Here is a 139795-nt window from a genome sequence, read left to right as displayed (position 1 = left end):
GAGTCCCAAATATTGAATGTTCCAGTCTGGCATGCTGAATGTCACACAAATATCAGCTGTAGTACAAGTGAAATGCTTTGGTGAATCATTGGACAGTGCCTGAGACTGCTAACAGTTCAGTCCCATCCTATTAGCAGCCCTGTTAAAAAAAAAACAGCCTGAAATTTATCCAGTGTAAAAATATGTAATAAATTAATTTAGTGAACACCTCCTAAGATTAACAAAACACACCCTATAACTTATTTTTATAAACATTTGTGATCACAACTGGCCTTTTTAGAGGGTTCAGAATTTGCACCCTGAGTAGGGAACTACTTAAAAAAGAAAAATTCACTGAGCTTTTTCTATCCAGACTTTATACCTAATCCACTTAGCTGCCTAGGTTTTTTTCTGGGAGCAGAGGAATGTACCACTTTCATCATCTCACAGCAAGGCTCTCCCCACTCTCCAGACATGGAGATTCCTAGGGAGAACAGAGATATCTTAGGGGATCAGAGATACTTTAGGCTGTGGACCTGTCTTCTGCTGAGCAGTAAATTGCAATATCATCTTCTCTAAATGAGAAAATATCCACTCATGCAACAGCCAGGTGAACTACACTCCCTCCACAAAGGGGTGCAAATCCCACTTGTTTAAAAATCCGGAAATGTTTATCACACACTACTCAAGAAAGAGAAGCAAGTGTCAGGTTTAGACCTTACTGCCTAAATGACCCAACATGAAATGAAAGAAACTGCCCTTTTCAGAAAGACAGTATCAGCATGGGTGATAATTTGAAATTTTAAGGCCAATGAGACCTACATAGTTCATGACACAGACCAAAACACCAACTCACAAAGCAGGAGCTCAGTTACAGCCATACTGTACAGAATCTTGTGCTGTGTTGGCAGGTAAAATTAATTTAAATAAGTGAGAGGCACATGGTTGGTGTCTGCTTGAGGCTACAAAGCAGTGCTTAAGCTTGCAAGTAAGGAAATACAAGCCTACAGGAGAAAAATGTGAAGCTGACACAGCGAGGTGGCTGCAGTCATGGCTCATGTAGCCGCAGCACAAAGGACATGTGCAAAAAGAGTGGATGATAAAGTGAGGCTCAGTGGCGTGTGGATGGTTTTTTTGTTCACTGCTTGTTCAATTCATTATTCCATGTTGGCTGATGTCATCTATCTCAAAGATTTCAGGATGCTCCTCTGTCACAGGTTTCCAGAGTGGTTTCAGCTGTGGAGTCACTGTCTACCTTCACCACGCAGCGACAGCCACCAGCCTGCAATCGCCTGCAATATCTGTGTCCCAGCCAAACTCCTCCATAACCACAGCCAGCCAGCCTCTTTGTTAAACAGCTTCCCCTTGGACCCACACAATGATCATTTCCCCACATCTGTCATGCCTTCTAGCCAGGGGCCCGCAGCTGGAACAGGGGCTGCCCTAGCTGGGACCAGGGACAACAGCCACAGCTGGCACAAGATGAGGGGTGGTGCAGACCAAGCCAGTGAAAATGCTGCAGTTCACACCAGGAAGACAGACCCAGTCCTGGCATACTTGAGCTCTGTGCCACGCTTTAGACGTACACCACCTCTTTTCCCATCTCAGCATTTCTCCAACACCCATTACAGCACAGGCTTCCCCAGCTGGCCTCTGCCCTCTCAAACACCTCAAGCCAGCAGCACCCTGGCCACAGGCAATATTTTTCATTAATTTTTTGTTTGTTTTATTAAAATACTGACAGTAAATACATTAATTAGTAAGAGAGAGCAAGTAGGAAACACGAGGCAGGATGGAAAGGTTTGACCAGCTATAAATAGCAGATAGAATAAACAGACAACTGTGAACCATGGGCTGTGAGGCTGGATTTCACATGGAGCCAGCACCTGCTGCCGGGAGACTTCCACCAATTTGTTTGTTTGCTTTTAAAACAAAAATTATTTACAATGATGGACTCCAGGCTGAGAGATTTGCCACTTTCTGGGAAAACATTTTTACTTAGTCATCACTGGCAGGTATTTTCTTACCTCCTGTGCACTACTTGACCCACTCTGCATGCCAGAGGCAAGGTAGGGGTATTGGCATGGACTTCCCTTACCCCAAAACCTTGGGATGTGCTGGCAGCCTGGGCAGCTGCTTGAAGATTAGCAGGCTGGGTCACAGCACATTAGCTGAGCCTACAGGGGGCTTAGGATATTTCACAGAAATAGAGATTTGGGGAACAGAGGCATGGTTAGACAGGGGAGCACATGGAGGGCTCTGCCCTAGGGGCACACAACAGGAGGGGATCCTGAAAGGTCTGAGGGAAACATGCACTTGGATGATATGGATGAGCCTTGGAAACATTTCTGAGTGGGGGAAAGAAAGGCTGCCGAGGATTGTCCTGAAATGTTTGCAGAGCCTTCGCAGAAGGGCTTCCCAGGGAGTGGGGATGGTGTCTGTGAGCAGACCTGGCAGAAGCTGGTGGGAGCCCATATAGGGTGCAGAGGCTCAAGCATTTTGTCTTTGCACTGAGGCAGGCTGTCAGTACAGCTGTCAGAGGGATCACCCATCTCATAGTGGCTGTCCCAGGTCCATGTGTGTGGCAGTGGGCATGTTCCTGCAGACAATGACTCCTCCTGGCCACTGACTCCTCCTGGCCTCAGGCTTCAACTCAAAGACCACTGCCTGCAGCTGCTTCCACACAGCCTAATCCTGCTTTCCCACAGGCAATAAAGAGATGCACGCTTTTCTCGGCCATGCAAACATCACAGCCCCTTAAGAAGGTGACTGTACTCACCATCACTCTGGGACAGTCCCTGTGGGAGAGGTGCTTGGGTGAGCATGATATTTTTCAGTCAAGTCTCCACCTGAATGAAGAAAAGGCAGGAATTCCTAGCCTGACTAATGCTCTGCCACTGAATTTCAGCCATCACTGCAGTTGAGCTCAGTAACTTGTTTTTATCTCCCTGAGAAAAAACAAAATCAGCCTGTGTGGACACCAAGCCATTAAGAGATGGTGAGCCCCACACAACCTCCACACATGCTCTATTTCAATGTGTGCCAGCACCCCCTGTGCAACATGCCTCATTTCTTATTTACATTTGCCAGGCCTTGAAACTGCAACCCCTGTTGCTTGTTATGCCTCTCTCTCCTAGATTAAAGAGCCCTAAAATGTCACCCTTTCAGTGTTATCATCTGCCCTCTGCTATTATTGCCTCTCAGTAAATAAAAGGGACTTCCCAGTCATTATTTTATACCCCACAATGACAGTGCTTTTTCAGATCAATTAGTTTTCATTCCTCTTATCTGCATTCAAGCCTCACCTCCCTTTCAGTGTTTCCAATGCCTGCTCAGAGACCTTTCCTGTGTCTCTTCTGACCTCTGGGAGAGGAGCTGAGCTCACTCAAAGGGGAGCTTGGTGTGAGGACATCCGATCTGCTTACGGAGCAGCCAACCTAATGTGGAACACAGCCGATGCCTTTGTGCATCTCTGAGCCCCTCACTGCACATCCTGGGGAGATGATGATTGCTGGCTTGTCTGTAAAGTTACCTCCCCTTTAGCACCATCAGCTTGCACAAGACACATCAGTTTTTGTAACTGGGTACTTATCTATAAGAACTTTCAGTACCCAATTACCTTTCAATAAGAACCTCTCAGTTGAAATCATCTTATTTTACACACTCTCCCTTTCTATCCTGACATACATAAAAACATAAGGGCAAAATCTTTTTCTGCAAGAGCTAACTTGACTGGAGGTGCTTTTTCTATTTTCTCCCTCTCTTCCAAATTAGTATTTTTTCATTCTGGCAAGTACCCACCCTATTCCCACCCAACAGACAGAAACCAGAAACTAATCTTAAGTGGGTCAGACCAACTTCATTGTCCACCTTGAGAAAAGTTTGAAATGTAAGCTGTCAACAGCACATAGTTAAAAAGCACATTGAAAGCCATCGAAGGCCAGCTTGGATTACATGACAGTGAAATCTCTTTTAAAGGATGGTAGGGAGCTGTGTTTAGCTTTTAAATATAGCTTTTCAACCCCCTGCTATGGTTTTACAAAGTAGGAGCAGCATCACTGTTCCCCAAAATATCCTAACCACATCATGTTAGAAATCGAGCTTTACTACTTCACTTTGTTTCCTAGCTACCAACATTTTTTTAGCTTAGTAGTAGAGATGAGCAGTGAAATTTGGCATTCAGACTGCAACTTCATAAAAGCCTTAAAAAACCTCATGCATATATACATATCTATCTATATATATACATCTGTAACAATTACGGTTGCTACCATAGCTCTCTTTTCAGAAATGTTTCGGTTACTACTGCCTCCATCCTCGTCATCCACTCATTCCCATCCTGGGGCCCCTGCCAGCCTAGTCCTGGGCACCCCCCAGTCCTGCCCCAGCCTCACAGCCCCCTCCATCCCAGCCCTCCAGCTCTGCCCTACACCCTTTTCCCACCCCAGCCCCATCTGCTGTCGGAGCATTCTCTCTTCCCTCCTCTCACCCTTTCCAGCCCTACCAGTCCCTTTACATTCATCACATTAAAGAAAACATTTCATGGTCATCTCTTTTATCTCCTTCAGTGAACAGTTAATCAGAAAAAATGCTTTCATGTTGCTAAATCAGGGCCAGTGGGCAAAGCCAGGCTGACAAGAGACATTTTCCTCTGCTACTAACCTGAGCTAAATAGTATTAATTACAGAGGCTGGGCTTTGATTGCTGGAGTGTGGTGGGGCTGGTGGAGCTGCCTCCTCCCCCTCTGCTCCCTCCCAGCACAGCCCCACACTGTGCCTCCCTACCTGGCTGCCCTTTGCCAGCATCCCCATCTCATGTCACAGCACAGCTGCAAGTGGGACCCCCTAAATCTTCACCTGGGCTGCTCAGACAGTAGCTCTGGGAAAGTCAGGTCCCTGGGCTGGAGGACCAGCTGGGTGGTTGGGGTGTCCCTGTCCTTGCCTCCCCCATGCTTGTCTGCCCAAGGCAATGTCTTTTCCTGGACAGAAACTGCTTCTTTTTACGTGCTTGAAAGAACCTGAGTTCTGGGAGGCAACTGAGTAGACATCACCCCACACAGTGTTTCGCAGCCTGTGGTCTGTGTGGCCACAAGTGGTCTGTCAGATGTCAAAGGGACTGCAAAATGACTGCAGACAATTTCTTAGGACAGACAGATCCATCCTCACATGCCACAAAGGAGCAAAGACAACAGTCAGTGGGAGCAGAAGGCAAATTGAGGACAATGTGCTCCATGGGGCCGTCCAAAGGTGTTTATTGCTCTTTCAAAGAAAGAAATAAAAAATCAGCCAGACTAGCCCCACAGACACAAGAGGCCCATCTCTGCACATCTCCAAGGACATGACTGAGGAAATGACACTGTGCCCCAATCTGTGTTGGTAATAGTATCCTCCACATCTCCCAGGTGGAAGGCAACAGCCTTCCATCCCAAAGGTGGCATCTGCAAACAACTGGTTACCAATTCTGCTGAATTGGCTTCCCACAAATTAGCAAAACAGGCCAAATCCCCAGACAAAATGAATCACAGCAGAAACATTCTGCTTTTTAGAGACAGAATGCCACTAACTTCTTTCCCCAGCCCTCTCTGAGCTGAGCAGGACTTTACAAAAGTGACCACAGGAGGAATTTTCAGGGCAGTCACTCTCTGTTTCAGAGACCTTCCCTTGGGATGGGTGGCACAGTTTGAGGCCTGAGTCAAGCTGTGGTTTAAGCTGATTAAGGTGACTGTCTCTGGTGACCCATGGTGCCAAGCCCTGATCTCATGCAGCTCGTGGGCAGCATAATGGGAGCACAGGACTCCAGGAAAAAGGCACCTTCAGATTCACTACAAAACTCATCTGGAGCAGCCCGGCAGCACAATATTTTTAAATGCTTTTTAATTTGTTTTGAGTGTTTGTTGCTTTGTATGATGGGCTGTTTTTCCAGCCAGTGGGAGCTGGACTGTGAGCCCAAGTGGATGACCTTTGAAAGTTAAGGTTCCACATTTCCATCCTGATACTGAAGACTCCGTGTCCTTCCTCCTCCTCCTCCTCCTCCTCCTCCTCCTCCTCCTCCTCCTCCTCCTCGTCTGTGCTGCATCTGATTTCCACAGGCTCACCCTGCCTCCCGAGTTGATGCTTTGCTCTACGCTGCACAAGCACAGAAGGAAGCAGAAGGGGTAGATCTGGCCCATTTTTCTAAGTCCACACTCTGATCTTCTATGTGCTCTTCTCAAGGACACACGGATTTGGTTTTCCCAGACAGCAACAACAGGTTGGAGTCTCCACCAGGGCAAATCAGCACGAGGCCTTGGAGGTCTGCCAGCATGGTCTAGACTCTTAGACACGTCCTCTGAAAAGCAAAGAATAGGAGATTTTGGAAAACACCTGGGGTGATCAGGGCCTAGCAACCAAATCAGATAAACCTTGATATAGCAGTAGCTTGCATGGATCCCAATGCTCAGGACAAGTTTACTCCAAGTTTTTTGGGAACAGGGCCCTTTGGACTACTTGGATGTCTATGGCAAAAGACCTCAGACTTGTCAATAGCTTCATTCCCACCTTCAAATGACAGTGTAGCACTTAAGAGAATGAGATACCCAAATAACCCAACCAGGTAGTTGTCCCCATGCTACTCCTCACTATACTAAAATGTGTTTTAAGCTGACAGTGCTGTATTTATAGAATACAGAATAGCAGTTACTGTGCAACACCCTGGAAGAGCTGTTGAGGAGGCAGAAATAGGCATTTTGCTGTCTAGGAGGGCAGTACAGAGCCTAGGGGATAAACAGATCCTCAGGCAGCATGCAATAGTGAGGGAAGCTAAGGCCTGAGTGGCCATTGCTGACTTTAGAGTTAAGACCCTGTTGATATGAGTGACAACTCAGAGGCCTCATTGCAGCATAAATTCAGGCTACAAACAATGCAGGGGCTTTTTATATTAACTTTAGATATTTAGGGCTCTCTTTATTTAGGCCAGAAAGATGAGAAACTTTTCTTTCTTTTTTTTTTTAACAGTGAAAATACAGGAGATAAGAACAGCCTGGATCAAATCAAGCCTCCATCTCGCTCAAAGTTTTCTGGCAGGCTGGTTTTTGGTTGTCTCTGAGAGAAAAGCAAGAAGCTTTGCATCAGTGGGATAATGTGCTTCCAAAAGAGTTTCTTCCTCAGAAGTTGTCTCTCTTGCTCAAAAGTTGTCTTCTGCCTTGAGGCAGGGTGGTTTCTGTCCAAAGCTACTTGATTTGACTTTGTTCTTTGTTTATTTTCAGCTCTGCAGGCTGTCACTGTGAATAATGGGTCTTTGGTGCTTGAACACAATTCTCAGATGAATATTGTCTTCCATAGTAAATTCCAGGGCTGCTCAATTGCAGAATAAATCTTACCTTCACTGAGGGGGTGGCTGGTGCCTTTAGAGATGGGACAGGGTGCCTGTACATCACCTCCCTGTCCATGCACAGAAGGTCATAACTCCTTGCTGAAGTTCTGCCTACGAGGGCCAGGCCCTCCTCCCGCCTGAGCTATGAGCTGGGCCTGCCTGAAGCTCTCCTGAGCTCCACACTTGGGAATCTGCTGCCACATGGTGGCATACACTCTCTCTTCCCGGCCCTAGGAATCCCTCCTTGGCTTCCAAGAGGTAGCACATGTGGAAAGATCACTTCTGAGCTCTGCATTGCCACTAGCTCACTGAGTTTCCAGGGACCTGTTCTAGAGCAGCTAGAAGCTTTTCCAAGAGCATTGTTTCCTGTTTGAAGCAACACAAAAGTACAAGGAATGCTGGCAAAAAAAAAATCTGAGAGGATCTCACGTGCTTTGGGGTCAGCAGATAGGATTTGTTAGTGAAAGACCTTTACCTAACCTGAAAACACTAGAAGTATTTCCACAAAGCAGACCAAGGTCTCCATCCATCTCCTTGAATTTCTGCTCTGCAGCAGATGCAAAGGCAGCACCAGGCAGGAAAAGAAACTATAGAGATTGTTCCTGTTCCTGACAAAGACTGATAAGCAGAAAGGTGATTGTCACAGGAGCTAGTGGAGAGCATCACTTGCTCTGTGTGCAGCACTGTCGGTTTTCAACGCTGTGTTTCACTCCTTGAAGCCACAAGTTGCTTTGTCCTGGTTCAGGGAGCTGCATGCTAGAGAGGATGCATTTGCAAGGCAGCTGCTCAAAACAAGGCTGACTGCTTCCTTCCCGAAGGGTGGTGGCACCTGTGGGTGGGAAATCCCTGGGAAGTGCCCTGGGGCCACCTTTGCACTGCAGGCTGTGAGGCAGCACGCTCAGAGCCTGTTGCTCACATGGTGCTCTGTGCACAGGGCTGGAGATGGCAGCTTTGCACAGCAGGCCTGGCTGGTGGGACCTGCAAGGAGCCATCCAGCCAAAGAGGGAGGGTGGCAGAGCAAGGGTGCCCCTGCCCACGAGGTCACCTCAGTAGAGCCACTTGGTTTGCAAAGAACTTGGGGAACTGGGCCCAAACCCATAATTCCTGGAGTCTGCAACAGAAAGACTGATGCCTGGCATTGACAGCATTCCTGCTCTCCTCCACATCAAGACAAAGGTGAGGTCCATCCAGCAGCAGCTCCTGGAGGCAGGAAAAATAGAGATTTTGTGAAAATGGTGAATGGCCATGGACCTTCCTCCCATCCCACCACAGCCCTTGCCCAGTGGTAAAAGCTGCACTTATTTCTTCTCCCAGCTCCACCCCCACTGCCAGTGAAAATGATGCAGGGAGCAACACAGGATGGGCACAGTGACACTGGGAGCAGTAAAGTGTGAGAAAATAAGTATGGGAAGGTGTGGCCCCTAGGGAAGGACTGTCCAAGAAACAGAATGGAGAGAGGAAAAGGAATAAAGGTGCTGTGGGCAACATATTAGGAAACTCTGTGTGCTGTAGTGGGATCTTTGTGTGGGCAGGACACTGGTGCCCAGAGGCACTGGGTACTCAGGCCTGCAGAGCAGGTACTGGGAGGACCATCTCTCCTGCAGGCCTAGGAGATGTCTTCATGACACATCACAGAGCTGCCCCACCTTCTGCCTCTGCTGTCCCTCAGCTGGCTGAGCTGTAGGAGAGGAAGGGGTGGCCAAGGAAGGGGATTTTGCAAACGTTGGGACAAAATAGGCAACAAGGCCGTTAGAAGCTCAGCCACTGTCATTCCATATGGTTTGATGTGGTATGGCAGTACATGCAGATAAGAAGGAGGCTTTAAGATTACCAGTATCCAGCTGTGGAGCATGCCAGCAGCCAGGGAGAGCCCTGGGACCAAGCCATGGCAGGCATGGCAGCAGTCAGGCCACTTATTGTCGGCTGTGCCTCTCTTCCTCTCCTCAGGGAGATGGGCTAGCCCTCTGCCCCAGATCCTCTGTGCTCACTGCTGCTCTCTGCTCTTGCCTGCTGCATTTTGTTTCGTGGAAGAGGATTCACTCTGTGGGGCAGAGCCCACGTGTGCCCCGGGAGAGCTCAGATAGCCGGGTAGCCCGCCTGGGAGATGAACAGTGCTGGAAGGTGCTGCAGGAGTGCTCGGCTTGATTGCCCACCGAGGCACTGCGTGAACGGGCAAACACATCAAAGGGTGTCTCCCTTTCATCTCGCTGCTCCGAGCAGACGGCTCCGGAGCATCTCTTCCAAGGACAATATGGGCAGAACTCTAATAACCTTACGGAGTGGAGCCGTGCCAGCGCTCCCAGTGGCCGCTCCGGCGGCAGCTAAAGGGGCGCCTTCTCCGCTTCCACCCTAATTGCCCTTAATTGGCTCCTGCCTGCTGGCAGCAGAACGGCCAGGGCTCTCCAAGGATCACTGCACCAGAGTGACAACGTTTGGAGGAGGATTGTCGGCCCCTGCCTTGCCCCACCTCTATCACACTCTTCCCCACCCACCAGAGGAATACAATAACCTTTCCAAGCAGGAGATTTTTCTGTCAGTACATATCTTTTTCCTCCCAGGCCCTGCTGTGGCGGGGGCCTTGCCAGGGAGCTGGGGCAGGGAGCAGGGCAGGGTCTGTGTCCTGAGGAGGGCGTGTGTGCTGGCCTTGGGCTGAGGGGGATGATATAAGCATTGTCCCTTCATACAGCACTGTGGCCATGGTGCCCAACAGCACCTGAGTGCAGTGAGCCCTGCTGCTCCGCTGTGTGCCAGGGCTTCCCAGGCAGGTGACCAGAGCTTTGAGGTCCCCCACTGCAGAACCAACCCATTAAATCCCCATTTCCCGAGAGAGAGGTGCTGCTGTCCCAGGGCAGCCAGGTTGGAATGGGGCTGCATCCCAATGTGATCTCCTGGCTACGGCCTGCACTGTTATCTTGGAGATGTGGAGATGTGGTTGGGAGGGCTCCTCTCTGACCCCACACCCTGTCCCAGTGCTGGGTGAGGGCACACAAAGCAGAGGGTCCCCAAAACTCCCATTCCTTAGGAAGGGTTCTCCAGGACACACTGGCCCTTGGCTCATCTAGCTCTGGTCTCCTGTGGCAGACCACCCTGCTCTTTCCCCTCTCTGCCTGACACCCACACAAGCCATCCCCTCATGACAACAGGAGGATGGGAAGCCACTACACAAAAAGCACCTTGTAGCTCTGACCAGGCCCATCCCCATCAGACTGTCTCCCTGCTCCTGCTTCCAGCCAGGACAAAACCCTTGCTGCAGCAGCAAAATGTAGCCAAGCATCTTCCCAGTCCCTCATGGCTGCCCACAGCCCAGCCAGGGCCAGCATCTGCAGGCAGCAGGCATCACATGAGCAACATGTTCCACAGCAAGCTGGCAGGGGCATGGAAGTGCAAACAGGACACAAATTCAGTTCTGATGGAGGGAGCTGCAATGTCTTTCCCACTGAGGTTATTTTTAAACTGTTTATCAAAGGCTCACTGCTCTTGGCAGCAGGGTGGGCTATTTTTGGATGCCTGCTTCACCTCTCCACGGAGATATGCTGGCTGGCAAAGGCTTGCCCTTCTTTTGCCTGGCACCCTCAGACCTCCCGTGGTCTCTGAGGTTTGCCCTGCTATGGTCACTGCTGTTTGCTTCCTCACACATCCAGGGACTTTTTAAGCAGGAGGTCTGAGCTCAGGCACAGCCTCATTATGAGCCCTTGTTAGCAAAGCCCCTCATCCTTTCCTGCTGTCAGTGGTGACACTGCTGCTTGGGTATGGGCAAAATACACACTTGTGCCTACTGTTCTCCTTCAGCATTGGTGGAATTTGTCCTGACCTAAGCCTGGCACCCTGGAGCTTTGCATTCAAGTTTTTTTCTCTGCTACTGGCTTTCCACTTGTTGCTGCCACGTCTCTTTGCCCATCTAGAAGAGCAAGGCCATGTTTCCCTACTCCCTTGGATTGCTGGGACAAGTAATTGGGACAGGGTGACTGAAAACTTAACACTGTCCTCACAGGGTCTCTCCTCTATGGATGGGTGAAGGACATGACAAGTTTCACTGAGGTGCAGCATTGACAAAGGTAGTCTGGTGAGGCAGGGCTCAAAGCAAGTGCAGGGAGGCAACAGGGGTGCATGGAAGTGCAGTAGCTGGGTGTTGGAATCAGTGAAAGCACAGACTGGAATGGAATGCAAAGCAAGCCATCAGGCTCTGAGGTTAATAATAGGCTGTCTGAGTCTTAACTGTGTAAAAGAAAATCAGTCCTTAAAAGAAGCTCACTGGCAGAGTGCTTGGCCCTAACAGCATTATCCACAGGAGGCCAAACAAATGACTGGCCTCATTACCAACCCGCAGCCTCGAGCATGGCTTGAGACACGCTGGGCTCTCATAAAGAAATCAGCACTGTCCACACTGCCCCTGCAGTACCAGAGAAAAGGACTTGGAGAAGTTTCCCAAGAACATCAACAAATTCAGGGATTTCCTTTTGTTAGCAAAGCACAAACCTTCTGCTGAAGGAAGATTTTCTTCATTCAAATATGATTTTGGAGAGCCAAAGGTACGTGCAGGCCAGGAGATTCTCCTCTGGGAATGAGGACAGAAGAAAGGCAGTGCTGGCATGTGCAAGGTCTGTACTCATTTGTGAGATGGGTACTCAAAGAGAACGGATGTGTCCTTTCTTACAGGAAGGGACTGGATGAAAAGGTGAAAACCACTTTCTTGGGCTGGTTAGAAAGCTTCAAGCTATGCAAGCACACATAATTGTACTCTCCAGCCCTGAGAGTTAATGGACAGACTTCTCTGAAATGAGAGACTGGCTCAGGCTTAGGAGAAAATGAGGTGGAGCCCATTGTGATCTGTGACATCCACCACCCAGTCAGCTCTGTGGCCTCACTGGTCACCATCTCCATGGGCAAGATAGTCAGAGGGGACTGGAATTGCTGCCAGACCAACAGCAAAGAGCTCAGGGGAAACATTCTTGGGGTAAGGAATCAAGAGACAAATGCCAATGGGGAAACACAGGTGAGGGAAGGGAGATGCACCTCCACACTGCCAACACAGAACTATATCCAACAGCACCCACAAGTGCTGGAGAGTGTGTAACACTGCTGTGCCACCACAAGGCAGTGTGTCTGGGAAAACAGGAATTCTGATTTCTAAGCAAGTCAGGAATAAAATGGGCAAGGTCACTGAGCAGCTCCTTCAGACACGCACCAGGAGAGGTGACAGCAGCATGTGGCTGGCTGTGGGGGCCAGCACTATGAGCGTGGCCAGGACAAGCTGCACAGGGAGCTCCTGCTCATGGAGGGAGTCCTGCTGGTGCACTGGGGCTGCTGGCACAACACGGATTGCTGGCATGAGGTCTCACTGAGGCAAGTTGCCCCCTGACATCTGTGGGCATGTTGGATGTGAGCAGACATTCCCGTGGTGAGTGAAGGTGATGCCATGGGGTACAGTCAGAAAGACACATTCACCATGAGAGGGTGCAAAGAAAAAAAAATCATAGCCTTGACCTTTTCTCCCAGTAATGGGGAGACTCACTGTGAGCAGTAGGGTGATTGGGAAGTCTAGGGCAGGGACCATGAGAACCTGAGCCTGCCTGGATGAGGGATGAGTTCACTGATGGATGAGTTCACTGTTCCCAGCCAGAGAACTCAAGAGGACACAGTTTCTGGAAAGGAAATAAATGGAAGGCAAAAATAAAAGGAAAAAAGTAAGAGTATCTTGTGCTGTTGCTTGTGGCAGCAGCTCTCTGGCCACAGAGAGCAACACACAACTTTCCCAGGCCTTTCTGGGAAAGGCTGTGAGAAGAACAGAGAAAAGAATGATAAATAATTCTTATCTTAACCTGCTGCACCTGTTGTTGTGAACGTGTGGAATGTGTTATGGAGATTTGTTTACCAAAGGGTGATTTCTTAATTCGACAATGGTGATGGTGTTTTAATTAAAGGACCAATTAGGTCCAGGTGTATCATAACTATCTATAAAAGCATGGGTTTCTTAATAATGATATCATATAATAAAGAGATTGATCAGCCTTCTGTGAATCATGGAGTCAATGCTAATTATTACCTGTTTGGGGATGCCTGGCAGCCACAGTTCCTGTAAGCAGGATTCACAGGTTAATGGAAGCAAAACTCAGAGATCCCCCTCAAGCCTTGACTCAGAGTCCACTTGGTTGCCTTCTGCCCTGGGTCACCTACAAAGGAGAGACGGAGAAAAATGCATCAGAGGGCTTTGCACAGTACTATGGCCAAGAGTCTGCTACAGTACCTTTGCCTTTCTGAGGCCATAACAATACAGGGATAGATTTCCCTGATATCAGTGCAAAGAACTCAGGCTGGAAAAGCTGGGGGAAAAGAACTTTGTGCAAGGTGGAAAAGAGACGGGAATTCGAAGGAACAGTAGGGAGAGGATATCACAGGGGACACTAACAAACACAAATTTAAGCACCCCCTGTGCACTACTAATGTCCAGAAGGGTCCTGGTGTGTCCCTTTTAATCCTCCATCCATCATTTGAGTTGACAACATACGGACCTAGCATTTAGGCTAACAGCTGACTGTGTTTCTGTCACAGAGCTCCTCATCACCAGCCACCACTGTGTTTTGTACAATATCCTGATGGGTCAGCCACCTATCCCAAAATCCGGGCCAGGCCACCCAGCCCTGTGTGTCACAGCAAGACCCTGATGTGACACAGGGAAGGAAGGGAAGCAATGACTTAGTCCATGCTGGCAGAGGCCCAGGGGTCCCAGCCCCACCTGGCAGCAGAACCCTCCTGCCTTGGGCAGTGGGAGCCGGGACAAAGACACAGTGGTAGGCACAGCAGCTGCTGGGAGCACGCTGCCCCCCCATGGGGGACATGCTCCCTGCCTGGCACAGACACCGTCCGCTCCTCCTTTGTGGCGTGGAACAAAGAGCAGAAGGAGGGAAGGAAGTGACTTCTCTGGAAGCGATTGCGGCGGTGGGATGAGCACCCATCTCCTTCCAAACAGACTGAGCAGTGATGCCCGACTCTTCTCTCATCCCCTATTGCCTCCTATTCACTGCTGGCATCGCCTCTTTCTGCGCCCTCCGCCTCTCCTTATGCAACAGGGCGAGTGGGAAAAAAAGAAGCGAACAGAAAGCCAGAGGAGGGAGGGAGGAAGCCGATGGGGCACTGGCTGGCAGGCAGACAAGGAGCGCGGCAGGGGCGGCCGGGAGCCCGGGACACGCGGCCCTGCCAGGCCCCGCTGGGCTGCGGGCATCTACGTGCGGCCGGCAACGTGCGCGCTGCGGCCAGCGGGGCCCTGCCAGCGCCCAGGCTGGGCTGGCAGCCGCCCTGCCCTCGGCCGGGGCTCCCTGCACCAGCCCCTGCCCCAGCGGGCAGCACGGCACCTGGGGGGGACAGGGGCTGCTCGTCCCCGGCCAGCCCCAAGGACCCCGTGTCCCCGCACTCATCCCCGGCCGCTGCCATCCAGGTGCTCGCAAGTTCCCAAGCGGGCAGGGGGGTGTGTGGCTCTGTGTCACCGGCCGGGCAGGGGGGTGTGTGGCTCTGTGTCACTTGCCAGTTCTGACCCGAGAGGGAGAAGTTGTGACCTCCGCTGTCCCAAGGCCACACGCCTCCTCCCGCTGGCCCGTGTGCGATGCCGTGCTGGGGATCACGCTGCTGCTGCTGCTGCTGCTCCCTGCTGCTTGTGTCAGCAGTTTCAGAGCGGTTCCCAGCCTGGAACAGCTCCCACAGAGCACCAAAGCTCCTTCTCTCCGCTCAAACTCCTGCATCCTGGCCACCTCCTGCACCCCTCTTTGAGAGTGTCCTGCCCTACTCCCTCTTCTCACCCACCAATTCGGGAGCAAAAGGAACTCACACTTTACCCCTCACTCAAAAATGCCTCCCCAAATCACCAACATTCATATTACACACTCACACACAATTTCCCCTATATTCATAGGGAAGGGAAGGGAAGGGAAGGGAAGGGAAGGGAAGGGAAGGGAAGGGAAGGGAAGGGAAGGGAAGGGAAGGGAAGGGAAGGGAAGGGAAGGGAAGGGAAGGGAAGGGAAGGGAAGGGAAGGGAAGGGAAGGGAAGGGAAGGGAAGGGAAGGGAAGGGAAGGGAAGGGAAGGGAAGGGAAGGGAAGGGAAGGGAAGGGAAGGGAAGGGAAGGGGACTGACACAGTGGAGCATTTCAGAAGACGTGGTTTCTTCATGTGCACCTCTGTGCATTATGTCACAGGCCAACTGGGAGTTAAGTCTTAGTTTCCTTCTTTTCCTCATCTCCAGAAAATGAATGAGGTTTCCAGATATTTTGGAGACTGTTGGTGTGCTGTACCCATGAGTCAGCAACTGTCAGTAACAGTTCCACACACGTGGGTGACACCGCTGGGGTCGGAAAGTCCCTGGAATATCACACACTGGACAACAGGCACGTAGTGACTTGATTAGTCAAACCCACCCTTGGCACGACTGAGAATATCCCAACACCACAGCCAAGGTGTCCCTACGTCCTGGAGAGCACGTAGCTCTCTTGCTCTCCAGGGAGGTGGCAACAGTGTAGCTATGCAGGGATAGAGCCCGCAGCAGCTCCTGTGGGTCACAACTCTGCTGCCAGAGCCTGTCAGCTGTGTTTCTCTGCCATTTGCATCTCCATCTGCACGCTTTTGGGATATCCAGCCCAAACAACTGCTCCTCAGAGGGGACAGGTTTCATCAGCTGAGATCCTCTGGGAGAGATATTCACCCTGCAGCTGACAAACCGAAGGGGAAGGGGCAGCATATGGGCTTGGGGGTAGCTGGTGCCTTTTCAGGGTACTGGGATGCTCCTGGGCAGCAAGTGACCTCCTGTGCTGGGTGTCACTTGCAGACCAGCCCAGTGGGCATTGTCACAGAGCCCTGGCTCTTTGCCAGAGGAAACACAAAAGACTGTGGGCAGGGAGAGGCAAATGCCATGGGTAGGCAGGAACACCAGTTTCTGAGCTCACATCAATCGTGCTTGTAAATATTTTATTCATTTCCCAGTCACTCACTGTAGAAAGCTACTATCCAGCCTCTGGCTATCAGAGAGCAAAAGCATTTAAGAGCATTAAGTGTATAAGCAGGCCTGACACGTAAAAACTGCTGTGCGAAGGCAGCAATTTTCAACTTTGTGTCCTCACTGTGGCTTTCTGGCCCAGCCCTGAGGCCCTGGCTCTGCCCCTGCCCCTCACCCCTGCCCTGAAGCATGCCTGACTGCCACCTGGCACGTCACGTACAGAGCAGATTTATAATTCATGCTTCTCGTCACGGCAAAGTAGGGGGTGCCAAATAATAACCCAGGTTTCTTGAAGCAGATGAGTAATTATGTGTCTATAAAACTGGAAAAAGCTAGATGGGCAATGGGCTGCCACCACATTCCCTTCAATGGAGGCAAATGAGGCAGATCTAATCACATCCTTCATTCACTGCATCCTGCAAACTGCCTTTGCAGTGAGGAAGAGTGAGCCTTTGATCCAGGTAGTCCAAGCAGAGCAGCTAAGATGGATAGATGTGCAAACAAGGCCCAAGCTTCTGAGTCCAAACTAGCTCTGGAGAGCTCTCCAAATGTGGGCTGTTCAGTTCTGTTCTTCTAGTGGAAAGGCATTTGGCCTGTTGGCCAAGGCATGGCAAGATCCAACATAACCGTGTTTGACTTCATTCCAGACCACTGGGCACAGGGCTGGGGTGATGTGGCAACCTCTCTGCCACCACAGAAGCAAGCAGGTCCCTGTGGAAGGGGAAGAAGAGGGGCCAAGAAGTAACAGGTGGGAAGCTGGAATGAGTTAAAAGCAGGTATGAAAAGTGTAGGAAGTGGTGTGGTCAGATAAGGGAAGGGGCAGAAAGAAGACAAGTTAAGGGATAAACTGAAAGGACCAGAAGTGAAGAGGTTGTTCAAAGGGGATTACAGGGGTTGTTTAAACTGAGAATTATCTGGACCAGAGACTCCTTCCATGACTGCCCAACCTCTAGGCCTGGATCCCAAATGAGCAACAAATTAACAGATGAGAGAATTTAAAACAGATCTTAGAAGGGAGATGAATGAGTGGGAATTACCAGCATTCAGAGAACTGGTGGAGACATCCAGACCCAAAGAGACAAATGTAGAAAGAAGCTAGAAATGCAAATACAGCCAGGTGTATGCACTGAAATCCCTAACACATGGGGGGGATAAGCAAAGGAAATGATGAAGCTGAGCTGGCACCAGGGAAACAGCCTGGCGCTGCCATGTGCCACCAGTGCTGCTTCAGAGCAGCTTAGCACTGGAGCACTCTGTTAGGGAAATGTCACTCTGGAAATAGTCTAGTTGGTGGTGAGATCATTCATTCTTCTCAGCTGGAAACCTGACCCTGTTGCCAAACTTCTTTTCCAGGCTAGAAGCTGATGCTCATGGAAAACTTTGGCCCTGAAGCCCAAATAGAGATCCTGAGCTTGTCAGTGCCAGTGCTCAGCACCCAGCAGTCTGCACAGCCATCTCAGAAGTGTCCCTGGCCACGTTGCAGCTGGGTCAGTGGCCCAGCTGGGCAAGATGAGCACAGCCAGCATGATGTGGTGGCAAGTCACACTCCACACACTGTCACCAGCTCCCAGGCAGCCATGTGCTGGCTAAATTTGGGTTGGCATGGAGTACTCATTGCGTGACCTTCAAAGAGATTTTACAGAAGCAAAAGTCTGGCAGTAAGTGGCAAGGGTGCAAGAGGGCTCAAATACCTGGTTTGATATTGGCTCCTCTCATTGCTATTAAAGGTAGTTCATTTCTTCTGGATCTCTGGCAGCAGGAGAAGACATTTTTAGAAGCCTTTTCTGGCTCCAAGCATCACATGAATGAGTATGGATCTGTCAAACTCTTTCAACCATGGCTTTTGTCACGAAGTCATGACTGCCAAGCCACCATCCTACATCTGAGGTTTTGGGCAACTTAGGCCATGCCATGCCAGGGAAGTGAGACATTGCATTGGCAGGGCACTCCCCCCAGCCCAGCTCAGTGCTACCTGCTGGCCCTGCTGCTTCAGCTGCCTTTCCATAAGCAGTTGGCCTCAATCCAAAGAAAACAGCAGCAGTGGTGCCATGTGGGTGCAAATGTCTGTGGGACAGCCAGGCCTGCCGCGGACAAGCAGTCTTCATGGACCCAGGGGGAGGCTGGGCACGCTCCAGGCCCTGTGCCTGATATTTGCTGTGACACCCAGATAATATTTGCAGGCGGCTGGCAGGTGCTCACCTCGCTTTGGCTGCTGCAGTATTTGAGTGTGTGGTGAAGGTGTGAATTACACCCTGTTTCAGGCACTGTGGAGCACTGAGGGATAGCCAGGGGTGCAGGCATCTCCCCTGCCTCCAGCTGGGGTCGCAGACAAACTCCTGCAAAGCCCTCATCTCCCTCCCTTGCCTTCCCTGCAAAAAGCACTGGCCCGGGGGGACAGGACACCCCAGGATCCCCCAGGCACTTCGGTCTCAGGGAGAACCAAGGGACAGCACTCCTAAGGAGGAACTGAATTTGGAGAGTCAGACACACACACACACATTTGGGACATGGAGTGAGCTGAAATGCCAGGTGTCCGGACGGAAGGGTGGTGAGCTCCGAGCTCCGGCCGGCAGTGCATACCCATTAGCCGGGCGCCTACAAAGGCCGCTGCCCGCGGGCAGACGTGATTGCAGGCACAGCCTGGCTCCTGTGCTTGTGGGAACCTGGCGGAAACCCTCCCGGTCTCCCCCGGTCCCGGCTCAGCTGCGCCGGGAGATTTGCATTGGCAGCAGGGTGGCGGGGAAGCTCGCCCGCATGCTGCCAGCGTCCTGCCAGTGCCGGCAGCCTTTCGCCTCTGTGAACTTTTTGTCTCTTGTGTGAAAGGGGAGTGTTTATCAAAGGAATCCTTCAAACAATTTAAATGCATCTTAATTAGAAGTGGGCAAATGGCACAAGGAGCCATACAAGGAGCAATACCTCTAGCTTGGAAGCATACCTTTGCCCGTGCTCACTCCTCTCTCACCTATAGACATCCCTCCTTTCACCACAGGTCCCTGGGAAGCTCAGCTGGCTACGTACCCTGGCAGGCTCGGTGTCCCACAGCCCCAGGCTGCCCCAGCCCAGCCACATGTCAGGATACGCACGGCTGGGTCCGTGCCCCCGCCATCCCCTCTCCCAGCCTCCCACTGCTCTCCCAGCCCCAGGACCCTGCCCCCTCCCTGCCACCCCTCGCTCCTGACCCTGGTGTCACCTATAGCTGCAGCAGCTATTCAGCCTATATCCATTACTAAAAGAAGAATCCTCTGTCGAGCAGCAGAAAAGCCCTGGCTGTACAATGTGCGCGGAGTGAAAAGGGAAGGCTGTTAACACCACTTGGAAAGGGGCCTGCATTTGACAACAAACACAGCCAAGTTTCGAGCTCCTCACTAATTAGTCTATTAGCTGGATGAGCAGAGAAAGCCTCTCACCATCCAGCGCCGCTCCACTCCCTGTCTCCTCGGGAATCCTGTGCCCCATCTCCGTGGTGCGGTGCTACGTAGGCATCACACCAGCGACTGGCCACCCGCCTGCGTCGGCACAGAAGAGCCAGCCAGAGATGGCTCCTTGCTGCCGACCTTCTCCAGGGGACAAAAGCTGCCTAAGAACTGGAGCCAAAGTCCCAGGTGCTGCCGGGATGCCAGGCTGTGGAGGAAGAGAGCCCCCTGCAGTAACCCACAGACCTGCACGTCTGCCAGATGGACACCCCCAGCCCCATGCCGCTGCCAGGAGCCACTGGGAACAGCCCTGTGAAGAAGGTGTTGGGGAGAACCCATCCTCCTGCCAAGCAGCACACCTCCCAGTCACCTCCTATGCCTGCAGAGACATCGGTCAGGGAAGATGTTGCTCCCTGGGGCATATTTGAGCAGGGAGCAAGCAAAACCATCATTATTCACCCTGGCACATGAACCCACACACCTCTGCATCCCCAGCCTTTCAGCACCTTTCTGACAACCCAGCCAGCCAGTCCAGCAGAGAGAGGTTCCCAGTGCATCAGCAGCAGCTGGGGAGCATCCATCCATCCATCCATCCATCCATCCATCCATCCATCCATCCATCCATCCATCCATCCATCCATCCGTCCATCTGTCCATTTGTCCAGGGAATGGGTTAAACAGCCTGTGCCCCACCCTTGAGGCCAGCCCGGGTTTCCAGGCATGGAAGGGAGAGGCTTACAGCTGGGGATCATTACCGGGCAGCCATAAGGAGGGTGGAGGCCTTCCTCCCACACTGATCAGGGGAGCTTTGCAACTGTATGCCCTGGAGCCAAGAGATGAGGTCCAGGGCTTGTTTACCACCTTCTGTGAAATAGGGGAGTTTTGTCCACCCTAAGGAGAACACCAGCAGATCCCACCATGAAGTGATGTGTTATGTGCTCCCCAGAGCAAGGGGACCACTTGATGACCACCCAGTCTGCTCCAGTTGACTTCTCCAAATCAGAAGGCCCTGATTTGGTTGGCCTGCCTTGGGGTATTTATTCATCTAATATTCTCCTAATATTATCCCCAAGAGGGGATATTGTGTTCCCTAACCTTTTACTCCTGCTAACAGAGCCCACTGACAAGTCATGGGAACAGATACACCTCTGCTGCCTGAAAATATGGAGTAGAAAAACATCTGATTCTGTCCTGCCCTGTGCAGAACTTGGCAGAATCAAGGGAAAAGGACAGGCAGCCTTTCTGACTTGAACACAGTGCAAAACCTCCAGACGCTGACTGCTCTCTACTCAGACTGTCCAAAAGACTTGGAGAAATTTAGCAAAATCCTAAGGGATGAACTAATAGCAGAAGAACTAAGCAGCAGCCATTTTGTCGTGGGGATGGCAGGTTGCCTGGACATCCACAGATGAATGGAAACCCACATGCCAAGGGATGCCGGAAGCACGGCCTTTTTCTTGGAATGATGGGGAGTTCCACATGAAAAATGGATGACTCAGTCTCCTGAGCACCACAGTCAGACAGGGACGGGAGGAAGTTGTGGTACTCCTCCAAGCTCAGTCCCTTGGAACAAATTTGCCAGATACAAAAATGAGATGTTATGAGATGTTTGGCTGGTGTGGCCATTTCCCTGCTTCGTGCCCTCAAGCAGCAAAGCTGTGCTGGCTGGTAGAAATCAACAGTGTAGACACAATCTACTTGGTTTCCAATGAAAGCCAGGAATGTCTGGAGGGCCAGTCGTAGCTTCTGGGGGTTGAATGGATGTGTATCTCTTCACCCAGCAGAATTTAACCAACTGCTGGGGAAGTTTCATCTTGGCTAAGCAGGACATCCAGAGAAGGTACTTTCCAAGATCTAATTTGTACTATGCACTGTGAGCCCCTTGTCCTCCCTTCCAAGCACAGGGGATTTTGTAATCTCTGCAGGATGGCCTTATCAAATACTCTTGAGCTGCAATATAACATCTTGGAGGAAGCTATTCCCCTTGATTTCATCCTGCATGCTACACAAGTGTGATTCAGCCAAGGAGTTTGGAGGAATTATTTATTAATGGGTCATGAGATCACTTTTCTGTGAAATCACTGAGAAGCAGAAAACAGATCATTGCCCTCAGGTCCTTGAAAATCATATAAACCTGTGGGGAATGTCTCTGCTGCAGACCTCATCTGCTCTTGACAGATGTTTACACCACAGTGGCCTCTCTCATCTCAGAGCTGTAATCCAGACAACAGTCAGCTCTATCACTGCAAATGTGCCCCCATTGCACTAATGTGTGGTGGGCTGGCCTTTCTGTGTCAGCCAGTTTTAGGGTCTAGTTTTTCCATGCAGAGTCTACCAGCCTCTGTGAACATGCTCACCCTCTAGCAGAGGCACCCACTGCTCGAGCCAGCATTTACAGAGAATTTGAAGCACCAGGCTGAACCAGCACAGACAGAAGAGGATTCCCCATGCAGACAATGGCAACCAGTCTGTGTGAAAAGGAAGGTAGCTCAGGTCTGCTCTGGACAGCCTTTTGCAGAAGGTCTGGCATGGCTCTGAAGGACTCCTGTGGGACTGAATCCCCAGAGGACTCAGCAGCTTCATTGTGCTCTCCTCCCAAAGGGCTGCTGTGAGGTCCAGTGGAGACTCTAGTGAAGAGCCCCCCTTCTCCTGCTGTCACAAAACCTCATTCAAAGACTGTTGTTTACTCCACATTGGCAGCTTACCTTGCATTAGTGGTTTAACTTCAGTCACCACAGAGTGGGCTTCCTCCACCTCCTCTCTAGATCTTCTCTTGTTATCTACCCAGCACCAAATGAGGGACCTGTTCAAGAAGTCTTCCCATCTTATTCTTGTACACAGGAATGATGGAATAAGCCCTTTCTGCTTGATTGCAAATTTAGGAGCATCCACAGTGCAACTAAACCACTGCATTTCCCATGAGGAAGGGATAGCAGCCTGCTGTCCTCTGACAGCTCAAGGGGACGTCTGTCTGAATGGCAGGTTAAGCTTCATTTAGGCTTCCTGGTGTTGTGCCTTGTATCCTGCAAGGCTATCCACTTCTTGAAACACAGAATATAGTGTGGTGTCTAGAAAACACGGCAATGTGGGGAGAATCACTGTTATGCCCTTGTCACCCTGCAAAGACCAGGTGTGTTTTACCATGTAATGGAGCAGGATCTAAAACAGGGCACCTGAGACATCATCTAGCTGCATCTCTTGCCAAGGACAGATACCACTATCCAAGCAGCCCTGATGAGTATTTGTAGCATCTTGGTTTTGCGAATTTCTCAAGAAGGAGACTGTGTTGTTGGAATTGTCGCATCTGGTTGGAAGCCTGTCACCAGTGGTGTCCCCAAGGTTCAATACTGGGTCCAGTATTGTTTCAAAAGTTCATCAGTGACTTGGATGAAGGAGCAGATGCCTCCTCAGCAGGTTCACTGACAACACAAAGCTGGGAGAGTGGCTGATACCCCAGAGGGCTGTGCAGCCCTTGAGAAGGACCTGGACAGCTTGGAGAGATGGGCAGAAGGGAACTGTCTGAAATTCAGCCTGGGCTAATGCAGGGTCCTGCACCTGGGGAGAAATAACCCCAGGCACCAGTACAGGCTGGGGGCCAACATGCTGAGGAGCAGCTCTGTGGAGAAGGACCTGGGGATCCTGGTGGACAACAAACTGTCCATGAGCCAGCAGTGTGTCCTTGTGGCCAAGAAGGCCAATGGAATCCTGGGGTGAATCAAGAAGAGCAGTGCCAGCAGGTCAGGGGAGGTGATCCTGCCCCTCTGCCCAGCCCTGGTGAGGTGCTCTTGGAATGCTGTGTCCAGTTCAGGGCTCCTCAGACAAGAGAGACATGGAGCTCCTGGAGTAGCTTCAGTGGAGGGTAAAAAAGATTATTAAGGGATTGGAGCATCTTTCTTACAAAGAAAGGCTGGGGAGCTGGGCCTGCTCAGTCTCAAGGAAAGACAACTGAGAGAGGACCTCATCAATGTCTGTAAGTATCTGAAGGGAGGTGCCCAGAGGGTATTTCCAGGCTCTGCTTGGTGGTGCCAACAGGACAAGATGCAACGGGCAGAAACTGATGCACAGGAAGTTCCACCTGAACATGAGGAAAAACTTCTTTACTGTGTGGGTGACCCAGCTCTGAAACAGATTGCCACAACAGAGAGGTTGTGGAGTCTTCCTCCCTGGAGATATTGCAGAGCTGTCTGGACACAATCCTGTGCCCTGTGCTCTAGGATGACCCTGCTTAAGCAGAGATGTTGGGCCAGGTGACCCACTGTGGTCCCCTCCAACCTGACCCATTCTGGGACTGTGCAGTCTCCACAAAGAACTCTGTCTTAAAAGAACAGGAGCCCTTAAGGAGCTGAAAAGTTTTTCTGGATGTCTAACCTAGTCTAACCTCCTGAAGATAGAGAACAACTTGTTTGGTTTCTTTTTTAGACATTTTTTACGAATCTGAAGGTTGTCACGTTTTCCCTTTCCTCCTCTCATAAGCAGACTAAACAAATTAAGTTCTTTGAAACTTCACTCATAGGTCATGGTTACTAGGCTGCTGATCATCTTTCATGGACTCTGATAGGTGTAAGCTTTTCTTGAACTATATTGCCTAAGCTGAATATATTCAGAAAGTATGAGGCTTTCCTAATACTTCAAAAAGTGGAATGATTGTAGCATGCCTGATGCTTGTGGCACTTTTGTTTATATAGCCTAGCAGCAACCTTTGTTTTTCTTCACATCTGTGTGTCATCAAGTCACTCACAGTAATGACACCCATTACCTCAATGATATCCATGTCCCTTTCTGAAGGCCTTGTTGCCCCTTTGTATACGCATACAGCAAATTATCCTGCAGTGTGTGGCTTGCATTTGCCCTTATTGCAGAATTGCATCCTGTTTATATCCATTTCACCAGTGTCACACCCTGTCTGAACTCCCATCCTGAGCTCCAAAGTGCCTGGAAATCAATGTCAGCAAAAAACTCAACATAAGTCAGCCATGGGCATTCACAGCCCAGAAGGCAAATGGGATCCTGGGCTGCATCAAGTGCAGAGTGGCCAGCAGGGCAAGGGAGGGGATTCCACCCTGCTACTCTGCCCTGGTGAGAGCCCACCTGAAGTGCTGTAGCCAGCTCTGGGGTCCCAGCACAAGGAAGAACATGGACCTGTTGGAGCAAGTCCAGATGCAAGCCATAAAGTTGATAAGAGGACCAGAGCACCTACCCAACAAAGACAGGCAGAGGAACCTGGGGCTGTTCAGCTTGAGGAAGGGAAGGCTGTGTGGAGACCTTATAGGAGCCTTCCAGTATTTGAAGGCGGCCTACAAGGAAACCTGAACATGGACTCTTCATCAGGAACTGTAGAGATAGGACAATAATTAATGGCTACAAACTGAAAGAGATGGAATTTAGGTTAGATATTAGGAAGAAATTCTTTACTGTGAGAGTGGTGAGACACTGGAACAGGTTGCCCAGGGAGGCTGTGGATCCCCCACCCCTGACAGTGTCCAAAGCCAGGTTGGATAAGGCCTTGAGCAACCTGGTCTAGTGGGAGCTGCCCCTGCCCATAGTAGGGGGTGTTGGGACTAGATCAGCTTTAAGCTATTTCAACCCCTTAACATTCTGTGATTCTGTGGAATGTAATACACATCCTTGAAACGAACAACCATGTTGATCATGCAAGCAGGTCTCAGCATTAGAGGCATCTTGCTCATCTCCTCCAACCCTGTTGTAAAAGGACATTAGGCTGCAGCCAAACCCATGTTGACTCTTACTTCTCACCTTGGTCTCTTGGTCAGCCTTACAAAGACAGTATCTGTTCCAGGGCCCTTGCTGTTGCTGAAGGCAGCCTGAAAGTTCTGAAGTCCTGTGACTCCATTTCCTTTACTCCTTTTATTCCCAAATCATCTGGAACCTCACCCCTTCTTCTTAAGATAATTACTACCACATTTAAAACCATTCCAGCCAGGATTTCTGAAGGGCCAAGTAATCTGAAAGGAAGGGAGACACATCTGAGGTCACTGACAAAAGGATGAGAGAACCAGTGACTCTGCCCCATCTGTGGGGCACGTGGCTCCAACCTCTCTGCCTGCTTCAGGGAGCTGCAGGTGCAAGTCCAGCACCTTCTGTGGCACGAGGAGTGTACGTGAGCCTGCAGACAGCATCCTGCAGCAGCTGGCCTGTTTACATAGCAGGGAGCTTTTGTTAACATCAGGAGGTTAGCCAACGAAGGGAGATTTTACAATTACACCACACAGCTCTGTTGACTCAAAAGGAAGAGTTAACTTCAAAGCTCCACGTAGCCAGGCTCACGTAGTCCAGCCAGCTGCACAATGGGACGTTTCAGTGGAAGGCTGGGAGTCTGCTGGATGGATGCAAGACATTCACACAGGGCAGATAGCAGCTCTCGCTAGGCAGCTGGCAAACGGGCAGCTCCCAGGAGCCAGAGAGCGCCCTGGGAACGGGGCAGGCAGAGCAGGGAACAAAGGCTGCCGAGTGGCTGCGGGTGATGCTGGGCAGCATCCTCTCCATCAAGCTGGGGCTGGCAGCTGCCACTGGGCACCCTGGATGAGTGGGCCACTGAGTTCCCAGGCCCCTTGAGGGATGCAGCAGCAGTTTCACAAAGTGCAGCTCTGCGCATCAGTGAAGGGGCTGCCCCAGCGTTGCCCCCCTGTCCCAGCCACGCTGTTTTTCATTTCTTTTCCTAGACAGGACAGGCCCAAGTCTTTGGGGAACCTTTCTGCCTTGTCCCCTTACCTTTAGCCATGAATGAATTTATTCTTTGCCCTCTTCTTGGTCCAGCAGTTTTCCCAGGCGAGCCGTGAGCGAGGCAGGCGGAGGGAAACCCTGCCCCCAGCCCTCAGTGCCTTCTGCCCTGCCCGCCCAGAGCCAGGCAGCCCTGCACACCAGCAATTACAGGGCACGGAAACGCCCCATGCCCAATATCCGGTGGGCCTGAGTGATGACAGCCCACTAATCATTCCCAGAATTTGTGACTGGAATTAAAGGGCTGGGTTTGCCTTCGGTGAGTGTGGCAAGGGCAGCTGGGGGAAGGGACCGGCCCACCTTTAGGTAGGGAAGAGACTAAGCTGTGCAGAAAACTGCTGTGCTGATGCAGTGATTCAAGCTCAGAGGTGATTTATGAGTTTCTAGGACAGAGACAGATGTCCTGTGGGACATCTCATGATAGTGAGTGGTTATAGCTTTGCTGGACACCAGTCGTCCTTCCCACCCATCACACACAGCACCTCCACTTCCAACAACTTCATGGTCCCTCCCTACTTTCTTAAGGTCTTGGAGGGAGTAGGTCCTGCCTCCATTCTGCCAGCCCTGCCAGGCAATCAGTCCTGCCTGCTGGCCTGCTTTCCCAACAAGCTCCTGCCTGCTCCTTCACTTCTCACCTGCTTGTGTCCAGGAAAAGCTTCCCACAAATCTTCTCCAGATCTCTTTTTCCACTGTGCTGCTGGGGAGCACAGACCAAGATCAGCCACTTGCTTTATCCCAGCTGTGAACCTGCCTCACTGAATTTCCTGGTCTTCCCCATATCCCTGGGGGCTGGTGCCAGGGCTGTTGCTTGGCTGCCTGCTCTGGGAGAAGTACATTCTTGGAAGGAGCCATCTTTTACAGTTTTGTGTCTCAGCAGGACCCAGCAGCACCCCAGGGGCTCGGCTTGCAGAAGGAGTATTTGGTCAAAAATCAGCTCCTGCACTCCAGACACAAGGTATGGCCCCAGCGGTACACAAGGTACGGCCCCCAGGATACCAAAGGCAAATAAAGCCTTTTATTATTACCTATAATGAGATAATAATTATTACCTACCATGAGATCATCACTCCAGAAGAGAAGCAAGATGTGCTTGCTGACCTGGCTTGTTGCTTTGAAGCCCCATGTCCAAAAGCAGCCCCAGGAGGGTCTCTAGGATGCTGCCCTAAGAACAGACCTGTTTTCCCCTGGGAACAAGGCACTGCCCGAATTTTCTCCCATGCTCCTTTTAGGGGCTTCTCTCATTTTTGTCTGAAGGTAGTATAGGTCTGCCCTACAAGGTATGAAAAAAAAACCCTGGTCTTTCCATACATCCCCATTCTGGGCCCCAGCTATGAAGCTCCTCTGTAGGGAGGCTGGTGGCAAAGTCCTGTGGAGACAAGCTGGAGAGAGCTATGGAAATGGAAGCCAACAAGAGGGTGGGACGCCTGGAGGGCTGCAAAGAAACTTTTAAGTAATTGTTTCAGAGGAAGAAGAGATTGGGCTGTGGAATGGAAATTAATGAGCTGTCTGCAGCGCCTGTGCAGGACAGGCAGGAAGCCCTGGGACACTCCTGGAGCAGGGCAGCCAGCTCCCCCAAGAACAACATCCTATGCAATACCCTCGTGTCCATGCTACACACAAAGCTCTGGCAGCATTTATATTTTGGGATAAGCTTCACTGCCTGATTTCCAGATAAGGATTTTACAGAGATTACTTGCTCCCAATTTCAAACCACTGCAGATGTAACATTTCCAAGCTTCAGGTGGCCACTTTTTCCCAGCTGCTGCAGGCAGGGCTGGGACATCCTTCAGCAGAGATCATCAGAGCAGGAAACCGTAACTGTGTAGCCTGCTATACGCTGATCTGACCACCTTCTGCAGACCCCGCCTGCCCCAGCTGGGTGAGGGGGATGTTTGCAAAGAGCCTGGGATGAAATCACAGTCTGGGAGGTCTCTTATTCCTCCTCACAGCCTCGGAGTTGAGCTCAGTGCCCTCCTCAGATCCACTTTATGAGTGCTAGCATTCGATGTGACATCACCATCCTGAGTTCAGGGCTTGAGATAGATACAATTAAGAGGTTTCATGGAGTAACCCGGATAAAGAGGGATGCTGCAGGATGCCAGGCCAAGCCCCGTCCAGGATCATGCCAACACACACATTTGGGAGAGCAAACATGTAACAGGAGTGTGAATTAATTACCGGGCTCATTTATCACCACCTCTCATTTATCCCTGCCTCTCGGGGAGGCTCGCTTCCTGTCTCAGTGCCAGGCTGCACACACAGGAACAGAGCTCTGGCTAAGGCTTGCCTAGGAATCCCAGGCAGCATGCTCCCATCTCCACAGCCTGGCTGCTCCCTCCTGAGCCTGGCAGGCAGGGCAGAGCTGTGGGGCCAGCCAGGCAGGAGGGTGGCAGCAGCAGCAGCCCACGTGTGCCTTTCACCTGCTCCCGTGGGCCTTGCTCCTAGCTGGTGCCAGCTCCCTGCAGGGGACCATCTGGGGTGCCAGTCACTGGCTAAGGGGGCCAGAGAGAAGAACTGGGGGATGCTGCAGTGCTGGGGCTGTGCTGCACAGCTTCCATAAGAGGAATGGTATTTGCGGAGGGCCTGGGTGACAGCGGGGTCTTGGTAGCTGATGTGGGGGAGAGAGGGCCCAGATCAGCCCTTCTCAGAGGAAGAGTAAAGCAAGGAGAGACCTCAAAGACCAAGGTGTGGCATTATGTGTCAGGCATTGGGAAAGGCCTGCAGCTGCATCCTGAGGCACAGGGGCGCATGGAAACAGGGACATGTTTGCTCTGCTGTGACTGCCAGGGCCACACTGAGGGAAGGTTTCTCCTTCCAAAGCCTTTAGTCCCACTTCAGTACATCCCTGAGCTCACAGCAGAACTGGCTGCCCAAACGAACAGGACTGCGCTCCTCCAAAAATGCAGTTGGTGAGGGCTGAGAGAACCCAGTCCTGCCGCACTGCAGGGATCCTCCCCCAGGCAGCCCCATCTCCTGGGCCCTCCCTTGGCTCCTGATGGGCTGCATCTCCTGTCACCCCACAGTCTGCTCCTCCACCATTGGCCACCAAGAGCTGGGTCTATCAGTGGTGTTTGCATCAGCCAGTCGAAGGCTGATCCAGCCAGGGATGTTACTGAGGGGCTGGCAACAAAGAAAACCCTGTACCACTGCCCAAAGATCCCCCATATGCTTCAAGAGCAAAATCCCTTTGGCTTTTAAGGAAGATGCAGACAAGCTTGTGAGCTTGTTCAGCAGATAGCACCCTGTGTTCACCCTCCTAGCACCCCACCAAGAGGCTAGGTCAGTACCAAAATGAGAATGTAGTATGTCCCCAATGCCTAAAGAGCCCCACAGCTTTCTGAAAGCCCTCGTGCTCTGCATGCCCTACAAACTTCTGCAAGCACTGGCCACACTGGGACTGCAGCTTGCAGAAAAAGAGGGCTCGGATCTCAAGGAGAACTTGGACAGCGTGAAAATTTGGGGGGACAAAAGACCAGGCTTAGATGTAAAATTATCCAAGGAAGAGAGAAAGTTTGTAACCAGCTCAGAGAAGGAAGCTTGTGGGAGGACAGAAAGTGTGCTCCAAGGGATGTCATGGTGCAAGGTCTGCACAGGCACAGCAATTCCTGTATGCATGAGCTCTTGGAGCAGCAGCAGGAAAGGGATTCAAACAAGAGTCAGGTGCCTCTGACTTAGAGGAAGGGAATGGTGTAGGGGACAAACACCAGCCAGGAAAGTGGAGAAAAGGGCCACCACCTCCTCTCCTGAAACACTGCTCTGGCCCTCACGTACCAGGGGCTTCTGCAGCAGCATCCCCTAGGGGAAGGGATTTGCTCCAACCGCCCAGCTCAGGTGAACAGAAATGGGGGAGTTCCTTGACACGCTGGCTAATAAAATATAGCAGCAGCCCAGGTACTCAGCTTGACTACATGTTCTAAAGCACCCTGCCCACCACACATCCCTTGCCCTCCAGGGACATCTGTGTGTACTCAGCACAGCCACAGCAGGCAGCCCTGATGGTGTGCAGTGCAAGGCACAGAGACAAGTCCTGATGGTGTGCAGTGCAAGGCACAGAGACAAGTCCTGATGGTGTGCAGTGCAAGGCACAGAGACAAGTCCTGATGGTGTGCAGTATGAGGCACAGAGACAAGCCCAGGGACTGCAGCAAGCTGGTGAGCTGCCCAGCGCAAAAATTCCCTGTAAGAATTTACTGCAAATTTCTTGACTGCTTTGGCATCTCCCCCAAACACACAGCAGGGTACTGATGGGGAGGATGGCTCTTGGGCTCAGAGGATGTTTGTCCCAGAGAGCATATGTGCTGTCCTTGCAAATGGCATAGCATGCTGCAAAGGACTCTCTATCAGTCCTGAAGAAGGAACCCAATCTAGCATTAAATCCAGCTGGCTTGAGTGCCAAAAGCAACAAAGCTCTGTCCCACAGACTTCAATATGAGTCATTTACCCCCAGCATGGAGCCTGGACCATGTCCTTGTGGTGACTAACTATCAGCATTGCTAGCTCAGAGGTGTCTATGTATGTTCTGTACCTGCCCAGCTGCTGTCCTTTCCTAGAGAAAAGTCATCCCTCACACGAACAGCCCTTGGGCTCTGCCACCAATGCTGTCCTGCACAGTTCCTGCCCTGTGCTGCCTTGACTGGTGGGCAGCATGGCTGGTGCTGTGGCAGCCTCAGCTCTCCCTTCCCTGGTGCTGCAGCCAGTCACAGGATCATGAGCCCGTAGTCAGTGGGAACGATGGTGACAGCAGAAATCCTCATAATGCAGTACATACATACTGATGCTGGTCACTACCCTCAGTTCCAGGCCTACAACATCTCTCCTTTCCAGGTCCCCAGCACTTTGTTTTCCCTGCCAGGGCAGACTGTGACAAGCTTTGGTTATTAGAGAGACTCACTCCCAGTCAGTACAAGGCTTCCTTGGCCATCCCGGTCCCACTGGCTGGCAGGCATCTCACACAATCAAAACACAGCGTATTTCTGGCCAGCCCCAAGTCCTGAGCAGGATGAGCAAAGAGCTCTTCTCCAGGGTCCCTCTGGTGGTTTCACCCTCCTTGAAATAATAACCCATTGAAATAATAACCTAGTGGGAAATAAAAACCCATTGAAAAAGCAAAAGAATAAGTCCCCCTGTGTTCCCTCTGTGAACAAACCAATCCCCAAGACCCCACCCAGACTAGAGTGCAAGACACCAGGGGACCCCGGAGGTCCAACCACTGGAGAGAAGCAGCACAAGAGATCTGAGCCCTGCCATGGCTCCCCAAAACCTTCTTCTTTCCCACCTGCTTCTCAACACCCCTACCACTGCCCCAGCTCCCTTTCTGGCTCCCTCTGCCAGGTCAGCCCGCAGCTGGGCTCACGGCGGGATTCAGTCACTTCCTGACATTCAGCGCTGTGCACGGTGACCAGGAGCAGATGTACATGAGCAATCAGAGGAGACTGGGAGATCTAATACCACAACCAGCAGCACATGGAGAGCGTGTCAGGCAAGGGAAGGGAAAAAAAAAAAAAAAAGAAAGAAAAGAGAAGAGAACGAGAGAAGGGAAAAAAGGGAAAAAAAAAAAAAAAACCTAAACCACAGACGGCTCAATACTTTCCATGTGGTGCCGCTAAGGAGGAAATCGCCTCCATTTGCTACGTGCAGAGCCGGGTGTCCGCACAGCGGCGGGGAAGAGAAGGGAGCCTGTTTCCCAGGTGGGGAGGAGGGGCTGCCGGCGGAGCTGCAGCCGGGAGGAAGGTGCCTCCCACACCCACGCGGGACCATGGCGGTGGCGGGGCCGTGCCGGCGTGGCTGTGCTCAGGGACACCGGGCCGGGGCTCCCGGGGTCCCCGCTGCCCAGCATGGGGTGCGGCCACGCCGCTCCAGCGCTGTTCCGCTCGGGAATGTCGCCCAGGGCTCCCGCTCCCAGCGCCAGGCGCTGCGGGACACCGGCTCCTTATCCTGCATCCTTATCCTGCATCCTTATCCTGCATCTTTATCCTGTCCTGCTGCTCGGGCTGGGGTGCCGGCTCTGACCCCCCCTTCCCCTGTGCTACCGTGTGCATTTTCCCACCGCCCAAAACAGAGACGGGGGAGATGAGGACAAATTTCCCAAGCCCGCTGCGTCCCGCTGAGCAGTGTGGTGGGCGGGACGGAGGCTACAATGTCCCCCCGCTCCCTTGTCGTGACTGCCCCTCTGGCCTCGGCACCCACCAGAGCGCTGCCAGCCTGCCACGGCAGCTGTGCTCTGTCCCCTCCCTGGGCCTCCCGCCCAGCCCAGCCCAGCCGCCTCTGGCAGCTGCTGCCCCCATCCTGCATCCCAGCCGGCAGCCATTCCTGCTGGGGCAGGAGAGGGGGAAGGATGCTCCTGCCCAAGGTCCCTATCTGAGGCACACCCGGATGCTGCTTGCAGCATCATGGCACAGGATGCAGCACCTGAGACAACTGAAGTCCCCCTGGAATTTCGAGGGCTTATTCTGTGAGGCGCTGAGCACCTCAGAGGATGGGGGAGTCCCTTCCCTCCAGCTACTCCTTCCTTACTTCCACCATCACCACCAACACCACAGCTACCCCTTCTTCATCCACAGACTTGTTTCTGGGCTGGTGCCACAAGGTCCATGCTCCTCACCCTGTCCCACAGCACAGCTGGACATGCTGCTAAAGCCACCCCTCCCTGCCCACCCCCAGCACCAGAGTGGGGCACACTCCTTGTGCCAGCCTCACTGGGGGAGGGAGAACCTTGGGCTGAGGGGTGGCACCACATCAGCTCATGCACTTGGATCAGGAGGCAAAGTCCCTGATCAGAGATCTGCCATACCTGGGCTTTGCAAGCCAGGGAGAGTCCATGGTGTGCAAGATGAGCAAGGTCAGGTTGAGGGCAGGGGCTCAGCCTGGGCACCGGGGCAAAAGAAGCTCTTCCTCCTCTGCCCTGGGCACCTCAGGGAAAAGCAAAGAGGTGTTTGCTGCAGCCTCACTGCTCTCATGTCCAAGCTGCTGTCCTCCACAGCCCACAGATGTCTCTCCCCATGTCAAGCACATGGGCTTGACATGGGGAGACACATCCAAAGCTGTTTCTCCAGCTGTGAAAAGGGACCACCAGAAAGGCTGGGAAAATACCTTCTGCTGCCTGCAGCAAACACCTCAGCTGTGAACTGTAAAGTCAGCCTGGTTCCGCTCCAGGCTGCCTAAACACCAGCCCAGACCCCCTGAGTGCCTTCCCCTTCATATCTGCAGGATCACAGCTGCTAAGGAAGTTACAGCCCTCCCATCCTCTCTCTGGGAAGCCACTGCTCTGTCCCAGTTTGACCCATGTCACTGGGGCCTTGCCTAATCTCATTTGCACAGGGGGGGAACCCTCGTAATCCACAGATCTGCATTCATGCCAGGTAAAGCACAATCAACCTTTAGGCCATTGCTGTTTCCTGGGAAAATACAGGATTAACAGGGCCAAGTAATGGGAAATCCAAATGGCCCATTTTAGAAACTGTCTGCTACAAAAAAGGCTCTGGAGGGGAAACAATATTTTGATGGCTGTGGAGTCTTTTTCAAATTCCTCAACCATAAAACACAGGGAGGCAAGACAGTGTGTAGCACGACCCATACCATTTTGGCTGGTCCATCACTTTTCCCACATTCCTGCTCATCCTCAGAAGACCCCATGTGATCAGTGCCAAGACCCATCACAGGTTTTTGTGGGGTGCAGGGGGGTACAGATCATTTGGCAAAGCCTTCAAGCCTCCTGTGATATGCAGAGGAAAGCTTCAGACTGACTCACACAAGTCTCCAGCTCCCCACTGGAGAGAGAAGGATGCCACTGCAGTTCTCAAAAATGTCACTCAGTTCACCTCCTGACCCACAAGACCTTCTGGCAGTTATGGTGTCTGTAGGATACCACAGGAATCAGGATCCTGGGCAGTCCATCCCGAGACCCTCCCCAACCTTTTGCAAAGATCAGAACTTACCTCCAAACGCCTCCTGACACGTGGGACTCTCCCCATGGGGATGTCTCATGGTTCCCCTGCAATTTGTCACAGCTGGAGACTTCCTGGGCACCTTCTGCAAAGAAGAGGGCTGTCAGGTGGGGAGGCTGTGTGTCCCAGCTCTGCAGCTGCCAGCCAGCTCCCGCTGCAGGGGCTGTGCAGCTCTGTACTCACCACTGTGCTTTATCAAATTTACATGGGCAAGAGCTGATGGTGCCTTACTGAGGAAGGTCCAGTCCCTCTGCCTGCAGGATGGGTGACCCCCTCACCACACACAGAGCTTGGAAGCAGCCCCGGCGTAACTGAGCACAAAGCCATGAGTCAGTGGCTTGGTTTTTCCTGGGAATCAACTCCTATGGTGCCCATAGGAGCTAGCAGTCCGCCAGCAAAGCACAGGGACTTCCAACAGGGACCCTAGCTCATCTTCCAGGAAGGTGTAGGGAGGCAACATCTTCTGCTTGCGGGTGGTGAAGGCACAGTGGGGATGATGCCACACCATGCTGCCCATGGGCAGAACACCCACTTCTACTGGGTATCTCTCCCTGTGTTCGTTCATTAATTTATTTTTCATTATTTTCTCTTCCCCCCCCCTCCTTCTTCCTCCTCCTTCTTTCCCCCTAATCCATGAACAAGACTCTCAGAGCTAGAGGAGAGGAGAAAACCAGCACAGCTGCAGCTTGGATCAGCAGCGTGCTGGCAGGCAGGCACGCACAGCTGGGAGAGGGGAGCACGCTCTCACACACACAAAGCAGCACCAAATGGAGCCCGTGGAAGAAGGCCAGGGCAGGCCAGTGACTCACATCCCTGGCCTCCATCAGCTTCAAACCGAGGAACACCAGTAGGTGACCAAGGCTGGCAGGAGATAGCACAATGCTGGAGCCGTGCTGAGCACCCACAAGCCACCCAAGCAAAGGATGGATGAACTCTCCTGACCTCAGAGGCTGCTCATCCCATCGTGGGGGCAGCCAGATGCAAAGCACCACATCATCTTCTGTGGATCTGAGTCTAAATATTTATTCCTTGTCCAAACCCTGACATGTCCCTCCTTTCTTCTTCATTTGTCAAAAGTGTCCATATCACCAGTGGCAAGAAATACTTAAATGGGAGAGAGATGGCACAGACTCAGCAGATGGGCAGAAAGGAAAGTGTGGCTTGCTCCTCACTGAGCACCCAGGAGATGTGGAGAGCCCTTCCCATGGCAGAGGTGGAGAGTAAGGAGGCTGTTGTGGAAATCGCAGCTGCACCATGAGTTCCTGCTCTCCACCTCTTGGGTTATTCTCTCCCCTCCCCAAACACCCCAGTGACACAGCAGGGCCCAGGATGACTGCCAGATTCTCCTTGCTCGAAGGCTATTTAGTCTCCCAGAGAGGAAAAAGAATGCTCATGGGAAGCTGTCAGCAGAGCAAAACCAGCACCTCTGAGACACACAGCACCTTTGCAAAGGGCTTCCCAGCCCTGTCTGCACCCACTGCAGGGTCAGCTTCTTGCCTTCCTTGCCTTCTGTGACAGCAGTGTGCCAGGGCACAGCAGTGGTGCAGGAGAGAGAGGAGGGAACAGGGCCCTGAGCTGATGCAACATCTGCACCCACCTCTCAGTGCACAGTGTTTCAGCAGCTAAACAAGGACCTAAGGCTTCTGCCATCCTCTGCAACACCTCCACTGCTGCAGTGCAGCCCTCTGCCATTTGCTGTGGCCCAGCTGAACATCCCAGTGCTGGTCTCCTTGCAGTATGAGTTCCTCCCAGTCCTTGACAGCATCACTTCTGTTTGGGATGTTGACTCCCCAGTTTGACAGAACACAGACGCAGCACAGACCACCAGAAGAGAAGCTGGTAAAGCACCATGTCATCCCCCTGCAGGAAAATGGGAGAGGATACTGTACTGCCCTGAGTGGTGGTACAGCCTCATCCAGCCCTGCCTGCCCCCAGAGCCCCCATCTTCAGCCATTTCCTCCTGCTCATCTGCACTTCACAGCACATGCTGGTCTGTGATGCCTGGCTCTGCTCTTCCCTCCCCTCCTCGCCCTGGGGTAAGGATCACACAGTCTCCTGCTGATGCAGAATGTGTTGCAGGATACACCACCATTCAGAGCTGCCATGAGGTGCAAGTTTGAGGTAGCGGGAAAGCACTGGTATAAGCTGACCAACTCTACTGTGCCTAAGAAATCATACTATCTCCACTCCAAGTGCCATCTCCAAACCAGGGTATACCACTCACAGATGGGGCACTGTAATTCCGGCTTGAAGGAGAAAGAAAACAAAGGCACAAAAGGATGAAAGTTTAAGTTTCCTTCACCCTGACCAAACATGTTCACCATTCCAGCAGATCTTTGAAAGCAATGACACAAGGGACAGGCATTGCAGGTAAGTCTGCTCCTTCCCAGTGCTGTGGACCTGCAGTCACTCTTCCCATGCCAAGTGCTGTTATTCAGCTGGTTTTAACTAGGCCATGCTAAAATGTTTGGGTTGAACTTCATCTTGCTGGTTAGCTGCCTAATGCTGAAGTATCTAAGCAAATAGAGTTATAAAATATATAATTTCAGCCAAAATGATTCATCTACTTCCAAGAACATTGTAAGGGGAAATGCTTTGGTTTCTCTTGCTTTTGTTACAGAGAAATCTGATGACCTTTTCTTTGAAGAGCTCTTCAAGCTGCATGTTTTTGGCATGCAGACTTGAAGTTTGGCAAAAGGAGAAGCAGGGAAGGCCTTTGGTTTAGTCCAGATGCACCCTTTGCTGCCACCAAACTTAGCCAAGCCTTTGAAATGTTCCGTTTCACATGTGCTCCCTTAAGGCAGCCTTATAGAGCTCACCGGCCCAATTCCCTGAAACTTTTCCCCTTTCAGCATGAGCTCCAGCCAGGGGCTGAGCAGGATTTCCAGAGAAGCAAAGCTATGGATCACTGCAATCCAAATCACAAGTCAGGTCCATCCCTGAGACGAGGCAGCTCCTGCCACCTCACACCTGGCCCCATCCTGGCTCAGACAGAATGAGCAGTGCATGCACCGGCATTTGGGGAAAGGTGCTGATGGGACCAAGAGACAAACCCAGGAACTGCTATGAGAAGGGAGGATTTGGGATGGGAATTTGACTGAAGGAAAACTGGACTGAATCTAGGAGAGAAAAGGAAGGTGAACCTCCATGAGGGCTCATGAAGAAATGCAACCAGCTGAGAGCGATGATGATAGGACGATGATAGGACGATGATGCAGAGGATCCTGCAAGGCTGCAGCCCTGGAAAGAGCTGAGATACCCCAAGAAGAAATAAGGAGAGGGGCAGGAGGAGGGGATAGCCAGCTGCTGAGTATTTCCAGCAGTAAATGAGGCAAACACTTATTTAAACCAAGAGGTGTTGGACGGCATTGCAGGCAGAGGTGACAGCCAAAAGGTGTGCAGGGACCATAAGAGCTGACTTTGGAGGTGTCAGGGCAAGACCACATCTGCAAAAAGGTTTCTTTTAACAGGAGGTATGGAGGGGTAGCTGCATGTCATGGAAATACACTGTGAGTGCTCCTGCTGGTAGGGGGTGAGTCAGTCCTGCACCATGATGCCCTGCTAGTGGAAACCAACAAAGCCCTTTAAAAGTGAGCTGAGAGTCTATGAGAGGTGTGCAGGCTCCCCTCTCAGAAGACAGAGGAGGGAATTCACCAGAAAGTAATAGACTGGAAATCAGGGCACTGCTCCCAAACAGGGAGGGACACATCCTGCACACTGTGGTGCAAATGAAACACTCCAACGTATTTCTGAGGCTCAGAATAGCACTATTTGTTTATTTATTTATTTATTTTCATTGTGATGGCTCTGGTTTTGCTTGGAAGCAGCTGCACTGAAGTCTTTGCAGCTCTGAGGTCTCCAACCTCAGCTGTAGCCCAAAGAAGGGCAGAAGGTTTGGAGATCACCCAAGAAAACATTTGAAGCTTGTGAGCCTTGCTTTGCACTAGCATTAGGAGCCCCCTTCACAGTCATACTTCATTAGCTGTAGGAACCAGGGCAAACAGACTTTAGCCTTTCCTGGAACCACTGTTCTCCATGGATGAGCAGTCAACACTACCAGTCTCTGCTTTTGCTTTGTTTTTCCCTTAAGAAGGAAAATTTTCCTACCACTTTCTTAAAAATAAAGAAATGCAAAAGCAACACATATTAAAAAACCAAACCAAACCAAACAAACAAACAAACAAAAAAAAAACAACAAAAAAAAACAACCAAAAAAAAAAAAAAAAGAAAACCAACCAGTGCTTACCCTCATAAAGCAGCAAAGCCTTTTCATTTTTCTCCCAGAATCCCACAGGAAGCCCAGAACAAATCCAGTCACTTTTTCTTAGGAAGCACATCTCCTCTTCCTGATCTCATACCTAGGTAAGAGCAGGAAGTCTGTATTCAGGCTGTGTCAGCAGCATGGGGGTGGCTCATCCATCTTCCCAGCCTAGGTGCCAGCCAGTGACTCATCCGCCACAGAAATCAGGGCGCTTGAAGCAGAAGAATGGAGAAAGCAGTGGTCCATGTCATTCCAAGTGCATCACTTTGCCAGGACATGGGGTCACAGGTTCTGGCAGGCCTGATAGGCAGAGCTGGACCTCAAGCTGTGGGGAAAATTTTGAGGAAAATTCGTGCATGTGAGGGCCATTGGGAAAGAGAGCATTGGTGGGCAGCTCTCCCATGAAAGGCTTTCTGTATGGAGTGGCTGCAGAGTATCTCTTGGAGCTTTCTCTTTGTATTAGAATATCTTGAGTCATAAGGGACCCACAAGGATCATCAAGTTCAAATTATAACTAAGTGTTGAGTATTGAATTTTTTATTCTGCTGTAATAGCAGGTTGTGTATTCTGCAGGGAGTTTTACCTTTCAACACAAACCTGAACTCCTGAAAGCTGGACAGTCTGGCAAAATGCCCTCCCTCCCCCAGGCCTTCCCTGTGAAGAACAAGGGCTGCCTCCTGGTCCCCAGGTCCTGCCCTGCCAGACACTCCCCTGCCATGAAGACGCCCATTCAGCACCATGGCCATGCCACCACATTTTGTTAGCAGGGCATTGTGGCACACAGAGGGATGAGTGCTCTAGCTAGGGTGCTGAGCCTGCAAAAGGACAAGATGGTCATGAGCTACCTGGACTGTAGCTCCCACGAGACAGAGGAGCATCAATACCAGGTCTGTGTTTTAACCTCTCTCTCTGAGGAAGGCTGGGCAGGCATCCAAACTGGGGTAGTGCTCAGGAGCTGCACAACCCAAGTGGCTTTCACAGAGCATTTGGCATCAGAAGGAGGACAGATGAGATTTTGCTGCTGAAGTCCTTCTGCCCTCAACTTCTCCTCCACAGGGCGGCTCCTGCCAGCTGTTTCTCCATCTTTTCACCACAGCACTTTCAGTTTTGGCCAAGCTGAAAGATGAGCCTTTCCAGCCTCAAAGCTGGGAATCTGCTGAGGGGAGCTAGACTTTAGCAGAGATCATTTGCCTCACAAATTGATCTGAGAGCTCCTCCAAGGGGCAATGGCACTGCTAACCCACCAGTTCCCTCCCCCTGCGAATCCGCAGGTGTCTGCAGAGCTGTCAGACCTGTGATGCTCAGCAACCTCAGGCGTCTGCTCCACTTTCCCTGGGAGAGACAGCCAGGACACTTCTCTGAGCTCGAGCAGCTCCCACGCAGTGGGCCAGCGCTCGGTGCCAGGGGATGTGTGTGCAGAGCCAGCCGGAGGTAGAATTTGAGCCTGCTTTCTCTGAGACACTCAGGGCCAAGTCCAGAGGAAAAGGCGAAGAAAGGCTTTGCTGTCAAAGTCAGGGTTTACAACCAGCCATAAATGGCCTCGGTCCCTAAAGTTCCCATGGTGACAGCCCTGATGGGAACAGAGCTGTCTCCTCTGTCCAGTCCCCACCAGCCTGTCCCAGGTCAGGGGGTGCAGCTGCCTAGCACAGCCTGGGTGAGCTCACCCAACTCCGGTACCCCTGAGATGGGGAATGAAGAGCAGCCCCAGTTCCAGGGGAGGAGCAGCCAGGGCACCTTGCACAGCATCCCTCTAGGTATGAGCTGCAAACGCAGCAGCTTTGGGCCTTGATGCTTCTCCTCCAGCTGAGTACAGGGTTTGGTATTCACCTCCTTCCACTCAGGCTCCAACAGGCAAGAGATTGGAGACAGCAATGGATGGACCATCTCTCCACTGGACACAGGCACAGAAGACCTTCCACCAAGGTCAAAAGCAAGCTTTCTGGAGAGAAAGGCTGTTTGCAACACATGGTCTTTGCTACAAGCTTCTCTTCATTTACTAGCTAGTTTTCTTTGCTGGTGTCTGGCCAACTTGACTTATAACTCTTCCCAAAATATGATATTCTCTTGCTTGTTTTATCAACTTGCTTACATAATGCATTCAGAAGGAGGAGAGGCCCTGCAGAGGCATCAGTGTGCAGTGCAGATTTAGGTTTGCCCCCAGGGAAAGCTCTCTTTGACACACTGGAAGACTATGGGTGAATCACTTGGTTCTTCTGTGTCAAAGACTCCTGTGCATTAAAAGGAGACATAGCTTTTTGCCTGCTCTTGCTCTGTCTTCCATGCTGTTAGAGAAAAATCTTGTGGAGATAAATGGATGGATGGACCACATCCCACCATGGGAGCTCCTCTTGATTCCCAGCAAGTGTGACAGGTCCCAGCAGACTATCCCTGCTGTGGACACTGCTGCCTGAGCCTATTACCCCTGACTCCCCACAGAGCTGATGGGAAGAAAAAGCCTTTTTAGGACTTGACCAAGAGATCCTGTTTGATTCATCTACTTGAGGATGAAACAACTGATGCCCTGTAAGTGCTACTGGCTGCTTATGAAGTCCAGGACATCTTAGAGACATAAGATGTCTCCACTGCAGAGCATGAGACGTGGTCAGACAACTCATGCTGGCCATGGCAGCTGCAGTTAGGATGCACAGATGGTGTGGCTCCGGTGAGTAAAAGAGCTGACTTTCCCCAGTCATCTCTCTGTGTGTAATTCCTCTTAAGGCAGAAGGCCTTGCCTTGGCTGGTTATGGCATCACTGTGCAATGAACATGAGTCACTGCTCTAACAGGCTGAATTACGACTCCTTGCTCGCCAAGTTTAAAACAGAGGAAGGCAGCTTAAGCAAATGGAAGGGCCTAAGCATGTAAAAAATGTTCCCTTTTCAAAACTGCCATTAGCCAATTGGAAATCTCTGTATTTGGGTTGCAAGTCTATGCCAAGTCTCTGTCTGAGGCTCAGTTCAAACACTCAGGCTATATAATCCCTTCCAGTCTGGGCTCATAATGGAAATGCCAACAGACCGTTAAGCACAGCGGTATTGCCAGGTTTTGCTATAATTAAACACACACAGGAAAAGGTATAAATAACCAGGTTAAATTAAGGCAGGGGGCTGTGACTGAAGGGATCTCCGGGAAAGCCTGAAACCTGGTTGTGCCTGACTGGTTCAGGGGTGGTCGACAGGGGACTTGGGATTTGTGCCTGGCTCAGGTGAACACTCTCTAGCAGATGCTGTGTATTAAAGTGAAGTCAGCTGGCAACAAGCCCCTGCGGAGCATGATGTTGCAGCCCCCAGGTCTGTGCTCCTGCCCTTGAGGAGCAGGTAAGCCTTGTCTTACAGAAAGCCAGGTGAGGGGGGAAATGGGAGCCTTGCTGCCTTCTGAGTCACACTCGACCTTGCTGGGTTTATTTGCCCTGTTGGAGGCCCATGTTTGTTGTTTGCTACCTTGTCCTCATTTCCACAACGACCAGATGAAGTGGCCTGAGGAAATTATGATGCAGGAGCCATAGATAGAAAAAGTTAAATATATAGCAAAGAAAGAGTGGCAGAGGAGGCAGAGACTTCCTTCTGGGATGTTGGTTCCTGCAGACCACTCGGTCCACAGCCTGCAGGTGCCCCAAGGGAAGCATCTCTCTGCAGCACACAGGCATCGCAAAGTGGCCAGCAGAGACACGGCAGGATCCACTCCCTCCTCTCTGCAGATTGTTCCCACTTTGACATCCCAGCTGTCCAGCAATAAACCCTCCTTAATGTAAATGCTGGGGAAAGGGGGAACACCCCCAAAGAGGACACTGGCTTAGGTGTGCCAGCAGACAAGTAAAGCTAGAAAAAAGGCAGATTCACAAGAGAAACACTCCCAAGCCAGCCTTTTTCCTTCTGATGATGTGTGTAAGTAACACCACAGGAATGCTGCAGGACTCTCAGGGAAGGCAGCATAGGCTGCAGGATGCACCAATGCCACTGCACAGTCCCATCCTCACTCGGAGCAGCAGTGCCAGGTCCAGAGCTTTTCAGCAAAATTAGCTGCACGCACACATCCCTCATGGTTTTCCTCTTGTGACTCTAACTCAGTTTGAATGAGTTTTCTGGGCCAACTCTTCTAAATTTGTATCAGTATCCAGGCAGCTTTAGTAAATAGCACAGTAAATATTTGGTTTTGATATTTGTTTTTCAAAAAGACAATGAGGCAGCAGCCACGCACCAGGACACAGCCACGCGTGCGACCTCAGGCAATCGCGGAGCTCACCCTGCAGCCAAAAACTGAGGCTTGCTTTTCTGTCTGAAGAAATAACTTCACTGGGATTAATATGAAAAAAACCCCCTCCACTGAAACCAGATCCATGCATGTTCTAGCACATACACATTATTGTGTATGGTCGTAGATCTTTCTGACCAGAGTCGTCATGCACCAAATCTTGCACTTTCCAAAAAAAGAAAAAGCTCATTTCCAGCCTGCAAGACCAACTCTGACCTCAGCTTGTGCTTCCCCAGCTGAGCTAATAACACTCCCAACCCCCAAAATATGGAGGCAGCTCAGAATGGAAATGTTAAAGAGCTGTAATTCCAGAGGATGTGAATGGCTAATTCTGTACATTCAGATGAAACAGAGGGGAAATATACTGAATGGAGCCCATGTATAAGATCATATGAAATGTAAAAAGACTTGTTGTTCAGCGCACACACTGCCTCTTCAATCTAGTTCTGTTTAAATGCCCATTCTTTTCGTTTGGCATCTCCTTGTCCCTCGATGGCTGAATCAAAAGAGGAACGAAATAATGACACAAAGATTTTTAAAAACTCAGCTCCAGCTGCAGCAGGGAGAAGCCTGAAGCGAAACGTGAGAGCGTACGGCTCTTTGTTAAGGCTTCCTTGGCTATAGAATATGGTATATGAAACGCCTGGCGGATCCCGTTTGGTCCTATGGAGGGAGAGCTCTTAAGGTGGCTCTCTTGGGTTTGTGGAGGATTGAGGGAAGCCTTCCCCACATTTGCAGGCAGCAAGCGTCCCACCTGCAGAGACCCTAGGGCCCAGATGGCTCCCCCTCCCAGCACCCCGGGGGCCCAGGGCACTCTCTCCCCTGACAGTGGGTGGTCCAGCCTTTTTTTGTCTTTTTCTTCATTGTAGCTGCCACTTTACATCGGGAAACCAAACTCAGCACTTTTTGTTGGGAGATGGTTCCAATTTATACAGATTTCTAAGAAATAAATACATTTTATTCCGTGCCTCTAAGGTATTTTTGCATGCCCAGCTGGCAGAGCCACACATACAACTGCTGCAAAGTGCTGGTGCCAGTGAAGAGCAGCTCACAGTCCCCGGCCACAGCCTTTCCCAAACTCTGCATTTGGAAGTTGGTGGAACAGTCGATGCCCTGATGACTGCAGGGGCCCCAGTGTCACCATCCCAGCAGGGCTGGGAAGCGAGCTGGGACAAGGCTCCTGTCACCTCCATATCTCCAGCACACATGGGAATGTTCGGCCGGTCCTTGCACCAGATGCCTCACCACGGCCTCCTTGCAAATGCTGCATTCTGGGACAGGGCTTCACCCAGAGCATCCACTTCTGGAAAGGAAAACCACCATTGCCTCAGCTCTCTGGCAGAGGAGAACCCAGGGAGAGATGGTATGGTGCAGAGGAGGAGGCTTCTGAGGATGGGGCCAGCTCTTCCCACTGCCACTCAGTCCCCTGGCCAGTGCCATGAACAGCAACACCAAAAAACATCCAGTAAGTGCTGTGGTGACCAGCTCCCCACAGCTGAGAAACTTGGAGCCATATTGCTTAATCTAAACAAATGTTCAGTGAACATCAACAATAACTCATTTTCCGTGGGCTGAATACTTTTCCTCTCCAAGGCTCTTCCAGCTGCTGTGGCTGATTTCTGCTTATGCCCAGCATGCCTTCCCCAGGACCCCCCACCTTCATGGTGATTCTTAGCATGTCCACTCACAGACACCAGCCCTTGGCACATGCTGGGAGTGGGCTCTTTCCAGGGGTTCCCTGGGGGAAAATCCAGTGATGCTGGCATGCTCTGAGCTAGCATCAGCACTGAAGGCCCAGTATGCAACCTGTGCACCTGGACAGGTATGAAAATCACTCCTCAGCATTGAAGGATTCTGTGTACTCTGTGTTACTTGGGAAGTGGAGTCTCTGTATGTTGTGCCTACCCCACCTCACAGCTGCTGGCACCACAGGGGCAGTACGAGCAGAGTGCCATGCCTGGACAGGCAGCAGGATGCTTCCCTGCTGCAAGGAGCACAGGTCTGCCCTGCTCAGCTCTTTGCCTGCCACGAAGATCCTTGCAAAGCATCAGGGAGAAATTTCCAAAGGCATTTGGTCACCTGAGTGCCCCGGCTATCTTTGTTGAATCCCCGAGAGAAGAGGTGCCATGACCACTGCTGCCTGCTGCCAGGGCTGCTCCCTGGCCACGTGTGCTGCCGGGGGACATCAGGAGACACATCACCTGCCTGTCCCGGGGGCTGGTAAGGAGCAGCACGCTCCTCCACAGCCACTGAAGCAACCTCATGACGCTTGCACGCGTGGCTGCCAGAAGGCTGTCATAGTGCAGGGGAGGACAGCCAGAGGGGCCATGTGATCCCCTCGCTGCTATTCCTGGTGCCCTGTGAGACTGGAGGACTGTCACACGGAGTGAGGCTCACCCGGCTGTAGCATACAAGCCAGGTGAGTCCAGCTGTGGTGACAGCAAATTCCTAATTAGTTCATTACATCAGACGGCCAAACACTCAGAGTCATTACCCGAGGATGGCCTACGTGCCCGGCAGGGCGTACTCCCCTGATCCCTGCTTCCCAAAACAGGGCTGGGAGAGCCAGACAAGCTCACCCTGGAAAAGGGACATGCTGTGTGGTGTGCCCAGCAGGCCAACAAGCTCCATGTCCCGCAAACCACATGGGGAAAACCCAGGGAGACAAAGTTGCAGGCACGCAGCAAATGGCTGGAGTGTGGCTGTCCTACACGGCAAGGTCTCATCCTGCCCCGTGCACAGATGTGGAGTGGGTCTCCCCCACAGCCACGGGGACCTGAGCACAGGATGGTGCACAGCACACCAGCTCCCATCCTGCTCTCCTCCACCTGAGGCTGCAGGCAGGCATTATCCCCTCCTTTCCAACCGCTGCCTGAGGACAGAGATCTGGGCATGCATTTGGATGCCCCTCAGCAAAGTGGTATCAGGGCAAGCTCCCTGTGTGCAGGTTTGCAGAGGGATCCTCTGCCTGTGAGCTCAGCCAGACACCGTGTGAGTGCTGGATGGTGGGTCAGAGCCCTGCCACACACCCACTCCTGCAGCACCACAGAGCACTGGCACTGCTGCCTCAGAGGTAGCACAGGCAGGTTTGGCAGGGATTTATGTATCTTGGAGTAGCTTTCCCTGTGGTGGTAGCTGGAACTGATTCTGAATACTTAGCTGGTTTAATATGAAAACAAAAATCCCTGGATTGACAGCTTGTCCGAGCAAGGCACCGTTTGGGTTCCTGGCAGCCAAGCAGTGAGAACTAATGCTGGTCACAGGGTGGAGGTAAGAAACTGCAGGCCCAGCTGAGCAGCTGCTTCATCTGGAGTTTAGATGCTCTTCTTTCCTTGAGCCAGGCAAACACAGGGTGGCAAAGTGTGCCCTCGTCCTCCCTGGGCTTGAGCCCCATCAAGGCCTGTGATGCCAGTGGCTTGGAGGTGCTGCAAAGTGCAAAACCAGGCAGGGACCTCCTGCCTACCACAATGTGGAAGCATCTATGTCACTACAGGCTCTCCTGTCCTCCTCCTGCATCCCCTTGCGGCCCCAGGGGCACCTCACTCCACTGGATGGAGAGTTCTCCTCTTGCCTGCTCTCTGGATGAAGGATCGTGCATGGACACCTTTAGAGTAACCACCTCCCAGCACACAGCAATCCTACCTAACTGGTTCAGACAAGGGGTGATGAAAAGCCCTGTGTCCTGCTGAAACCACTGTAGGATTTAGGGCAGGCAGGTGGGATCTCCAGGCTAGAGCAGGACCAAAGTGCCTGAACTGTTGCCCAGACAGTTCCAAAGGCACCACCAGATCTGCATGACCTCATTCCTGGGGCACAGCTGGCCATGCTGAAGGAGTCAGTGCTGCAGCACCATCCTTGCCCATCCCCTAAGTAACATGGGTGATGCTGAAAAATGGGGCCCAGCCACTGCAAGTACTGTGCTGGCACTTTCTGTGGGGTCCCTGTCCCCACACCTCAGGACAGCTCTGCTCCTGCATAGTGGCATGGGGGTGGCACATGGGTAAGTACCCCCAGCAGGAGCTGGGTCAATGAGCTCTTTGGAAAAGCCATGTTAGACCTTCTGTCCTGGAGCAGCACCACTCTCAGAGTCTCGTCCAGAGCTCCCCCTGAGTAGCTCTGCACCTCCAACACTCCCCAGAAGGAAACCTCACCAATGCAGGCAGACAAAGCTGCCTCTGGAGGAAATTTCGTTCCCCATGTGACGGAATGAGCAGGGTGCATAGGAAGGCAGTGATTGCCCCAGCTCAATCCCTGCTGGGAACAGCAAGGGCTGGTTCCTGGTGCATTGCAGGCATGATCCACACCCGCCCCAGGGGGAGAGGGAAGCTGTGGGGCTGTGCTCGGTCACTTCTTCCGCTCAGTCACCCGTCCCACAGCTGTGCCAGCAAAGCTATTGTCCTGGTCCCTACAATGGGAAATCCCAGATCCAGCTGGAAATGACCAACACATAAAGTCCCAGGTGAGCCTCGGAGGCTCCAGAAACGGACAAAAAAAAAAAAAAAAAAAAAAAAAAAAAAAGGGGCTTTTCCTCTCCTTTTATCAGAGCACCAAGCAGACCTCACTTCCTGCCTCTGCCAGCAAATATCAGGGAGTTACTCAGCTTCTTCTCCTGGCTTTCCCCACCAAAGGGGATCTCTGATGCGAGTGGTGGGTCACTGGAGAGCAGGATGTGGGGCTGTGAGCATGCCCCAGGGCACAAAGAAGCTGCAGGAGAAGAGGATGCCCCGGCACTGCCCTGCGAGGCCGGGCATGGAAACGGGCAGTAGGGAGTTGCCTGACCGCGCGGGGCGGCTGTGCCCCCCAAAGCCCAGCCTGCTCCTGGCACCTTCACCCTGGGAGTGCCCACAGAGCACCGAGGGCCCGTGGAGAGTAGCGCTGCGCCACGCTGGGGCCCCGAGTCACGGCGGCAGTCCGGCGTAAAATCCGCGCGGTCCCGCTCGCCCGGGGCGCGGGCAGCCGGGCGGTGCCGGTGCCGGTGCCGGTGCCGGTGCCGGAGCGGCGGTGCCGGTGCCGGATCCATGTCCATCTCCATCTCCTCGAGGACACCTTAACGGCGGTGCCCGCGGGCGCCTCCCGCCGCCCGCCCCGCTCGGCTCCCGCCGCTCCTCGCGGGAAGCAGCTGACTCGGGGCGGCTGCCAGCGCTGCTGGCTGCTGGATCCGGCCGCGGCAACGTGCAGCCCGACATGTAAACCGGGCAGGCCTATGCTAATGGCGGGGGGAGGGTGCCTGGCGCAGGGGCGAGGGGGACGGAGGTGGAGGCCGGACCACAGCCAGAAAATTTCCCCCCTCTCCGCCCCCCCCCCCCCCCGCTTCTCCATCACCACCTCCCCGCATCCATCTGCCTCCCCTCCTCCTCCTCCATTCATAAAATCCGGGCGGCACTGCCACCTACCGTAGCTGCGAGGGCCGGCCCGCCGCTCCGCTGGGGCCTCGGGCAGCCCCCAGCCCAGCCCAGCCCCCGGCACCCAGCCCAGCCCAGCCCCCTGCCCCAGCCCCCCCTGCCCGCGGCTCCCGTCCCAGCAGCGTCCCCGAAGCCCACACCAGACTTCCCACGGGGCAGAATGGCAATGCTGCCCCTGCCCTTAACACCAAGTTGGGGGTCTCTCCTCCCAGCCCCTCAGCCCAGCCTCAGGTGTGCCCCAGCTGTATTTGGGGTGGTCTCCTCGCCACCCTCGGGGTGAGCACCGCCGAGAGCTGAGCGGTCAGCCCCACTGCCGTCCAACCTGCTGGAAATCAGAAGACAGAGACGGCGGTATCCTACCTATGCTGTCTGGTTTCCCACCCATAGGGAAACCCCCAGCTCCTGTTTCCAAGCACCTCCTTAAAACCACAAAGCCCTCTCTCAGCACGGGGGAGATAGAGGAGATAAAAGTCTGAGACAAGTCATGGGCCTTAGGTTTCAAAAAAAGAGATTAAAGTAGCACATACCCACCAGGAGAAGGGTGAGTGAAGCCGTCAGTCATAGTCCCTGCTCAGGAAAAAATCCTCCCAGGCCCAAGCAACCCCCTCCAGGAAGAGACACCGAGGGGCAGCCCCTTTTCCTTGGCAATCCCTTTCCAATTCCCCACCGGGGAAGGCCGAGACTCCCACCGTCCTCTCCTTCCTTTGTAGCGTTCTACTCTCCCTTCTCAGCACACAATGGGGCAATCCCTGGTTGGGTCTGATTCCACATCCCTTACCCCAGCACCCACAGGAATAAACTCCTGTGCCTTCCCACACCAGGGGACTTTCCCCAGTCCCGCATGACTTTCTTTTCCTTCCTTCCTCCCTCCCTCCCTCTCCCGTAACAAAGGATAGATATCGCCAGTCAGTAAAGATGGCAATCCCACACTCCAGTGGGAAGTGAGCAGCCCTGCAGGGCAGCAGGGGCTGCACCTCCAGGCCCATGGGCACATGAACAGGAGCAGCAGGCTCTCTGGCCAGGTGTCCCCCCTGGCAGCATTTCAGCTCACACCAGCCTCCCTCTTTGTTCACCACAGTTCCCCCCACCAGGTCTGAAGCGTCGATGAAGTGGGAGAAAGGGAAGAGGGGGAATTTGGACAGGCCCAACAGAACCTGCACTGGGGTCAGCGTGTGCAATGCCTGTGCAGGTGGAAGACCTTGCCCTTGAAGCTGAATGGGGAACACTGAGCATCTCTACAGGGAACAGAGGGAGCGAGGGAGGTAAGTAGGGAGGGAGAGAGGAAAAAAAAAATCTTGTGAGTGCAGAGTTTGCAAAATGAGCTGGTGGTAAATAGCTGGAGGATAGACAGCGTCTCTGTACGTGAGGCGCAGCACGGAGAGCTGCACCTGAGCGAGGCTGGGCCACTGCTCGCTCCAGCATCACACGTCACTCACTGATGCATCCTCCTCCCCAGCCTGCTCTCTCTGCACCAGCTCCCCCGCCTCCACCACGAAAATGCAGTGGGAAAAATGGGTTCCCCCCACGCTCAGTGCAGCCACAAAGCAGAGCTAGGAGAAGCACAACTGAACTTGATTCAAGGTCCAGCAGGTGCCTGCCAAGGGAGATTCAGTACCACGAACCTCCTGATCCCCTTTTCCTGCTGGGAACCCACAGCCCCTCGGGCTCAGTGTCTCCCCACGCCCCCGCTCAGCTCCTTTCTTCCTTGAGCAATGGCAGCCGTGTTTGCCAACACTCCCTGCTCGCTAGTGCTGCCATCCAAGGCCCTTTGTTCCCCTCGTCGTGCAGCCTTCGTTCGCATTTCGCGGCCAGACGCTGAGGCCCGACACAACTCATCTCACCTGGGGTGCTCCCGATGGGAGACCACCAGCTTTCCCCTCCCTCCTCTGAAAGACCAGGCAAAACTCACAGAGCCCCTGTGTCTCCCTCCCTAGGTGGGAAAAGGAAGAGAAGCCATCCTTTCCCTGGAGAGAGGCCGCCCAGGGGTGTCGGTGCCGGCACACCGTGCCCCTGCGTGCAGCCTTGCGAGGCGCGCTCCCCGGGCCCGCCGGGATGGCCGGTGCCAGGGGCGGCAGCCGGCGGTCCCGCCGCCCGGGGCCGTGGGAAGGCAGCCCGGCACCCGCCTGACACCCTGTGGCCGCCTGCCGCCTTGCAGGGACGGGAGCGGGACGGGGATGGGCATGGGGATGGGGATGCTGCGTGACAGGGTCTCAGCGGGGCAAAGCTGACAGGAGCAGGGAGAAACCACAGACCGGGCTCCTGCCACCCGCCATGCAGGGATGAAATGCTGCATACCTTAATAAAGCGGCACACACGTGTCTCAGCAGTTTCCATAAGTGCCCATGGATTCAGCCCAGCACGTCCAGGAGGAAAAGAATTTCAATTTACTGCTAGTTGATGCCACAGGCTCATATGAGTGTACAAGACCTCTTGCTCTATGCAGCGTGTGACAGCGGGGGCTGCTATAGTAATGCCCCAACAGATGGGAGGCTCCTAAGAACATCCACATGGATTTCGAGCCCCTCAGAAAGTCTTCCCTCATGTACAGCAAGGCCTTTTCCCTGCTCCTCCCTGGCTTCACTCACCTCCTGCCAGAAGGATGAATTTTTACTTTCCAAAGCACAAGGGTTGGGGTCTCTGCAGGGGCTGCAGTAAAACATTGTTATTTGCACACCACCGACCCCACAGGGCGCCCTCTTGTTGCGTCCACATGTGAAGTGTGAGGGTCACAGTGACCACGTGTGGCGTGTGGCATGTGTCCTGCGCAGGTCGGGATAGGGGACAGCCTCGTGCAAGAGTGCCGCACCCTGGCAAATCCCATTGCTCAGCACTAAGCCCGCAGCAGGGCTGAGGCACCGGCAGCAGCTATGCCCCTGCAGGACCCCAGCCCAGGGAAACTCCTGCAGCAGCTGTGGGTGGAGCTAGCACTCACCCTTCTTAAGGAAGTGGGAGGAATAGCTCCATGTGGTGCTCCAGGGGAGTAACTGATACTGAGCAGCCTCCTCTCTTCTCATCCCTGGAAAAGCTGCCAGTACACTGGGGGCAGGGGGAGGTGAAGGTGTGTTTCTTGAGAGCTAAGCCTCCTTGGAGCCGGAGGCCCTTGCTCCAGATGATCTCCTAGGTAACCCAAACGAAGCCCTGCATCCTTGACAGGAAAGCTTATCTCCATTTAGGAGGGAATCCTTTGTGTACTCTTACTGACCTGCCTCCTGTCTCTGTTTCACAAGCCCCAGTGGAGGTCCCACCCTCACTCCTCTCAAGGCCTTGAAGGGAGCCCTCCAAACCCCACCAAGCATGGTGCATGGCTTGATTCTCCTGCATGAACATCAGCCACGCCTATGGAGCTGGTGATCCCTGCTCACGGCATTCATGCCCGGCCTCCCCTGGGCATCCACAGCTCCGCAGCCTCTGCAGGACAAAGGCCGTGTCTCATTCCCAGGCCTTCCTGGGGCAGAGCTCCCCTTGCTGAGCGCTCATTGGCAGCGGGGCAGTGAAGCCATCAGCTGCTTTCTCTGCCCTGACTTTCTCTGGCTGCAGCTTGGAGAGATTTTGACCCGATACTCTGCCCCTGCACGTCTCTCTGGCTGGAGCCCAGCGGGAATAAGCAGAGACATTCAGCTGATGCATCGCAGGGGAACCATTTTAATTAAAAGTGATGCTTTGGTCAGCGGGGTACAGACTTCTTTGGGAATATAGGGAGGAGAAGCAAGCAGGGTGAGCAATGGAGAGGGGGGTGGAGGAGATGTGCCTTGTCAGGGTTAGCTCTGAACTCAGCAGCTTTGCCAGGGAAGTGGGAAGTGGCAGGGTGAGCTCAATCCTCAGAGGCCTTACCATGGGGCTGGTGTTCTTGGCAATGCTTAACAGTGTCCTGGAAGCCTGGTGCAAACTGGAGTATGCCCTCCCCCCAAACTCAAAGGATTTGCTGCTCCCCAAACACCAGTCTCTTTCCCAGCAAAGAAAGGGGATGCCTGTGCACTGCTTACGGATGTTTAGGGGTACAGAGACCTCATGTTAATTCTCTAGCTCTGCCAGAAAAGAAATCTAAAAGCTCAGCAGGACCCTGCACCAGGTGGATTAGTGCAGCAAAGTGGGGAGGCACCGCAGCCAAAGCCACCTCCTGTGGGTGGGAATCACCACAAGACCCCATGTCCCGCTGCAATCTCAGCTGCTGTGCTCACAGCTCTGCTGGCAGAGGGGATCCATCACTGCTGGAGTGTTAAGACAGAAATTACTTGTGAGGGGGAGTAGGGTTTGAGGAATAATTAGGCAAGGGGATTCTTTCTCACACAGAAGTGAGGAATCCCCTGGGACTGGGAGGCTTGAAAGAGGGCCAAGCCCTGGTGTCCATCCTAAAAAGCCTCTCTTAGGCTGGTTTTCTATCTAGAGCCTACTCCACCCTGGCCATCTTCCTGCCTTCACAAAGGATGCTCTGGGAAAAGCTCCCAGACACCAAACCACACAATTCTAAATTACCAGGAATGTTTTTCCTTTCAAACACCCACTAGGTCTGTTTTCTGCTCCAGGGACAGCCATGGTAAACCACATCCAAGCCCTGCATGCTGCACCTGCCCACAACCATGTCCCTGGAGGAGTCAGAGGTGGCGCAGCCTCCAGCCTGGCACAGAGGCAGGTACCATGATGGCAAGAAGTACCACACACCTATCCAGCAAGGATGTGTCCCGCCACCTTCCCACCTTGGCAAGTAGTAGCCTGGCCATGTGGCCAGCACTGAACCCACCACATAAACCACAATTACATCTCAGGTAACGTAAGGAGCATTTCCAGCCTGCACTGCTGGTTGCTGTGAAGAGCCAGATTTACCAATCAGCAATAGCAAGACAGAAGGAGCATGGCAGGAGGATGGGTGGCATAGGATGGAGGTGGGGAAGTTGTGCCACTGGACCATGGCAATGCCTGGTGAGACAGCGAGGAAAGGGTGGAGAGGGACTACGTGATGCTTCTCAGGGAGAACTGATCTTATTAATAAAAGCTGCTCCTTCCCAAGGCCTTGATAATCTCTCCTGCTGCAGATTATTTACAGCTGTGGAATTTAATACTCCAATGAACAAAGCTCTCTGAAGCACAGAGGGAGCAAGCAGACTGTTAACCCTTCTGCATGGCACCAGGGGCTTTCGGCTCTGGTTTGATGTCAATGCAGCTGAGCCACAGGCTGCCACAGCCCCAGCAGATCTCAGGACCAATGGGGCCAGCATCCAAACCAGGCTGAGACTCAGTAGAAAGTCAACCCAAAGCCCACTCAAACTCCTGGATTCTGTTAACTAAAAAGGCAGGCCAGTGAATAGTGCTCGGAGACAGAACTTGAGCGGATCTGGGGGGCTGTGTTGCCAGTGAGGTGCTGCTGCATTACACCACCAGGTAAGCACTTGACCTTACAGGTACTGGGTCAGTAAACTTAGCCTCCAGGGTGAGGGGATTGTCAGCCCTAGGTAAGTTATCCACTCCTGATGTTCAGTGCCAGGTGTGTGAGAGCTGGGAGCCTTGCTGTGAGTCTGCAACACTGCTGGGGACACAACTGCAGCACAGACCTCCTGCTGCCTTCCCTGGGACCACAGAGCCCATGGCTAAAGTAGATGCATTAGGATATGCTCTGCAATGTAACCCCTTCCTCAGAGTGTCTTGAAATCTGGTGCATCTCAAGAGGAGGGCATAGGCACCATCAGACTTGGCTTATTGCCTGAATGGCCCCTTAAACACAGGAGATTTGGGGGGGGGGGGATAATAGGGTGGGCTTGAGGCACAGCCTGGCGAAATCAGAGGTGAGAAGGATGCACAGGAAGGACTGGGTAATCGTATGGGCTTGTCCCACCAGTGCGTGGGCCTGGTTTGAGTGTGTGTTCTGCTGAATGGGATGGGCACAAGACAGCAACTAGGGTAAGGGGTGGGCTGACAGATGGAGAAAGAAAGGCAAACACCAGCCTCACTTGCATGCTAAAGTCCACTGACCACCCCATAACAAAGTGGAAGGTTTTGGAGCCATGACTGCAGCCTGGGTTTGGTCTGCACCTCTCTTAGCATGCCTGTACTTCAGACATTCCCCAAGGACCACACAAATTGTTGGTCTAGTTCTGCATGGCATCCTTTAAAGGGTCACAGTAGCATCCCTTCCATAAACTAGGTAACTGTAATCCCTAGACATGATAAACAGCCCCTATCCACCTCCCCTAATCCATGTAGGAAAAAGCAGAATTCATGTGGGATCTTTTGTCCCCACAGTCAGTAAAAGCCTGGCTGCTGAAGTGCAGGAAACACAGAGCTTGTGCACCAGCTCTGGAGTCCCTTGGGGTGGTAGTAACTTTATATCTCAGCAACACTCAGCCTTTGCACAGCACCAGAGAAGCACAGAATACCTGCCCTAAAACCTCCCAGCATATGCCTCCCAGGTTATGCAGCCCCACTGCTCTGAACTTGAACCCCTCTCCCTACAGTTCCTCTCCTGCCCTGTGGTGCCATCTACCAAGGATTTCTCAGGGCTCTTCCCCATACTTCAGCCACCCACAAAGGAGTAGCTGGAGGTTGTAGAAAGTAGTTTAGCTCAGCCTCAGGTGGCCCAAAATTTGCTCAGGACAGCCCATCAATGCTGCATTTCCCTGATTCTTAAAAGTCTTAATCTTTGTTCAGCTTCCCACAGAAACACAAGGTACTGCCTGCCAGCCATCACTCTGCATTGGCAGTGTTTTGCCCTTGAGTTTCCCTGCAAGCAAGGCAGGCTGGCAAAGTGGAGGCACCAGCAGTGAAGGGAGCACAGGGAGTAGGGGAAGGGTGGATTCCACCCCCGAGAGCCTGATGGGTGTTTGGAGATCCTCCCCTGCAGGCTGGAGGGCGGCCTGGCTTTCCTCTCCCCCAGGTGGTTCCACTGCCTGATCTTCATGAGGGAACTGCCTCTGCAGGGCTGCATTTGATGCCCTGGAGGTCCCCATGTCCTCAGCCCACCCCACTGCAGGTGAGGCCTCCTGGGAACCTATTCCTCCTCCACAAGGCAGAGCTGAGGCAAAGTGTGGGACTAGTGAAACCAGTTAAACCAGCTATTTCCAGATGTTAGCATTACAAAACACAGACTGGAGGCTTTCTGGAGCCGTCTAGAGCCTCTGGAAGAATGTCCAAGAGCCAAGAGTCAGGCCCTGGAAACAAGGGCAAAGATAACATCTACCACCCTACCACTTCCTCTCCTCACTTTCTACTTCTCCAAGCAGAGTTTTCTGCTGCCAGTGAACTGGAGCCTTTCCTACCCTTCTCCAGACACCCACAGGGAATTTTGAGCATTGTTCTGAAGAGGAAAGTAAAGATGATTAGGAGTAAAGCTCAAGTGGCTGGGCAGCACACAACCATTGTCTTTGCTCGGGTCAAGCACAAATACAAAACCCCAAAAGCTTGTCCTGCAGAAGTAATAGGTCCTCCTGCACTGGAGATGGGCACCACCTTCCCAAGCCTCCCGTGCATCCCAGGCAGATGCTTGGGGCGAAATATGAAAGGTCAGGACAAAACAGCACCTGAAGGCCCTCAGCAAGGCTCCCTTAGGGATGGCCTGAAGCACAAGAGTAAAAAACACATTCTGGTCTGTTCAGCTTTTGCCATCCCTGGTGAGCTTAGGGGTGTTGTCAGTGCCTCCAGGGAACTGTGACTGTGTCATCAGAGTAGACTGGGCATCACTCACCCCACTTGCTCTCTGTGCCCCATCCCAACATGTGGTGCCTGTTTGAGTGAGCAGCACCAGGCTTGGCAGGACCAGGACACCAGGGAACACCTGAGCTCCTCCTATCCCCTGAACACAGTGGGTGAAACATGCCCCCCAGCAGTATATGCCACTTCTAATGTTTGACTGCTGCTTTCCCAATCCACATTACTCATTTTGGAGCCAAGAAGGGAGCACCATGACTTCCAATCACTGCATCATATTGCCCCAGAAATGTGAGGAAGATTTACCTCATCCATGGTCAGCATTCAGTCTTACAAGCTACAGCAACAAATCTTTTAATCCCAAGAGATGTGTCTAATATGGGAAGCCACACTGTGGTGCCATAGTCACAACTGGGGGCCATCAGAGGAAGACATTTTTGTCCATGTCCTGGCCTTGGCCCTGGGGAATGGTCACCAGTGCCCTCATAATCCATAGCCATAGCTATGAAGTGCAGCTGATTTGAGCTAGAGGGTGAGCTGGATATGGGGTACAGCCTTGTAACAAAAGACCTTGGATGTCCTTCACAGGCTTTGCCTTAGGCCATGCTGTACCTTGGGGCTTGCATGTTTATTTTTAAGGAACTGCATTTGGTTCATGGAGTTTACAGCCTTCAGACACTTGCAAAGTAAGCTCATATTTCCAAGGCCCAAGGGACAGCCTGTCTTTGGTGTCTGTGCCACAATAACTGGGCACATCACTCCCCACTCTCCTGAGGAGGGTGTGTGTACTATTCACACTGAGCACACTCACTGTAGCCAGCATGGAGGTCAGGTTCATTTTGAGCTTGTTTGAGCAATGAAGCCCTGGAGCAATGAACTTCATGAGGCATCTTGTGTTTTGGGTGAAAGGAAAAATGAAAAAAAGGTAATTTTATTTCCTCCAACAGCCTGTTTGATTGAACACTGCCTCTACTGCACTCTCACAGAAGGTGAATGGATGTGCCTGATGTGTTTTCTCCACATCCTTCTTCTTACTCTTCTGTCATAAGCCCTCATTAATCTTTCTTCTTTCTAGGCTAGACACTCCTGAGTTTTCCAATTCTATTTTCTTGTTAGAGGGTGTATCTCTGACAGACCTAGGAAAATTTCCATCCTCTATCCTTGATAAGTTCTGAGATAAGCTGACTAGCCTGGCATGCTCACTTGAGGCTCCACCACTGCAACAGCACTCAGACTAGATTCAGTGTCATTCAGCATCCCATTTCTTATGCTGTAGAACAGGAGAAACTGCTCAGAAAATGATGTGGCAAGGCTGTAGTTGGTGCTAACACACTCAGGGGAGAGCCCTTTGGGCAGTGACCACACAAGCTGTAACCTTGGGATTCTGTCCTGGCAGCGGTGCCAACCCCACCCCCATTCCCTCCCTCCCAACTCTCCACCCCCTTTACCCCCTCTGCATTTCCCAGTGCAAGTGTCCAGCCCATTGAGTTTCCCTGATGGACACTCTTCCCCTGCCCTTGTCTATCTTGAACAGCAGCTGCAGGACATAAACAAGTGTCCAGCTATTTCCCTGTCCTCTCTGCTCTTCCTGGGTCATGTCAATCCTAGGCAGCACAGCCACATTCAGATGAGATATAGACACTTTCAAAAAATGACAGCCCTCACTTGTCTCCTCAGAAGGGCTCAGCAGGGTCCTGCCACCGCTTCTGTGTGCAGCTGGGTGGAAAATGCTGCTCAGCCTGCAAACCTGAGGCTCGGCATGCCTTCCCCACAGGAAAGGAGATCTGGCATCTGCCTCTAGATGGAAGACCCTAGCAAGGAGTGACAATGCATTCTGAGGGCTTGTTTTGCATCAGGAGAGTGGCCCAGCTCAGGGCTTCGCAGGAGAGCCAGGCTGTGCCTCCCTGCTGCCCACCACTGACTCCTGTTTCAGAGCCCCCTGCAAACCATGAGCAGCATCCTGCTGCTGTCCCTCCTCTTCCCAACCAGCTGCCAGCCCCACGGCAGTCAGAATGCTGCTTTGCACACCGATCTTCCCAGTGATCTTCCTAGACCCTGTCGCCCCTGGTTACCCAGCAACCTTCCGCGGAGACAGGGCTCAAAGGCAGTGAGAATTCCCTGGCTCTCCCCGGCTCTTTTCCCGACGGAGCAGGTCAGGCTGGGTCCCCCCCAGATGCTTCCCGCGGCCAGCCGGAGCTGCGCTGCCCTGCTGCGGGCGGGCGGACGGGCGGGGACCGTGCTGACCGAGGGCGATTCTGTGCCGCAGGGAGGATGAGGGGCCCGCGGGGCACGGGGCAGGCTGCCGGGCACACACGGCCACATTGCCACCTAGCCTCCCGCTCGGGGATGTGCAGCTCCCGCCCGCAGCCCTGCCAGCCGAGCGAGGCGGCCCGTCCCCGGCTGCATCACCCCCGGCCCGGCTGGGGTTTCAGCTCTCTCCCCCTCCTCCCAGCCCCAAAGTCACCCACTGCTCCCCCCCAGCTCTGGGGTCCATCCACCCTGCTGGCACAGGGCCACGAGACGGGGCCGCCTGTCTCCCAGCCTCAGTCTCCAAGCAGATGGAAGACATCAGCTCCCTGCCGCATCCTTCCACGATAATCTGTCTCGCTCGCTTCCTTCCAGGGACACCTCTTCTCACGGCCAGTAAATCCCCAGTGCTTGCCTGTCTTTTCCAGGCCTTGGCCTCATCACATGTCTTTCATGGGCAAGCATCTTCCCAAAGGCCATCTCTCCCTAGCCATGCAGGATGCCCTAAAAATGACACCTCTTCCCCAACTCCCACAGAAGAATGTCTGGGCACAAAGTCCCCACCTTCACCAGCAAATAGGCACCCTCTTGGGAGCTTCAGTTGATGCAAATCCTATATTCAAACACATGGGAATGTACAGTAACCCAAAGACCCAGCTGGAACTGAAGGGGGGGCACATTTGTATTGAGTCAAGAAGACTCCAGGATTCTGCCTCTGGCTTCCCTTTGCAGCAGGTGGCAGCTCCCCCAGAAGCTGCACAGGAGATGAGAGAATTCTTCCTAAGCATGTGTCATCCTGGAATTTTTTTTCTATTGTTATATAGAAACATGTTAATGCCAGAATAATAAACAGGGACCAGGGGAGAAAGTGACCTTCTGGCAGCAGCTGAGATAGGAAGTGTTTTGGTTTTTCTTCCCTCCTCTGAGGGACTCATTCCACCTGCCTGTAGCCATCCTGTAAGAAAAGAACCTGCAGGAAGAACTGCTACACAGGGAGGAAATCACATCTGCTTTCCTAGTAAGATGGATGCAAAAGGAAAAGCCTCCCATTTAGAGAGAGTACAGCTTCAGTGGACCCCAAAGAAGGATGCCCCAAGCCAGAGCCCAGGAAACCCAGTAGCTGCTCCCAAGACAGCACTGGCTCACTTCTCAGAAGACTCTGGAACAGGGCAGAGCACAGCCTGGAAGTTGAGAGCAAGCAGGTATGTATTATTCCCTGTGCTGAAACAAAAGAGGGGACCTGGAAATGAGGATCCTTGAGCAGGGTCTGCTCAAAGGAAAAGATGGAAAGCCTGGAGAACCCACATCAGCCTAGGCAAGGCTCCATCCATCTGCCCCTGCCTGCCCAGGCTCTACTGCCGGAGCTCACCATCCTGCAGCCATGGCAGGGCCCACAGCAGTGGGATGGGTGGCAGCTGGCTATGGGCTCATCCACAAGCTGCACCCTTTCCCCTCAGAGAGATACTGCTACAGGCAGCACCCGGAATTTGCCAAGCACAGAGCTGTCAACATAGGCCAGGGATTTCTGCTGAGACTATATTCCTCATCAGGGAAGACAGGTAAAAACTGCAGGAGACGCACTATAGGATATGCTTAGCTTAGCTGTCTGCATGTCTGCTTATTAAGCTCTGAGATTAAGGATTTAGTTCCACACATACCAGTTTACTTAGAACTAAAGCATCACTTCACATTTTAATCTCAAGTATGCTGCGTTGTCTTGACTGCTTCCTCTCATGCCCTCTCCCCATGACCTCTTCCTCAGCAAAATGCTGGAAAGTTATTAGCAAATATTATGTGAAATGTTTAATATCCAAACAGCAGGGTCTGGCATCCCATGAGAGATTCATAGCCCCTATGGTCAGGACAAGAAAAACAAGGATTGTTTGCAGGCTCCCAGGTCCTGCTGGTTGATGCTTTGAGGCTGGAGTTGTTGTTAAGCAAAAATCTCACAGTAAAGTGTCCCCTCAGACAAGTTATAAACCAGGCTAGGCAGGAATGAAGTATTCAGCTGGGGGAACTCTTCTTCAGCTGTACCCACAGACTGTGCACAGAAACAAAATACCCCGTACAATTGCTACTTCAAATGCTATTCTCCAGCACTGTGTTAGTGGAAGGCATTTTCCTCTTCTGTTCTCAAAAGCACTTACATTAAGGAAGGCTGAGCTCCTTTTGTCTGTGGGAAGGCCGGGACAGACCTGCCAATTTGCTTATGATTTATTAAAAAATTATAAAAGTATTTGTTTATGTGTTTATCAGGGTTGGAGGAGTTTCAAAAGTTGCAGGTTTTCTAAAGCAAGACCTCAAAGCAATTGAGTGGCATAAACACTGTCCCTAAAATTGCATAAAAGCATATACCCTTTTCCTACTCCAAATATCCAGAAACAAATCTAACCATGAAAAAAAAGGCAATGGACAATGTTTGAGACATCAGGCTGTGCCATGCCCTTGACCTTGACACTGAAGCAAAACCCACCCAAGGGAGGGAGGCCAGTCACACTTTTCACTGTGACTGCCACACAAAGTTTGCTCACTGTCCCACTTAGAAAAACAGCATAAACATCTCTGAGCACACAGAGTTCCTCCTGGAAGTTGAGTGCACTCAGATTGACTGGAAACACTGACTTCAACCAGGCGAGCATCTGCTCTGCTGCTGTGCCATTGGGCACACACCTATGGAGGAGGCAAGCCCAGGGCTTAAAGGCGATGCCCATGGGGCACAGAGGACTTAGAGCAGCAGATCCAACGTTCCCCAGCCCTCAGACAACAGCAAACAAGGAACATGCTGCCGGAAGCATGAATCGGCTTTCCCACAGAACTCAGTTCACAGGGAACTTTTACTTAGTGGGACAGTGCCATTACTTAAAGGTGAATATTGAAATTAAACCTGTAGTGTAATATTTTGTGTGTTACCTGGAGTAATGGAGTTGGAGGGGATCCAGGGCTCACTTTTTCCAAGGACAATGTCGATTTCACAGTGAGGACCATGGGGCAGATACATCTGCAAGGAGTAACTGGAGTGTGCGATAGCTCAGCACTGCTTTCTTTAGATCTTCACACTGAGGCAATGCAGAGCCAAAGTAAGGAGCTTTCCCAGCATAAGAGGAAGAGGAGGCAGAAGGGCAAGGAGCAGCCAGCCACCACTGCCACCCGACCTGTGAGGAACAGGCCTAGCTGCTTCTGTGACTGCACCCCTGCACCCTCTTCCCCAGCACTGCTATGTCTACGAGTGCTCTGCACTGATGCTCCTTCACCAGTCACCAGCACCAAGTTTCTCTGCTCAGCTCCATAGAAAAGCAGCTCTTTGACTCCTGGATCCCAACCAGTCCCAAAAGCAACAGAGTAGCATTTGCCCATTGCTGTGCCTAAGCTTAGGAAACTGGACAACAGCCAGTAGCCCACCAAAGATGATGCCTGAAAATGGTCCCAAGAAGCAGTCCAAAAGGAAGCTTCTTTCTGTGGACCTTTCAAACTGAGCCCAGCCCTTGCATTTATCTGAGAACACAGTTTTCAGGGATTGGTCAGGTGGAGAGCACAGGCTGCATCTCAGCTCACCCTTCGGCTCCCCTTCCTACTTCTGCTTCCCAGTCTCTGGTATGCCCTGTTCAAGCACACACCACTGACAGATGTTGCAAGCCACCGTGCCCTCCTGATTCTAATTGTTCCTAAATACTTCTTTTAGGCAAAGAAAGAAACTAATCCTTTTATTGAATGTGCCAAAAGCACCCATAGTTCATTACGTATCTCCTCTACCCTATTACTTGTGAATCCATTTTGTAGACCCCCAGTATCACTGGGCCAGGGTTGAGTCTTATTCCTGGGGAACTGGGAAAGGCAGAAATAGGGAAAAGAGAACATAAGCAATACAGCACAAGGATTTTCACGGTCTCATTTTAATGATGACAAACCAGATTAACACCACAGGAGGAGTAAGGGTGAAGGACTGTTTCCCAAACATACTGCAGGTGTTCTGTGAAATAAATCAACCTTCTTTTGGAGAAAAAGAAACTATTTCAATATTTAAATTAGTTGCTTGAAATTCTTAAAAGGGAAGAGATATTCTTGATGAACATCAGCTTTTTCATGTTTCACCAGTTTCTGGAAAAGGACCTAGAACGACTACTGCATTAAAGGATATAGAAGGATTGCTGAAGACCTCTCAGCATTCATATGAAGTTGCGGGCAATGGCCAATACTTTGGAGAACTCGCCTTCTCTTCTTCGCAGTGTATAGGGTATTGGTGTTCTTATTCTAGTCCCTATTGGGTTCCCGTTATCTTCTATGAGTACCACATTGTTGGAATCAAATCTAGGCGTCATGGTGGGGCCAGGCATCTTGTGCCCTACAACTAAAGCCTTCTTCTTTTCTCCTTTGATAGCCAGAAGAATCTTATCTCCAACTTTGCCAACTCCAGTCTTGTTATACACGTGGATACATTTTGGTGGCCGGTGGTAGGGCGTGTTCCCCAAGGCGCTGTTGTCCACCACTCGCACGCGGGTTAGTTTCTGTATTGCTCGGCATGCTCCAGTGATGCTAGAAAAGACAGGAGAGAATGACAGACAGATCTCCTCAATAATCCTTGGGGAGCAAAGGCAAACCCAGAACAGAAAGAATCTTGTCAATACACAAACCACTCAGGAGGCACCAGCAATGAATATATACCATGAGTGACACACTGATTGAATTCAATGTGCTTTTTGAAAGCCAGATGCTACTTGGGGCTTTGCACACTCTTTACTAAATGTCAAATACAAAACAACCTTTCTACTCCAAAACACAACTAAAAGATGGCATGAAGAGTGGCTTGTGTACCATGGGCTTTTTAGCAACTGCAGATGATGCAGCTTCAATCTACAAGCAAAAAAATGCGCTCACTTCTGTTTCAAAAAGCCTGCAGGAAACTAAGACTCAAGTCAGGCTCCTTCTATCTTGCACACAGTACCCAGCACTAAGGACTTTTATGATCCACCTTCCTTTCACTGAAGTCTGTGAGTCTCACAGTTTATTTTGTTCTCAGTAAGACCTCTGAGGTCCTGCTGTGGCTGTCCTAAGCTGTTCCCAACTAGAACCTAAGAGATCACCACCTTCCCCATGTAGAAGGAATCCAGAGAGACACACTCTCTTCTGTATACTTGCTTTGTGGAAGAAACAACATAAATAAACTGCACAATACTAGTTGCTAGGTCCGACTCTGAATATTCTTGGGAAGAGCAGGAACATACTACCTTATAGAAACCATTATTCTTTTATTCAGTTAGCTCAAACTCAAGTGATTTGTCGCTTGTCTTCAAAGGACACCCAAACACAGACCATTGGAAAAGAAGGAAGATCCTCTCTGCTGCTGAACAACTGCTTTGCAATGAGGTACTAGAAACATGCTGGCCAGAGCTGCAGGAATGCAAACCTGCTGCCAGCTGAACTATTCAGTGACAGCATATGGAAGCAACCTAACCATTCATCTTGTTTTTCAAAAGTGTGTAAAGTAAATAGGGACCATCGTCCCTTCTTGAAGAGGAAAGACCTGTATTTGCAAAGCTACCTAAAAGATGAGCATGCACACCAAATGTGATGTGGATGGACATCAGCTGAAGCAGGAATTTTTACACATGTGAAGAAGGACAGTGGAGTCAATTTGCGTAAGTCCACCTGCTCCGGAGGTCAAGCTCTGCCTTTCAAGATCTGTTTCCCAGAGTAGAGGCCTCCTTTAGCTTTCCTCTCTCTCTCAGAAGTCACTAATCTCTGCAACCAGCCATGCCATCCCATCCAGTCCCATCCCATCCTCTGGCAGGGACTGTGGTACACCACACTCTCTCTCCTCTGCCCACCATCTGTGGCTGCACAACTGGGAAAGCAGAAGAGAGGAGGCTGGAGAAAGACAAGTGTTGTCACAGGAAGGAGCAGGGAAAACCTCGGTGGGACCAAGTGTACAAGACAGCAGTAGCAAATAGACATAAATATGACTGTCCAGGCACCACTAGACAAGAATAATGGCACTGGGAGAACTTTTTCTTTCCCTCTTTTTTTTTCTTGATTTCTGCCAGAGTCTTAGAGGAATACCCCACAAAGAAAAGGTCTCCCCATTAAGTTTTCTGAAGTCCTGTTCAACTTTATGGACTGGACTTCACCTCCCTGTCATTGTCACTTATACATGCTCTGGTAGTTTGACAGGAAATGTGTTTTCTGGGATGCTGTGGTTGGGCCAATGAATGTTCAGATTTTAATACTGGCATCTACTGTGGCCATTGGGATGTTGGATCCACCTCTGAGAACACGGGGTTAAAAGCAGAGCTCTCCCCTGGGAGGCTCTCTTGGGTTCCAGGTCTCTCCCCCATCCAGCTGCTGCTGCTGGGTGGGGCAGGGGAGCCATGCGGCCAGGTGAGGTAGGCTGAGGCTTGGACCGAGAGGGGAGGTGAAGAGGCCCCTGAGGATGGAAGGGTGGGAGAAGCACCAGGAGGCACCGGGCAGCCCCCCCAAGAGGGAGAGAGAGTACAGCCTGTGCTTGAGACTGCTACCTTGAAACTTGATAACATGTGCCGGCAGCATGGCTGGGAAGGAGAAGCGGAGGAGGGGGGAGGATGCAGCGAGAAGGTGTCCAGCCGCTGTGAGAGTTCCTGAGAAGGCAGAGTCCGAGTTTTTAACCCTTTTTGGACAATGAAAACTTTACAGAACATTGACCTTTCCTAGAAGAGAGATAGAGTGGAAGATGAGGAAGGAAATGGGCAAATGTGAGAGGTCTGGGTGAGTGAGAGATAGTGGAAGAATAGAGAAGAATCCTAGTGGGAAGAGATGATGGAGTGGCTTTTGCTGGACTCTTTTTGTACAGCCATGGACAGAACCATGTTCCTTGTGACACAGAGACTGCATTCTAGGGGGAGGCAATGCCTCAGAACCAAGAAGGTTCAGTGTTGGTGCCCCTCGGCCCCAGGGGGTGAAAAAATATGGGGGGGACAGGTGTCCCAAAGGAGAGACTGTGCTCTTTTTGGAACGGGACAGAGCATCCTTAAAAAGACAACCCTAAAAGCAGCTCTGGTCTGTGTTCAGTGGTGGGAGCACTGGACCTGAAAGGAAGAGGTCACGACGGCAGATGTACTCCGGGCAGTGCCACGAGTGACACAGAAACACACGAGGCTTCGACTGTGTTTCCAGGGGAGGCCTATGGCACAAGAAGGACTCCTCTCCTCTTGATGAACTGAGGATTGATTGTTTGAAGGGTGGTGCTGGACCAAGAGTTGGTGATTTGGGGAATAGATGCATTGTGTTGGAAATATGGTGGGGGGAGGAGGAAATGTATTTGTAAGGTTTTCATTTTTCGTGTGTGTGTGTTCCATTTTATATATAGTTGTAGTGTAGTTAAGTATTAAGTTGTGTACTATGTTAAGTATTATTAAAGTTTTGTTTTCTTTTCTTTCCTAAGTAGGAGCCTGCTTTGCTTATTCCTGGTCACATCTCACAGCAGAAACCAGGGAGAAGGTATCCTCATGGGGGCACTGGCATTGTGCCAGTGTCAAACCATGACACATGCTTTAAATGTATGCTGGCCAATGCTCTCATGCAGCCCACTTAAAGAGAAAGTCAGAAAGAACTGGATACCTCCTTGAGATAGCTCCCAGGACTACCACACAACCTAGCCCATATCTTAATCCCCCTTCTGGGAACGACTATTCTCATCCTTAGAGATTCCCCAAATTGGCACAGTGTACTGTGGAATTAAACTCTATGATTTGTGCAAGGCATTGTAAAATATGAAGTCCATAAATTTAAAACTTTAAATGCCTAGAGCAAGAAACAAAAGAAAAACAACAAAATAGACACTGTTAAGTATGAGAAAGTAATTTTTCAGATTATTTTTATTCTAAATAAATTATAAACTGTTGAATAATTTTGAGCACTGTAATTGGCTCTGCATCAGCAGCAGCTTGCTCTTGGGTTTTTTTGCACTTGCATGAGAAACACAGACACTTTCAACTTCTACTTGCAGGTCCATGTATGGCTGTCAAAGGCCTAAAAGCCTCCTTACACACATATGAAAATGCAGAATGCTAGGAACCTGCAAATGGAGTGTCTGGGCTCACTTTTCAACCTATGAAAGGACAAGTGTAAGATTTACAAAAAAAATTTATTACCCTTTTGAATTACAAATGCTGTATCTTATTCTTGATCAACTTAAGAGCATCTCTTCCAACCATGAAACATTCTGAAGAGAACAAAAGCAAACTCTGAAAGTTACCTGAACTGTCGTTGGATCACAGCACTGCTTAGATGGGTTAAGGATAAACCAACTCGTCTATTCAAGAGAGCCATTTGGTAGCCAACCCTGCATAAGAAACAAAAGAATTATTAACTCTGGAAAATGGACAGAATTTGGTTCGCTTTCTTTCCTTTACATGAATCACACACTAGGGCCTCAGCACCTATTAAGATGGTGCAATCCACAGGACACAGAGTGCTAGCAGCAGCTGCAGCACACTACAAGCAGATCTACAACCCCTGCCTGAATTCAGGAGACAATGTAATTCAGACACATATTCTACAAAGCTGGATTCAGTATCACTGCATTGCAGTTTCCTAGACACGGAGGTAAGGGCCCTTCTGTGTGCACTGTGAATCATGTAACAGGAAACAGGTTTGAGAATTTCAGATGTGAACTGGTTTAGAGGCTGCAATGCCCAGAAAAAGTCATCATGGTTACTTGTAAAAGCTACCAAGGTTACCTACAAAACTAAGCAAAAGGCCAAATAACCTATAGACTGGCATCACAGCTTCAGGAAACAATTTGCCAGACAAGAAACAAGTCAGAGCTCCATTGGTGAGGGCATGCTCTCTCTTGGCATACAAAGGTGTTAAGCAGCCTCAAGTTACAAGACACGGTTACGCCGCTGCCAGTCTTGCCCTGTTCAGGCTGCCCAGAGAAGAGTTCCCTGTACCTTTACAGTGCTCACTCCATGCTGCTGTACACTGCACATCACCCTGAGTGCAGCAGAGCTGGGTTACAAGGGTAACCTCACTGAGAACCACACCCTCCTCCCTGCCTACGTCTGTGGCAGCACCCTAACCCCATTCTGTCAGACTGACTGGGACCAGCTTGCGTGCGCAGACACAAAGGCTTATCTGAACCCAGATCACTCTCCCAAACATTATTAGGGAGCCATGACCCAGGTGGTTATGCCAGCAGATCCAAGTGAAGGAAGGAAACAACACAGACCTAGAGCTAGGCCTCTTTCAGGCCAGCCTCAGGTACAGCTAAGACTTTCCACCTGACTGCAACTACCACCATGTGACACAGCTTGCTGTGACCTTGGCAGTGTAACCAACATGTGCTCTGCTTCTCTCCTTTCAAAAGCAAACACTAAAAATCCATTGACCTCATCTCTCTCTGACAGTTCTGATGAGTTTTGGGCCAAACTATAATAATACACTGTAAAGCCATTTTTAACCTTTATTTTTAAAATAAAGCTGAGTTAACGTCTCTAGAGAAAAAAAATACCCACAGAGCCTTCAAATAGACAATGCCACAGCTCTTAATACAACCAAGTGAAGTCCAGCCTAAATCTTAACTCTCTCTTTTATTATTTTTTCCTCCAATGTGTTTGCTTACTTGGGGATGTGTGTAAGTTTTAGGGTCTGCAGCTGTTCTACAAAGCAAGTGTTACCTGAGAGCACAATGAAAAGCACAGGACATGTGCACCACAGCAGTTTTGAGTGGTGCTACCTGAGCAAAGCACAGGTGGCAAACCAACTGTCAAACAGGCAGGTTTGGAAAAGAACAGCAACAGCCAAAGCTTACATTTATTTACTTAAAAAAAAAAAAAAAGCCACTTTTCTGTGGGGTAGATGATCATCAAATGAGTCGAGAGCTTGCCCACACTGTCTCCTCTCTGAAATGTGACTCCAAAAAGGCTGTGTTTATGCCACATGTCCTTACCTGTGTGATCCTAATGCCTAATGACAGCAAGGCCCTGTTGCATTTACAGTGCTGCTGGCAATCAAGGTCCAATACCTGGCCTTGCTGATGCTCAGATTTTTAAGCAAGTTCAACTATGCTGACTTGCTTTAAGCCCACCATCTGCCTGCATCCTGTTCTGCATGTGAGTGTGCTGTCTCCCCATGGGAAAGAATCATAATGAGCCTTTGGATCCCTCTAGAAAACCCAAAAAAGCAGCAGCAAGTTGGCCTCTCTGTTGTCTTTCATGGACACTTCTTGGGGAATTCAGAGAGCACTGTCACCCCCATCTCTATTTCCTAGCAGGCATGGTAGCCTTGGTGGCTGGGGAAGGTGTGTCTGCTCATCCTCATCACTACATAAGCGAAGTCTGTGAGCTCATGACAAGGCAAGCACAGCTGCAGGCTCTGACTGCTGTCAAAGGGACAGCAGCATTAAGACCAACATACCCAGATGTGCTTAAAGCACAACTAAAATGTGCTTAAGTGTTGCATAAACTCTGAACTCACTCATCGCTCCTGGGACAAGTCACTGTTTGTTTCTACCCCGTAGCAGCAGTGAAGGTTTGAAGTTACAAAACTACCAGCGGAAGCATCAACAGCATTAAGTGTCCAACGACTGTTTATTTTTTCAGATGACTCAGTATCCCCTTCTCAGCTAAGAATCATTCCTCAGTACATTAAGATGTGTCACAAGCTAAGAAATTTCTTATGATTGATTATTTGGTATGAAGCATCCTGTTAGCAACTGAGTAAACAGGGGGGATGCTTCCAATTAGCAGGAGGGTTCAGGGTGGAGGGAAAAGAAGAATGCATCTATGGCATGAAGAACAGCATTCAAGGGTGCAAGTGTGTTCACACACTTGAAGAGTGAATCACAACTTCAGCTATTGTAACATGCCAGCTTCCTTTCTAGAAAGGACCAGCCACTAGTCTGGGTCTCAACCAGACCCAGTCCCAATTTGATCCCTCTGTGGCTGTGAACTTTATCTCTCTTGCCCTCAGTTTAGCCCTAAGGAGTTGCTAATTACTAAACAATTAAGCTTTGAAGGGCAAAAAAACCCGTTCACTTTGGCACACTTTGTGCTGCCACACGAACACTCCCAAGCTAGTGCCAAAATTGAAGAGAACACTCCCAAGTTGGTGCCAAAATTGAAGAGCTGCTATAAATCGATGACGGCCATCAGCCCCAGTGCCCCCAGCACTTTTCTCCTTCCCAGTACACCTTGCCTCACACCAGGGAGCCTTAAAAAGGCTCAGAGGAAGCTGCACTTAGGCACAGGGAATGTATATGATCCAGGTTTGCTTCTGAAGGTGGCTCTTTGCAGGTCACCAGGTTTCAGTGCTCCCAGGTGTATGGGAAGAGTAACCCTATACCCTTCAAGCACAGCAAAATTTGTCGGAATTCCCAGAAGTCTGCCATCGGTACTACCCAACTGATACAGGCAGGAGCGCACTGCAAAATACCCTGGACAGACAGAACACCACCACTTGCTTAGTACTTAGTCACTAATACACTCCTGACCAAGGACTTATCTTTGAAGGGGGCTTTGGAGGTCATCTAGTCCAATCTCCTGCTCAAGCAGGATTAATTTCCAAGTTTTCCAAACTAGGCAAGAGCAGTATTTAAATAGACACTATCCTAAAATGAGAAGCCTCAAAGGCAACTACTGATATAACATTGACCACTCATAGCTGCACCAAAGCAGCAATAAAGAATCAGAAAGAGGAATCTCTTGCTGTTTCTATCCTGCTGCCCCTAATTTCTAGTAGTGGCTCTACTTCATGAAAATCACAGTCACAGATACTTTGCCCCTCTCCACATATCTGTTAAAAGTTATCACGGACCTCAGACAAGAGCTCAAACTAACATTCAGAAAAAGGTGAGGAATTTGTTAATCAAATATTCACTAAAATGACCTTATTTCTACTTCACTGAATTACTTTTGAGCATGCAGTAACCTGCTACTGCAAATACTCTTCTCAAGGACCCTTCAGCCTTACCCCATTCAATGCAAAAGATTGACATAGAATTCCAGCACTGCTCAACAAAGAAACTCTTCACCAGTTATAAACATACGGAAGTTATTTATCCACTGCACCATTTTCAAGTGCTCTAGCTATCACCTTCAGTGGTTTTCCTTGATATTAAAGAACTAACTTGTATTTGCTGAAATCTTGAGTGGCTTTTGAATGGAGAAATTCTGGAAAGTTTCATCCCAGCTAATAAAATTTGAAAACACAAAAGATACATGTACAGCATGAGTAGACCACCTCAGGGAACTGATACAGAGCGAGGACATGTGCCAGACAAGGAAGAGAGGATTACATACTCACTTTAAATGAACATCAGGGCACACAGCACCAAAGAAGCCCCGTGTCCCCCCAACACACACTTCCATCACCTCCCTCAAGCTGGCTTTAGCACTTATGTAGATCAGTCATTTTTCAGCTAGCTCAGCCTGAAGGCACATGAACACTCCTGCAGCAGAACGTGGTCTGCAAGTCCCAGTCTGCAACACAAGACTGGGACTTCTCCCACTGGCAACTCAGCTTTATGTGGTGACAGTATCTCCAAAGAAACACCAGGAGACTTAGACAAGAAAAGAATCTCTTCTCATTTCAGCAAAAACACTGGTGTGCCTCACAAGAATGGTCTGCATGAATCTGCTCTACTAATACAGCCATGGGAGCACTGAAAAGGTCTAGATCTGAACACTCCAGAAGCCGTGCAACAGTTCTGACCAAGGTCTTACCAGTGGTCTACACCCGAAAAAAAACAGTCAAGGCACCATTCTTACCCTGCCTGCATGCTAGAGTAAATGTAATTTTAAAGAGTGCTGTTACCTGGCAATCCAGCAATACTTTCCTTTTTAAGTTTTGGAACTAACCCCTCCTCCCTATATTCCCAAGATCTCTAATTCCATAATAATTCAGCTACTCCTTTTCCTTCTTTCTGTTGGCAACTCATCCACACAGACAGGCCCCATAGAAAACCAATGGATGTTGCAAAGCAAATGCTGAGGCCATCTACCCAAAGACTGCTGTCAAAGCCAAAGAAACCAGATAAAAATATTCTTCACTTTTATAGCAGTGACCTGATCTGCACAGTCAAACAGTGGGGACCAACATCACCTTTATTCTTTTAAAAGATCAAAACAGACATCCTCCAGGCAGCATAAAGATTTGAACTGCATCTGTCATCCAGCATTAAAACACAGGAAATAAACTCAAGACAGTACATGCAAAGCAAATGCCTAAACCCCTACTCTGCCACTGCAGGTCTATTTATAGACCGTCTGCCACAGCGAGCTGCAGGAGCCAACTGTGAACTGGGGGACTCAATCTATTCACAGCTCTCCTCCTAAAGGAAACAATGTGATTAAGGGCTGTGTGTGTTAAAAATACACAAGATATTCATTACCAAGACATAATTGGTTTTATATTAATGATTAAAAAAAAAGACCAGGATTCATACAGAGGAATTAAGTCTTTTTTAAATCTGTTTATGAACAGGATTAGCTATTAAAGAGTATATTTACTGATCCAAGCTACCAACAGAAACTCATTACAGGTATATCTGTTAACAATTTTGAAGCAAAACACACTAAGCTCATTTTCTAGACCATGATCAGGAATGGCAGATAACAAAAGAGCTGCATAAAATAAAACTTACTTTTGACATTTTAAGTATCCAGAAGTCACAACTCTAAAGTACTTATATAGTACTTATTGTCCTAATATCAGAACACCTAAAATCATCCTATATATTCATATTCACAGCACTGTACTAAAATAGGGAGGGGTTATTCTCAGTGCACCAGCAGAAAATTATGCTACAGAGAGGACAACTATCTGCGTGAAGTCAACAGAAATGAGAAGTAGGGCAAGTACTGGATTAGCTCCAGAAGTTCTCGCTGGTGGGCCTGTGGGGTTTGAGGTGAAGCCAAGAAAGGTCTCTCCCCTGTCTCTGCCTTTTGGGAATCACATGTGAATTCAGAGAACTGCCCACACCACTGTAATTTTACACTGCTATCACCTCTCAAATGTCTCTTTACCGGTTTTAGAAGTATTGAGGTCCCAAGAGCAGGACAATGGTGGAAAGCCACAAGACCGGATTTGGTTCCCAGCCCTGACCCAGGTGGCCAGCCCTCAACCAGTAAGGGCAATCACAACCCAGACAGCAGTAACCACGCTGGGGGGAGCTGTGGCAAGGAGAACGACACAAACAAGAAGGAAGAGAAGATGTGTAGCTATGTCTCGACCATGAAAAAACATCAGGAACAAATGACCTAAACTAGTTGTTCACAGAAAAAAAAACGACAGTGGCTCTAGGTCTTCCTGATAAAGCTGTACCAGAAAAGGATGCCTAATGCTGTTGGAATTCTGGCTTAAGAGAAACATGACCCGGAGACAAAGGAACACTCGCATCACAAGGTAGTACAGAGCTACCTGTAGCTTTGGTGGCATAAGCCTCATCTCTCGCTCAGAAACTTCCCTTAACTCAGTCTCTCTCTGTCCAAAGACCCTCTCAGGCAAGCCTGGAGCTCTGGAACCAGAGAAGGCAACAGAGCTCAGAGGAGCATCTGTGTCCTGCTGTTAGAAAGGCTGGCTTGCCTAACTGTTTGGGACTATAAATATTAAGTTATTCATGCTTTTAAGAAACATGTCATACAGTCTTTTCCCCCAATTGCCTCCCCTCACTCACTGGACCTCCAAAAGAGCTTTCTGGAGAATAACCAGGAAAGCACAGACTGGTGCCCACACTTCCCGAGTCCCGATGACACACGTGAGTAAATGCCACGCTTGTCAGGACACAGGAATTTTGGTCTAACTTTGCTTCATGACTACTCACACCCACAAAAGCCTAACCCCAGCATCGCCGCCCCACGCGAATTCTGAGCAAAGAAACTCCCTGAACATGCAGGAACTTCAGAAGAGTATTTTTCCCTCTCTCCCAGGCCGCTCCAGTGTGCAAGCGACAGAAAGGCTGCAGCTCCCGGCTGCTTCCCCGCGATGTCACCACCCCGTGCCGCCCTGCGTGCCACGCCAACTCGCGCCGCACATCTTCGGGGACAGAGCAGCAGCTCATGCTCAGGGCTCACACCTCCCGAGCCCTGGGCACAGAGCACCGGGGGCACCTGCAAGCGGCTCCCTCCAGGGCATGGGCGGCAGGGCCGGGACCCGGTGGCAGGGAAGGCCCGGCCGTCCCCGGGGCCCACAACTGAGCACGGCAGCGGCGCAGCCCAGCGCCCGGGCGCTGAGAGGGGCCGAGCCGCTCCGAGCCGCTCGGCCACAGGACCGTGTGAGGGGCCGGCGCCGTCCCCGAGAAAAAGCCAGCGTGCCAGGAGCAGGCCGGTCCGGCGGCGGGGCAAGGCCGGCTACCGGCCCTGCTGGGCGCTGCGATACCGAGCTAGGCTACCCTGCGCTGCGCTGCACGGCCAGCATCCGTCCCGTCCCAGTCCCGTCCCAGTCCGTCCCAGCCCCGTCCCAGTCCCGTCCCAGTCCGTCCCAGTCCCGCCGCTCGCACCCCGGGCCCCGCCGCGGACCCCCGCGTGGAGCGCGCGCGCCCTACCGCCCAGCGCAGCCCCCGTGCGCACGCGCGGCGCCGCGGTCCCGCCCCCCCCCCCCCCCGCCGCTGTGCGGAGCCGGGGGCTGCGCGCCCGCCCACTGCCGGGGCCCCGCCCCCTCGCCGAGCGCAGCCGAACCCAGCCGAACCGAGCCGAACTCGACCGAGCTCAGCGGTCGTCGCTCGCTGCCGAGGGCGGCGGTGAGCAGCGCGGTACCGCAGTGCCCGGTACGGCCCGGGGAGAGCCCGTCCGCGCCTGACACGGGGTAAGGGGCCGCCGGTAAGCGGGCGGGAGCTGGGGCACTGTGGGGCGCGGCGGCTGCGGCTCCTCTAGGCCCGGAGGGTTTTTGCCGGTGGGGATGGTGGGGGGTCCGCGGTGGCGCCTCAGGCCGTGCTGAGGCCGGGCCGGGCCGGGCGCGCGGCCGTTGCGCCGAGCCCGCGGTGGAGGCGGCCGGGCCGGGGCCGGGGGCGCCGCTGCCATCTTGGGGCGGAGCGGGGCGGGGGGCGCGGTGCCCGTGGAGCGGCGTGGGCCGCCCGCCGCCCCAAGGCCGCCAGGGCTTTCCTGCTGTCCCCCGGGCGCCTGTCCTTTGCCGTCCCTCGCCTCGGCTGCTGTTGGCTAACCGGGTTTGTGCATCTTGGGGGTCGCCGGACCCCCGCCCGCGGCGCGCCCGGCTCTTCTGCGGTCGGCGCTTTTGTGCGTCGCTCTTGCAGGCACCGCTGTGAAGCAGAGCAGCAGGGCGGCAGGAGGGATGTTCCAAGGGTGGTGGGAGTAGCGCGGAGTTTTCTGATACTGCCCTGTTTATCCTCCCCGGAATACTCGACAAAGGCTGTCGGATACAGCTCATGACCGTGGCCAGATAGCCAAGCAGTCCCTTTTTGCTCTTGTCTCAGTCGCCAACCGCTCCACATCAGTAAGCCATGTTTTTTTCCTCCTGCTGTAGAGTGCACCCTTTATTTAGCTACCTGCTGGAGGGGGCATCACGCCAAAAATCTGCAATGTGGCTGCAGTTACACTGGTGTTCTCAGCAGGTTTGGTAGCTCTCAGCTAGATGGAGAGCAGGTGTTTTGGCAATTTGAGGTTCTGGGCACCTCCCTCCCTTGCTCATCTCGGTAGCAGTTAGAAACAAAAAGCGTATCAGTGTGTGCTCAGGGTGGCTAATTTAGTTGTGTATAGTCCTAGAGGAGTCCCTTCTCTCCTGGATTTGTCTGTTACTGTGAAAGTGTCTTGCTCCATAGTGTCATTCTCTGGAGGAAGCACACACGGAAGGCCATGGGCTTTGGGGCAGGAGCATCCGATTAGCGGCGGTCACAAAGCTGCTGAAGGGTTGCATGGCTCAGGCACCTTTTGGGTGGTGCCGCCGATGCCCCACCTGAGTGTGGGACAGAGCCTTTGCAAGTGCATGGCGGGGACCAGTGCCTGCCCTTCCCCTCCAAACAATCACACTGTACAGTGCCTAATAGCTTTTATTACTCTTAATGCTTCTGAGAGAGGCAGAGCTGACTACTCAGCTCATAACTGACTCCAGGAGGACTCCATTCAACCAGAAATAGCAAAGCATTACTTCTAATGACTGCAATTAGCTGGTATCTACCGAGGAAGGCCTTTTTCATCTTGAGCCTTTTAGTAGTAGGAATACGCTATCTTTATGGGGAGAGAAGTCCATTCTGCAGTCTTCACCTGGATACCAAAAGAGCAAAATAAACATGAAAGAACGTGCCTTTGAGGGGATTGGGAAGAGGCTCTGGTTTGACTCATAAGTATGTTTTGTTGCAATAAGTTTGCTCTGTTTTTGTCTGTTCCTGTCTGGTAACCTTGGAAGGAACTGAAGCTACTGTATTTTCTGGGGGTGTCAGTTTTCATGTAAAGAAGGCATCGCCACATGCTCCATTTTCTTGCCCTTTGACCAGAGCATAGTGTAACTGTCCTAAATTGTTCTGAAGCCATGAGATGGGACAAGAAAAGAAAAATTCTGAGTGTACTTTGCTTCTAGTTTGTGTGGGGGTTTAATTTTATTTTTTCTTTCTGGGCTTAAAGTATCCTTGGTTATATTTTTCAGCTTTCTGCAGTAATAAAGTGGGCTAGGAACTTGCTTGGAGAGGTTTTTATATTGTTTACATGGAAAATAAATCTTCACAAAATCTCTTCATTCTGGGAACTAGAACTTCCAGAAAATCCCAGGTAGCCTGAGATTTCAATAAAACCTTGAGTGCTGGCAGTGCCCAGGCCCTGTTTTTTGGCTGTGGCTGATTACACTTTGTGTGAGCCCCCGGTCACCGGGGGACCCACGGCGTCCTGCCGGCAGCTCCTCTGCCACCCGCCCGTCCACACCGAGGTGCAAGCCCAGCCTGCCTCCTTTCCTCCTTTCCTTTCCTTTCCTGGAGCTGTGAGTGCCCCAGCTGTGTGCTGAAAATCCAAGGACTGCAGGCAACACCTCCCGCTCCCACCCAAGACAGTTGGGACCAGTGTCATCTGACGTGAGGCCTGCGCAGCCGTGTGGTGCTTGGGGAGGGAGGAGGCCCTGGGTGTAGGATACTCCGTGTGTGCTGTTAATTCCAGACAGCGCTGGTTATGGATCCTGTGGCTGATTTGCATATCAAAGCATCTGAGAGCTCTGCCGTGGGTAGGGATGGGCAAGGATGATAAGGCTTGCTGGAGGCTGGGACTGGATCTTTTCCGTGGCTTTTTGTGGTGCACAGATGAGACAAGATGATGGGAATGTTTGGAAAATGGAGTTTGTATCCATGTCCTTGTAAGACACGTCCATAAAGGCTTTTTTAATCTAGCAGCTGCTTTCCAGAGGGTGGAAACCAGGCAATTCTTGGTGACAGTCCCTTAGGCTGCTCCTTTCCTGCCTCCTGCTGCCACTGGGAGCTTGCTGGGTAGCCCACAGTGTGGAGCCCTGCAGATGCACACACACATCCCCCCTCCCCATCATCCAGCAGCTCCTGCAGCAAATGGCCAGTGTGCCAGCCTGCTGCTTGTTCTCCACACTGCCTCTCACACAAGGAGGCAGAGGGCCCTGCTTGGGGCCTCAAAGCATAGGGGCAGATTTCCTACTGCCTGAACTGGCTCTGCAGGGTCTTTCGGGATAGTTGGTGGGGTGGGGGGACAGAGAATGGCAGAGCCTTGAATGGGCCATGGCCTCTGAGATACTGAATGAGTCAGAGGAGGGTTTGGCTATGTCTGATCTCAGTAAAGCTGTCTGTTCTTCCTCCGGCTCTGGAAATGAACCTGGGGAGCTTCCAGCTTGTTTGCAGGCTGAGCTGGAAACTGAAATGCAGGTTTCCAGGAGGGGAGAGAGGTGGGGGTCCCTGTGTCCCTCTGCCACTTTGATCTCAGCAGGTGTGTTGCTGGTGCTGATGCTCTAGCCCCAAAGGACCACACCATGGGGCAGGTGGCCTGTCTGAAGGTAGCTCTGTGTTCATTGTGAGAGTGCCTGCTCCCCAGAACTGCAGTCCTTGTCCTCTTTCCTGTGCCCTGTACAGCTCAGGCTCTTACTGGCATGGACCCCTCACCTTCCTATCCATAGGGCAAGTTGATTTGTGCAGGACCTGCCTTGAGCACAGCCTTCTCAGAAGGCACCTTTCTGCCTGCATCCTCATCTGTCAGAAGCATTCTGGCTTGTCCAGGGTAGTGAGTGGGGGGGCAGGCCTGATGCATTGCCTAGAAAGTTGGTTAAAAAGAGAAGAATAAAAATCAAGGAATAAGAAAGAAATGCATCTGTATGTATGCATTCTGCAACAGAGAAGGTGAGATTCATGAAGTCACTGCCAAGCTTGTAGAGCAAAGCCTTGCGGTATAAAATGGCTTTTCTCTGAGCCTGCAGGCCTGTGGTTGGCACTGCCTTCTCACTTCATGTCCTTCCAGCATGGAGCTGGGTGTCTGCCCTCTGCTCCAAATACAGATTAGTTGCAGGAAGCCTGAGGCTGGCTTGCTATGAGAGATGCAGAATACTTTCCTCTGTGTTTCTCTGCACAGTGCTCACTGCCCTTTACAGGGCTATGTTTACATGCTCCCTATGTATTCCTTGCACATGATTGCTAAGCAGTCCTGGAGAGGCTTCTGTTCTCCCCATGGCTCTTGCATGTTGAAATTGACTGCCTGCCATTCTCCCTCTTCTGTTTTCACCTCCCTTCCTTCACTCCTTAAAGCCAGGTTGGGGAATGGAAACAGTTTCCATGTATCCCAGTGCTCTTGTCAGGCCAAGCTCTTGGAGTGGCTACACAGTTTATATGGGCAAAATAGCATCCTGCTGGCATAGCCCACTACATCTGAGCAAGGTCTCCTGTTCTTGATGTGCTTTGGTCTAATTGTTGATGCCAGCAGCCTCTGCCCACATGGTTATTGTGCTGGGAAGAGAGAGAGCTCTTCTTTTATGCATGCTGTTTTTCCCCAGAGAAACTGGCTGTTGGTAGTACAGGTCTGGCTTAAAGCAAGGTTTTGAAGATTTCCATTTCTGTTGGCTGTTTGTGCTGTTGCATTAAAGAAAGGGCTTGATCTCTTAAAGAACTGTGTATTAGAAAGGCGACACATTGCATCAGCACAGGAAAAAGCAGTCACAGGCAGGATTCATGCTGCCTGTTTTCAGTGTGTTCTGCTGTTGCTTTTCTGAACCACCACAGCCATGCTACCTCTGAGCAGCAAGCTGAAAAATCTCCCTGCCTTTCTCTGTGTGGAAGAATGACTGCTGCAGACCTTTCCTGTGTGTCTCTTTGCCCTCACTCCCTGGAAGGACTGTATGCCCCCAGAGCTACCCACATCCCTTCCCTGGGTGTGCTCATCACCTCTGCACCCCTGTAATTTTTTGTGCAGAGAAGTTGCTTGCTTTGACACCCCCTTTTCAAGCAATGCTCTCTCATGTTTCTGTGTGGGTCTCTGTTCCCAGCTTATTGCAGAGGATCACTCTGCAGACAGCTAGCTGCCACCAGTGATCTGACCTCTGGCTCTGATGCCATGTGGTGTTGCCTGTGGGGAGGTGTCGTGCTTTCTCCTGTTGACTTGCATGGAAGAACTGTTCTGATGGGCTCCCTTAAATCATCCACCTGTCTCCTGATGTGTTGCTGACATGGGTCAGGAGCAGTGTGCTATTCTTACAAGAGCAATTTTGCTCAAGAGCGCATTTGGTGGGAGAGTTGTGTGCTGGCCTGGCCCTGCTTTTGCCAGATAAACAATGGCCTTTAGGAGACTTTGTTTCAGAACTCTTCAAAGTCAGAGACAATCTTGGCATGATCTTGTACTTAGAGGAAACTCAGATGGCAGCAGGCCTTGTCTTCTGCTTGAAGTAATTATCCCATTGGATGATTTCTGCTGGAGGGCAGAGAGCACCTGGCAATGACAGGGACTGGGAGGGTCTCTGAAGATGGCCTCAGGATACTTGTGCTCTTGAGACAAAAATCTAGTGCCTTTGGGTCCCAAGGAAGATGTTAAAAGGGATTCATCCTTCATCTCCCTGTGCTTATGGCCTACAATCCCTTTATGTGAAGCTGTTGAGTTTTGGAGGCTCTCGGGTGATGCTGGCAAAGCTGACATCAAGCATATACAAGTGGGTGGTTTGCTTTTCCTGGGTTCTAGCTCCATGCTTGAGGCATAGACCTGGAAGTGAATTATTGTTGTGTGTCTGCTGAGCTGCGGTTGCTGCCCAAGGACTCGCTATTACAACACAGAAAAGGCAGCTTGAGTTGGCATTAGTCACAAAGTTATAAATCTGGGAGGAAGGAACTGGGTTTGTGGTGGATGTGAAACTTGGTGTGAACTCCCAGCTATGGCAGAAGGAGCTGATGCAGCTCTTGGATAGAAGGACTTAGCTCCTGCAGGCGTGGAAAAGAGGAACAAATAAAATGTGACAGTAAGAGCTCTGTCTTCGCCTTGTAAAGAAGATTAGGAGTGATGAGTTAATTTTAAAAAACAAATCCAAGGACAAATCAGAATAGGGGACAAGACTGTTTTGGTAAATTAGGTGTGATCATATGGACAAAGCCTTATGAAATTTCCCTGACAGTACTTCCAGACTAAGGCAACTTTTGCATGGTGAGCAGCCACCAGAGAAAACATCTGGTGAAGGGACTGTCCAAGGCTTGATCCCTTGAAATACAGGGGAAAGGAATGGGACTACATTCAGCCTGTCTTCATAAGGTAGAATAAACAGTTAGTGTTTATTCTGTTAGGGAGGTGGGAGAATATGCCAGTTAAAAATCACCATCATCCATTTGACTGGAACGTAGTGCATCAAGTTGGTCAACACCCCTGCCTTAGAGGATGGCCTGCCTGGTAGGTGAGCGGGGGCGATGGATAGATGTAACAGGTCTTGGCTTAAGTCAGCCTGTGTCAGTGACCCAAGTGTAAGCCTTGTAAACACATGAGAAAGAAGTAGGAGATGGGAAGCATGCCCCATGTGGGCCCTCAACTACTGGCAAAGCTGTATTCAAAAGAGTTTCTATCTGATAAAGGGACCCTAGCTGGACAGGCAGGGGAAGATATTGGTATTGCCAGCATTTGAGGATTGAGGATTAGTGCTCTTCTGGGGAGCAGGAAAACACAAGGAAAGCCTTGTGCCAGGCTGTGTAAGGAATGACAGCTCTAAGGTGCAGGAAGCAATTAGTGCTCTCCAAAGCCTTGTGCCAGGCTGCATTAGGAGTGACGCCTCTAAGGTGCAGGAAGCAATTAGTGCTCTCCTGAACAGAGATGAGGTGTTGCTGAAGGGACAGGCTGAGATAGAGAGGCAACTCTTGGAGGAGGATGTGCGCAAACAAGAGACTATCCAGCAAAGCAATAGAAATTAAGGTCTTTAGAAATATGATGTGGGAGGAAGGATGAGAAGAACTGTGAGAAGGGCTGTGTAGCCTGAGTAAGAAAAGGTGGAGGAGGGAATTTCGTGGTCTTTAAGAATGTACAGCAATGTACATTTTTAGAAAACTGTAGTTGTGATGAAGATGGGGCAGGAAGCCACTTTACCTGTAATTAGGGAGTTCAGACTTGATGGTTCCCTGTAATATCAGTTGGGATAGTGAAGCAGGAATGGAGACTATATTGAAGGGCTTTTTGGGGAGTTGGGGTGTGTATGTTAGTTTTGGAAGAAATTAGCTAAAAGTCTGTAGATCTGGATGACTTGCAACTGGCTGTACCTCAAGTAAAGAATCTTGAGAGATGACTGTTAAGGCCCCTTCAAGGCTGCCAGTTGTAAGAAACATTTTACACCCGGAAAGGCAGCAATGAGTAGTCCTAAGAATGAGACTCTATTGCTGTAGATGATGCTGGGGAGATTGATACTACAATACGCTGTCTAAATCCAATGCTGGTGCTCAGAAAAGACTGCTGAAAAATTGAAGAGAATGCAGAAAAGTTACAGTATTAGTCTGAGGTCTGAAGAGATAGATTTGTGGTGAGAAACATAAGGAGATGAATCTGTTTATCTAATCAAGGCGAGGCTTGGTTATCCTGCTTAAGCATAACATATCTTATGACTATGTATCATTAGCTTGGTAGAGTAGAAATGCTAGGCTATGAAGAGTGGCAAAAAGACCTGTGGTGAGATGCTGGGATTGTGGTCACCTTCAGAGCCATGTGGCCAACTCTGCCTTCTCCTCTTGCACATGTGGAGGTCTTTTTGCCTGTTACTTTTCCAGTGCACCTCTGTTCTCTGGGTTTCTTCTTCTCCTTGCCTGTTGCTCCTTAGTATCTAAGGCCTTTTGTTGAGAGTCCTCTACCTTATGAGGAGACAGCTCCAGTAAAACAAAGAACTCCCCTGGCCCCAGCTTATGTAGAGTGATGCCCTGACAAACCTACACCCATTCTCTGTGCATGTGCTTCTGGAATTGTTCCCTACCTCTCCTTGTCCCATCCTCTTATCTGCCTCTGACTGATTTATAGCATCCCTTCTCCTGTGGTGCCCAGCTACTTTGCCAAACAGGTGCTTGGGAACAGCCGGCACCTAACAACTCTCCAAACTCAGCACCTTAACTGGTGAAAATGATTAATGAAACCAAAGATGACCCTTGCTTCTGGTTCCTGGCAGTGCTTTGTCACTTTGAGCTACTAGTTTATTTGGGGCCATTATGCCTGTTTTCAGTCCGTGAGGTGATGTTTCTTCCTTAGTCCAGTGAACAAACCTTGAAAGGGAGACTGGATAAGATACCGCAGCAGATGGCTCACTAAAATCTTGCTACATCCACAATTTCCCTTTCACCCACTAACACTGTAATGCTGTTAAAAATAAAAATGATCCTGTAAGCTTGACAGGATGTATCCCTTGTAAATCCCTGCTGCATAGTGCTCCTGGAATCTCATGCTCTCTATCTTCATGTTTTATTACTGCCTGGGGTAGGAGAGGAATTTCAAAGCTGGTAGATAGCTCCTGACTATGGTTTCAAGTCAGGGAAGGCAAATGCTTTGATGTGCTTTAAGCAACAAGGGGGGAAAACCCCCAGCATTTCACTTTTTTATTTTGTTTTCTTCAAAGCTTTGTTCCATTTGATGAGAGCAGAGCTCTGGTTTGTAGGGAATAATGCCAGTAAGCCTTTGTGTTTTCATCTGGGGAGTTGAGTGCTACAGGGTGGAACAGCTGAAGCTGCTCCAGGAGAGTCTTGTGGAGCAGGAGCCATAGCTCAGCTTTCCCCTGGTGAATATGGAGTGAGGGATGCACCTTTGCAAATCAAAGGTTTAAAACCATGGTATGGTGGCAGTATTTGAACGTGGTCTGGGCCATGTCTCTGAGGTGCATTAGGTGTCTCCTCCAAAACACCTGCAGCTTCTGGCCTGCTTGATGTATAGGACTGCCTGTTTTGACAATTCCTCTGCCAATACATTATTTTAGCATAAAATGCTCCTGCTTCTAAAGTCTGGTTTTATTGCACCACCTTAAAACACTGAGAAGCAGTTTTGCCAGTATAACTGCACCTCCATCAGCAGACTTATGCCTGTGGAGACATGTTGATTGCTTGGGTCTTTGCCTCTGTGTCTGACACAGCTGTGCTTGCAGATGTCTCTGGGGGTGGCTAGATGTGAAAGATCAAATAGAATCTTTAGATGGAGCTTGCAAATCTGGGCAAGAGAAGAGATAGAGTAATTTAAGTAGAGGAGGTGGGCAGTTTTGTTGAGCCTCTTTTCAGAATACATGGGAGTGAGTGGAAGTGTGTGTCTGGTAAATAGAGAACAAAGCAGGCTCATTCTATCATTCTTACCGTGCTCCATCCAGCTCCTCCTTGGAGCAGGAATTGGATAGAGCATTGGCTGTACCAAAAGGAGGGAAATGATGCTTTGAATTTTAGCTTTTATATTTTTCAGATTCTGTGCTGCTTTAGTGTGTAGCTCTGAGCTTTATATTAAGTGTTGGTAAGCTCTCTTTACAGAGTAGCTAGACAAAATAATTCCTTTTCTAGCTTGGGACCAAGGACAACCTATACAAGCTTCAGGCCCAAGGGCATAAACAACAATGAACTGAAGAGAGAAAACAAGAAGGATGGGTCTTCATAATCTGAAGCTGTAATTAGACAATTAACTCCAATATGCAAATGGACCAAAACTTATAGAAGTGTGACATTTCAGGACCAGTTGTCCATTTTGTGACCATTTTGGGTTCATTTTGGGTGTAGCCCTGGCCAGGCTCTTGTACTGCCCAAGGTGTATCCATTGAGGCCTTTTAATAAATGCCTACTTTATTCTTTAACTCTGTCTAGCCTCTGTTCTCACGGCATCAGGATAGGCTTTGCTATTTGAACAACAGCATGTATATCCTGTCTTGTGTTGTTTGCACTGCATTTCTTGGAGCAAGAAAAGAAATTTTTAAACCCGTTTGGTGAAAGTAGGCTTTAACCTTTCCAAGCAGTGGTACAGGTAGGGCTGCATGTTGTAGCTGAATAGGTGTGTGGGCTGGAAACTCCCAGCCTAGTCCTGAAAAACTACTGCAGGGTGGTGAGCCTGTCTGGCCTGGGGCAAAGATGCCCACCTGCTCTTCCCTCTGTTTCCTTCTCTTCCCTCTGGTTGTCTCCATCCTGTCAGTCATCCTTATCATCCTCTAATTGCCTTGCAGCCCACTCTAGCATATCAGAGGATCCTTTGACTTGCAAGGAACATTTCTGATTGCAAAACCTGCCCTTTCTACCAACTCCTCCTTTCTGAGCTGGCTCTGGAGACTCCAAGAGCTCTGGGCCAACACCCTCTCCTCATATCCCGGCACCAGCGCTTTGCTGCCTTGTTATTCCTGCTCTGCCTTCCGTTTAGACAGGTGTACATTTTCATACCTTTTTTGCCTGCAGGAGTCTCATGGCAGGTGGATTTCAGGCTAAGAGGGTTTGAGACTCAAATGTGGCTGGAGAGCAGTGGTTTGGTGTTGGGATTTTTGTTTCTTGGGTTGTTTTGTTGTTTTTTTTTAACTGCCTGTACTTCTTAAAGTATGTGTGTTAAGAGATGGCAGGACATGAACAGCTGTCCCATTGCTTACTAAGTGAGTAGGCAAAAGAAGGTCCAGGAGGAAGACCTGCTGGTACATGTTGCTGCCTGCAGTGCTGGGGGAGGAACCTCCCATTGCTTCCCATACTGAGGTACCAAAGCAAATACCAGAGGGAATAGTCAAGATGTGATTTCCACTCTCCTGATCTGGTGGCTGTAAGTGCCAGGTGAAAAGAAAAATGGACAGGCATATGTGCTGTCTCTGTTGGCATCCCCCACAGGGCTGAGGACTGGCCTTTCTCTAACATAAAATTGAACCCTACCTCTCCAGGCAGGAGAGAACTAAAGGAGAAAATGTAACAGTGAAGACAGGTGGCAGATAGCAGGAGGAGACACTTAATAGCTGCATGAGGTGTAGAATGAAGAGCCCATGGATGGGGAGTGGCAGCTGGGGGCACTGGGCAGAGCAGCCTCGCTCCCGCCAAAGGTGGATGCTGCCTGCAGACAGGAGAGGCTGTGCAGGGGCTGGCATGGGGTCCTGTGACTCAGGCTAGAGATGGATGGGGAATGCTTTATTTCCTCTTTCTCATTTTTTGTGTTAAACTTGCAGCTTGGTGCCACTGCATGCTCCCTGGAGGGCAGAGAGATACCCTGGTCCTGGAGAGCCTAAGCACTGAGCTTGGATGGAAAATTACACTAGCAGTGCAAAACTTCATGAGGTGCACTGCTGCCTACCTGGGCATCTCGCTGTCTGCTTGGAGCTGGCCAAGCTGGCAGGGGCAGTGTACAGCTTTTCTCTTGCAGTTACTCTGTCAAGCAGCTGGAAAACCATCCAAAAACATCTTTGGTTTTAATTCCAAGACCAGTGTTGCTCATCCAGGAGAGGGGTAAATTCACAAGCCAGAGCAGAATAGGGGACAGCAGGGCAGTGACAGCTCCGTGCTGTTTAACAATGGGAGCAGAGGTCCATCGCTGCAAGATGTACCCTTCACTTCTAGTAACTCAACAGGGATTTCAGCTGACTGTAGAGGGGAGTGCAGGCAGCAACAACTACTTGTGTGCTGCTAGTATGTATCATCTGGAAAGTGGATTGTCTCTCCAGTGGCTGGAAATCGGCTGTGTTATCTCCCTTGGAGGAGCTGTATGTGACTCTGATGAACAGAGGCATGGGGCATATCAGCAGCATACCTGTACTCATGCAGCTGTTCAGGGTGGGATGCAGAGCACAGGCAGGTTCTCCTGTGCTGTGGATCCATGCTGCTTCACTGCTACTCTCCAAAGCAGTGTTGGCTCCTCACCCTGTGTCTCGGAGTGGTGGGGATGCCAGAGGCAGGCTGGATGCATGGTTGGTAGCAGCAGGGAGTGAGTCACTGCTGGGGCGGGTGAATCGGTGCTGGGAGGAGCAAGTGGGCAGGGGTGAGGATGACCAGGAGCTGCTACATGGATGTGTGGGAAGCTGGCATAGAGTGGGCACTCAGCAGTGGGTACAGGGGTGAATCAGGAGGATGAAGGGAGCAAAGGATCATCCTAGGCATGGGCAAAGTTGCTGGTGCCTTCACCTCTGGTGGTGCATGGAGTGCAGAAGCCTGCATCTCTGTTGATCCGTGCTGAAGGGATGGTACACAAGGGTAAGCAGAGTTGGATGGCTTATAGCCAAAACTTGTTACACAGTTGTCCAGCAGTTCCTGGACCCTATGTGTCACAATGTCCCGTGCTCCAGTCATGCCTCTGGACTCCAGGCCTTGGCTGAACATGCACTAGAAGTCAGCTGAGGCTTTCTGGTAAAGCCCCTGACACCAGCCCTCCCTTGCCTGTTAGGAAAGGTTAAAAACTCAGAAATTGATCCAGCCCCTTAATGTAAATTTGCATTCCAGTCAGCCCATTTGGGACTGGTAAGTGCAGTGGCATAGAAGACAAATGTGGGGAAGTGAGCCAGGAGGTCCATTATGAGTTTGGTAGGGTGGAAGAGATGTTGCCTATTTGAGGGCAGGAAAACAATCACTTTCTCCAAGATGGAGAGGAAAATGTGAGGTTCTGAAGATTAGCCTGGCATCATGAGATGGCTGGATGCAGCCAGGAGGGAAAAATGGAAAATGCGGTGGTGGCTCTAGAAAGAGTCAGGGTCTGGCACTGATTGTTTTGCCTGGAGGGGCTTCAAGAATCTGATCTGCCACCATATGGGTGTGCAGTTCAATAACATCGTGTGGGATCTGTTTCCAGCCGTCCAGGTTGGGATATAGCTTGGCACTGGAGAAAGTCTGCAAAATTCAAGGAGCCCTAGAAGGCACTCATTTCTTGCCTTCTCTTGCTCGGGAGCATATTCTTGGTCAGTATTCCAGGTGTGAGATGGTGCCTTGGGGAGCTGGGGTTGTAATCCCTTTCCTTCCCCTACCTTGCTTTGAGACCCATAGCGAACCTTGTCATGCTCATCTCTGCCCACAGCTGGAGGCTCGTGTCACTGGTGCCTCAGCAGTCAGATGTCCTTGCAGATCTTCCCAGGGGCACTGAGCAAATGGAATAGCAGAGTGACCATCCAGAGCAGGCTGGGCAAGGGTGAGCAATGGGGGCTGCTTCCCCACCACTGGCTGGAGGGGTTGTGATACCCCTGGAGATGGGCACTGCCTTAAGAGGTCCAGTCAAAGCACTGTAGCAACCAGCAGTGCTTTATTGAGCTGCTGCAAGAAGGTCCTAGGAACTGTCAAGGTTTTCAGAGCCTTCATTTTAAATTGGTGCTTCAACACCTGCTGGCACTTAGTGCTTCCCAAGCCTGGAGCAGGCTACAAGGGGATGCTGGCACACTCCTTTGTGCTGGATCTGATCTCACACTTTCACAGGAAAGTGTTCCCAGAGCTTAGGAGTCTGATTTGAAAGAATAAGTGTGCCCTTGAGTCTCCTTGCATTGGTGAGGGAAGTGCAGGTGATCAGCTGATTCTGCAGCACCCATCCCTAAGTAACCCTCCCACGATCCCCTCATCTTCCCACGACAGAAGAAAGTTCCCTTGCTCATGCTTCCTTGACTCATCTCATCCTCCACTTCCAACAGGAGTGTGTTTGGTGTTAGTAAACATCGTGTTATAAATAGGCAACTGATGCTATATTGGGAGGAGCTTTCTGTGGTGAGCACAGGCTTAGTGGGACCTGGGCCTGGAAGCTGTGGGTACAGCTCAGCCATGCAGGGGCATTAGTGACCCCTCATCAAGGGGCAGCGGTGGATGTGGCTGAGGGGATGTTCCTGAGCTCCAACTTTTTTACCTGGCCCAGAGATGCTATCCAGAGCCTCCCACCCCTACCAGCCCTGCTCGGCTTCTCACTACAAGGATGTTGAGCTGCTGGAGCATGTCCAGAGAAGGGCAGTGGAACTGGTGAAGGATCCAGATCACAAATCTAATGAAGAGTGGCTGAGGGAGCTGGGGATGTTTAACCTGCAGAAAAGGAGGCTAATGGGGAACACATGTACCTACCTGAAAGGAGATTGTAGGCAGATGGGCAGTGTCTTCTCCCACCTAACAAGTGGACACGGATAGGACTTGGGACATGTCTTTAAGTTGCACTTTCTTCACTGAAAGAGTGGTCAGGCATTGGAACAAGCTGTCCGGAGATATGGTGGAATCCCCATCCCTGGAAGAATTCGAAATCCATATGGATGTGCCACCTGGGTACATGGTTTAACGGTGGATGCAGCAGTGCTGGGTTAACAGTTGGACTGGATGATCTTAGAGGTCTTTCCTAACATTAATGATTCTGTGAATCTGTGATATGTAGATTGGTATTAGGTAGGAGACTTGAAAGCAGGTAGGATTCAGGAGAAAGGAATGAGATGCAAGTGGCTGTCTTGGGCTAAGGTTAGCCCTGAAGGTTACTCTGCAGGTGTTCCATGTAGGAACTAAAGCACTGCTGGCCAGCAGCAGTGGAGTAAAACTGGGAGCTTGGTAGCTGTCAGCTTCCTTCTCTTGAGATGGTCCCTGACTCAGGAGAAGGTGTAGAGCCAGCATCTGTGTGCTCTCTAAGATGAGCAGGTAACTGCACCAGGATGCTTTTGCAGTGTCCACTGAGTTACCGAGTAGAAGGCACCAAGCAAGGGATGTCTCTTTGATTGCTGAGGAGTCACACATGCACATCCCTGTGCCACTTGGAGAGCAAGTGTTGACCCTAAAACAGCCCTGCTGGGGCTGGGGATTTCTGATGAGCTGCAGTAAATGAGTCACACACCCAGTGTGAGTGCATGAGGTGGAGCCCAGCAGAGATGCATGTGGCAAAGCTGATCGCAGAGCTCCCAGTGTTTGCTCTGACAGGACATGTCCCTGCCACCCAGGCCTGGCAGTCTGTCCCCAGCAGCCAGGGCTGGCACCACAGCCTCAGTAGAGACCCAGTTTCCATATGTGGGGGTTCTTGAAAACTTTGACTGGGATGCCGGTCAAGTGGCATAAGTGGAGGGCAGGGTGCCAGTTGTGAAATTCCAGCCTCCTCACTTACAGAGCTGTGGCAGGATTACTGTGGCAAGTCTTGGGCATAAACAGGTGGGCAGGGCAGCAGCAGTAGTGGGGCTAGCCACACAGGACAGGAGGCTGCAGGAGTTGCTGCTCTCCTGCACCCTTGTGCTTTCCCGTTTCAGGTCTGGAGGACTAAGCGTGGCTGTCAGGTTTGCTCTGGGGGCAGCTGGGCACTGTCCTGGCCTGGGATGTATGTTTCCAGCACTAGCAGTGTAGGGAGGAGATATGATGTACCCTCCTCAGGAGGCTGTGATTCAAGGAGGAGCTGTAAGTTGGCAGGCCTGGGTGGTCTAAGCAGGGGACAGCTGACTTTGCAGCCTTCCCCCATACTAAATATGAGGGAGACTGGGAGAAAGGAGCAGCAGGCTTCCCTGGGAGCCCTAGGGAGGGTATGATGGTGGATTGCAAAGTGCAAACTGAATCTGAAACCTCTCCAGTTTGGGGAGAGAAGGCTTTCCTTGGTCTGCTGCTCAGGGAAGCAGTGTTGTCTGGCCTTACTCTGCATTGACCAGGTTGAGTTTTAAGCCATGTAAACCTAATGCTGCCTAGGGCTTTCCTGGGCTTCCTCCTCAGAGCTGATTGGGGTGTGTTGGAAGAGGCGTCCCAGAACAGCCTGATTGGCATGCAAAATGCAGCAGTGTGTCTACACTTTATCCATTGATAAAAAGCAAAATGTGCTGCGAGAGGCTTCTGCCTCATCTGTGGTGTGTAGCACGTGTCTTCCCGTGCCATAATCTAAAAAACAAATGTTAGGAAGCCCCCATTATGCATTAATGGAGTTTGTCTCTGCCGTTGGTATCTGTAGGTTGCCTGCCCCAATAAGAGTGCAGGAAATTCTAGATCCTACAGCTGCTTGGGACTACTCTGAGGGAGCTCTAGTGCTTCAGTGCAGGAGACCTTTTCAAAATGCCCTGTAAGATCAGTGGAGGTAACAAAGGTTGTGTTCTGTGCTTGTGTTTGCCAAGAGCTGATTGGCAAGCCGATTGATGTTGATGATCCACAGCAAGTCTGGTAACAAGGTTTAGGTGTTTCCCACTATGGAAAAATGGCACAACTAGGATGTTTTAATGTTTGTTGATATAAATGGGAAAACTGAAGTTCTCCTTGTAGCAATTGACACTTATCAAAATACTGTGTTTATTTTTTTTTTTTTTAATTAAAAGATAAAAATAAGCCTTACTTTGCTCTCCCTCTGTGGACACTTTGGGCACCATGGGAGGCTGTGCCGGAAGGAAACGGGAAGTGAGAGGACAAGCTAGGATGACAGAGTACTGGGATATGTGTATATTTGGCCACGATGTGACTGAAAGTGAACCCTTTGGCCTGTCAGACTAAGAATGGAAAGGAGTTGTGTTTCAGAGCAAGGAGGCTGCAGTAGCACTCTCCCTGTCTCTAGCCCTATCTATGCTTGGGGTGTTTGGGCACAATACATGTAGAAAGATGCTGACCACACAGAGAGACATCAGCTGTGGAAACAGTCACACTGGAAAGGTGTGCTTGGAAAAATGACAGGTGTACAGACTTTAGCTTGAGCAAAGTGGAGGCAGGTAAGAGATGTCTTCCATCAGCAAGGGATCTTCAATACCATTGCTGAGAAGGGAGAACAGTATTTTTGAAGAAGCAGTGAGAAGCAGAAGTAATGAAATTTAGAAGCAGAATCCTGAGAAATGGCATGCTTTTCAAGCCTGCCAAAACCATTTCCCCAGGAAGAGAAGAAAGCTTTCTGGTCTAGGATCATTTATTTAGCTGGTTGCTATGAAGTGTATTGCAGGAAGATATTTGTCATCATTAAAGAAAAATTCTACTTAAACTTCTTGGTCTTTGCTGCCTCTACCCTGAGGCACCCAACTGGGGCTAGGTTGGTAACTGCTGTACATAGCCAGAGTCCAGAGAATGGTCTTGGAAAATATCTGGTGCTTGAAGCAGAGCACAATACTCAAGTCTGTCCCTTTTTGGGTAAACACTTTAATTCAGCCATGTACTTATGATGACTTCAGTAAAAGTGTTTCAAGATAAGTATGTGCTTGGGAGCTTTCCTCATTTCTTTTGCATGAAGATCGTTGAAGAAATATCTTAACGACCATTATCCTGTACAGTTGCCAAAGATTTGCATTAGGAGAAATACTAAGCAGTAATCTCATCTGGGTTATTAATTAGTAATTTATCTCAGAATGCCATAGTCTTCTAATCAGGGGTTTTGTCCTCCTGCTCTTGTGATGTGTTTGGGAAGGCCAAGCAAACTTCATGACTATAAAGAAAATGCCTCAGCCACTGCTTTGGATGGTTTCTTTTCATGCAATCCATGTGGTCTGTTGTCCCCATTCAGAAATGAGGTATGGAGAACATGTTCACCCCTGTGAACCAGCAAAGAACAGGGGTTTTGTCTCTAGGTACCCTGAACCTTTGGAGTCCACTGGCTCATTTTTGTTTGGGTGACAGCCCCTCCTGGCCCCCTCTGTGAAGCTGCACTTCACATCAGTCCAGCCAGATGCCCTTTCCATAGAAGGTGAACAGTTGGGAATCTGATTTTTTTGGTAAAAGCCCATGGCATGTTTTAGTGCATCCTGGCAGTGTTGTGCTGTGTGCTGGTAACTGTGCCCAGCAGAGGGTTAGGGTTGTGTGGGGTTCACCATCAAACTTCAAGACTTCACATAAGGATGGAGACACAAAGTCAGAGATAGGTTTGTGGCACCTGTTTTCTTTTGACATTAGAAGTCATCTGTGGAAGCACAGAGATTGAAAGGCTTTAGGAGGGAAAGGTGGTCTCAGGAAATACAGCCGAATAAGGATTGAGGCAGAAGGGCTTAGCAGGGCAGCAGATGTGGTGGGATGGGAATAGCAGAGCTCTTCTGAGCATGTCTCTCTCAGAGCTAACTGCTACAGTTATCCCACTAGGCTGTTCACCACTGCTTTTCCCGCTTTTTAGGGCAGTGCTTTCCATGGAAAGCAGCCTCCAGATGTGCAAGCTGCCTTACAGCAGCTCCAGGCTATGATGCTTAGCTGCTTCTGGGTGTTTTCCAAACTCAAGCCCATGGAATGCACCCATGTCTGTTTTCCTTTCAGCGCCACTGCCTGGAGCAGCAGAGCCCAGGAAAGTCTGGCATGCCTGAGGAGGTTGTTAGGTGTCTGATCTTAGTTCTTCTGTGTAATACTGGTCTGTCTGGGCTGGAGGGCCATTCCTGCCTTCACCTCCAGCAGAGAGGTGAAGGCAGGAATGCCTTAGTCCAGTGGTTGGTGTGCTCTACATTGTTTTTTGAGGTGACCTCCAAGCCTTTTCCTTCATGTCAAGTTAGTATTTTAGTGGTCTTAGTAGATGTGAGCACACTGGCTTGAGCTGGGGCTGTGGGCAAGAGGAATCCAGGTTACTAAACTGCAGTTTTAATGGAGTCTCGTAGGCTTGATATTTACTTGTGTGGAGCTGTGCTCCATGGATAAACAGTGACTCAGAGCAGCTTCATCCAGTTCAAGTACTATTTCTTTGTTTGCCCTAACATTAAGATAGAGCCTGCACGACATGAGACTCACACTGCTGCGTCTTACCAAAAATGCAGTGCCCTCCTGCAAACCTAAACAGCCGCTTTATCTCTCACGCCCTTATCAGTGGGTCTGGGAGCCAGGCTGCTCACCTTGAAGTACCACTTCAGTGTTCCTTGGTCTCTGCTGGATCTCAGTGCCCAGCACCCAACTGGCGCTCTGTTTCCCTGTGTTCCCAAGCCAGGCCCAGCTCCTCTTGCCAAGCCCAGTGAGGTGGAGCAAAACCATTGAAAAGAAGAGCCCAATCAGCATCTCTCAAGTGCTAGTGGCTGGCTAAGGGCCCCTGGACTGCTGGGGCTGGGGTCTGCATGCCAGTGACTCCTGCCTGCAGACCCCAGCCCCAGCAGTCAAAAGCAGGCAGAGCTGCCCTGAAAACTCAAGAAGAGGTAGGTGTTCAACAACCCTCATTTTTCCCAGCAGGTAAAGGTTATTGGGCACTTGTCTACAGATTAGATCTCTTTGTCAGCATCACAGCAAATATCATGTAGAAGAGGAATTGGGACATCTCTGGGTCCTGATGTGCTGAGTGAGGTCCAACAGATCTGTCAGGCTTTGGAGAAAGGACAGACTCAATGCTCTGTTTAATGTCCATCTACCTCTGCTGTGACCTTTGTTATTTATTCAGGGCCCAGCAGGAGGTCAAAATGGGTCTCTTATAACATCTGTCTCTCTTACTGGAGTCCAGTAGCTGCTGGGACAGAGTGCAAAAGGGGAACCATGTGCTGTAGGGCCTCAAAGTTTTTCCAGTGGCACAGTTGTCCTAGTTTGGACATGTTTGTGGTCAAGGTTGCCCTGCTGCACTTGGTTGTACTGGGTGCCATGCCAACCTTGTGTGTAGTGCCCTGGTGCCATGGGTTGGGCTGGCCGTGCTGCTGTTGCTGGAACCCTGACTCTGTTGAGATTTCCCCAGTAGATGCAGAAAGCGAATTCCTAGATGGTCTCCTATAACTGTCCTGGCTTGCTGGCCACATCCAGACCTCTTGCTGTGAGAGCCCTTTGCTGATATCTGCTGTTGTTGAGGAATAATTGAAGACTTTCCTCCTTCTGCTGTGGCTGCCAAATCTCTTTACAACTCAGCATGAAGTCATAAAGGGAGCTCAATTTTGCCTGCTGCAGGGCTGTGATTACCTTGACCTTTGGTGTTTGACTGTGCTGTGGGTCCTTTGTAGACCAACTCTGCAAGGCAAGCACTATCTTCGGAATGCTTCAAGGAAGGTGAGAAAAGGTGAGAACATCCTCAGCCTGCAAATTGTAAACACTTGAAGCTGCAATCTGCTGAAGGACCTTGGAAAAGAATCAGCTTTTATCTCTTACAGGAAGGGTGCTGGTGCCAGGATTTGAAGTAGATGTTCCTGTTTTAGGAGCAGCACTGAGGCTGCTCCTGCTGAAGCTCGTACAGTACCCTGGCAGCTTGTCCCTCAGTGCCCACGAGGGAAGAGGGTTCCCTCTAGGCTTCCTAGTTTGCATTCTGGGTGTCTGCTGCTGGATGAGAGAGCCAGGCTGGTGGGCCCTTCCTTGCCAGTGCCAAGCTTCTTCACCAGTATGTGAAGGAGGGTTTTTCTATGTGCCACTAAGCACCATCTCCAGGAATGCTGCTCTTGGCACATGGACCCATTTTGCCACTGTTCTTGAACTGATGCATGGTTTCAATTTTCATATGTCCCTGTGGAGCAATTGCTCAAGAAGGGTGTAGATAGTTGGCACTGCCTGAATGCCAGGCACCCACCAAAGCCACTCTCTTGCTCCCTTCCACAGCTGGACAGGGGAGAGAGAATATAATGAAAGGTTCCTGAGTTGAGGACTGGAAGAGAGCCCTCATCAAATACTATCACAGGCAAACAGGCTCAAATTAGAGATATTACTTGATTTTCTTGCTAACAAAATCAGAGCAGGATAGCGAGAAGTAAAATAGCACCTTAAAAACACATTCTGCCCAGATCTACCTCCTATCCCAGTAATGCAGGGAAGACAGGAAATAAGGAATTTAGGGTCAGTTCATCAGCTGTTGTTTCTCCTGCTGCTTAGGGAAAGGAGTCATTCCCCTGGTCCACTGCGAGGTCCCTCCCACAGGACACAGCTCTCCATGAACTTCTCCAACATGCGTCCGTCTCATGAGCAACAGCTCTTTGTGAACTGCTCCTACTTTGTGAACTGAACTGCTACTGTGAGTCCATCCCACAGGCAATAGCACCTCTCAAACTGCTGGAGCGTGGGTCACTCTTCCACAGGGTGTCCTTCAAGGACAGGCTGCTCCAGCATGGTTCCTCTCTCCACATATGTCTTGCAGGTTCTCAGCCTCCTCTCAGGCATTCACCTGCTCCATTGTGGGTCACCTCCGTGGACTGGAAGGTGATCTCTGCATCCCCATGGTCCTCCATGGACTGCAGGGGCACAGTTGCTTCACCATGGTCTTTACCACAGGCTACAGAGGAATCCTTGCCCCGGTGCAGGGAGCATCTGCCCTCCCTCGTTCTCCACTGGCCTTGGTGTCTGCATACTTGTTCCTCTCACATGTTCTCACCTCACTCTTCTCTGACTGCAATTACAACTGCACAATAACTTTTTCTTTCTTTGTTTTTACATATGTTATTGCAAAGGAGTTACCACCATTTCTAATTGGCCAGCCTTGACCAGCTTTGGAGCTGCCAGTGATTGGCTCTGTTGGAAATGGAGGAAGCTTCTGGCAGCTTCCCACAGAAGCCACTCCTGTAGCAGCCCTTCCCTGTACCCCCCTTCCTACCAAAGCTTGGCCATGCAAACCCAGTAGAAAGAGGCATGAAGCTTTTCTGAATTACCATCCAGGAGAGGTAATGCCTCAATCCTGTGCATGCCTAGTTTGGTGGTGTCAAACTAGGCATGCACAGGATTAGGGCAGGAGGACTTAGGGCAAGAGAGAAGCTTACCCCCAATAACTGCTGGCTGCTTAAGCAGCTTTCATGCTACAGAATAAGGGATAGGGATGCTCTCAGAGCTGATGCACTAGGGTGTTCTGCCAGCCTCTGGTGAGCAATCAGCTGTGAAGCCTTGAGAAGTGGCTTGGACTCCTCAGAGAGATGCTCATTGCCACCATTTGGTGACTTGCATCACCAAGGAGTTTCCTTGGTGGGAAGTGCTGATCATACTTCATGGGCAAATGATTGTAATTGTACCAGTGAACAGAATTCTTGTGTCTCTGAATATTGTGCTGCAAGGAGGAAAAGACTTCTGTCATGCAGAAGAGAGGAGGAGGAAACAGTCCATGTGACCTTGAGAGACTAGATAAAAACCCAGTGTTATGAGAGACACACACGTTTTTCGCTCAAGAGGAAAAGCTGGGTGTAGATGAGAATACCCAGTCTATGACTGGCAGGAAACAGATATGAGGCCTGAGGAAAGATAAATATGTGGTACTCCCCTCTACACAAGGGGATTAAGATCAGAAGCTTTATGATGAGGTGAGGTTACTAATAAACAAAGGAAAAAGATATGAGAGCTGCAAGAGTGCAGAGCTCCTGCTGAAAACACGCCCCTGTGCAAAAGGGACAAGATGGTATTTAGTCACTTGAGAAACGGGAGAGACGTGGAAAAATTCAGAGTAAATATGAAGTCACCAGGGAGATTGGTTTGTGTTTATGCCAAGCCAGATGTCTTGCACCTGAACAGCTCTCCTTAACAGTGCTTGAAAACCAAAGTGGTATTTGTGCAGTAAAGATCCTCTATGCATAGTTACTCTCACTTAAAAAATGAAGTATGGGAGAGCTAGCCTGGGGCAGGCCCACAGGTTGTAAGGAAAATGCAGGCCATATGCAGGTAGTATAAATGATAATAATAGTCATGCAGGAGATAATCAAGATGGCAACCCATGAAGAACAGCCATTGTGCCAATGGAATCCATAAACTAGAAGCTGAAAACTACTGATATTGTAAGGTCGTGAAGTCTCCATCCTTGTCTTTGCTAAAAGTCTACTGGGAATTGGTGAAGTTGCTGCTGCTGGGGTGTTGAGTGATAGGTGAGGAAGCCCTGTTCTCTGGGACTTACTCCCAACCATATGATTTGGTTGCCATATGGCCACTGCTCTGCAGAATATGCCATGGGCAGTCCAGCACCTCATCGGTCTTGCTGCTCTAATGGTTTATTGTGTTTATTGGATCACTATCAGTGTATGCCTATGGGAAACAAGGGAAGCCAAACAGGAAGTGGTATTCCTTTATAAAGTACAATCTAGCAGACAAACTTGATATCTTCTGAGATTTGTAGCCTAGGAACTTGAAGGGAAAGTGACAGGTAGATATATTTGTAACTTAAGTGTTTGATTTGGTAACTAATGAAACACTCAAAATTTACTGTAAATCAGGATGACTGTGAGTATGCAATGCAAACAGAGAGCTGATTGATGTGGAGAACTGTTTGATAGATTTGGCTTTCTCTTGATGGCAGAGGATAAGTCCCTTGCCATGAACTGGGACACATGGATAGGTTCCTATGAGACACCACTGAGGGTGTCCATGTGGCATTGAGACTCCATAGTGTTTGTCAGTAAGCAAACAAGATGGGACTGGGGACCTCTCCTTCATGGTGCAGGAATGCCAGGTACCACGGCCATGTTGTTCCTTGTAGCCAGGTGGAGGCAGTCGAGCTGGCTTGGCAGCAGAACTGCATCATGGTGTTGTGTGGTGTCACTGTTACACCAAACCTCTTCGGAGGGGAAGGGGCCCTCATCAGCCCTTCCCTGATGGCCAGGCAGGAACAGACACCCCTTGCCCAGGAGCACCAAAGGGAGTCCAAAGGGATGTGAAAATTGAAGCAGGAAGACAGCAGTGTGGGATGTGCAGCATGGGGGCAAATTGCAGAGCCAGAGAGACCTGATTGCCCTTAGGCTGAGGAGGGATTAGCCACTTCTGGTGTGAAGAGCATGCACCACAACATACTGGGTTTCAGGATGTGGTGCAGCCCTTCTTGGCATGGTACATTATGTTCAGGGCACCATATGACTCAAAAGCACTACCATCAGATTGGAGGGAGTTCCTGTTCAAAAGAGGCATAAAAAAGACCTATCTATCTGTTTGGAGCTCAATCCATATCACTTGTCAAAGTAGAGAGTTTCCAGTGGGTGAAGACAGCAGGAAGTGTTTTGCTGATGTTCAAAGGCAAGGCTTTTGTGATTATCCTGGGTGATTTTGAAAGAGACTGAGTTGTGGACAGGTTCCTGACCTTCATGAAACTCAAACCTAGGTTTTACATGGATCCAAGTGCTCCCCACTGTTATAGTCTACTATCATCCGTGCCAGGTACCGTCCCAGCTCAGGGTTACTTGTGTGGTTTGCAGTGCTTACAGTTGTGCTGGGAGAAGGAGCAGGGGTTCCTGAGCATTGGGATGTACACGGTTAGCAGTGTGCAAGCCATCACAGAATGGTGCTCTGAGCAGTGTGGGGTTGGGGCTGGCTGGCAGGCACTGTCCCTGTCACAACACCAGGACTGGGAGCTGATGTGCACTAAAGAAAGGTGTGATGCCCTTTAGTGGTAGATATTTGAGGCCTAGTGAAAAGCCAGTTGGGAGGACTTTGGACCCAGGGCAAAGGTGCACTTAGTTTTTGCTTTGAAGAAGCCAAGACTGCCAGACCAAAGCTTTGTAGGCCTGGTGTCTAGTTGGCTAGTTCATAGAGGTGAAGTGTGCAGGGAGCTTTGTATTGACTGGAGGACATGGAAAGGAGACAAAGAGTTGTACGGTTTTGGCAGGCCCTCCTCCTTTCTGCTGATACAGGACCGATCCCTGTTGTAGGCTTGTCAGTGCTTTGCCCAGGCTTGTTGGAAATGCACCAGTAGCACATTGGCTTCTTGATGCTTTTTCCCTTGGCCTGCAGATCACGTTTCTCCTCACTGCACCCAGCACGTCAGCACTTCTCCAGCCCTCAGCTGCCTGAATGCTTTGTGCCAGGTCTGAGGCATGGTGCAGGACAGCTTTCCCACTGCTGTTTCTGCACCAAGAGTGATATTTTCCCTGTTTAACTGTTGTACTCTGGGAAAGGCTTTGAGCTAACTTGTAAGCCCCTTTCTCCCCATCTGTCCTGAGGCTTTTCCCTACTTGCTTAACAGAGTCAGACTGTTCTTCCTGTGGTCTGCTTGTGGCTGCAAGCAGTTTGCTCAGAGCTCTGCTGGACTTTGCCACTTAAGTGCAGGTAGCCTAGGTGACTCTTTAAGGGGATAGGAAGGCTCCCTCAGCCTTGGGTGCCAGCTGCTGCATGAGGGTGCCCAGGTGCCCAGTGCAGGCAGGTCTGTACTGCCCTGGCAGGCAGAGGCTCAGGGTGGCACATCCTCTGGGCTCAGGTCCCTGAGGTCACAGTGTGGGTTACCTATGGTTCTTGGGAGACCAGAGGGACCCCACAGGAGCAGATCTGAAAGATACAGGCCACGTCCACAGGCCATGTCTCAGAACCGAGGCACACCTCACCTCCCTGAATGCCATTCCCAAGAGATTTAAGAAGGTTTGGGTTTCTTTTTTTTTAGTCTGGAAATTTGGTATTCTAGCCCCAGACCTGCTGGTTTCCGGTTGCCTGTCTCTGCACCTCCAGCCTGCTGTGAGACTGTCACATTTCCCTAAATAAATGTGTCTCTACTAGAGCACAATCTCGATGTTCTAATTACAGATGGAGTTATTAACATTTACTGGTGAGAAAACAAATGAATGTAGCTTGTGTGCTTACGTCGTTTGGTCTGTGAGCTCAAGCATCTGCTTTATTGATTTATATTTTTCTGCAGGCGTTTCTCAGGTCACCTCCTTGTGTCTGGCTGACATCAGTGGTGTGGCTGGAAGAACACAGACACTTGTCCGTGTCAGTGCATCTGTCTGCCTGTTAGCTGGCTGTCCAGCTCCTGCGTCACTCCTGCCTGAGTCCCAGCACAGTGCTTCCTCTTTCTTCTTTCCCCCTGGTGCCCGGGGTTTGGCAGAGGATGTGAATGCTGAGTATGTGGGGCAGAGACTTCAGGGTGAACTGGTGAGAATGGAAAATGCTCTGTTTGGGAAGACCTGCAGTGCTGTTTATGTTGTCTGCCCTGGCCTTACAGTGCTGCAGCAGAGTTCAGTGTGGGACAGGCAGCCTCCTCAGCAGGCCACCTCCCAGTCCCCTGCCTGCAAGTGGGATAACTCCACAAGCATCCTGATGCACATTTTGCAGCCAGAGTCATAGCTGTGAAGGACCAAGTCATGTAATCTTGGCCTTCCCAGTGTCATTTCTGCATTCTTTCTTCTTTCTCTTTGCAATGGATAGATGGGAGCATAGAGGCTAGCCTGGTTGCTGTTTGGGCCCTCATTTGGGTGCTGACCTGCAGGCCAGGGACAAAGACAAGGAGGAGAAGAAGTCCTACCCTGCCTTGCTGAGGCCACCAGGCTCTCAAGAACAGCAGTTCTCAGGGCTGTGTTTGCACAGGGCTTAACAGGCAGGAGCTGTGGCTGCAGCACCAGGTGGGATGTGCTTTATGGACTTCAGGTAGGAAGCTGTATGCCTCTGCTCCTGACACGTGTTGGTGAAAGCAGGGGACACTGTGGACATGCTGGTCCTGCTGGGGATGTAGGGGCTATGCTGTGGAGCAGGGAACAGGTTTCTCTGTGGGTGGGAGAAGCTGCCTCTCTTCCTTCTTCCTGCTGTTAACGAAGAAGGGGATGGAGTCCAGTATTGCTGAATAAGAGTGGAAAATGCCTTTTGGCAAATCTGTCTTTGCTGTTTTGAGGAAGTCAGCATTAATTATGCAGAGTGCAGGAGGGGAAGCCTCTGGGGCTTGCATGGAACCTGGTTTGATGTCCTGCTCTTACTGTGCCTTTGGCCCCACTATATTCTGTGGTGACAAGCCACGCTTGTGGTCAGGAAAGGGCTTGCATACCTTGAGCTGGTTCCCACCACTCCAGCCTCACAACAGCTTCCCACCAGCTCCCTGCACCTTGTCTCTTGATGCTCAGGAGCTCATGCTGATGTTAGCATCTCAGCCCAGGCTGAACCAAGCTTGCCCTGGCCTACAGCCTTTAAGGGGAAGGAGGCACCAGGAAAGGCACCTTTAACCATGTTCTGGTGCAGCAGTTTGTGTGGTCAAAGATGCTCCTTTACCTGTGGTGGCAGCATAAGGTGTAAGGAAACATGCAGGGTCCTTCCCTAGAGGGAGACACTGGGATCGAAACAGAAAGCTTTGCAGAACTACCTCTGCCTTCAGTGTGTATTTGAGTTGGGGAGAGCAGCTGTTGCTAGAAAAATCCCCTTATCCCTCCCACACTGCTGGAAGGGATTTCCTTTCATAATTGGGAACTGTGCTTCTGTACTATAAGACTGTGCATGCTGCAAGCACCACCTTTCCTCCCTGCCTGTGCTTTGAGTGAAACGCCCAACATCAGCTGCCTGCAGGGCTGATCCTGCACCTTGCAGCACAGGACACATTGGAGCGTCCCTGCCTGGCTGAGGGTGGGGGCAGAGAGTCCCCTGGAGTGAGCATCTGAGACCAAGGTGCAACCAAATGCAAGGAAAGAGGTATTGCCAGGCCCATGGATTGCACTGTGCCTGGGAAAACCAGCCAGTCTCCTGCTCAGCTGAAAGACTCCTGAGAAAGGCTTTTGGTGAAGGATACTAGCTAGGCACTGTTGATAAAGACTGCAGAATTGGTTGCCAAAGCATTTTTCTTAGTTGCCTAAATGGTGTTGTAACCCCAAAAGAACCCTGGTAAGTCTTGCCTAAATTGATATAATGGCAGGTCACTTCTAGCCTGCAGCTGGGAGAACTAGAAGGGCGCAAGTGCTATGAACATTCCTGTGAGCTTTTCCCAGCTTCCCACACACCTGAAGCACCTCTGTCTCCATGGGGAGTTCCCTGTGCTTGCCAGCTGGGTGGGAGGTTGCATAACTAAGGATGATGTGGACTGCTTCTGTGCCTCTTGACTCAGCTCATGAAAAGGCACTGTAATCCTTGGGCATATGCCACATCTTTTCCACTGCTGGGTGTTCTACCTGGGTTACTGAAGAGGCTAGGAAGGTCTATATCCTGTCCATCCTCTGGGCTTCAGGGGAAAAGTATATCTCTGGGACCTGTCTCTCTGAAATGTGTCTTAAATTACCTATAGGCTTGCAGAATTTGTCTTCAGTATGTAATGGTTTGTATAAATAATGTTTATATAGGATTGTGGGCAATCTGAGCATATGAGCCTCATTTCTTTTAAGAAAGACAACTGGAAAAATGGGGCTATAAAACATGCAAGAATGAGGTAAATAGTTAGGTGCCTGCAGAGGAAAATCATAGTTCCCTGATATGTTGCAAGTCTTTCAATACTGTGGTAAAATAACAGCATCTGGCAAACTTGTGTAACTTGCTTGGATGTTCAGAAAACCTCTGAAATTTCTCACAGAAAACTGTTAAGAAAACTGTCTACTGGAGGAGATGTAGAGTTCTGGCTCAAAAATTGGCTGAGGTTCCACAAATAAAGTCAAGGGGTGAAGTAGCAATTTTAATGTGACAAGAGCAGAGGGATGAGGTCCTTTGCTATTAATGACCCAGAAAAGATAATGTGCAGCAAGGTTCCTAGAATCTGCCAATACCCTGGAGTCATTCAAGAGGAAGTGATTCCAAAGTGACACCATGTGTAGTGAAGTGGTGTGAGAAGTTGAGAAGCATGCAGCCAGGTGTATTGGAAGGAGTGATTGGCTCTGGGACATGGCTGGCTTCTAATTTACCTTGGCTACTCCGGGCAGTGGGATTGCAGGCTGGTGACAGAGATGCTTTTCTTCAAAGATGCCATCAGAGAAGTAAATCGTGCTCAACCATGTGAGGAGCAGTGTAAGGAGAGATGCTGAGAGCATCAGAGTGCTGTTCTGGCAGTCAAGGACATTTCCCTACCCAGTATGGAGTATGTGATAGAGAAACGTTCTGGTCACCTTTCCACAGGGTCAGAAGAGAGAATGTGTTAGGAATGTGTGGGTGAGTGGTTAGAGCTAGAAGACACCTTGTGTCCTCTAGGAAGGAGAGAGCACTTAGGAATGAACTTAGTAGTTCTAGAAAAAGCAAATGCTTTTCTTCTTTGTCTTTTTTCACAATAGAAGAACTCAAGGCTGTGGTGTTACAGTAGGATTGTCATCTTTACTCAAAATCTGAAACTCATTGCTAAAAGTTTACAAGGTTCCCAAAAAGAGGGTTGAGAGATATTTCTTTTTTTCATTCAGTTCATCTAGATTGCACTTATCATTCATGCTCCAAAGTGTGTGATATTCCTTTGAGTCTCATCCCAACATTTTTTCCCATCATTCCCCTAGAGCTTCCAAGTATCTAGTTAATTCAGCCAGGATGAGTTATCCTGTCTTCCTGATTTATTCCCAACTGTGATCTCATGTCTTGGCTTATTTTTCTCCTGCTTTTCTGCTCCCTTGTTCTGCTCTAGGCAGCCCTGCTCCACCTCTGTACCTGTGAATTATGTCTTAACAGGCTGCTTTGTGGCTTTTCCAATTTGGCTGACCCCCTCTCAATGCCTGTACCCAGCTGGGCTTTTGCTTCTCAGGCTGTCCTTTGTCATGGTGCTTCAGGTGGTTTGTAGCTGTGCACCCCTTGGAGCTGAGCTGGGAGGGTCACTTTGTAGCAGAGCTCTAGGTCACCGCAGCAAATCATTTTGTGGTCGTTATCCAGCTAGCGTTGTGCTGCCATGCTGATAAATCTCTGCACCAGGCAGGAGATGGCCAGGATTATACCTGTGAGCTGGAGGTTAGAGCCCTGCATCCCCTCTGCTAATGTCACCAAACAATGCAGAGCTTGAAGGACAGTGGTGCTGGTAGCTTTCTCATCCTTTGGGCATGCCATGGCTCTTTTGCCTAGCCCTGAGGGATGGCATTTCTGGGGAGAAAAAAAAACCCACGCATTGCCCAGAAGTGATACTGTGCTATCCATCCTTTCTGTATGGTTCATGGCTGTAGTGAAGGATTTGGGGTGGTTTGTGGATGCTGGATTAAGAGGAATGGTTTAGGGATCAAAAGCCTTTATACATCTTCGTGTTAGCACTGTTCCTTTTGCAACTGTTGGGATTTTCTCAGCCCTTTTCTGAAAAGTGGTTGTGTTTCTGCTGTCAGTGGAAATAACTTCTCCGAGTTATTCAGTTCTCATTTATCTATTGCTACCATAATCATGTCTGTGTTTCTTATGGAGCTGCTGTGCATAGAAGGAGGACCTCCCCATGTCCAAGCAGTGATGCTGACCTGCATGCCACTGTGGGTCTTGTAACAGTTTGGGGAAGGCACTTATATAAATAAAATATTTGACCAGCTAAACAGTAGAGTCTAAGCCTCCTTTCTGCCCTGTGTGCTTGCATCTAAATGGCCTCCAAGTGAGAGGACAGAGAAAAAACAAGCAGGGGGTGTGACCAGCCCCTGATGGGTGCCCTGGGAGCTGGAGGCTGAGGCCCGCAGTGAAGAGAGGGTGATGATTCAGCCTAATAAAGCTAATGGCTTTATGCAGCCAGGCAAAGGAAATTGTGGGATCATGATGCAGCAACTGTCCTAAAACAGTTTGTTTCTGTCATCCAGACGTGACTTCATGCCCCATCCACTCCACCCTTTCACTTTTTCCTGTACCTAAATGCTTTCCCTGCTGAGGAGGGGGAGCTGAGACACCATGTTCTCAGGACGAAAAGCAGTCTGTGAGATAACTGCACCTAAATGGTGTGAGAGTGGACAAACTAGGGAGGGAGTTCTGGGACTCCATGGTGGGCCAATAGCTGCTGAAGCATATGGGTTCTTCTGGCGCCACTGAACTCAGCAGGCTTCTCAGATGACCTTGTCCTGGTCCCTGATCCCAGGAAAATCCTCTAGCACAGAGGGGCCCAAGCTGGCAGGCAAGGTTGGCCCCCAACTCCAACAGGGCTACGTTGCCATTGAAGTGGTGGTGCATGTCTAACTAGCTCTTTCTCTCCTTTCCCCAGGGAAGACGATGAAGCTGTAGAGATGCTTCCCTACGTCATCGCCACCCTGGGCTCAGTAGGGGCCCCCTGCAAAACTCCCGCATGCAACAACAACAACAGCACTACCAAGGACTACTGCTACAGCGCACGCATCCGCAGCACTGTGCTGCAGGGGCTGCCTTTTGGTGGGGTGCCCACTGTCCTAGCCCTTGACTTTATGTGCTTTCTCGTAAGTCTACTGTTGCTTCGACACCTTCTCCCCTAATTAACCATGAAATGAGGACGGTGATCAGATGATTAGGGTTGAGGGCCCCAAATGCTATCCCTGACTTTGCTGCTGGCTGGCATTCTGGCCCTGATCATGTCTCCTAGACACTGTGGGCTTAGCTGCTATTGACTTAACTCCAATAACACCACACTGAGCCCCATGGAAGGGTGTTGCAGGATGGGGGTGATGTTGGGTGAGTTCTGCATCCCAAAACTCCCACTTAGGTTGCCAAGTCCCTGCAGCTTTATCCACCCAATGGTTTGCATTTTTCTGCTTAGAAGCTGTGGGACCATAAATCACATAGCCATAATTGTGACTTACAGGAACCTCAGGGCTTTTTGATCCTGTGGGGTTACCTTAGCTATTGTGTGTTGCATCCTGGACCTCTGCCTCCCACAGCTATCCAGATAGTCTGATGTAACAGTCCTGGGGAACTTGTGCTCTTAACTGAGGACTCTATCCCCTCCTACCCTCCTTGTTCCTGTGGCTCTGCATGCAGAGGACAGGGACAGAGTTGGACAATGCCTTTTCTCACAGCTTCTCTTTTGGTCTCTTTCAGGCACTGTTGTTTGTCTTTTCAATTTTGCGTAAAGTTGCTTGGGACTATGGACGCCTGGCCCTGGTGACTGATGCTGACAGGTAAGCAAGGGAGAGTGGCAAGGGAATAAGATATGAGCAGTGCCTCTCCTTGCTGTGAGGCAGAAGGGATAAATTCCATTTTGTGTTCCTGAGCAGCTGGAGAGGAGAGGCAAATGTTCCAGTTCCATCCCCTGAGCTCCAGGAATAGGAAGAAATCCCCGCTTACTGGCATTTTTGTTACAGCATCGTTCTCCCAACACACAGAGTGGTCCCTGCTGGCTCCATATCAGTTATGGTCCCTTCAGTGACAGAGAAGTGCAGAGGCCCTTACAGAGGAACAGCAGATGGAGGGAGGAGAGGAGCAAGGGGTCACAGGAAGGGTGAGGGCTGTCACAGTAAAGGCTTTGTTAACCCTCTAAGGTGTCTTTGTGACTCTGCTGGATGCAATTCTTGTCAAGAGCACTTGACAGTAGTATGCTGCTTTTCCAAGTGTGATACTGCTGTGCTGATGGCAGCTTAGCTCTCATCCCTAATGCTGATGAATTGGTCTGGGTTTGGATCCTTCCTGCCCAATGCATTTGTGAGCTACAGTGTCCATCAGCAAAAGCCGGGGCCCATTTGGGATAGCAGCTCTACAGCAGAGGGAGCATTCCCTGCACAGCAGTGGAAAGAGTTGGTTTTTTCCAGCATCAAACCAGGAATTCTCCCGGCTTAAGTAAGTAGTCCTGGATAGGGTTAGATAAGCAGCTGGGTCCCCGTGGCTTCTCTGCCCATCATTTCCTAGTCTGGCTGGGGAAATCAACTGTACAGAGGTAGTGGAAGGGAAACAAGGAGAAGGAATAATCATAGGAGACCTCAATAGGGAGAGGGCAGCAGGGTTAAGCAGTCTGGATCCAGGTGCTGGCAGGAAGCCATGGGAGCTGCACAGCTCTGTCCTCTGGTGGGGAGGGAGGACTGGATTTTCTCTGAGGCAATGCTTGAGCACCTTGGGTGCAAGGGAGTGCCAGCAGTGGCTGTAGGCAGAAATGCAGAGGGGTGCCAGCTGTTTGGAGAGGAAGAGCTGGTGAGCACAGGGAGAGGGACAGAGTGGCTGTGGATCAACGGGACTGTGGTTGCAGGAAGGAGCCCATGCTGCTTGGCTCATCCATGGGGTAGGATGAGATTTTCAGGAGGGGGGTGCATGTGTGTTTGTTGTCTGGGTGGGGAGGACATATATGGAAGGGGAGCTCACATGGCAGCCAGGCAGTCCCTACAGTCTGTCCTACTCCCTGTCACCCAGGAGCTCCCTGCAATGTCCATCGTCTGGAGCCCGGTCACCTTCCCAATGAAGCTAGCTTCCCTTCAGCTGGCAGCAAAGCATTCTGCCCTTGGACCAGTGGGTATTCCAGATTGCTATAACTTGAGGCGTTGCTGGGCTCTGGAAGGAAGGTCTTCTCCAGCCTGACCATTGGCAGGTTTCTTTTCTTCAGGATGATGGGAAGCATGTTGGATGCATAGTTCCCTGCAAAAGAGGAGAACTCAGCACCTACTCCCGTGGTTGTAACCTCTCCCTTTCTGTTTCTGTGCCCCCAGGCGCCGACGCTGGGAGACGGAAAGAGAGGAGCGGGAATAGTATGTTGTTTTTTCAGGGTCTCATCTCTTCTCTCTTCCTTGCTCATAACCTCTCTCTCTCCTTTTTTCTTGCAGCTATCTTGCTTCTGAACTAATCTAAATGGCTGGGAGTTTGGGCATGAATTTGTGTCTCTCAGTGGATTTGTGCTCTTCTTTCCTTCCCCTTTGTGTCATCCACTACCACAGCTGAATGCACCCTGGTTTTCCCCTAGTAGCCCTTAAGTGCTCTTTGAGAGCAGCAGTGCCAGAGAGCTCTCAGTCCTGACCAAGGCAGAGGGTGCTGTATCACATGTCCTGCTCTATCTGCTTGTGTCCAGCTATCCTGCTTTATGATGGAAGTAAACAAACTGGCTTGTCTGAGCCCACAGTACACTCAGGTCACCCAGGTGCAGGGAAGGCTACTTTGCCTGGTCCTTCTTGTGCCAGGTTGCCACAAGAGCTCTTCCCTCACCATCTGCAAAGGTAGGCAGATGCACAAAGAGGATCTGGCAAGTGGACTGTCTTTCCTTTTTACCCATGAGGCTGCTGGGACCAAGGCAACATTTGGCCCTTGTCCCTTGCCACCTAAACCCACACCCACCAAGGAAGCACCCCTGATTTTCTCTCTTCCCCGCTGGAAGAAACCTTTTGCCTCAGTGCTGCTGAAAGCATCCTTCGTCACCTTGGCCTGGTGGTGCCCATTAAGTCCTGCCATGGACTGTCCTCCCTGTTCTTACCTCTTTCTTTTTGCTTTTGTGCCTGAGAAAAGACCATCGCCTGTGCCTTGCTGACTGGTTGGGTGGTATGTGCTGCAGAGAGGATGATCAGCTGGCAGTGCACAGCCTGCCACAGTCACTCCAGCCACACTGATTTGTGTCTGAGGCCAGGGCAGCAAGCTGCAGCCTCCTTTTCCCACTTGCAAAGCAGGGGCCTGCTACTGCCTTAAAGGGGGTACAAGAATCTGCCTGATTTTTGCAGCTGATCCTTGTCCTTGGGAGCAGAGCAGTTGGTGTTAAAACAGAACTAGTGGTCACTGTGGTACATGGCACAGAGGGGACCTCTTGCTCGTGCTTGACTGCTTCACTAGTGGTTGGCCCTGCTTCAGGTGTGTCTGGCAACTTTTCACTGCTAGCATCATGTGGGGGGAGTAAGGCAGAGGTAGTAGAGCCATCATGCTCTGAGGACTTTTTAGGGGGCCACTTCATTTATCCTCACAAGAGGAGACAAATGCTTGTCTCTCTCCAAGGGGCCACGTCTTCCTCCTCCTGTTTTTCATTTGAGCTTGCTGGAGCCATCTGCTCCATACACACTATACATACCACCCCTAAAGCTACTACACAAGCTGGGACAGTGTTAGCAGCCAGAAGCCTCCAAAAACGTGCAGAACTCAGCAAGGAAGTGTCATTCTCTCTGTGCTCCTTCAAGGCCAATGGCACATTCCCATCCCAGCTGTTCTCTGCTGGGGAGTGCAGTGATGGGTGATAGGTTAGGAACACGTATGTGTCACCTGGTGCTCCCAGCCCCTGAATGTACTGTTCTTTGTGGGAGAGGGCATCCTCCTCTGATGTGTTCCCTTTCCCTGAGAACCAGCAAGTGCCCTTGTCCTGCGACTTGTCAGAGCTTGCAGTAGCCCTCAGCAGTCTCAAGTGGCAACTCAGTCCGCACTGGGAGGTCATAGCAACCCACTTGCACCTCTGCATATGAGGAAAGTGATCACAGAGCCCTGTAGGGCTTGCCACCTGTGCAACCACCTCCAGCTTCACACCCCAGCAAACCCTTTCCACAGCATCCCTGGCCTGCCCTCTTGGAGCCTGTGATTTCTTCAGCCTGAGGCTAGCTGTGCCTCAGATCCTGTATTTCTCCTTTCCTGGCAGGGCCTGCACCAAACCTGCATCATGCAGGGTCCCACCTTAATCTTAATTTGGGGAAATCTTGCTTTCACCCACTTGCACTGTCAGTGCTTTACTTTAAAAAGTCTCCATCCAGGTGCACTTGCTGTTGGAGCTCCCTCTTCAGCTTTTCTTTTGGCAAGGTTTTGCATCCTCTGTCTTCTAAACACTTCAAGTCATCCTGATTATTGTCACTGCATCCCCCTGCACAGAGCTGAGGTATCCTGGTTGTCCATATGTTCATGGTGTCATCATGCTGGGCTTTTCCCAGGCCAGAAATTTCTCTTCAGCAGAAATTCACCCTTGCTCCTGTGCCCAGCTGCAAGGCCTCTGTGATTATAAAGAGCTGAAGGTTTGGGAGCTCAGTTGAAGCTGTCTCTGTCCCTCCAGCAGAGCAGACTGTGGGGCTGCGCAGTGGCAAGGCTGCACACCACTAATCTGCACTGCTGTAGTCCCCTGACCTTCAGCTAATCTCCTTTCCCCTGTCTCTATTACTTCCAGCTAGGAACTGGAGACTCAGCAGGTGCTACTCTGCTCTGAGAGAGGCCGTGTCTCATCCACTTTCCTTCCAAACGCTCATGAGGATCTCTGCTTGTTCTCTTTCCCATAGTGTCTCGTCCACCTCCTCTTCTAGCACTTGTCTCTCAGCATCTGTTTCTCTGTGTTCTTGCCCATCTTACCCTCCTTGAGCCTGTACTGACTGAAGGGAGACCATGTTTTCATTTGGTTTTTTCCCCTTTGTTTCTAGCCTTCAGATCAGTCGTCTCTCTTCTTGCACCTCCGAGATCCCAGCCTGCAGTTGTCACCTTGCAAGTGCTCTTTAATTTAGATCTCTGGGCCGTTTTCTTGCCTCCTTTTCCAGCTGCCCTCTGCCTCTGTTTGTAGTGGGGGCTGTTGTCAGCCTTGGAAGCTTCTGCTGCGGGTTCTTCATCTAGGTCCCTGCCTCTGGCTGGAGTAAAGTGGTTTCGTGATATTCACCCCTTTTGTTTTCCTGTACTTTAGCATGTAGACATTCAGTTCTAGCTGTCTGTCCTGCTCCTGCTCAAGGGATTTCCAGGCTGGAGGCTCATCTGAGGCTGGGAAGCAGGTTGCTCTGAGCCTGGCTCCAGGCAGCTGAATTTTTCCTCCTGTACTGAAGCACTAAGGGTGAGGAGGACTGGTGTAGCAGGATGCAGCCCACCAGACTCCTTTCTTCCACTTCCTGAAGATGAATAAGGTCCTCCAGGACAAGGGCTGCTCCCAGTGCCTCTCCAGCTATGCCAAAGCCAGAAGGGCTGTTACAGCCTCCAGTTCTCGCTTCCTTTCTGCTGTCTAAACCCTGTGCTAAACAGACCTCACCTCTCCTCTGTGGCAGCTTCTGCCAGCCTCTCCTTGCAGGAACTGCCACGTAGTATTGGGTGCCTTTCAGAAGGTGCCTAACAAGTAGCATCCATGGGCGTTGCCTGGTTCAGCATGCCATCTGAGGAGGGTTCTCTCTTTACTGCTACCTCTGATCTTACCTCTCTCCATCTCGCTGGGTGCAAACTGACCTGAATTAACCTCTCGTCTCCTGGGTGCTCGTGGTTCCTGGCCAGGCTGCCTCTTCACATCTTTTAACTTTCTCCCTCACCTCCCACTTGTCATTTTAGTGTAGCCTCCGCCCTGCATTCTGACAACCATGACCGTTACGAGCGCCTCACCTCCGTCTCCAGCTCTGTGGACTTCGACCAGAGGGACAATGTGAGTAGCCACAAGAGTCAAAGGCTTTGCCTTTGGGGGACCAGGAACCCACAGCTTGGCTCATCTAAGGGCTCTTCAGAAGAAACACTTTTCCCTGTTCCTGGGTCTTAAGTCCCACATCTTGTAATGTGTGAGTGTGGTATAGAGCTCAAGGAACTATGCAGCTCTTAGACATGTGCTTAAATAAATAGGCTCTAGATAACTGTGGCTTAACAGACATCTGTCCAGCCTATAATCTCAGCATTACAAGCAATACTTACTTGCCAGCTCTTCCTCATGCTGGCATCTTTCTCTACTGGCTTTTTCCTTGCTGAAGGGGAGGATAATGTGTATGATGGAGGGAGGGTGAAGCTCCCCCAGGTGTCCTTTGAGGAGCACTGCCTTGGCCCAACCTACCTTCCCAGTCCTTACAGAGTTTCTCTTGTCCAGCATGATGGCTGAAGTACCTGTATGCTGAATTTTCTGGGTGTGCCATGGCTTTGGAGAATTTCCATATTAGCCAGGAGCCCATGGGTTTCCTTGAAGGTTGGGCTGCCAGTTGGCAGGGGAGAGCCACACAGCAGAGTCCAACCCATGTTGTGCTTCATGGAGTAGCACTGTCACCTCCTTCACCTTGGCCCTTGTGTGGCTCTGCACATCTGGGTGCTTGTAGTCTGCCCCCTCCTCCAGCCAAGTATGTGGAGGTGCAAGGACCAGTCTGAACCCTGAAACCTTTGAAGGAGGGAGCTGGGATAAAGGAACACAGAGTGTAGTGAAACTGTCCTGTTTTCTTTTTGCACAGGGTTTCTGCTCCTGGCTGACAGCCATCTTCAGGATAAAGTGAGTGCCCCAGGACCTATATGGGGGACCCACATGGGGAAGGAGGGGCAGTGCAGGGTTGTTGGGACACCCAGTGCAGTACAGCTTCATGAAGTCACTGCCCTTGCTGCAGCCCCCTCTCTGAAGAGCACAAGTGAAATTTGTCCTCTGGAGAGGACAAGCAAAGACAGGACTATGTTAGGAGTCCTAAAGCCACAATAAAGTCACAAAGTGAGTCTGTGACAGAGGAGAGAACCCAGGCCCATGGCTGCCCCACCACAGTCCCATCTCAGAAACGGTCCCCTGCTCTGCAAAGATACTCATCACCCTGGAACTCTTGCTAGAGGCTCTGCTGTCTCAGGGATGGCTATGAGGAGGATGCAGGGAGACGCCCTCAGCTTGATGAAGCACAAGAGTAGTCTCCCAAGCACTTCAGAATGCAGTAGGATAGCATCAGCATTTGTATCTTAGCAGGGAAGGCAAGGCCCACCCGGAGGGTATAGGGTGTCCAGTTGCCTCTCCTGAGGGACAGAGAGCAGGGCCATGGGGAGCAGGGCTGGGTAATCATTGCACAGGCAGGTTTCTGCCCAGGCTGCTTCAAGGCTGAGTGCTGGGCTCCCAAATCCAGAGTCTGGCTACAGCCCTGTAGGGCAGAACGAGGGGTGCTGTGTGTGCTCAGATCAGGAGGGCAGCAGGGACCCTGTACTTTTCACCAGCACTTGAGGAAATGTAGAAAATTGCCTGACAGCTTTTCTCTCCTTGGCAGGGATGATGAGATCCGGGACAAATGCGGGGTTGATGCAGTGCACTACCTGTCCTTCCAGAGGCACATCATTGGGCTGCTGGTGGTTGTGGGTGTGCTTTCCGTGGGCATCGTGTTACCTGTCAACTTCTCAGGGGACCTGCTAGGTGAGAACAAGGAGCTTTTGGCTGGGCTGGGGCATCTGCTTTCAGCACCATGTTCCAGACCATTGGGTAGCAGTGGAGAGCAGGACAGGACTAACACAGACAAACCCTAACTGCGGTCTCACTTTGACTGTAGTGCATCCACAGGATCATCCTGTGTAACTTGGGCTTTTTAGGTATTCTGCAGGTGATACTCTTGCTGTAGCTCATTCTAGTGGTGCTCTGTCCCACTCAGTATAACTGAACATGTTTGTGTCTGCCTCTTTCTCTCTAGAAAACAATGCCTACAGTTTTGGGAGGACTACTATCGCTAACCTGAAGTCTGGGTATGTTTGGGCAGGGGTGGGATGGGTAATTGAGGCCCTCAAGGGGTGTTTTGTAAAATGTTCACTTGCTGCAAAGCCTGATCTCCTTTAGGTTGTATTTCTGCCCTTGCTGTGAGGCTACTGTCCCTGCTCCAATTTCCAGGCTGAGCTCCTGGAATTTGGTTGTAGGGCATCTGTGTGCTATGCTGAATACACTCATACCCCCAGTGCCTTCAGGACCTGATCAGCCATACACAGACTTGTAGTGGCAACCTTGCATTGACCTTTGTGGTCTCCCTTGTGACAGGAATAACCTGCTGTGGCTGCACACCACCTTTGCTTTCCTGTACCTGCTGCTGACAGTGTACAGTATGCGCCGGCACACTTCCAAGATGCGCTACAAAGAGGATGACTTGGTGAGCAGGATCTGGCCACTCTCCCAGACACATTTTCCCATGCTCTGTGGTCGTCAGGTAGCCTTGGAGACAATGCTGAGCACCTCAATTTCCACAGCAATTTTAGTGCTGTCATGTTTTGGCTGTTTTTATTCTGCTTGGCCAAAGGCAGATCACCTCCAGAGCAGCAACCATGACTGCCTGTGGGGAAACAGGAGAGGCCTGCCCAGCTGCCCAGGGTAAACATGTGGAAGGACCCCATTCTTCCTTAGGGGTTGTTCCAGCTGCTTTTACCTTCTTCATTTCTGAAGGGTAGCTGTGTTTCTGTTCAGGCACCTGCAGTGTAAGTCCCTAGCCTGTCAATCTGCAGTGCACCTGGGTGCAGAATGACTGCAACCAGCGGAAGCAGAGGAGAAGGGGAGCTCTGGTACCTAGAATTGATGGGGCCACCCTTTTTCATCACTGACACAGGTCTTGGGAGGGGGTCTTGCTGCAATCTGGTCTTTTACACCATCCACACCTACCTGTCCTCTCCTTTCTCTCTTCTTTCTCAGGTTAAGCGAACTCTATTCATCAATGGCATCTCAAAATATGCTGAGCCAGAGAAGATCAAGAAACATTTTGAGTAAGTCTCAATGTGTCCCTAAAGACTGCTCTGTAACAGGGATGTTTTTATTAGGGTAGTACTAGTGTTATGTGGAATGGCAATAATACATTGAGAGCAGAGAGCTAAGGAAAATCAGTGAATACCTTTATTTTGAGTCACTCACTGTTATTTTGCTACTTCTTATCTGAATTTGAAGTATCCTTTGTTTTGTGCCTTGGGAAGGGCTCAGCCATCTCCTGTAGAGCCATAGGGGGTCAGTGTCGTAAGCAATGGACAGGGCATGTCTTGAGTTGTAGTTAAGTTCACAGATGAAATACAGGCAGGAGGTGCTGAAGCAGTGACTGTGGGATGTTGTGCTGCTGCCCTGATCACAGTCCTTGTAAAAAGTATGTCTGTTTAACAATAAAATTAACTCCTCTTCTGTCAGAACCTCACTGTCAGCACCATGGTAGAAAAGAAATGCTTTGTACCCTTTGGGAACCCTTCTGCCTCTTTCTGACCACAAGTCTGTGAAGGCAGAGGGGGGAGTGTGGGGTCAGAGAGGCTCCTAGCTGCTACAGGGCAGAAGTCCAGAAAAGCTCCTTGTTCCAAAGCCTTAGGGATGTAGCATTTGCCCTGTGTTTTACGTCAGCTGTAAGGGACAGAGCGTGCAGGCTCCCCTGCAAACTTGTGGTATGCATCACTGTACTCAGCCCAGGACACTCTTCTCAGGGCCAGAGCAAAGTCTTGACCACTTGGAGTTTGCTTGAGGGGTACCTTTGGTGCCAGTTGTGATGAACTGATGCTTCTCACCCACAGGGAGGCCTATGCCAATTGCACTGTCCTGGAGGCCCGTCCCTGCTATGATGTTGCCCGGCTGATGTTCCTCGATGCAGAGAGGTAACCTCTATTTTTGGAAAAGGCAGAGTGGGCTGGTGTTCCTGATACCCCCTAAAGTCTGGTTCCACAGAGCTTTTATGAGTCACCCTCTTTCTTTCCTTTCTTTCTTCTCTTCCGCTCTCGTGTTTCAGGAAGAAAGCTGAGCGTGGACGAATCTACTTCACCAACCTGCAGAGCAAGGACAACACCCCATCCATGATCAACCCCAAGCCCTGTGGCCACCTGTGCTGCTGTGCCATCAGGGGCTGTGAGGAGGTAGGGGAGTGTTAGAGATGTTGGGCAGAAGTGGGGTGTCCCGTGGCTAGGGTCCCCAGATCATCTCTCCTCTGACCTCTGTCCTCCTGCTCAGGTGGAGGCCATTGAGTATTATACCAAGCTGGAGGAGAAGCTCAAAGATGACTACAAGCGGGAGAAGGAGAAGGTTAATGAAAAGCCTCTGGGGATGGCCTTTGTCACCTTCCACAATGAGACCATCACAGCCATGTGAGTGCAGATGGTCCCACCCTCCCCAAGAAGGTGACTTGTCCCAGCCTTTGCTTTAAATCAGAACACCAGCACTAAGGCATCCCCTCAGCTTGTGCCTGCCAGCCTTTTGTGTCAGCATGTCCTTCTTTCTCTGTCCAGAATCCTCAAAGATTTCAACGCTTGTAAGTGCCAGGGCTGTGCGTGCCGTGGGGAGCCCAGAGCCTCCTCCTGCAGTGAGTCCCTCCATGTCTCCAACTGGACCGTCAGTTATGCTCCTGACCCTCAGAACATCTACTGGTGAGCAGCTCTGTAGGGTTCAGTGGCCCTGCCAGTGGGAAAGGGGTGCACCCTCCCTTTCTCCCTCTCTATCTGCTCCTCCAATAACTGAGTTGTTCCCGTTGAAGCCCAGCCTGGCTGAGCTGGAGGTCTGATCTGACTGGGAGGGGGAAAGCCTTGGGCTGGCACCTGAAGTGCTGTTCACCAGGCTGGGCTGTGATGTGCATGCAAAGCCCCACACCTGGTATTCTGCCCTTCCCACAACCATCCTGATGTCCTGTGCAGCCATCCTGATGTCCTCTCTCTCTCCCAGGGAACACCTCTCCATCCGGGGCTTTATATGGTGGATCCGCTGCTTTGTGATTAATGTGGTCCTCTTCATCCTTCTCTTCTTTCTCACCACTCCTGCTATCATCATCACCACTATGGACAAGTTCAATGTAACCAAGCCCGTGGAGTACCTCAATGTAAGGACTTTGGAGACAGGTGCAGGGTGGGTAACACAGGAACCACCCCAAGGCACAACATCCCCTGCAAAGCTGGGGATAGGGAGAAAGATTGTCATTGTTCCCTGGGTCCTGTCAGCCTGACCATGAGGGAGGTGCTGAGCCTGGACAGGGTGCAGTGGCAGTCACAGTGCTGTGGCCTTGGCATCAGCAGAGGCAGCTGTACCTTTGGCTGGCACAAGAGCTGGTTCACCATGTAACATGTGATTTCTTCTCTGCCTTGTTGCAGAACCCAATCATCACCCAGTTCTTCCCCACCCTGCTGCTGTGGTGCTTCTCTGCTCTTCTGCCCACCATTGTATACTACTCTGCCTTCTTCGAAGCACACTGGACCAGGTAAGGACAGCCAGCACCTCTTCTTATCTTCTTAGTGAGCTTATTGGCTGCTGGATGCTTCTCACTACATAAAGCTATGGGCTGGATCTTTCTGCTTGAACTTCTGTCTTCCACTCCAGCATGGTGTTATGTTGCACCTCTTGGGCACCTGAGGACTGCTGTGGACAGTTGTCCTGCCAGTCTTTAGCTGCTGTTGTGCAGCGTGGTTGTCTGAGCAGAGCTTGACAGGTCTACAAGAAGAAGAATGCTGGGAGGAGTTGGGGCTGGTCACTATGAGAAAAGCTAGTAGCAAGGGAAGTCTTGGCTCAGGTGAGCAGGCAGGGGTGGTGTGCCTGTACCATGTGTAAGATGTAGCAGTTCCAAGGGAAAATCATTTTAGTTGCTCTGGCTTCTGGCCACAGGGAAGGCATTTGAAATGCAGAGCACTAGAAGCCTGCTGCTTGTGAGGCACTTTCTCCACAGGACACTCAATGTAACCTTTGTTTTCTGGTCTGTGTTGCAGGGACTGGTGGGGAGGGTGTCACCAGCTCTCAGGATTGCAGGTCAGGGAAGATGATTGCAGAGCCCGTGAGACAAAGGGGAAAGGAACGGAGACCCGATAACAGCTTTCAAATATGCTGGAGGGAAAGGGGATGTGTACTAGGAATGGACAGGGTGGGATTTAGATTAGACATTGGGAAGCGCTTACTGATGAAAAGCCATTGGAAGCACAGTTTCCAATGGTGACTGGTGGGGTGAAAGGTTAACAGCCTCTCTGTCCTCAGGTCTGGAGAGAACAGGACAACCATGCACAAGTGTTACACCTTCCTCATCTTCATGGTCTTGCTGCTGCCATCTCTGGGCCTGAGCAGGTAGGAGTTGTGGGAAGGGTAGGCAGGTACAAAGATGTGGAGCACAGAAGGGGTTGAGATGCATGCCTGATTCTTCTCTTCTTTTTACAACATCCTTTCCTCACTGAACTGGTGCCCTGGCCACCATCCCCTTGGGAGACTGATATTTAATTTTAGTTGAGGGAGAGCAGACCAGACCATACATGACTCAGTCTCTAGGACTTTACTGACTCAATCTGCAGATTGACATGTGCCATGATGTTACAAATAAAGCAGCAAAATTTGGCATGGTAGATGAGTACATGTGAAAAGTCTGCTTGACATTTTCTGGTGAAGGAGGCATTCTCCACCTCTGTGCTCAGTGTGCAGTCCAAATTTTGCACAAAACTAGTGAATTCTTCCTTTAAGCCAGAACTTGAATATGTTATGCTGCTTGGCTGGGTGGGATAGTTTGGTACAGAAGTGCTCATCTCTTTGGATGTATGCCTCAAATCTTCCTGCAGTTTATAAATTGCCCTGTAGGAAACACTGATGCATCACCTGCCAGCCATTGGTGTGGGCTCTAGTGCTGAACAGGGGCCAAGTAGGGGAACAGTGTGAGGAAGAAAAATATGGGGAGTGGATGGGGGGCAGGGAACTTTAACTGTGCTACTTCATTCTTTACACATTGTGGGGGCAGGGATCTTTAAGATCCCACCTAAATTCCATATTTGAGATACAACCCCTCAGTGGTGATGTCAGACAAATCTAGAGAATAAGACAAACCATCTGATAGTGGCAGAAGAATAGTCCTTCATCCCACTGGGTGACTACATGTTTGCAACAGAGATTAAAAAAGCCTTGTTGCATGTAAATTTGCATCTTGGGGAGTTGAATGCTCTCAGAATGTTTGCATTTTGACCACAAAAGAGACCACACTTTCCTGAGGAGTCAATCCCTCTGCTGTTGCCTGTTGAGCTCTGCACTCCACCAGTGTCAAAGGATTGTATAGTTTTATATTGAAAAATCAAAATGGAGAAAAATGGGATTTGTTTCTTCTAAGGGATTTTTTAAATCTCTTGTTGGAGGGTACCTTGTACATAACCAATTTCTTCTGTAGAGTCAGTCATCTGTTCCTTACATGGATGTTGTGCCCAAACAGAGGAGAGAGGAAAAATACTGATAGGATCAGAGTAAAGGGATAAAAACATACATTAATAGGAAGCTTTAAATCCCTTTTTGAGTGTTGCATTGTTTTGTTCCATTTTATTTTTTCCCAATGTCCAGTTTACATAATTGCTGGTGACACACTCCACAGGGAGCAACACAGTCTATGGTCAGAGCTTTGGATCCTCCTAGAGCAGCTTCTACATATGTGCATTTCTGTCTGTTGCTGCTTCTGATGGTTCACCTTTTCTTCTTGCCTTCTTCCCCCACAGCTTGGATGTCTTTTTCCGCTGGTTGTTCGACAAAAAATTCCTCGCTGAAGCTACCGTACGATTTGAGTAAGTGGCGTTGAGCAGAAAGGCTTTGTTTACAATGGGAGGAGGTTCTTGTTGGCATCCAGAGGTTATGGGGACTCCCAGCTGCTGCCCTGCAAGGAGGGAGCACCCCTTGCAGCCTGCTCTTGCTGCGTCTCCCCAGGTGTGTGTTCCTGCCAGACAATGGGGCTTTCTTTGTCAACTACGTTATCGCCTCCGCCTTCATCGGGAACGCCATGGACCTGCTGCGCATCCCTGGTTTGCTCATGTACATGATACGCCTCTGCCTGGCCCGCTCGGCGGCCGAGCGGAGGAACGTCAAACGAGTATGTAGCGGGGCTGAGGGATGGGTTGTGGCCGCACCCAGGGAGGGGAGTGCTGCAGTGGGGCCCTGATGGGGCTCGCCCGGTGCTGTGCATAGAGCTGGGTGTGTTGCATATACCCACTCAGCTCTCAGGGTCCTCCTGCTGATGGGTCTCCATTCCCTCCTGCAGCACCAGGCCTACGAGTTCCAGTTTGGGGCTGCTTACGCCTGGATGATGTGTGTCTTCACTGTAGTCATGACATACAGCATCACCTGCCCCATCATTGTCCCTTTTGGTAAGCAATACCCCTCTGCCTCCCTGTACCAGAGATGGAGGGGAGGCAAGAAGGCTGATGTGGGAGAGATATTCCCTCTCAGTCCAGCAAAGAGGCTGATGCCCCACTCGTCTGGGTTTCTTCTTCTTCTCCCAGGGCTCATGTACATGCTGCTGAAGCACCTGGTGGACCGGTACAACCTGTATTATGCTTACCTGCCTGCCAAGCTGGACAAGAAGATCCATTCAGGGGCTGTGAATCAGGTAGTGGCAGCCCCCATCCTCTGCCTCTTCTGGCTTCTCTTCTTCTCCACAGTGCGCACAGGTGAGCACTGGGCTGGGATGCCAGCCCTTAGCCTCCTACTGAGCCACTTCCCTGGCCAGGCTCTGATCCTGGCAGCCTCCAGCCACAGAGCATGGTTACGGTCCTTTTGACACTGACGCTTTGGTTGTCCTTTGCCTCAGGGTTCCTGGCCCCCACTTCCATGTTCACCTTTGTGGTCCTCGTGATCACCATTGTGATCTGCCTGTGTCACGTCTGCTTTGGGCACTTCAAATACCTCAGCGCTCACAACTACAAGGTGAGGCAGAATGGCTGGCTGCAGGACCCTTCTCCTTGGTAGCACAGCTCAACCACAAAGCAGCAGGAGCTCTGAGGGGTCCCAACCTGCTCTTCAGCAGAGCCTGTCAACCCTGACTTCACAGAGGGGATGGATAGTCCTGAGGCTGTCTGTGCTGCCTGTATATTGCTGAGGTGGGACTGCAAATATGTTGCCCTGGCAGTCTCAATTTCTCCTTTTCTCTCCAGATTGACCACACAGAAGTGGATGCCATAGACAACAGGCAGAATGGGAGACCTGCCACCACTCTGCCGGCTCCCAAATCAGCTGTGAGTCACTATCCCCACTTCTGTGCCCTGGCACACTCCTTGCCTGAGTTTGGAAAGGGGGAGGTAACTCCCTGTCTGAGTGCCTCACTCCTCACTTTTCATTTTTCTGAGTCAGCACCTGGATCCTCCCAGTGAGGGTGGGAGGCAACTGCTGGGCACTGTGCCCCTCACCTGCTTTCGGTGAAGTGTAACCCCCACACACACACCTCTTTCCCGCTGCTCCTCAGATGCTGTGCATTTACTTTCCGTCTCTCTTTCGGCTGGGACGGTGAATCCAGCCGGGTCAGTCTCCCTTCTCATTCTGCATCTTTGCACGCTTGCACGCCAGCAGAGGCTGTCACCCACCAGGCTTGTCCTAGTGCCAACACAAAGGCATCTCTGTGGACATTGCCTTGAAGGCCATGGAAGTGCTTTGGGGACTCTCCTCTCCCCTGTCCAACGTTCTGAGACCCCCAGAGTCAGTTTTTGGAGCTTCACCTTGGCTCAGCTGGCTCACTCCAACTGCTTCCTTCCACACGTTTTTTGTAGTGGGGATCTATGGAGGGCTGCAGAGATGGGGTAAAGCAGAGCCTCCTGCTTCCTCAGGAGAGCAGGGCTGGGGTGTGCACATGTAATCCGGGCTCCCTCCTAGGTTCCAGACAGCTAAGAGAGCAACATTTTGCCAAAAGGAGAATCCTTATAAGAGGCAGGCAGAGCTTTAAGACACATCTACTAGCCAAAAAGGAAGTGCTGTCTTCCAGTTCACATGGGCTCCAAAGAGCCTGAGAAGCCACATTTGTTGCTGGCCCAGATGCCCTGTCCCAGGCTGCTGGGGATTGAAACACATCCAGTGTTTCAGGGCCAAGCCCCACTCCTGGTATACCCTTTCCTGGTATATTCCATGGAGTCTGGACTCTTCCTTGCCCTCCCAGCATATCCCCACGCTCAGCCTCTTGCATGGTGCTTAGTGTGTTGTGCTCTGCTTCCTGCAGAAGTTCCCTAGGCTCACGTGTGTTTCTGCTCTCTCCCTGCCCCTTGCCTGCCCCTGACAGAAGTACATCGCCCAAGTGCTGCAGGACTCCTCGCCGGAGGGCGAAGTAACAGAGTCGGAGGAGCAGGGATCGCAGGATGAGGAGCTCATCAACGCAGACGGCATGAATGACACAGATTTCCAGTCGTGTGAGGACAGCCTGATAGAGAATGAGATCCACCAGTAGGGACCTCAAAGGGCGGGAGGGGAAGGAGGCCCAGGAGCAGGGCAGGCTGTGCGCACGGAGACCTGGGAAGAGGCGCCTGAGGGTGCTGGCTGCTGCCCTCGCCCTCCCGCCCCCAGGGCTGCTGCCTTCAGTGAGGGCAGGGGCCCTGCTGCAAGCTCTCCATCTCCCTACCCCTCCACCCCTGCACCAGCCCGGCTGCTCAGCAGGCATGCTCTTTACTAGCTACCTTCTTCAAAGCATCCCTGGACCCCAGACTCCCAGAGGCTGGGGAGGAGGGGGCCATAACCCCCGCGGTGCTGCCCTGGACCTGCAGGGAGGAGGAAAGCTGGGTGCTTTGTGGGAAGGGGCATAAGGGGAACATTTGGGGTCTTCTGAGCAGGCAACTGTATCCCCTGTCTTTCTGGTGAGAAACACTAATAATTTATTAGATTTACAGGAAGGTGATGAATGAAAAATTTCAGTCAGTTTATTGGAAACCCCACCCAGAGTGGGGTTGGCTTTTGTTGCACCTTCTCCCTGTGCCTGCCTGTGCCCTTTCTCAACTGCTTCCAGCATCCAGTTGGTGTGGCATCCCAGGAGCTGGTCCAGGCCCAGGGGTGGGGACAGGCTTCCCCCTCACCACAGGGATGGTGACGGTGACCCTGACTTTGTGGTCAAGGGTGGCATCACACCAGGGAAGGGGCACTGGGTTGACATGAGCTAGATAGGCCCTCGCAGGGTGAGGGGTGCTGAGGGCATTTCTCGTGAGCAGGAGGAGGCGCAGGCAGCCTCTCCCCCAGGTCCTGTTCCCTCCTCTCCCAGGGGCACAGGCAGGGGTTTGCAGCATCATTTAAAGTGGCATTTTTCTTTGCACATTTTACTCCCCTTTCAAACAAATCAACCTGACCCCCATGTGGTACTGCAGCCCCCCTTCTGCTGCCCTGTGTCTGAACAGCAGGTTCAGGCTTGGGGGTGGGGAGGCTGAGTGGGGGTCTCCTGGGTGCTAGGGAGAGGGGAGAAAGGGTCTCAGGCTACAGGCCCTCAACACCCTGCTAGATCAGCACTGCCTCGTTGCAATGAGGCCCCATGGGCTTCCTTCCCTGAGCTGCTGCAGGGTCTTCCCCCAGCTGAGGTGGTGAGAGAGGGAGGGAGCCCTGGGAGAGCAGCCCCTAGGAGCTGTCTCCAGCCAAGTCTGGAGCCACCACCTTCAGGAGCATGAAAGCCTCATAAGACTGTGCTGACTTTCTTCACCTGCCCTGATGGGTGTAGGCTCCCCTGCCACCACCCAGCCTGAGAGGGGGGTTGTTCCTCTCCTACCTCTTGCTCTTGCCCCCTCCCTGTTGATAGCTGTGTCCCAGAGGCAGGCAGGGAACAGCATGGGTGGGAGAGGTGACTGGAGCCCCTGGCACATGGAAGGACTGACCCCGTTTAAAGACATTTTGTGAGGTTGTTTCTGGTCAGTATCAGTTGCCCTCAATTGCTTCCCCCCTCCCCTTGTGTAAAATGTAAAGGAAAATAATAAATCCCTCTGCTATTTAGCTATATTTATTTCCCTCAAACCCTGCCACCATCCTGTTTGGTGCTCATTGCAGACACTATCACCCTCCCTTTGCCTGTCATCTGTGGGTGCTGTACCAGCTCCCTGGGGCTGTACCCTGAGGGCCAGGTGAAAGGGGATGGTCATTTACCTTTTCAATCACCCATGCTGGCCCAGGAGCTCCAAGCACTTTAATCGACCAGAACAAATGAACTGTCAGCCCTGCCCACCTCAGCTGCCAGGAACGGTGGTCACATCTTACGGCTTTTCTCCCCTGTGCCTTCCACTAGAGGAAGGGAGCCAGACCCACAGAGAGCACGTTGGGGGCTGCTCCAGGGAGGACATAGCTGCCTTTCCTACACGACCTCTATAGGAATCCCAGGCCTGGAGAAAAGGGTGAATGGAACAGAAGGGGTGTGGGTCTTCAGTGCATGGGGAGGGCAGGTCACACCAGCTTCCAGGGCTCAGCTGGGGCTGGAGCACACATGGGTGTGAAGGGGCATGGTGAGAGTCGCCCGTCCCTTCCAGGTAGCGGCCAGGAATGAAATGAGCATGTGCGCTGAGAGTTCCCGGTCCACTTGCAGGCTGGGGCAGGGGCGATGTTGATCCTGCTTCCCTTCTCACACCCACCTACTGCCCTTGCTCCTGGTCCAGCAGGTGGGCTGGGATGCCATGGTCTCTGTAGGTACGGCCGTGCTCTGGGGCTGCCTCTGTGGCTGGCGGGGCCCTACCCACAGAGAGCTGTGTGTTCTGAGTGGCACTGTCTGTGTAGAGATGTGTATAATACCCTGTATATATTTGTGTACAAAAGAAAAAAGGAAAAAAGGAGCTATTGTTTGCAGTCTCTTCTTTGTGGAGTGGGCTGGGGGCGGGACCTGGGAGGAGAGGACCCCAGCTGCTGCAGGGCTGCAGGAGCATGCGTGCTGCAAAAGGTGGGGTGGGGAGTAGGGTGAGCACAAGCCTTGCCCTCCTGCCCGCAGCTCAGCCACGGCTCACAGGCTCTCGCAGCATGAATGGCTTTCCCTCTGACTTACAGAAGCATCAGGGACTTTGCTGCTAAGAGCAGGTAGATGGGGAGCTGTGTATACTAAGGCTGCAATGGAAGAAGATGGTTTGGAAATTATGTGGTAGTGGAATTTCAGTGGTAGCCATATGCCACATGTCAGCCCACCCCTACTGTTCCAATAGCAAGTTACACAGCCTCTCCTGCACTATCCATTCCAAACCTGGACGCCTGGTTTGGGTGGACAGCTACAGCCTTTGGGAACACGTGGGGCATGCTAAACCTGTGGAGCACAGAGCAGCACTTTCCCAAAACATGATGCTGCTCATGTGTCAGCTGTGCCCTTAGTGTTGAGAGAGACAGCAAGCAGCCAGCCCCCAGGATGCTCCCTGCTGCTCCCTATGCAGGCTGGATCTGGCATGCTTCCCAGGAGCCTGCTGCATGCTGTGCTCCTTATGTTGTGCACAGTGGCCGTTGCTTGGAGGGTGGCACAATGGAGAGGCGAGGCCTGGCATGGGCTGCCCAGAGACGGACAAGTGACCCCAGCTTCATCCCCGCCTCTCTGTGATCATGTGCCAGCAGTGCAGCACCGGCAGGGGACAAAAGACCCTCCTGCCCACAGCCAAAGGACAAGGGAAGAGGCAATGCCAGAGAACAAAAAACTGAAGACAGAAAGAAGAACTGTGCCTGCTGCCAAGCCCCTGCAGCCATCAGTGTAAAAAGGAAAGCTTGAGGGAAGGAAACAAAGAAATTGTAGAGAGATTTTGCAGGTGTTTTAGGGAAACGGCTTCCAAGCATAAGAGGAAGGACATGGGACAGCCTTTGTGACAGGATTATTGAGAAGCTGTCTCCTGTCCCAGGAGAGGGATCTGTGAAAGCAGCTTTGGAGGCCACTGAAGGGTAAAAAGGCAGGAGCTGAACAGGACAACAGCACCACAGGGATGGGCACAAACCCAAAGCAGGAACAAGCCCTGGCCCTACAGGCCTCTTGCTCTTTGAAAGCACAGTGCTGCCTGCAGTTCCTGCAGAGCTAAATAATGTCCCCCTTATGCAGTGACCTCCATATGTTTCCAGCCTGTGGCAAACCTGCCTGGGAAAAAGATGGAGCAGTCCTTGCAACAGCCCAGAGCAGGGCACCCCAAGGCTGCCTCTGCACTAGGATGGGAACAAGCAGAACAAGCTGCCTGTAACAGAGTCCCTGTGTATAGGGACAGGGCAGCTCCAGTGGGCGCTGGCCAGGACTGGACTGCTCCTTTGTGCCTGCAGCAGCAGGACCATGCTACAGCTGGTTTAAACGTTTGGGTTGCCTTTCCCTCAGGCAAGGGACATGGCTCCTGGCCCCATGTGCAACCTGCTCTCTGCTTAGGAAGGATTTACCCCCGGGGCAAGGTGGGGTGAGGTAGAAAGCAGGTGCCCTGTGAGGCCTGGGCTCCCACAGCTCAATGCCAGTGCTGCAGTGGGTCTGTATGGGCACAGCCTCCACAGCTGCAAACAGGTACCAGGGAAGGAGAGGGAGCTCCAAGGCTGGTGACACCCTTTAGGTTCACCCTGTTCAGCCCTGGCATCAAAAGAATGGCAATACAGAGCCTCTGTCCTGGGATGGGGCTGGCCTGACCTGAGCTGCTCATGCCAGGCCAGGCCCTGTCAGATATGCTGGGCTAAGGCACACCAGGCCAAGCTGTGCCAATCCATGCTGGGCCATGCCATGCCAGCCAAAGCCATGTTGAGCTACGCAGGGCTCCAGCGTACGGTGCCAAGCCCTGTGTGGCCATGCCCGCTGGTAACAGCACCACCCAGCATTGCTGCACCATGAGTCACGGAGGGCACGCAGGGGCAGCCCCCGTGTGGCTGTGAAAAGCCCCAGGGCAGTGGGACCTGCCCGGGGAGGGCCCTGCCGGCACCCAGCAGCGAGGGGCAGCTGGGGGTGGGGGGTGCCAGCCGGGGCACGCGGGGAGCCTGGGGCAGCTGGAGGTGCCGGTGTTGACCCTGACCACCTGGACCACTGATTGAGGTGCTGCGGGCACAGTCCCCGCAGGCAAGAGGGAAGGGAGAAGAGACACAACAGTCTGGGATACGCGGCGGCACCACCGTACTCAGCCGTGGCACCAGAAGGTCAGTAAGTCTTGGAGACAAAGGTGCAGTACAGAGCTTCACCCAGCTACGCTGGGCTCCTGGCAGTGTGGAGCAGTCACCCTCAAATCCATTCCTAGAGGAAAGTTGCTTCCTCTTTTCCTTCCAGCCCCGGTTTCCGTGTGGACCCAACCCTTTCCTCAGAACAATGGTGGAAGGAGCACGCCCATCCCGGCGGAACCCCCCCATCCCTGGGAGCTGGGAGAGTGTGACAGCAGACAGACCTCACCATCAGCCTGGATCTATAATCCCCTCCCAGTGTCTGTAAACTGTCACTGCTCCTTTAATTCCCCCTCCCACTGCCCTCCCGGCTTTGCTCGTACATCCTGCCCGCCGAAACTCCACCTTCCGCGGGGCTGTACTGAGCCGGGCTGGGCTGGGCTGGGCCGGGCCGAGCCGTAGCGGGCAGGGCGGTGGCGGCAGCAGCAGCTTCCGTAAGTCCATCCCCCCCCCATCCTCCCCCTTGTCCGACCCCCAGCTTGGGGGGGAGCCCGTTGCCGGGTCCGTCCGTCTCCCCCTCACCGGCTGCTTCCTCTGTTTTCTAAGCTTATCTAGGCATGCCTACCCCTCCCATCCCTTTCTGTCTGCGGGGATTTTTGCATTACCTAACGCATCCGCAGAGACCCAGAGGCTTCCCAGTCGGGGCGGCGAGTAAACTGAATACCGCAACCTCCCGGGATGCGCTGCCGACCCCAAAGCCAAGCCCGCATCCGTCAAAGGGATGCGGTAACATAAAGGGGAGCCTGTGGGAAACGAAGATCTTTGTCATCTGGAGGGCTGGAAAGGGCCCGAGAGCTGCTTGGGCACTGTGGAATGCCATGGGCGGCTGTGATGCCTTGCCCCGAGCTGAGTATGCGGCAGGATACCGTGTGTCAGGGCTGATTTTGAGGAAGGGAACTCCCCACTTCCGTTGATTTGCAAGAGCAGCTGGCAAAGCAGAGGTCTGCAAAGATTTTTGGCTAGACTTCAACAATGATGCTGCCCAAGGGTTTGCAGTACGAACTTAAGTGCACAAGGTGTCAGGGACCCTGCAGGAACCAGTGTGTCTTTTTGCTCCCACCTGGGAGGGATCGGAAGTGCCTCGGGTACTGGAAAGCATCATATTGGAGTTGGATGTCACCTGTGGTGGAAAACTGCCCTGGGGCTTGGCTTGTCTCATCACACCCCTTCTTCTCCGTGGAGGACCTGCAGTGTCCATCAGCATAAGCCTGGGGAGGTGTCAGTAGCTGACCCCATTGCTTTAGAGACCCATGTGGTTCCTCTCCCATTCTGGGGTCTGAAATGCTTTCCTTTGCTCTGCGCTTGCGTGACCTCCGTCTGCACTGAGCACAGCCTGCCCGAGTATTTTGAGCCACAGTGCTAAGAATAACTCGTACAGTGCCCGTGTCTGCAGAGAGCTCCCCATGTCCGCAGCCATGTCCTGTGCTGGTAGGTAGAGTGGGGAAAAAGGGTGCAGGGAACCTGGCAGGGGCTATGGCTAGGGGAAGTTCCCTGGCCACTGGCAGGTTGTGCTGTAAGTGCCGGGGAGGTGGTGAGGTGGGATCTGGAGGCAGTCTGGGCAGCTGTACTTGGGATCCCTCCTCCCTCAGGGCCCCTCTGTTCTGGGAAGTGTCTGGGACTGGAGAAGCCATCCTGCCAGCTCTGCAGGCACCGAGTGCCTTGCCACTGGGAGAGACTGCCAGGGTGCGGCTGTGGGGCAGGAGTCATAGGGATGAGCTCCATAGATTTGGGACCATCATAGAGGAGAGAAGGGCTGGCGCTTCCCTGGAGAAGGGTAGTGGGTTTAGAGCATCCCAGAGCAGGCAGAGTCATGGGAAAGGGTAATTTTTTTCTTCTGAAAAGCTTCTGGCTAGGACAGCCACATGGGTTAGCAGCCAAGTTTATGCCCTATGTATGTGCCAGGAGCTTACACCCTATTCACTGTTGCCTGCCTTCCCTTTAGCTGTCACAGCCCTTCAGGACAAGGAAAGCCGCCTCTTTGGAGCCAGGCTGTGTCCTGCTCCCCTGGGATAGGGTACTGGGAAGGGAGTGGGCCAGCACTGGCATTCCAGTTTGCTGCTCTGAGTGGGTTGCTGGCTCCTGGCTTATTTACCCAAGGACTACACCACTTTCTCACATGAAGAAACCTCTGAAGTATTCGGAACCAGCCCAGCCAAGCAGGAGCTGAGATTGCTGGGGAGTGGGGCAGGATGAGCCGCAGATGCCAGTGGGCTGGGGGTGGTGGCACCTGCCCCATGGCCCTGCTGCAGGTGACACTGCTTGCATGGAGGCTTGGAGCGGCCGGTGCCAGAGGCCCCTTGCAGCCTGGGCGGTGCTGTGGGTGTGAGTGCTGGCTGCTGCCATGGTGCCTGGACAGGGCTGAGGGCAGCTGGACGCCGGGAGGGGAGCAGGGACTTGCCCACCGCAGCGGGCGCGGTGGGGCAGGGCTGCGGGACCAGACATGCCTGGCAGCTGTGTCAAGCTGGTTCGGAGCTCCTGGCCGTGAGCTGCTGGCCAGAGCCCCGGGAGGATGGCCAGGGCAGGGAGACGTGCGGGATGGGGGCTCTGCGGTGTCTGTCCTGCCCCGCTCTCCTGGTGCCGGGGTGCCCCGCTGAACTCCGCAGTCCCTTCCCGGTATCTCCCTGCAGGCTGCTCCTCTGGCGGTCTACGAACTTTGAGTCATCCTCCCTTTCCTCCCTGTGTGTGTGTGTGCCGTCCCGCCTCTTCCTTCTCTGTCCTTCTCTGGCCCCATAGCTAGAACTATCTGCTGGGCTCCTCCCTACCCGGCCCTATTGACTCAGTGCTCAGGCAGCCGGGCCGGCTTTCGGAGAAGAGGGAAAAGGAGAGGGAGAGGCCCCTGGGGGTGGGAGAAGCTGCAGGCAGCCGCTGACGCCCTCCCGGCCGAGGCGGGTGAGGAGGAGCCGGGACGAGGGAAGAACCCGGAAAGCTGCGCCGGGAGGAGAGGCTGACGAGGTTGGAAAGCGTCTGAAATTCCTCCCGGCTCAGCCTTTTGGCTTAGCGGGGACAGGACAGGACCCATGACCTAGGTGCTGGGGGCTGCCTCCTCCCAGCCCGCCCTCAATGCTGCTTTGCCCCCTTGGTGTCCCCTAAAGACAGCAGGGCTGCAACAGCCAGGCTGGAGGACAGGGCTCAGAACGGGGCTGCTGCTGGGGATGGGGTCTGGGAGGTTCTCCTGGTGTGTGTGTGCCCACCCTGGGGTGCTCTGGTGTCATGGGCTCACTGCACCAGGCATTGCTGCTGGAGAAGGTCCCTGGTGTGGGAGTGGTGGGGAACTGGGGATTGAGCCTCCAAGCCTGGCTCTGTGTGATGGCTGAAATCCCCAGGGGAGAGCAAGGTAGCAGCCGTGCCTCAGGGTGGCCGTGCCTGTTCTGTTGCAGGGAGTGGAGCAGAAGGCAGCGGTGCTGGTGCCGAGCTATGATGCCCTTTGGCGGGATGGCTGCTCGCGTGGAGAGAGACCGCCTGAGAGCCGAGGGGCTTGGCCAGCACCACAACGCCATCAAGTACCTCAACCAGGACTATGAGGCCCTCAAGCAGCAGTGCATTGAGAGTGGCACCCTCTTCAGGGATCCCCAGTTCCCAGCTGGCCCAACTGCCCTTGGATTCAAGGAGCTGGGGCCACACTCCAGCAAGACACGGGGAGTGGAGTGGAAGCGTCCGTCGGTGAGTGCTGGGCTTGCTTCTTCTCAGGTTGGGCTGGCGTCCCTGTCCTGTATGTCTGCACTGATGTGTTGTGCTGAGCTGCAGACTGGCCTTGCTGGCACCCCTCAGTGCTCCAAGTCCCTGGAGTGCTGCAGAGCCACTTTCCCAAGGGCCCAGGGCCGTTCCCTATGAGTGTCTGCTCAGAAAAGCATTGTGTCTGGCAGGCACTGCTTCCTCTGGGCAGCAGACTGTGGGCTTCAAAAGAAGGTGGGTTGTGTTCTTGCTCCTACTGGGATGCCATGGCATGGATGTGTCACCCTCAGTACCTGGGGCTTTTGAGAGTGCATATCCCCTGGTGCCGTGAGGGCGAGGGGAATGTCATCCAGCCTTGTCCTCCCATGGATACAGCAAATCTTGCCTTGCCTTACCATGATGGCCTTGGGGTTGCAGTCAAGCAGCCTTCCCTAGCAGAGGGCAGGTGGGGTACATCTCACAGGGACCATATACCATTTCTCTCGAGTCAGAGCTGCAGTGGGTGCCAGCCCTGCTAAAGCCCAGGCCCTGCCAAGATCCAGCAGCAGCATCTGATTCTGTCCTTCTGCAGGAATTAGTGGATGACCCTCAGTTCATCGTTGGTGGTGCTACACGGACAGACATCTGCCAGGGGGCTCTCGGTGAGTGCTGAAGGTTTGTCCCTGGACCTTGGTCCAGGAAGCAGTGACTGGGGAGGGTTGGGTGGCCCTTTCCAGTCAGTGAGGTGGAAACTGCAAGTCAGGGGGCATCCTGTGCCTCCTGGTAGCTCTAGGTTAAAGCTCCACAAAAATGAGTTGATGTGTGCACAGCTTGACCGTGCTGAGATCAGTGGAGATTCTGGGTGCATCCATGCCTCACACATGCTGACAACAATGCCAGGAGCTGCTCCAAAGAGCTCTCTGCTTTGGTAAATGGTGAGAGATGGCAGCTGCATGACAATAACAAACTGAGGTGGTGGTGGTGGTGGTGACAAAATGCTTGCTAACGAATGTGGTGTGGCAGAAGGGTATGGAGAGGTGTACAAGTGATGACTTGTCTTTTCTCCAGGGTGTCTTCCAAGGCAAGGGCACTAAGGCAAGGAGAGAAGTGTGAATGGGCTGGGTAGGCTAGCAGAGCTGAACCACAGCTGGGATTTTGTGGTCATCAGAAACAGATCCTGGTACCACAGACAGTGTTGTCCTGACTGAGAGCAAGTAGGGCACTTGATTGGGAGTACTGTATATCTTAGCACATTTAGCATGCTGTTTTCAGGGCTGAATACATTTAATATACCCAGTAATTAGGACAAACTTGAGGTGGCAACCGGAGTGCATAACAGCCCAAAGCACTGTGGTAGTGTTCACTTGGTCATTAAAACCTCGGAAATGGCATTTTGTCAAACCACAGCCCAGTTACAGGTTATCCAGGCTCGAGGCTAAGGTGTGAAAGGCTTCAAAGGTAAAAGAGAAAAGAGAATCAAGTCAAAGAATTTAAAGCACAGTGGCCTGGAGCAGCACTTGTGGTTAAGATCACTCGGAAGGAAAAGTGCGGTGGCATTGCTTGCAATTTGAGAAGCTGGGGCAGCAGCATGAAACCACTCGCTTGCTAAAATGGCTTTTTACATGCAAAGTGTAATTCTGCTGCAGAACTGCTGTCTGAGATATGGAGGGCAGTCAAATGAATGAGTTACAGGAGGGTCCAGATAAATGGCTGCAGGAGGGGGCTGTTGGTGCTGACTGTGTGTGGTGGTCTGGACACAGGCTCCAGGTGAGGGAGGAACATTCCTTGCTGCCTTGAGCTAATACTTCTCTCTGTGGGCAGGCTGAGCAAACCTGAACCCCTGAGTTCTGCTTGCTGCACCTTGTCTGGTTTTTCCATGGACTTTTTGAGCTGGGTAGCCACAAACATTTGCAAAGAGAGCACACCATGGGCTCCTAAACATGCATCACCTACCCTCCCAGCTAGGGAGGTGATGGGTACTCATACCAGCTTCCTCTCCTTCCCCAGGTGACTGCTGGCTGCTGGCTGCCATTGGCTCCCTCACGCTCAATGAGGAGCTCCTGCACCGCGTGGTGCCCCATGGACAGAGCTTCCAGGAGGACTATGCTGGCATCTTTCACTTCCAGGTGGGCTGGGAGCTTTTGGCCCACCGCAGCTGGTGGGCTGTGGCAGAAGCGAGGGTGGTGGGCTGAGGCCATCCCTCTGGGGTTGGGATGATGCCATGTGATGCTCTGAGCTCATCCCACTCCCTCCTCACCCCCCAGATCTGGCAGTTTGGCGAGTGGGTGGACGTGGTGGTGGATGACCTGCTGCCCACCAAGGATGGGGAGCTTCTGTTTGTGCACTCGGCAGAGTGCACCGAGTTCTGGAGCGCTCTGCTGGAGAAGGCCTATGCCAAGTGGGTATCCCCGTGGTGGGCATGTGGGCGGGCATGTATGGGGTGGGGGCGTGGAGGGAAGGGAGTCTCCTGTGTCGCTGGCCCTGCCTGTGCTGCGTGTCAGGGCAGCTGCAGTGCGCTACCTGCCTGTCTCCTCACACACCCCTCAGGCTGAATGGCTGCTACGAGTCGCTCTCGGGGGGCAGCACCACCGAGGGCTTCGAGGACTTCACGGGCGGCGTGGCAGAGATGTACGACCTGAAGCGGCCGCCGCGCAACATGGCCCACATCATCCGCAAGGCGCTGGAGAGGGGCTCCCTGCTGGGCTGCTCCATCGACGTGAGTGACCTGCTGGGATGAGCCAGGGCCCTGCCACAGCGCTGGCCACAGCGAGGCCTCACAGCCAAGGCTGTGTCAGCAGTCCCCTCACTGGGACACCGGGTCAAGGTTACTTCTTTGCCCTCCTACCACAGCTCCCTTTCCAGAGCCAGTGTGGCAGCCTGCGGCACAACACGTGGCTCCTTTGGATGGAGCGGGATTGTTCATCTCCAGTGCAGGACAAGGCACTGCCTATAACTCTGGCCATGTTTTGCATCAGCAAATTAGCCTGGAGCGGGGCTTTTAAATTCTGAAGTTTGGGTGGTTCCTTGATGGATCTTTGGTGTGCTGAGGAAACTGTCTTTAAATTGTCCACAACTAGCAGTCTTTGAGCACAGGGAGCTGCTACCTGCTACTTCTCTTGGCTGGAGCAGCGCAAAGCAAGGAGAATTCTCCACACAGTGGAGGGAAGGGATAGGGATAAGACTATATGAATGCAGTCCTATTGACTTGAGCATTACCCATTCTCCTCAGATCACAAGTGCCTTTGATATGGAAGCAGTGACCTTCAAGAAGCTGGTGAAGGGCCACGCCTATTCTGTGACGGCCTTCAGAGATGTGAGTCACCTAGGTTAGACTTTAATAGCAATATCAGCCTGGCCAGTGGCATGGGCTCCAACTCTCGTGTCTGGTGTCTGGCAGGTGAACTACCGGGGTCAGCAGGAGCAACTCATCCGCATCAGGAACCCCTGGGGTCAGGTGGAGTGGACTGGAGCCTGGAGTGATGGGTAAGCAGGACAGAAGGGATGGCAGTCTCGCTCTGTCAGGCAGCAAGCACTGCACACACAGCAGTCAAGCACGGGGCAGTGCTGAGGTGAAGCTCACAGTGTGCAGAGCCCTTTGCATCAGAAAGAGAGGAGTTGAGGGCCTGTTCTGAATCGCTCTCAGGAGTCCTTACCTAATTGTCTCTCCTGCTATTCCAGTTCCTCTGAGTGGAACAACATTGACCCTGATGAGAGGGAAGAGCTGCAGCTGAAGATGGAAGATGGAGAGTTCTGGTGAGTGCTGGAGCAAAGTGCTGCTCTATTTCAGCAGCCTGTCCAAGAAGGAGCAGAGGAGCCAGGGAGAGATCCTGCGGTCATGCTTCACCTGAAGCGCATGACCTACCTTTATGAGCTGGCTTCCCAGCACTGGAGAGCTTGCCAGCATTTTCTCATCTGATCTAGTTAATAATTTTCCTCCCTCGAAGGAAATTCAGGCCAACTAAATGCAAAATAAGCATGTAGGAAGAGTAAACATCCCTTCTTACCCAAACCCAGCACAAGGCTTTAAATAAACTATAACTGTTTAGGGTAAAAGATTTTACTGCCACTTAATTCTCCTAAAATGTTAGCTGGGTCCAGAGCTAGTTGTGCTCTCCTCCCTCCCCACAGCAGTGCCCTGGCCTCAGCCCCTCCTTGCCTCCCACAGGATGTCTTTCCGGGACTTCATGAGGGAGTTCTCCAGGCTCGAGATCTGCAACCTGACCCCCGATGCCCTCACCAAGGACGAGCTCAGCAGGTGGCACACACAGGTGTTTGAGGGCACCTGGCGCCGGGGGAGCACTGCCGGGGGCTGCAGGAATCACCCAGGTACCTCTGGCCTCCACACCTGTGCTCCTGGCAGCGTGATGGAACCAGGCGTCTCATCCATGCATCCCCTTCCTCCCAGCCACATTCTGGATCAACCCCCAGTTTAAAATCAAGTTGCTGGAAGAAGATGATGACCCTGGGGATGATGAGGTGGCCTGCAGCTTCCTGGTGGCTCTGATGCAGAAGCACCGGCGGCGGGAGCGGCGCGTGGGAGGTGACATGCACACCATCGGCTTTGCTGTCTACGAGGTAACCCCTGCCCGCCCCCAGGCTCCTTCCCTGGGACAGGCTCAGCCCTGCCAGTCCCACCTCAATCCCAGTCCTCAAGAAAATCTTTCCTACCAGCTTTGGCCAGCTGTGGGCTAATGTCCCTCATCCTGTGCTCCCTGCAGCTATAAGGGATGGGGCAGTTACTGGGATTCTGATTTTTTCCCCTTTTCCCTCCTATCTGCAGGTTCCTGAGGAGGTACGTGCTGAGCTGTCAGAGCCTACCCCATCTTGGAGGGAAGCACAAGACTGGGCAAAAATGGATTGATGCATCCAGTGGCATGGGAGCTCCACAGCACTGGCTGTGGCTAGTGTGCCAGTGGGAGCTGGGCACCTCCATGTGGGAGGGAGGGATGACTCCTACTGGATGGGCAGGGCAGAGCTGTCCTACCTGATGGGGCTGGCGCTGGTCCCACCACTCCCTGTGGGTGCTTCCCATTGTGGTCCACAAGCACATTCCTTCCCCCAGGCCCAGGGCATGCAGAATGTGCACTTGAAGAAGGACTTTTTCCTGCGAAACCAGTCCCGGGCACGGTCTGAGACCTTCATCAACCTGCGGGAGGTGAGCAACCAGATCCGGCTGCCCCCCGGCGAGTACATTGTGGTGCCCTCCACCTTCGAGCCGCACAAGGAGGCCGACTTCGTGCTGCGGGTCTTCACCGAGAAGCAGTCGGACACAGCGTGAGTCCTGGCCCCCTGGGAGGGACACCCCGCGTCTGTCAGGCGTCCCCCCCTGCACCTTGCCAGCTCCCTGCTGGCTGGGGAGCCCACTCATCACTTTGTTTTCCCCTTTCTGCCCCAGGGAGCTGGATGAGGAGATCTCGGCAGATCTGGCAGATGAGGTAGGAGCCGCCACTTTGGACTGGCTGGTGCTGAGGCTCTGGCACTTGGGAGGGGGAGCCTGGGATGTCAGTGTGGCTGGAGAGGGGCTGGCAAGGTTGGGGTGATGGAGGTGTAGCAATTAACAAAGAAGAGAAAAACAAAGAAGAGCTTCTTTTCCTGTTGGCATTTATTGAGCCTGGAAGGCAGGGCAGAGCCTGGGTTTGACCACTAACCTCTTCTTTCTGGTTTGCATCACCCCAGGAGGAAATAACTGAGGATGACATAGAGGACAGCTTCAAGAACATGTTCCAGCAGCTGGCAGGGGAGGTGGGTATGGCTGTGCTAAGCTCTGGAAAGCCCTCTGGGGAGGGGAGGGGACAGGACTGAACCCCTGGCTGTGGGAGTTCAGCTCACCCCACCTCACTCAGTCCCATCCTGCAGACAAGTCCATCTTTGCTGTGGCTCAGCCCAGCTGCCTGCAGGGATGGTGTGATGATAGGGGCAGATTTGGGGAAGAGCACCCAGCTGTGACTAAAACTCTTCTGAGTTTTAGTCACAGCTGGGTGCTCTTCCCCAAATCTGCCCCGTCATCACACCATCACACCTACATTACAAGAAATGTAATGGCATCCTCATGTTTTGTGACTAAGGCAGAGATGTTTAGGCAGGAGGGGGACAATGGCCACAAGTGGGGTGGAGAGCAGGCAAGGGGTTATCCTAACTCTGCTTCTGCTCCAGGACATGGAAATCAACGTCTTTGAGCTTCGGACTATTCTGAACAGAGTCATCGCAAGACGTAAGCACTACTCTTCCTACCCCTGCTCCCTGCAGCCCAGGTTGCTCAGCAGTTTGGGTTTTGGTGCATGTGCTTAACATCCTCCTTCCTCCTCAGACAAAGATCTGAAAACAGATGGGTTCAGCCTGGACTCCTGCCGCAACATGATCAACCTGATGGATGTATCCTCCTGGTGCTGTGGGCCAGGGCTGGTTTTTGTGGGGCTCAGCCTGCAAGAAACAAGAATTGTCTCTTGGAGCTGGGGTTTGGCTCTCCAGCAGTGCTGAAGCTGTTTAACTGGAGGAAGAAAGGAAGGGTCCTTATTGGCTTCAGGGTCACCTGCCCTACAGTCTTCAACTGCAGCAGCAGGATTTTTTGGCAAGAGGCATCACTTCCCCTGCTTGCTTGGGCCTTGGCTCTGCCACCAAAAGCCCAGCACGGTCCCACCCCATGCCTTCTACTTTCACCTCCAGGAGGAAGTTCCTGTGTTTCACTTCCTTAGCCTGATGTGCTGTTGTGCCACCCAGCCTTTGAGGTACCCCTCAAAGGAAACAAGGACTGTTGGGTTTCTTTCCTCCAAACCATCCTGTCCAGCTGTTGTGGATGAGTCAAGTGACAGGAGCCATGGCCAGTGTCCTGCTTGTACAAGGACATGCAGCTGGGGAGTCAGGCAAGGAGCACCTCTGAGCCCTTCTCCAGCCTGGCCCTACAACATTCCTTTTTGCTGCAGGCCAGCCCAGCTTTGTCCAAGGACAGCACAGCCATGTGCTTCCTACAGCAGCAGCACAGCTGCTCCCAAGGAGTGGCATGGCTGCTAGTTCAAGTTCCTTGTTGGGTTGCAGGCTCTTATTTTGTTGATGCTGCAGGATAGAGGGGAAGGTTGGGGGAAAAAATTGGACAGGCCAAGCGTGTCCAGGCTTTTCTCACCTCCCGTGGCTGGGATCTGGTAGCTTTGCCTTTGTACCCCCCTACCTTTCCTGGCTGCTTTGACCTCCTTGACCCTCTGCCCCCCAGAAAGACGGCAGTGCCCGCCTTGGGCTGGTGGAGTTCCAGATCCTGTGGAACAAGATCCGGAGCTGGCTGGTGAGGAGGAGAGGGGGCATGGTGCACTGCACAGGGGTAGCACCCCTCCTGAGGCAGCAAGGAGGGGGTACAGCCAGCCTGGAGGCCACAGGAGAGCCCTCCCTTCATGTCCCCTGTGATGTTTTTGCAGACGATCTATCGCCAGTACGACCTGGACAAGTCAGGCACCATGAGCTCCTATGAGATGCGCATGGCTCTGGAGTCAGCAGGTAGGTCTGGAGATGGATGGGACTGGGCTGGAGGCTGGGGAGGGGGCTCCTGCTGTCAGAGTCCTGTCCTAAATAGCAGGAGAAGAGTGACCAGCTTGTATTTCGTGCTTGAAGCCAACCAACCTGTTGCAGTGAGATGTGGCCCCTGTATGCACCAGGCTTTCTGCATCACAGCTGTGCCAAGTGTTGGAGCCTCAGAGTTAGAGAGGCATGCAAGATGGTCCCAGCCTCTGTCCTGCTCTGGCCTGCAGAATCCCATCCTGGCAAAGCAGAGGCTGGGGTGGATCAGTGAGCTAATTAGTCATTTATGGCTGCAGGGAGAGCATCCCCTCTTCCTACTGAGGCTGGACACGTGCCCTTCCTTGGGCACTGGGTTGCTGGACCTTTGTGTGAGTGCATGGACTTTCACAACTACACCCTGCTCTGCTGCCTCCCCGGGGGGCTGACTGCTCTCTGCCTTGCAGGTTTCAAGCTGAACAACAAGCTGCATCAGGTGGTGGTGGCGCGCTATGCAGACAGTGACATGGGCGTGGACTTTGACAACTTTGTCTGCTGCCTCCTGAAGCTGGAGACCATGTTCAGTGAGTGATCGCCCTGGGGCAAGCAGGGAGGGCAGGAACAGAGAGATGTGTTGCTCACTTTGCTTGTGTCCCTGCAGGGTTCTTCCGTAGCATGGACCCTGAAGGCACTGGCACTGCTGTCATGAACCTTTCTGAGGTGAGAGTTCAGCCCCAGTGAAAGTTGGGGTGGGAAACAAGGGGACATGGCATTAGGGCGAATGGGGCACCTGGGGTGGGTGTAGAAAGCCCTCCAGCCCCCTGGGTAGGGAAAGAACCCATAAAAGATCAAGGGGAGTAAACAGGACTGCTGCAGGCTCTGTGTTTCATGGAGGGCTGTTAAAATTGGCTCATGAGGACACCAAAAATGGACCCTGCTCATTCCTTCTCCCTCTCTGTCCCAGTGGCTGCTGCTGACGATGTGTGGCTAGGAGTTACAACAGATCTGCTGCAGCTGGGACACCCCGATGGGCCAGGTCCACTCCAAGTGCCTCCCCTTGGATCTATGGATACAGGATACTCTTCCCCCCTTGCTCCATCCCACGCTGAGCCACCAGCCCTGCCTCCCAGCAAGCCTCACACCATCTTCTCCAGTGGACCAGGGGTCAAGGCAGGCAGGGGATTCCCTTCTCCTCTTCTGGGCTGGGCTTCTTTCCACATGCCCTTGCTCCCTCTCACCCCAGAACAGGAGGAGGGCGAGCAGCACGGGGTACCTGTGAGTCCCTGCATGGTGGCAGGCTGGGGGCCAGCTGCAGAGCAGGGAGGGGCAGCTGCTGGGGCACCAGGGGAAGGACACTGGTATCACCTGCTCTAGTGCTGAGCCACCCCTCCAGCACACATTGCCTGTCTGCACCCACACCTGGCAGCAGCAGCACATACTGCCTTGCTCAGGCAGCAGGTTCCCAAGGGAGCCACAGTGGCCTTCTGGGAGGAGGGATGGCCACACTGGATATCATGAAGCCCTTGCACCATACTTAGCACTCCTAAGCACGACCAAAGCTTGGAGCCTACTGGCTCCTTTCTGCGTGGCCTTCAACACATCCCTTCCACCTCCATGCCCTAAGTGCTGGCCTAAGGCCAGCACTGGGTCAAGCTCTACAGCTCAAGCACTGAATGTTTTGGGGCTCCTCCATCATGTGAATGCATGCAACCCTGTATTGCAGCACTGAAGCTCCTCTTGTCCATGCAGGCACAGCCGTGCCATCACTGTCACAGCAGCCTGGCCTCCCCTCCCATCCCTGGGAGCTCCTGGGACATCTGCTGCCCTCAGTCATGGCCCACAGCAGGGCTAGGGGGTACAGCACCCAAGAGGCAATGCCTTCCTCCAGAGAGCAGGGAGTGGTGGTTTATGGGGGTCTTCGGCACAAAGTTGGGGTTTTTTCTCCCAATCCCTCATCCTCCCATACGGTAACACTCTCCTCCTATCTTGGGCTCCTTTGCCCAGAGCAGATGAACTCCAGTGCCAACATATTTGCACTTCTCTGTGCTACTCCATTTCCCTCACCTTCTCCTGGGGTGATGGGGTGGCTCCAGCCTGGCAGTGGGCGAGGGCCCGTCCCCTGCCCTGTAGAGGCAGGCAGGCAGTTTGCTCCCCCAGACCCCTGTTGTCACTGGAGGATGCAGTGACCTGCAGCAATAACCACTGCTGCCTGCCCGGCAGCTCTGCTTCCTCACCCTGCTCACTGTGCTCTCCAGGAATAAACAGATCTGTTAGACCTGTGCTCTGGGAGGTCTCTTGGGGTCTGTTAGACCTGTGCTCTGGGAGGTCTCTTGGGGTCTGTTAGACCTGTGCTCTGGGAGGTCTCTTGGGGTCTGCGTCCTCCCTCTGCTCGCCATGGGCCGGTGCAGAGCCAAGCCCAGGTCACTTGGCTGCTTGCCCAGCCTGGGGCACAGGTGGAGCAGCACCATCAGGGCAGGTCTTGCTGTGGGGCTGGAGACATCCACATTCCCTGGGACTTTATAAACCTTGCCTCTTCCTTTGCACGGGTGTCTCAACGCTTCCACCTGGGGCAGCACCACTTAAGAGAGAGGGAAGGGAGCACTGCTCTTCAGGAAAGGGGTTTTGTGGAGGCTGGGGAGGGGAAAGAGGATAGGATGGAGTTAACTATGGAGCTGGTGGAAGTGGAGGACAGCCTGGAACTCTGGACCCTGGAGAGGGACCAAAAGAGGTTTATTTCTTCCCTGGGTTCAGCCTGTGGGAAGTGAATGTTTTCCCCTGCTCCCTTTGAGATCATGCCAGCTATAGCTAGAAGGAGAAGCCTTCCACAAAAATGAAAGTGGAGTGCTGGATGGTGGGGCTTTTCACAATGTGGCTCAGAGCAGGACTGCTGTCAGTGCATCCTGCTCCTTGCTCACACTCCAGAAGGACATTGCAGCCTGGATGCCCCAGGGGTGCTCAGCATTTGTAAGAGGAGTGACCTTGTGTACTTTATCCATCTCAATATCCCTTATATGGGTGTCCTTTGGACCAGCCCAGCTCTCTGGGACCAGCATCCCCACAGTGGGGCAGCACCAGTTCTGGACCAAGCCAGCCTGGCTCAGAGCACAGACAGGAGCTGAGGTGTGCTGGCAGGAGGAACCAGCCCCCCAGTGCCTCACAAGGCTGCCCTCTCCTGCAGAGGCTCCCCAGGGCTGGATGCAGGTGGGCTACTTGTGCTTGTCTCTTGACTACTGGTGAGCTGAGCTGCCTCCCTGTGGGCTGGGAGTACCTTAGGGCTTGCCAGCCCAGGCTTCCTGCTCCTCCATGCAATCCCAAATCCCCTGCAAAACAAGGCTCAGGTGGGACACAACAGGGGTGCAGGCAGGCAGAGCTGTCCCAGCTGCAGGGCCTCATCACACACACAGAGGCCCAATTATAGGGCATGGTGACACCCTGGCTTTGGGATGACAGGTGCCCCGGTGTAGCCTTACCAGAAGCCCCCTCCCTCCCTCCCTCCCTCTGGGTGCCAGCTGGCAGATCCCTTCCCTCCCCAGCCCTGGCAGCTGGCA

General features: G+C 51.7%; 3 protein-coding genes across 8 annotated transcripts; 2 read left to right on the top strand and 1 right to left on the bottom strand.

The window, feature by feature from the left end:
• Positions 1 to 62066: 62066 nt before the first annotated feature.
• MRPL14 (mitochondrial ribosomal protein L14) lies at positions 62067 to 73744 on the bottom strand. 3 transcript variants are annotated; one of them, XM_036381137.2, is made up of 3 exons: positions 73706 to 73744; positions 66419 to 66505; positions 62067 to 62724 (listed from the first exon to the last, which is right to left on the bottom strand). In XM_036381137.2, the coding sequence occupies exons 2-3, from the start codon at positions 66490 to 66492 to the stop codon at positions 62358 to 62360; spliced, it is 441 nt and encodes a 146-aa protein (XP_036237030.1). In that variant the 5' UTR covers positions 66493 to 66505; positions 73706 to 73744; the 3' UTR covers positions 62067 to 62357. The 3 variants fall into 3 exon arrangements, with proteins under 3 accessions (XP_036237030.1, XP_036237032.1, XP_036237031.1); XM_036381139.2 differs by lacking the exon at positions 73706 to 73744 and adding an exon at positions 73680 to 73697; XM_036381138.2 differs by lacking the exon at positions 73706 to 73744 and adding an exon at positions 73661 to 73688.
• A 74-nt stretch (positions 73745 to 73818) lies between these two features.
• Positions 73819 to 122812, top strand: TMEM63B (transmembrane protein 63B). Of its 3 annotated transcripts, none has more exons than XM_036381135.2 (24): positions 73832 to 73965; positions 104019 to 104226; positions 104825 to 104904; positions 106417 to 106455; positions 109952 to 110042; positions 110824 to 110861; positions 111607 to 111749; positions 112021 to 112072; positions 112359 to 112467; positions 113001 to 113071; positions 113852 to 113932; positions 114064 to 114187; positions 114282 to 114415; positions 114557 to 114694; positions 114987 to 115140; positions 115409 to 115515; positions 116280 to 116366; positions 117764 to 117829; positions 117969 to 118131; positions 118300 to 118405; positions 118541 to 118708; positions 118849 to 118964; positions 119192 to 119272; positions 120304 to 122812. In XM_036381135.2, exons 2-24 carry the CDS (start codon positions 104041 to 104043, stop codon positions 120466 to 120468), a joined length of 2499 nt encoding a protein of 832 aa, XP_036237028.1. In that variant the 5' UTR covers positions 73832 to 73965; positions 104019 to 104040; the 3' UTR covers positions 120469 to 122812. The 3 variants fall into 3 exon arrangements, with proteins under 3 accessions (XP_054370224.1, XP_036237028.1, XP_054370223.1); XM_054514248.1 differs by having other exon boundaries at positions 73832 to 73979; XM_054514249.1 differs by lacking the exon at positions 106417 to 106455 and having other exon boundaries at positions 73819 to 73965.
• Positions 122813 to 125472: 2660 nt separating this feature from the next.
• Positions 125473 to 138522, top strand: CAPN11 (calpain 11). Of its 2 annotated transcripts, none has more exons than XM_036380440.2 (22): positions 125473 to 125551; positions 128495 to 128777; positions 129361 to 129430; positions 130776 to 130894; positions 131033 to 131166; positions 131316 to 131484; positions 131998 to 132081; positions 132166 to 132251; positions 132447 to 132521; positions 132934 to 133094; positions 133174 to 133343; positions 133549 to 133560; positions 133831 to 134042; positions 134164 to 134203; positions 134445 to 134510; positions 134922 to 134979; positions 135076 to 135140; positions 135973 to 136041; positions 136172 to 136250; positions 136715 to 136831; positions 136909 to 136967; positions 137212 to 138522. In XM_036380440.2, the coding sequence occupies exons 2-22, from the start codon at positions 128532 to 128534 to the stop codon at positions 137236 to 137238; spliced, it is 2118 nt and encodes a 705-aa protein (XP_036236333.1). In that variant the 5' UTR covers positions 125473 to 125551; positions 128495 to 128531; the 3' UTR covers positions 137239 to 138522. The 2 variants fall into 2 exon arrangements, with proteins under 2 accessions (XP_036236333.1, XP_036236334.1); XM_036380441.2 differs by lacking the exon at positions 125473 to 125551 and adding an exon at positions 126504 to 126545.
• The last annotated feature ends 1273 nt before the right edge of the window (positions 138523 to 139795 follow it).

This window comes from Molothrus ater, chromosome 3 (assembly GCF_012460135.2).
Source record: "Molothrus ater isolate BHLD 08-10-18 breed brown headed cowbird chromosome 3, BPBGC_Mater_1.1, whole genome shotgun sequence".
Lineage (NCBI taxonomy): Eukaryota > Metazoa > Chordata > Aves > Passeriformes > Icteridae > Molothrus > Molothrus ater.
The sequence above is the reverse complement of the archived record's forward strand: the minus strand, read 5'-3'. Positions and strand labels throughout refer to the sequence as shown.

Bases quoted from the DNA above. Each gene is read 5' to 3' on its own strand.
- MRPL14 (XM_036381137.2), bottom strand. From the start codon at position 66,492: ATGGCTCTCTTGAATAGACGAGTTGGTTTATCCTTAACCCATCTAAGC. The intron at 62,725-66,418 runs GTAACTTTCAGA...TGTCTTTTCTAG, and splicing joins GTGATCCAACGACAGTTCAG to CATCACTGGAGCATGCCGAG.
- TMEM63B (XM_036381135.2), top strand. From the start codon at position 104,041: ATGCTTCCCTACGTCATCGCCACCCTGGGCTCAGTAGGGGCCCCCTGC. The intron at 113,072-113,851 runs GTAAGTCTCAAT...TCTCACCCACAG, and splicing joins AAGATCAAGAAACATTTTGA to GGAGGCCTATGCCAATTGCA. The intron at 114,695-114,986 runs GTGAGCAGCTCT...TCTCTCTCCCAG, and splicing joins GACCCTCAGAACATCTACTG to GGAACACCTCTCCATCCGGG.
- CAPN11 (XM_036380440.2), top strand. From the start codon at position 128,532: ATGATGCCCTTTGGCGGGATGGCTGCTCGCGTGGAGAGAGACCGCCTG. The intron at 130,895-131,032 runs GTGGGCTGGGAG...CTCACCCCCCAG, and splicing joins CTGGCATCTTTCACTTCCAG to ATCTGGCAGTTTGGCGAGTG. The intron at 134,204-134,444 runs GTAGGAGCCGCC...GCATCACCCCAG, and splicing joins CGGCAGATCTGGCAGATGAG to GAGGAAATAACTGAGGATGA.